This window comes from Juglans microcarpa x Juglans regia, chromosome 1D (genome assembly GCF_004785595.1).
Source record: "Juglans microcarpa x Juglans regia isolate MS1-56 chromosome 1D, Jm3101_v1.0, whole genome shotgun sequence".
Classification (NCBI taxonomy): domain Eukaryota; kingdom Viridiplantae; phylum Streptophyta; class Magnoliopsida; order Fagales; family Juglandaceae; genus Juglans; species Juglans microcarpa x Juglans regia.
Genome location: NC_054594.1, coordinates 19,364,608 through 19,508,786, shown reverse-complemented (window position 1 = coordinate 19,508,786; position 144,179 = coordinate 19,364,608). Strand labels below are relative to the sequence as shown.

Here is a 144,179-nt window from a genome sequence, read left to right as displayed (position 1 = left end):
ACTCTCCTTTTCAAGATCAGCCCACAACTCCCTCCGTTGAACATACGTACATTTAGCATAAACAAATGAAGCTTTACATTTCATCGAACCATTAGACACGAGAACTGTAATCTGTTGAGTTCCGCAGCTAACCATACTAACATCGACGTCATTCATCCAAAAAATCCACAATTTACCGTCCCAAGCACCATTCGATAACCCATAATCAAAACCCAGCACCCTTTTAACATCATCCAATAATTCATCCCGAAGAAATGGCTCCGCTAACACAACAACTTTCGGTTTATACATACTCAAAATCTTTTTCAGCCTGCTCTTAGAAGATCTCACCCCTCTAATGTTCCAATACAATATTGGACTTATCATAAATTTAATTTAGAGGAACGGGAAATCACCCGTTTACTGCTGCGAACTTTCATGCCCATCGCCTCACCCTTTTTCTTTCCATGATCCTTGATTCAGAATCAGAATAAACATCTTTACTAGGCAAACCTTTATCAACCATTATTTCTGTATCAGAAAAACTGGCCAACGTAGCAACCATAGCACTGCCATCTTCAATCAACCCACTCTCTGTGCCCTACCCAACTGATATGCCCTTCCCTTCAGAATGATTGACCACAATAGATAATAAATCCTCCTGCGCCACTTCCACAAGACTCAATTGCATATTACTATCCAAGGCCTGTATATTCAACTCCTCAGGAATAGATTGCACCACTTCATTAACAGGCGACACCACCTCCGTAAGGACAGCTGGAGCCATCTTTAAATTATTCAGCACATTCACTTCCACTCCATTCTGAACCACTATCCCCTCGCCAAAGCTTTGCACTACCACCATCTCAGAGACCACTGGAGCCATCTCCTCCAGAGCAGCAGACACCCCTTCCGTAGGTCGTTGTGGCTCCACCTCCTTTGCCTTCTCCCCAAAAACCATACCATGCGATTCCACGAACTGAAAAATAGCCACTTCCTCCTCTTCCCTCTCAATAGGCTGAACTTCATTAATCAGTACCAAATCATCCAACACCTTACTTTCCATGCCTAAATCTGCCACTTCTTGCGACTCTGGGTTTGAACCCGATGGATCCGAAGCTTTCAACTGTTTCGGCACTTCTCTATATTCCAGACGAACAAGTTTCTTCTCTTTCTCCTTCCCTATCTTCCCTTTTTTGCACGTCTTCAAGTTATGCCCCTGCAATTTACAATCAGTGTAGAATACAGGTAAAATTTCATAAACCACCTCTTGTCTACGACTCGCAGGACAAGAAGGAGCCCCAATCCAGAATGATGAGAGCGGAGACTTCGCTGCATCTAGCTCTAAACACACCCTCACCCCATCAATTCTAGTTGCACACCACGTAGAATTATCACACCGAATAAACTTCTCAATTGGTGCTGTGAGAGATTTCAGGATCGATGGATGGTAAAAGTTTAGAGCCAAACCTAGAAGGAAAATCCAAACTGGAACAACCGACGGCTCTTCTTCTTTAGAAAACTCTGGAGACCAGTGAAAGGGATGATACACCACTCCGTCGATGTCGCACACTTCCCTCGAAAAAGCCTTATTGAAATCCTCCTCCGACGTCAATCGGACAAACACGTTATGCGGCTTTCTCATAGACGAAACAACGGCAACACCAGACAGACCCCATCTATTTTTGATAAATAATCTGATCGCATCCAAGGATGGCCGCTGTCTAAGAAACTTCAGGACCAAAGAAAACCTAAAAGGTTCAGTAGACTTCAAGATTTCCTCCTTCGAAAACAAGAAATATACTTCTCCCTCCATTGTTTTTGGAGCCCTGGATGGCAGATGCACATCCGGAATCGGTTGAGGGGTTGCAGAGAGGAGCTCTGCGAAAGAACTAGGGTTGGCCACCGGCATAGAGCCACCAGTGCCCCCCACGGCAGCCATGCAATTCACACGTAAAAACCCTAGCAGACAAAAAATCGCCTAAGGGTAATGAGATGAGATGAGTAATGTTTGGGAAGTTGAGTGTTGGCCTTTTCTTCTCATTACAATAAACAAAAATCAACCCAAGATCTTTTCTCAAGGTGGAGTGTAAAAGTGAAAGAGTGAGGTGGCCTTTAGCTTTATACTTCAAGAACCTTCTAGGCCCTTCTTTGTAAAGATCTGGCCAACCAAGTGGGGGTGCAAAACTTAGCCATGAAGCAATGCTAATGTGGTCAACTTCGTGGGCCTTAATGGGCCTAAACCGAATAGGCTTAAAGCTTGGGGTTTTAAGAGGGTTCGGGTTGCTATCAAGCCCAAATCCAATATCACTTGGCCCAATCAATTTTTCAACGTTAACAAGGTTGGATAATGATGTTCTAATACAAATTTGAAGGATTAATAGCATGTGGAAGTGATTTAATCAAGTGATTAAACACAATGCTAGAAATCGAATTAGAAAGGGTTTGGAGGCCAACTTTAGGATTTGGGAAACCGTTTAGGGTTTCGGTTTCAACCAAGCTTTTGGGCTTTCAATTGGATTCCCACTATATAGGGTTTCACTAGGATTGAAACCCTCTTTGATCTGACACAATTTGGTTAATCAGATGAAACAAAGTTTTGCTTAGGTGGTATGATCTCTCACCTTGATTTCCTTCACAAATCTATCTAATGGTTCCTCTTTGTGCCAAGTGTCTAATACTATTCATTAAGTGTGGCTAAGATCTTACTAAGTGTCCAAATAAAACTTCTCTAATTCAATTTGGACATTCCACACTGTGATTTTGAAAACACTGCACTAAGTGCGCTTATCGAGGTTACTATTCACTCCAAAAAATGTATAATAAACTTAGTACTAAAAAATTTTGAATATTCATATTAACCTATAGTGAAAATTGTTTACAGAAATTCAACCCCGAAGTGCCCCTAAAAATAATTTCACAATTTCGAACAGGTGTTTCGTCTGAAATTATGAAAATGAGCTATTATGCCATAAAATCCTAAATAATCAACTGAGTCTAATGGCGTAGACCAAAACACATTTTGACACTTCTAACTACTTCAAATAATTAAACTCATATTTCCAGCACCATAGTGAGTGATAACACTAACTATGTTGACATACTAAAACCTGTGCGATTGATCGATTTATAAAAATTTATGGAGTTTTCATGAGGTTCTTAAAATCAATAGAAATTCCACCAGTGAATTTCTAGTGGGCTGTTACACAATCTACCACCAAACATCATCATGTTTGTTGGTGACAACATCGTAAAATTTGTTCAAGCTGTTTTACCCAATTTTTGCTCTACTAATTGACAATACCTATGTAGGTGATTTAGATAGCAAATGACACATTACAACAATTCCATTAAATTGGAGTACCAACAAATCAATTTATGCTTCCAATTCTGTCAAACTTCCTCATCCTCCATGATGTTTTCCCCCATCCCCTTCTAAAATTTCTAGGTTCTTCCCCTTTCTCATCACCCTACAATTCTTTTTTAAAATGATCCTACTGTCTACAATGATAACAGAACAATGAGAGACTTTTTCATATACTATTTGTTGCCAAAAACCCTTTAATTCAGGCAGTCCAATCTTTAATTCAAACACTAAACAGTCACAAAGCATAAACCTAACCAAATCAGTAAAACCGAACCAAGAGAGGGAAAATCGAGTACCAGTCTTTGAGAAGAGGCCGTCGTTGATGAGCACTGTCCACAAGGCAAGGAACCGCAAAACCTAAAGGGACAATAAAAATCTGTTCACGGGTTGTCGATGTCGAAGAGAGAATAGATGAGCACTGTCCATAGGCTGTTGTTGTTGAAGAGAGAGGATATACAAATCTATCGAGAGTTGTTTTCGGGTGCCAAAGAAGAAATACAAATTTGTTTGTGGAGAGAGAGAGAGAGAGAGAGAGTCGAGAGTTGTTCCGGTGCCTTCGTAGTCAAAGAAAGAGAGAGAGCAAGTAGAGAAAATTGTTCAAGAGAGTTCCGTTGGGGAGAGAGAGAAAAAACAATAAAAATAATGTTTGGGGAGTGATCATTGTTTCTTCAAATTTGAAGAAATATTGTTCATAGCTATGCAAAAATTTAAAGAGACATAATTTGAAGAAACATTGTTCATAACTATGCAAAAATTTAAATATGCATAATCCAATGCAGATGAATTTGAAGAGGTATTATGCAAATATAAATATGAATATGAAGATGCATAAGCTACTGCCAATACTAATTTGGATCGTTTGGCCACGGCAACATGCATCCCAAAACCAAGAAACTAGTCATCTGTCATGTCATTGATCATATAATTAGCATACATATCACGGCGATAAAAACCATGGCTCCTGAAAGTTATTCATACAAGTAAGTAACACATAATATTAAGGCTGTTCTTTTTTGATCTATCCTTATTCGAAACTACAAATAAAAATAATAATTAAGGCAGTAAACCACGCCCCAGAACCATCAGTCCAAGCCCAAAGACGATTTGATTTATGGTTTTCTGTGCATTGCTTGCTTCAGCTTGAATGTGCTCAGCCACATTAAATTTACCTACAAAATCCAAATTCAAACGCCAGATTACAATGCTTGACAATAACCAAAACAGAGATCAAAGATGTCTTAATTTACAGCCGAGTACAGCAACCAGTACCTCTTTCTGGGCCATTCCCACATGCTGCCTTGATAGTATCTCGAACATCCACTATTGTGGCCTTATTATAAAACAAAAAGTTGGCGAAGATGTTGTCAATGCAGCTCAGGACAAGGTTTGTCTCCGTCAGGCACGCTCCAGTGCAGTATTCATCGGTGTTTTCAGGAGCCACGTCGAGGTTTCCGCTCTCCTTCAATCTATAGGATTCTTCACAGCTACTGTAAATCTGTGATTTTTGTCCAAATAAAATCAAACCAAGCAATAGCGTGAGAAACTTCACAACGTGTAGGTGTTATGATATGATGAATGAGTGAGGTTCTGCTTACATATTTATTATTGAAACACAGCAATGCTTTGGCAATAATTTCAGGAGGATCATGCTCTTCATGAGTACCTCCGGTTTGAGGCACTTCATATTCATCTGCCATCCCTGCCATGGATTATTGTGGAAAATTAAGCCAAATAATCTTACCTGAAATCTATATATATATATATATATATATATATATATATATATATATTATATATATATATATATATATAGTGGGAGAAATTCATACAAATTTATTTGTTCATGCGTACCTAAGTTGGCGTAAAGAAGAGAAACAAAGGTAAGAGCTACAGCCAAAGGCCAGAGTACTCTTATGATAACTGAGATCGCCATGGCAGGAGTTTGCAGGCAATGTGAAATGGTGGAAGAAATGGATGCTTTGGAGGGAGCTATATATATCAATGCAGATTTACCAACCTTAGATTATGGTGACTGACTGACTGGAATCCCGTTCGATTAATTTCTAGAATGACTCACCTAACCTATAATACTAATGGTGTGCATCATTTTAACAAATGAGTACCCATCTTTGACCATGTACGTGATTCCTGTGCTACTTATGTCTCATCAACTAGTTAGCTACACCCACAAAGAAGAAGATTGGGAAATCACTTCATTTTCACAAATTACCATGAGTAGTCCCATATTTCTCTTAAAAACAAAAAAATTACCCCTAAAAATTCTCAAAAAATATAAAATATCCCTATATATATATCTCAATAAAATATTTGAAAAATAAAGTAATTTTTTTTTTTATAAAAATAAATGATTTCAACTATTGATCATTTTCATGTGTTTTTACGTTTTTGATCTTTTTTAATTTGTTTGTAAAATAATATTCATGTTCTTTTCTGTTTTATTTTCATGAAAGTTATATTATTGATTTAATTTTTAATCTTTAATTTTTTGTTTCAGGTCTTTTATGAAAGGGGTTAGACTATACAGTCTTTTAAATTCTCATTGTTGGATAAAATGAGTCTTTTTACAATAAAAAAAACTCTGCTTATCATCCCTTACAGGCTACACTATACACCACCATGTGATTTATCATTTTTGTCATTCTATTTAAAAGCACATATATTGATGTGTAAATATGTAGTACTGTGTTTAAATAGAATGACAAATTATATATTGGTGTGTGGTGTGGAAATGATAGGTAACATTTCTCTCATAATTCATTGCATTGTAAGAAGGAAGAAATTAGTTTGGTGAATAATTGGCATGAAAATTAAAGAAAACTACAACATGGTGTACGTACTATTGTTGTTGTCCGTGCGTGTTAGAGTAAAATTGGTATTAATGGAGACGACTACGTGAGAGAGGGAGCAGATAGAACGCAAGTCACCAACTATTACTTGCCCACAACTACATGATCTCTAATATTTGAGTGCCAAAAAAATCAAACCTAAAAACTTGTCCGATCCTTCTTCACACTTCCTCATGCAAGTTTAAGGCAACGTCGTTCCATTTGTGAGAGATCGATCAGCACACATGTATGATCCCTTGCACGGCTCGTTAATTGTAAACCTCTGAACTTGATATATGGGTCTAACAGTCATAGGTTGATACATGCTGTTAATTCTTCTAGAGACCAGAATCTTGCATGCAATCTGTTAATTCTACAAACTGATATGTTTTTATGTTATACGTCGTTAGATCTTAATCTTTATAATAAAAATAAATTTATAATTTGATATACCACATCAAACTATATCAGTTCGTGAGTTTATGTTTGTGAAATTTCTTTGTGGCCAATCATTTCCCATATAAAAATATTTGTGTAAGAGAGAGAATTGAAATTATATGTAAAATACATGTTAGAAAAAGGCAGCCCTTGTGGTCCACACAACATCTTTGCCCAGTAAAAATAAAATAACATCATTTGATACTGATCAGAGAATCAGAGGGATTATGCACAAAAATGGCAAATCGTTCAAACAGGTTTCCATGAAATTGACAAGCTCTTAAGAAGTAAACTAGCTTGTTTATAAATATATAATAGGATTTTTTAGTGTTGTTTTAATAATTATTTATATGACTCTTAAAATTATGTAATCACGAATTTTATTACTTGTAAGTTGGTGTGAATCACATTATTTACTGTGAGACGCCTTTTTTTTTTTTTTTTTCAAATCTTGTGAGACGTGTTATAGTTATAAAAAAAGATATCAAAAAGACATTTTTCATATTTGCTTGTATGACAATTAATTGCAAATAACCCTCCAAACAAGCCCCACAAAGGGTTTGGCCTTCCAAGCCAAATCTTATGGCCCCTTTTTCATGAAGTAGTGTTGGAGAAGAGGCTGCCAAAGAAAAATTCTATTTATCATTCCTTACACATACATTAACATATAATTTATTATTTTTATTCTTCTATTTATACACACATATATTGATGTGTAAACATGTGTCTTTAAATAAAAAGATAAAAATAACAAATTATATATTAGTGTGTGGTGTGAGGATGATGAGTAACATTTCTTTTAGTAATTAAAACTTTATGTCACTTTTGAGTCATGGTAGGGAACATCTTATTTGATAACGAGAAATGCTAAATGGCTCTATTATTTTGTCTCTTCATTTTGACTGTTATTTTATTTTATTATATTTTTTAGTATTTATTTTTTTAATAGTTAAGGAAGTGACTACTAGTGAATTAATATATTTTTATTTTTTTTAATATTTTAAGATGTTTAAAAAATATTTTTAAAAAAAAGTACAATTACATTAATTATAACTTTGAGAGAATAAAATAATGTGACCGAGTAGCATTGCCCTCTTACAATTATAGTTGATAACCATTCTCAAAAATAATTTTTCCTTCTTAAAAGAATTTCGATCTTTTTTTAAATTTAAAAATTTCAGTTTAAATATGCAAGTCATACTTACAAAAAGAGTTGACTATACTTATTGAGAGTAAGGGTGCGTTTGGTTACCAAACTCACCTCAACTCATTATTACAATTTTTTTAAATTTCAATACAAAATATAATAAACAATTCAATTTTTTCAAATTTTAAAATAATAATAATATTAAAAAATAATATTCTAATAATATTTTATCATCACAACTCAACTCAACTCAATTCACTTTAACATTCATACACATCCTAACTGGAGAATGGTTCCCGACAAGATCATTTGATTTTTTTTATATTCTTAAATATTTAAAAAAAATTTAATATTATTAAAAAATACTTAAAAGATAAATTTTAAAAAAATATATATTATCGGGAGGATGGATGTCAGTAATTTTAGCTTTTCTCAAAATATGAAAAAGCTAAAAACTACACTTTTATCTCATAATTATGTCAGAATGTGACGTGAGCTGTGAGCCTGTGATTGATTGTAGAGGAGTAGAAAGAAAAAGATTAAAATACTCTAAAGATAGGGCGAGAATGGATAGCCAACTATTCAGTATCGGTTATATTTTGAAATTTAAATATCTCAATTTATTATTATAATTTTTTTAAATATTAATATAAAATATAATAAATAATTTAATTTTTTTAAATTTTAAAATAATAATAATATTAAAAAATAATATTCTAACAATATTTTATTATCTCAATTCAATTCAATTCAATATTCAAACATAACTTAACGTATACTGTTTCTATGAGGTCATGAGTCGTTTTCCTTATCTTTGTTGTCCATATATTTGGCTCAATTTCAAATAAGTGGACAAAGTTCCGTAACTTCCAAGATTCTATAATGAATGCTGCACATTGTTTTGCTAAACTATCAAGGAAAATCATGTTTGGATGACTCCTATCAAATAGTATAATTTATTTTTTTATTTTTTTAATAATTAAAAAAATGACAACTAGTGAATTTGTGTATTTTTTATTTTTATTTTTATTTTTGAAATATTTAAAGATGCTTAAAAATTATTTGAAAAAAAAAAGTGCGAATGTATGTGCATAACGTTCAAATATATCATCTTTGTTTGAAATTTTGAATTTAAATATCTGAACGTTTTATAAGACAAAAAATAATGAGCATACTATTAAAACATTCAATTGGAAGAAAAATAAATATCTAGAATATAGAGAGAAACAAAATATATAAACAAAAGTAATTGATATTTTCCATTATATTAAAGAACAAAACATTTTAGGAAATAAAAGTATATATATACAAAAGCTCAAAGTTAGGATGCGTAGCTCTGTAGTTGTTGCTCGTAAAGTCAATGTATTAATCATATCGTTTAGGATATCTAAATGAAGGCTAAATGAGGATATCTTGTCCTCTAATAATGTTTGGAGGGGCCCAATATTTCTGGAGATGACCCCTTCATGTCATTTATTAACTATTTTACTTCACATTAAAAATATAAATGCTTTGTATTTTACATTTTAGATTTTACAACTATGTGACATCAATTAAGAATTAGTATTTTCTGAGTTGTATGCACTGGCATGTGATCATTCCAAAAGAACCGTTCGATATATGGGTTGCACAGTTTGGGATTATAGGTTTCATACTGTGGAGCATGAACGTAATTGAAAGACTCAAAATTATGGTTTGTTGGTTGAGGGTAGTCATGCGACGAAGGATATTGATTATTATGATGTCATATGTGACATTACTGGATTGAAAATTTGATATACCTAGGTGGAAATATAACATATTTATTTAAATGTGATTGGTGAAATCTAAGCAGTGGTCGATTATCAATATATAGAGATAACTACTTCACGAAAGTCACCACCGCATGAAAGTGGTAGGAAGATGATCTATTTGTATTGACTTGCGAAGCGACCCAAGCATATTACTTGGTTGATCTAATAAAAGAACCATGTTGTAGACGTGTTTCACCGCCACCATTTTATGATCACCTGCAACCAAAGAGTAGAGAGCTTGGGGGTTCAAGGGAACTCTTCTGATGCCTAAATCAGTGACTTGAAGATAATAATAATAATAATAACAATAATTTCATCCCATTTACTAACTTGGATTCCTCCTTTATATAGAGCTCCACGAGTCATCTTTATTCTCTTATCGAATAATGGTTATCCTTTATTCGAATTCAAATTTAGAGATGAGGGTTCATCTCTTACCAGATTTGAATAATAGCCTTTTCTATCATTTGCCACTGACTAAGTCGGTATTGGCTATAGGTTGGGTTTCCTTGCTATTGAGCTGGGCTTCTCGGCAATGATACATGTTTTGGTTATTAGTAAGGGCCCAAACCCACTTTGGGGGCTAACCGGTCAAGATATCCTCTCCAAGCCTGAATATAGTGGAGATATAAATTGACGAGTGGTACAGAAGTTAGCCCTTTAGAATATCTATGATGCCTTAACACTAGTGGATAGTTTTAGTGACGTTGAACATGATTCTCCAAGTATAGAGGCCTACCAAGACAGTGGAGAGAGTATAGAGGCCAACTTGATATTGTCTCTAACAATATCTTAAGTATTCACTTTTTAGAATGAACTCAAACTAAAGTTTGGTTGTAAAAGAGGATGTATGAACTACAAATGAGTTGGTATCTACATTATTTCGGTGTCACAACGATAGGTTTTATGAACACTTTAAGAAATTTGAGACATTTGAGGAGGCAATCCAAAAACCTTTCCAACAAATGAATTTAGACGATTGAAAAAAGTGTTTCGAACTTTGCTCAAACCCTAATTACCAAGTAATTACATTTTTTTACTTTAAATAATTTAGATTATGTGATAATTTCATAGGGTATATTTAATTTTGTTAATTTTTCACGCAACACTTAAGTTCTATCAATGCACAAAATATATCAAATTTGACAATCTACCATCAGGTGGGCTTATTCCATCGAAAATGGTAATTAGTTATAGAAAAATGCTAATATACTTACAATTTTATGCACATAACCATACGTGCCGATGGATCAACCATTGAAACGGTGAAGATTTTAAAAGTCAAAATTATTATTTCAAATTAAAAAAGAAAAATTTGAAAAAATGGGGTTGACACTCAATATGTAAAATGTTGTGCATAAGTTTATGTGTACATGTAGCACTACTCTTAGTTATTATATCTTTTTATGAGTTAGTTTATGAATTAAGTGTTAATATATTTTTGTTAAAGTGGTTTAGTTAGAAATGCGAGGATCCTGAAAACTTCTCTATCATTCATATGTATGCCATGACCCATATTGATGCCAACTGCAAGTGGATTGATCATGTAGTGAAAGAGAATTACGTAAGTCAAATTTAGTTTTAAAAAAATATTTTATCATTAATCACTTTGTTTTTTTTATCTTGCTCATTACTCCCAAAATTATTACAAGAAAAAAATGATTGAGTTGTATTTTGTTTCTGAATAATCATCTTCCAGTGACATCAAGATATTTATCCTTGTCCTTGGGACCAAGTTTGGTTATGTGAGAGAACTGGGACGTTTTTTCAACCATTTGGGTTCAACATCCATGACCTCGGGTTCTGGACTGAATAATCTTAACAAAGATTTAGATTTTGCACGCTAAGAGATTGAGCATATGAAGGCAAGACAACAAGAGATGGAGGATCTACTATCTCGTTGGCCAGAGTTGGAAATGCGTTTACAGGAGCAACAAAAGGAGCAAGAGGAAACAATACGTCTTGAAGTGCAAGAACAAATTTAGAATGAGATGATATTGGTGCATATGGAGTACATAATGTCACTCACTGTAGCAGGATCGTATGGCTTGAAAGATCAAGAAGAACTGATGCTTAGCCTTTTTATTTTCTTACCTAAACTTTAAAAAAAAATTGATTACTGTCTATGTATTTATGATACAATTTGTACAATTTCCAATATGTACAAATTTCCAATATATAATATCGTTTATGTATTTCTTAATTTGTTTAAAATTTAAGTTCGAATATAAACCTACAACGTTTGAATGTAATTGCAACCATTTAGTTTGATATTCAAACAAAAATAAATTAGAATGTGTGATGAAAAACATTAGAATAAACATGACCTCGTTCGAAAATGTGGCACACAACGTGCAAATGTAGGTTTGTACATCCGAATTCCATCGACTTAACATTTGAACAAAATTTAAAGTAACTTTCAAATTAATTACAATATAACATTATAATGTTACATAACCAACGTTCAAATAATGGTTACGTTTGAACTACTTTTCACTTATTGTTCACACTGATATAATCAAATGTTACAACATTATGTTTGAATGTATATCTTCCATGATATTTGAGGATAACATTTGAACGTATAGTTTGTACATCCAAATGTTACTTGGGTGACGCAAATGAACCATAAAAAATTAGGTGTCATGTTCAAACGATAAACTAAACGGCGTAAATAGAAGCGTGACAAAAAATATTTTTTGTGACGGTTAAACAGTAAATTGACACAACATCTATTTGGTGACGCGATTCTTATGTCGAGTAGGTGCGGTCTTTTTCCATCACCAAGAGTATTTAGTATCAGTTTTGCTTTCTTGTGTGATAGTTTCATTCGTCACAAATAAAGTGTATAAGGTGGGAACGAAAACTTTTTATTAGAAATTAGAATGTAGAAGTTGATCACATATAATAAAGTGTTCAGCCCATGGTAATGTATGCCATTTTATGAACAGTATGAGTTTTAGTAAATAACATTACTACACAACATCTTTAATTCCTGATCGAACACGATCCTACTGCACCTGTAACATCCACGCCAATTAATCGAGTAAACACTTGAAAGATATATAACATACAAAGTGGTTTGAACTCATGTATATCTATCTATAAGCATTAATTTGCAATTGGGCATGAATAGTACTACTCACCAGCATCCCTGCCAGATGTGCAAGCAGGTCTCCTGGGAGGCAGTTGTTGGTGCGGTGTTCTCTGCAGATGAATGGTCACATGATTGGCTTGATCGTAATTTTGAAAGAAGGTGGTCATGATGCATGTCTAAACATGTTACATTAAAAACCTTTAAATTTATACCTGTAATTTTGGTCGCAAGGTCTCTACCGCGGCTGTTGATTTCTGATTTACTCCAGCACCTTGCTGTATAACATTGCATATACAATTTTTATTTTCCACAAAATAAAAACAGATAGCTAAGTAATATATACATATATATATCAAGGCCGATCATGAGCTGATTAAGAAATTACTTAAATCATGGGAGCAATCACCTTGCATAATGCCCAGTCCGCTGAATCAAAGAATGCACGTTCATGATCCTAGAAGCACACAAGAAAACTTATGAGTAATTCTATATAGAACCGTGAAGTGCGTAAACGCCACGTAATCACTTTGAAAAAGAGTGAGTTCCACTATTAAAAAATTAATTTTTTTTCATGTGGGTCTCATATTTTATTCACTTTTTTCAAAGAGATTACGCAGCAGTTACACAATTCATAGTTGCAAATATATTTTCTCAAAACTTATAGCATATTTCTTCACATGAGTACATTACTTCAATCTAAAATTATACAGAACCATGTTATATATGTATATATATATATATATATATATGTGTGTGTGTGTGTGTGTTTGGAGATGTGGAAGTAGTGTTGATGATTTACATTTGAAATCAATGGCTTTTTCTTTGGCACGAGTCCCCCGTACTTATTCTCTGTAGTTGTCGCCTGCTGTGATAATACACCCAAAAAAAAAATTGTTTGATTAGAAGGCCGGCGTCTAGAGATTAATTTTAGCTTAGTTTGAGTACTTAGTATAAGTAATTAAACCATTACTAATTCGTATAATAATTAATAAGAATCAATAGTAATTGCACCATGAATCTTTCTTTCATCAAGCTGGTTTGAACATGTTGATGGAATCATGGAAGTAATTTAATTAAAACATTTCTAATAGATAGTCATAAATGATTTTGAGGTGAATTAGGGTCACATAATATGAAGAAAAATTATTAATCAAAAGATTAAGAAGTAATGCTAGATACAGTACCCTTAGGACGGCGTGTAAGCCTCACAGACACTCTCTTTGAAAAAGAGTGGCCGGGGTCCACTGTTAAAAAACTAATTTTTTCACGTGAATCTCATATTTATCCTAATTTTTTAAAAGGAAGTGCGTGACACTTGCATACCCTACGACTGTAAATATCATCTCTTTACTATAAATAATGGGGTCATAATTAGAGAGCATTGACTAACATTTTTACCATAATTGGTCCTATAATATATATTTTTATTTGTAAAAACAAATTGGCCTGAGTAGCCATTAAATAAGAGAATTCAGAGGATTAATTCTATTATTTTTCCGGCCCCTACATTAACTCCTAATTTATCTCCTTCCATTATTAAAGCAAATGCTAATTGGAGGGAATTTTTCTTGTCCACACGAACTAGCTAGCTATTTAAAACTAACTCATCAACTTACGAATGAACTTTGCATACTTTGAAATGTTCCACCAAATACAACCTTCACTTGTCTTTTGCCTTATAGATAAGAAAGCCGCCTTGACTAGGTTTTGGAAAATACTCAAACCTAACCTAGAATTCTAAACATTAATTAGGCATTAATAACTAATAGAAAGAAAAATCCACTGAATTTGATTAGGTTCCTATCTATAAAATGTACATTCAGAAAGTCAGCTAAAAATGGTAGAATTCCATTCACAGAAATCCAATTGAATTTGGGCATTCAGATGTTCACATTAATTGGTCAAATTTTGGTGAAATATGTTTCCTTCTTTTGAAGAATTCCAAAAGCATGCCATGAGCATGCATTAACAAGTTTGGCATGAATTTTGGACAACTTTTTTTAATTACAATATTAAGGCCTAGTTTGGGTATTCAGGAGGTATTCTCAAAATATTTCACTACTATTTATTATTTTATTATTATTATTATTATTATTATTATTACTTACTTTTTCACTACTATTCATTATTCTATCATTACTTTTTATTACTTTTTCACTACTTTTTTTAGATTACTTGAACTACTATTTACTATTTTATTATTATTTTTACCTACTTTTTACTACTATTCATTATTCTATCATTACTTTTTTACTACTATTCACAGAATACTTAAAAATAACTTATTACCCAAACGCAACACTACAAGAAAAATAGACTTTTGTGACCAATTTATTGTGACTAAAAGACTATTTTCAACTAATTTTAGTTGTAAATAATCATTTCGCTGGAATTAACTGGTCGCAAATAAGCAGTTTTCTTGTAGTACAATTTTTATTATTTTTACTTACTTTTTTCACTACTATTTATTATTCTATCATTATTTTTTTATGATTTTTTACTACTATTTACAGAATACTTAAAAATAATTTATTACCCAAACGCAACTTAAGTCGGGGGAGTTTGGGTATGAATAAGTTATTCCAAATTAACAATTAAATGTCAATGAATTACAATTTGGACGAACTAATAATTGACCAAAACTTTAGAAAAGCAAGGTCCATGTGAACAACGTGGACAGACTAACTCCCTATTGCCGTTGGGTTGTGATTACTTTTACGTTATTGGTCTATGTAGGTGAATCTCTTGCCGACAAATCAAAGAGAAATAATATCGTGTAAACACTTGTGTGTATGACCAAAACGTATACTGAGTCGTGTCATATTATTAGCCGTTGGATCAAGTAGGACCCAGTCGACTCACAAATATCTAAAGTACTATACATAGATTCATGGTCCTTCCTTTCAGACGAAAACTCCAAAAGCAAAATATGTATATGATTGGTGTTTATCTCGGGCCCTTAAGTCACAATTTGGAATCGAACCAACAAAATAAATAGTAAAGGAATTAAGTATACTTAAAAAAAAATAAACGGAAATATTCAATCAATCCATTTAAATAAAATAAAAATAGGGGGGTGCATGTCTTTCATGTCCATAAATGCATGGTGGGCCATATGCATGCTAGTTTGGATAATAGAGTATTTTCAAAAAATAATTTACTATTATTTATTATTTTATTATTATTTTGTTATTATTATTTACAAAATATCTTAGATCAGCTCATCATCTAAACATAACCTTAACCATGCTACAGTAACACAACTCATAGATGATACTGTGGCATTTATAGCAATCCTGCCCATCACTCATATCAAAGAGGATGAAAGCCCTCCAAATTAAAGGTTGAGATTGATAGTTCATGGGTGGTTGGTTTGTGTCTTGGTTAAGGCTCAAAACTACCAGAACCCATATATGGTTTGTTAGTATTTTCACACATGGTGGATCATTAATCTCTGGTCTTTGTTTGCATATGGCTATATATATATATATGAGAAAGAAGATGATGAGCAGAATTTACACGTAGTAGTACCTCATGGTGTTGGGAAGCAAAATAATCTTCATGACCTGTACCGTTGCAATCAGCCATCTCAGCTCCGGTCTCCTGTGAAAGCAACTCACCGGCATTAAACATGGAAATTAAGAAACAGAATTCGACCTTAAGATTATGCCAGCATATAATGTAATAGGAAAACCTTGAGGTTTAGTATATCAAAGAGGAGAGAGAGAGAGAGAGAGCACCGATTCTGAGAGTTAGAAGAAAACGGGTAGAAGGTAAACCTAAATTCTAATTAATATAAGGAAGGGCAGCCACAAGTAGAGTAGATCATGAAAAAGAAAAGTAAGAGAGAAACAGATGGGGAGGATCTTGGCATTACCTTGCAGAAGGAGAAAAGGAGGAGATGCGAGAGGAAGAGAGCCCAAAAGTGTGAGAAGGAACCAATGAGAGAGAGAGAGAGAGAGAGATGAAAGAATGAGTAGGATTGAGTGAGAGGCCAATTAAGAATATTATATGTAGGTGGAAGATTAGATATGTGATGTGGAGGCTAAGGTACCAAAAAAAAAAGAATATAAAAAGAAAATAAAATCCGGCCTCTACAACTACAAGTGCCTATGAGATGGGGGTGGGTGAGAGTACTGAAGTTTTAGGGCCGGGGGTGGGGAAGACGACTTATAATTATTACCCACCCAACAAGGAATTAAAAATTAATTAATTAATTACCTATAGGGTATATCTATATATATATATATATATATATATAGTGTGTTGAGCCCCTTGGGAATATGATTATTAGTTGGTCATGATCTAAATACCCAATTTGTGACCCCTAATTCACCCCCTCGTACGTACCGACAAACTCGGTTAGATTTGAATAATGAGATGAGAAATTTTTATTTTAAATGAAAGTTTAAAATATTATTTTTTAATATTATTATTGTTTGAGAGTTTAAAAAAATTGAATTGAAATTTAAAAAAGTTGAATTGTTTATTATATTTTATATAAAAATTTAAAAAAATTGTCATGATAAAAATTTTATATCTCATCACAATTGTCGAGCATAATTTGCATTTTTCCATTTACACAGACATTAATTTATTGGCTTCTTTATCTTCTTCTTCAAATATCACGGGCGCTTCAAAATATCAATAATTAAGTTGAACCGAATATATACCTTTGAAAAAACCCACCAAAAGAAAAAATATTGTGCAAAGGTGAGTAGAGAGAAATAAACTAAAAGAAATTCTATTTCAGTCTCTACTTGGAGACTGTATATGCGAACCCTTTTAAATAAGAAAAAACATCATTTAAGGAGAGATATTTTTATAATTTTAAAGATAAAATTACTTAGACTTGCATTGCAGTTCCAAAATGAAGACTGAACGTAGTATTACTCAAATTAAAGACCAAATTTCAAGAATTCTCATCCGAATTCATGTATTAGGTTGAATCTAATATCTAAACATCTAACTTTCAAATCACTAAATTTATCTTAATTTAAAACCTCTTTATATGTAGAACCCACAACCTTTTTCAACTTTCTATAAATACATATAAACCTATCTTAACATCTAAACTAATTTTAGATAAGTCTCACAAAATTTAATTCATCATTTCAACTCATTACTATTCATAAAAAACTCAATTCAACTTAACATCCTAATAAGTCTTATGTTTAGACTCTATAGTTTGGAAAAGAACCTAAAATAAATTTTATAGTCTTTACTGAGCATTTATTACAGTTCAAAAAACTCACAGACGACAATAAATTATGCAAAACCGACCTCATAATGAGAATCTCTCTCTTTTTTGTTTTGTTTTTGTTTTTGCTTTTTTCTATGATATTAAACTTACACTGAACAATGACGAAATTAAATCTAGTGGGGGTAAGATCAGGGGATGATTACATACAAGCAGGATGCATGCATGGTTCCTGCTGCATTTACAACCGATAGGCAGTGCATGTGATCTGGTTTGCAATTATGAGTGCATGGAGTACATAATTTCATTGGGATGTAAATCTATGATATTTGATACATTATTCTCCAGGGGGACGGGACGGGCCGTGTCATATGAGCGTCATGCGTTTAAATTAATTGGTCAGGAATGCCATCTTCATGTCATATCTGAGCATATATGGCATGCAGCATATCCCAGAAAAGGGTCATGGATGAGGCTTTCTTCATTTATCAGGCATAATTAAAGGGCGGCAATATTGGCCGAAGCTTAATACCTCATTATCCATGCATGTTTTTCATTGACTCATTTCTTGCCAAGGTGTCATCCATCTATCTCTCTCTTTTTCCTTTAGGACTCTTGACACCAAAATTCACTAATTTCTTAATGTTATTAACAATTTGGCAACTTTGAATCTTTGATATTTCACTACCAACGAAATACTAAGATGGAAAAATTTACAAGAAAGTGAGAATTAAACAGTGACCAGAAAAATTACAAAATCCATAACAGCCCATTACATTTATTAATTACTTTAAAGCTATTTAGAGCATTAGTAGTAGATTCAACAAAGTTTGGTCAAAATTTGGATAAAGAATTCACTTTTATAAATTTAGTTAGTTACTTTTCAACAACACCAAATGACAGACTCTCTAAATCTATCATTATTCTATTAAAATATTGATTTTGACATTTTTATTTATTTTAATTCTATTTTTAATTTAAATATTTATTTGTCATTAAAAAAGTACACGTTAATTTCTAGCATTCATATTATTTCTAACGGATATAATTTTCTAACAATTTTTTTTTTACGACGGCCATATTCTTTCAATTGATATATTTTTTCAACGGTCATATATTCTCAACTTTTGGTATAAAGTAAGTTGATGTTCTTTCGTCTTTCTCTTCTTGCGCGGGAGTAAGTTAAATTTTTCTTTATCTTTTATTCTAGCACGGGAGAAAACAGTAGGTAATGGGACAAGAATAAATTTTGGGCTAAAAATTATTGTTCATTTTTTGAGTCTATTATAATGAATTTTTGTGCAAGCTAACTAAAGTTTGGCCAAAATTTGACTAAATTGAGTCTCCTACTTGTGTTGTTATTACTTCTAACAGCTAGCGTACGTTCTGGAGCGATATGTATTTAATTACCATTTTAAATTCAAAACCAATAGTACAATTGATTAGGCTGCGACGTTAAATTGAGTTGAGTTGAATTGAGTTGAGATGATAAAATATTATTAGAATATTATTATTATTTTGAGATTTGAAAAAGTTGAATTGTTTATTATATTTTGTATTGAAATTTAAAAAAGTTATAATGATAAGTTGAGATGAATTTATTAACCAAACGTATCTGGTACGTTTTTAAAACTCGCTACAGTATATGGTCAATCCAATAATGCCTGATCAGTACTATAACAAATTAACCCGCGCGCAAGTTGGTTTACCATAGATGGAGTTAAAACAACAACTAGATCATTGAAAAAAGAAACTGTTTGAGAGTGAAAGAAAGACTTCAAATTTTCAGATATTAGAAAGAAAGACTTCAAACTCACTTTCATAGCATGTATAGGCATTATTGATCACTCAAGCATGTGATCGATGCAAATTAACAATAAATCTTAAATCCATTGATCATTTCAAATCTTTTGATTTGAAGTCACAACTCCTAACAAATCCCAAATATCACATTACAACCTAAACCAAATAAAAATAATATATACAAATTTGTTATTTTCTTGGCCAATTATTGATTATAAAAAGGAATTCTACCCTTCTAAGTGAAGATCATGTGGTCATTGTTGACCTAATTAATTAGATTCAGTTACCATCATATATATAAGTTTTAAGGTCGTGCTGGATTGATATCTTCTAGACTTGCTTGGACTGAAATCAAATGCTCAAGATCATCTCCGATTTGAAGTTTATGTTCACCCATTGGAATTTTTCGAATTCCATATTTGTCGACGACGCTGAGGTGCTTGCACACTTGAACATCAATCTTGACTCGTTGCTTACTCCCAACTGCAACATTAACTTTCTCAAAGCCTATTAATTGCTTGTTGCTAAACCACTGCATCCCAGGAGGTGGGGTTGAGAATAGAAGAAGCGAATGACTCCCATCCAAAGTTCCTGTATTTTTCACATCAATGTGAACGGGTACTATGAGTTCATCGCAGTTAGTCATGTGCTTGATCTTGACACCATTGCTTATCATGGAGGAGTTTCTCAAGGCATGGGGGACAGTGACGGTGATATCCTTTGGAGCATGGGCTAGTCCCATGTTGAATTTGGTGTAGCTCAAGCCGTAGCCAAAAGGGAACACCACAGGACCCTTGTAGAATCTGTAGGTACGACCAGGGTAGCCTTTTGATGGGTTTGCTCGCATGTCCATGATTGTCATTGGCAGCCTTGCTACGTAGCCCTGTGGGTACCATGTCATGGGAAGTTTTCCTCCTAGAGAAAAAAAGAACAATTACATAATTGGAAACATTAGTTTACTTGTTGATTAGGCCAAGCGAGTAAAAATAAAACGTCATGTGTAATGGGTACCTGGATTGGTTGTACCAAACAACACATCTGCAATGGCAGCTCCTCCAGCCTGACCAGGATAGCCAGCCCATAGGATGGCACTGATTTTGGGATCGTACTTCGCAAACGACACATCAATAGGTCCACCACTCATCAACACCAACACGGTAGGCCCTCTGGAGGCTTTGGACACCCTTGAAACAAGCTCTTGTTGGCGTCCTGGCAAGAGGAGCCCTACCCTGTCTCTAAACTCTGCCTCAATAGATTGGTCCAATCCCATTACCAAAACAGTTGCATCAGCTTGCCGGGCCGCAGCCTCCGCCAGTTCAAACCCTTGTACCCCATTGCAGGCAACATTGACGCACCCGACTTGGTGAATGGTCCTAGCATATCTTCCTATGCCTTGTAGTGGGCTTGTGTAACCACACGCAATACCTGAATCAAACGAAAAAATCAAAGAAATGAGGCCACCAATTTAAGACCCCCAACTAGTAAATGACTTTTTCTCAACAGAAATGGATACACGACTTACCAGCATAATTTCCTATCATTGTAACTGTAACATCGGAATTGGGCCCAATAACTGCTACAGTTCGGTGAGACTTGGTGGACAGTGGCAATGACGACCCATGATTTTTGAGTAGAACTATACCTTGTCTAGCAGCCTCAAGGGCTAGCTGTTGGTGGGCTGGGGTGCATACATCTTTTGAGCCCAACCGCTCAAATGGATGTGCTGATCGCTCCCCATCAAACATACCTAACCTCATTTGCACCGCAATTGTGTTTGATAATGCATTGTTAACGTCAACTTCACTTAACAGGCCTCTTCTCACGGCCTGCTCTGTGTGCACTGCCAAGAAGGGTCCACAGTCCAAATCCAAGCCTGCAAAACATCACATGAAGCCCCTTTACTACCCCATTAATAAGCTAATTGAACTCCTATTAATTTATTTATACAAGTTAGGTAATAAAACCTTATATAACTACATTTAATTTAAATTATTAAAGATAATATAACAGTAGTAACTGATTTTTATTTTTATTTCTTTTTCATTGACCTGATTTGATTGAATCTGCAGCCGCTTCTTCTGGTAAAGCTGTGTAATGTTGCTGTTCATATAGAACTTGTACGGAGTCACAGTCCGAGACGATGTATCTGTATGGCCCATCACAAAAATAATGAATGGTGGATAGAAGAGATCATACAAAGCTATTTATTGAAACAAACAAGATGGGTTTCACTCACCCATTTAGGTGCCACTCTCCCCGGACAATGTCTTTGAGTAGATGAGGATCAGCACAGGTGGGCTTTCCATTGACTTGATTGTATGAGCACATTATACTGGCAACTTTCCCTTCCAGCACACATGCCTTAAATGGCACGTTATAGGTGTCCTCCAAGTCCTGCTTACTGACCTACACACACACACACACACACACACACCAAAATACAACCTCTTTCAGCCAAATAATTTGACGAGAGCGAGGAAGTAACATAACCCATTTCTGTACAAGTAACATAATCTAGCATGATTTCAAATTGTGCTATATATATATATATATATATATATATATATGCATTATATATCATCATGTTTATCCTTATCATATATTATGACCTTGTAGTTGCAAACGTGTGTGTGTGTGTTTATATATATATAGCAAATTATCTGAATAGTTGAAAGTTGCATGCTTAATTACTCTGGCATTGAAATGGAAGCGATCCGCCCCTCTCCAATTATCAAGATCATAGGCCGTGTAGTGTTTGCAACATGCAGCGACCTTAAGCCTATCTCCAGCAATATCATTGCCTTGGAGTCCCTGGACATATCTAGCTGCATACTTTGAGGCCAAAAGTGGGTCTTCTCCAGGTGTCTCTTGGCCCCGACCCCATCGAGGATCTCGGAATATGTTCACGTTCGGGCTCCAATATGTCAAACCAGCCGTTCCTTCATTGTACATTGCTCTAGCTTCATCAGACACCACCTACACATGATGTACAAATTAACCAAGTCACCAACTATATATATGATTTTAAAAAACACAACAACCACCACCACGATTACATGTCCGACGTTATGTTTTCACCATATATAGACAATTGGAATAAAAAACAACATAGGTACGTAGGTCGTTGCATGAGTATTTGTTCATGTTAACGTCGAAATGGGGCTGCCTAGCCAACTGAAACTTATTACGGCAATTATTTGTAGTGAAATGTTCAAATGAATCATGTTAGCCAGCTGAAACTAACATGCGCGTAGAATTTGCAAGCTTGGGATAAAAAACCAGTCAAAGTTTCAATGAAAATAGTCAAGTATATGTCTTTTTCATGTTTCTTTCCACTTCTTTATTATTTATTGATTTTGTTCATGCTTATCCAACTGATGACTAGATTATAAAACTATGTGACCAATTATCATTGAACTGTTGCTAGGAATATATGATGCGCATGCATGCACCACATGCCGTCGCTACCAAAATAAATTAATGTATTAATGGTGAGAGACAAATTATTAGCTAGTCAGATATGAAATTCAAACAAAATCCTTAGGCACGTACCTCTCCGATTTTCTCCCAAAGTGACTCATTGAAAGCAGCCGCAGTGGTGATGACTTGAGGAAAGCTGGTGGCCGCAGGAATGGCCCCACCGAATTTAACACCTGGGCCCACATTGGACACCCCATGAAGCGCTTCCGACCACCACTCATACCTCTGAATGCCCAGCCTGGGCACCGGCGCGGCATTGTTCACCAGCAGCGTAATCTTCTCCTGCAATGTCAACCGCCCGATCAAGTCTCTTACTCTCACATGTATAGGCAGCGATGCCTTACAGAAGCCGAGGTTCCTCGTCAGCTCCTCCTGAGGGTTGCATGCAAATAGTGACCGAGCCTCTATGGATCTAAAGGAAAGAGAGAAAAGAGTGAGAAGCAAAAGAAGTACTGGAAAGAAGGTAAATGAGGGCTTCATTTTGTTGCGAGCCATACGGGGATAACAAGATCAGGCGCTTGGTTTGATTTTATGAGTTATAAACTTATAGGTGCCTGTATATATAGAGAGATAGTTTCCTTGAACTACTGCGCGTCTGATTCTATTAAAGGCAATACAAGAAAAATGAATAACAGATTATTTGCGATAAGAATTACTATTTATAACAAAAACAAACGATCATTTCTTATAGATTATTTATGATAAGAATTACTATTTATAACAAAAACAGATTCATTTTAACAAGAAATAGTTATTTTTACAAGAAATAATTGACTACTAAGTTTCTTGGATTGGTTTCATTAGCTTTACACGTCAGATTATGAAATTTAAAGAGTGAACTAGACAGGAAGAGAGAGAGAGATATGGATGAGCGAGTAAAAGACGCAGGCATGGAGGAGCACGCTGTACGATAAACAACTAGATTACCCATCACCTTTGGCAAAGCAAGAAATGGTTTTAGATCATATATCGGTCATAAAGTTCACGGACGTACAGAGCGAAACTGATCTTTTAAATTATGATTTGGTTTTAAATTTATTTAAATGAACAGATGAAGCCGATAACAAAGAAATGAATGGGGAAAACATGATTTAGTACAGTCATCGACCATTGCGCCGCAAAAACTGCTTGTGCATGCCATATATATGATCAGACCCATGCAGAATATCCGTCTGTCCAAGCATGCTTAGAGCTTGTACGTTCTGGGGAGACTGTTATCTATCATCACGTTGTGTTGTATTTAAATTCAGTTTTCTGTTTTTGATATTATCTTCAACAGTACATGGGCAAGCAACTGGAGTAGATTCCAAAGTTACTCATTCATATTATATATATATAAATAAATAAAAAGTAATGTTATAAACGAAAGAACACGTCTCTTTGCGGGAGACTTAAATGTGGTTTACGTGTCACATTCTTTTAAATATATTATATATATCTATTTATTTTATTAGTTTTATATTTATATTAAAAATTTTGGGTAATTAAAAATAAAGATACTACTTATTTAAAAGTCAACAATTACATTCCTTAATAGAAGGAAGCAACACTTAGAAAATAGTAGATAAAGGTCTTCGGCCTATCTATATATAAAAGCCTGTGATTCTCCATCAGTCACTTTTTGATTAACATAAAGAAAGATAAGCTGAAAACCCTACCCAATACTCTCTATATAGAAATTGTGAGAGTTCATAATTCATAAACAATCGGTTCTTCCAAATACTTGATCAACGATGACCAGAGATTAGTATTCTAACGATTCTTTATTATTAGATTTTTCTCCCAAATCTTACAATAGTGGTATCAGAGCGAACTTTTGTGCTACATTTTTTAGTATAGATTTCGATTGTTATATATGTAGGTTGTTTGATGAAATACATGTCTGAGCATGATCTGTGTTGTTATTTGTTAGAGTTTATCATTTTCCTTCCTTTAACCAGACATGTTTTATTCATCATTGTTTATTACAATTGATGTTTGTATTTCCAGAGATCTGAAATGTTTTTGCTTTTATATGGGATAAAAAAATAGACGACTTAGTGACACGTCAGTGTGTATTTACTTTGGTAGATGTTGCGTATAGATGTAGAATGACTCATATTTTTAGTTACTTTTGAGGAGATATGATCCGAAGCCTGCTTCACCAAAAAAAACAAAAAGAGAGAGGAATGAATTTTGTATATCAGTTCTATAGAAAACATATGAATGGTATCTAGTCTTATAGATAAAGGGAGAGTTGTTGCCATATTCTTGGCACTTGAATGGACGGAATTGTCCTCCAACGTGTTGCCTAAGTGGGACTAACTAGGTACGCATCAAGAGGTTTTTCTTTGAGTAATAGAGAGATCGCAATTTATCACTGACTTAGGTATTAGAGGCATCCTCCACTAAGAAAACCAAACCATTCTTTCTTGTGACGGGTTGTTTAATTTGGACGTGCCACAGGCGTACTGAAAATTGCATCAACAAGTTCAAATTAATTTCTCTTTTGAGACGATATGTTTCATCCCAAAAATTTTCTTTCGAAAAGAAAAATAACAGCTTCCACCTTCTGGGATAGAATTTAGATTTCATCCCAAATATTCACTTTTTGGAATGAAATATAATTCGTCCCAATAAGTAAAATCTCTTGTAGTGCATGTCACGTTTTATGTAAGGAAGTTTATGAATTGAGCAATAGTACTAGGTCATCAAGTACTCTTGTTTATTTAATCTTTTATTTGAACACTAGTCAGACTCAATTAAGCTCATTACTAAGTTAAAGTTTATGTTCACGAAGTTTATGAGCTACTTAAATTCATAAAATAGATTTCATATTACAACTTATAATTTTATATACAAATTTTAGTGAACAAACTTTGAGCTTTTATAAATATATTTATATTGTTTATATATAAACATGTCAATAGTTATATTATTCCTAACACACTACAAGAAAAACGGATTTTTGTGACCAGTTAATTTCAACGAAATGACTATTTGCAATTAAAATTGGTTACAAATAGTCTTTTAGTTGCAATAAATTTGTCACAAAAATCCGTTTTTCTTATAGTGACGATTCAAGTACATATTTATAATATTAATATATATATATATATAGTATTAAGAACATGATTTCTACTGTAAATACGAAATTATTTGAACTGATAATAGTTTATACGAGCAAAGCCAAATTATATATGAGTTGTATTATTTAATAATGGATAATAATTTTTTGTTCATGAACGGCTTATTAAATAAAGAGCAGTGCTATTCTGCCGCCTAAATAGCAACCCTTGTTTATACCGCTAGTTACTTTTTAGTTTTTTTTATTTTTCTTTTCACATTTTTTTAATATATTTAAATATTTTTAAAAAATAAAAAAAAAATACACCAACACACTTAAAATCACTTCCTTAAAAAAAATCCTCAACGGTATACTGTAGCGGTCATCTTTGGACGGTATAGTAGCTTTTCTCTTAAATTAATGAATTAAGTTAAACTCGAGTTTGACTAATTAGCTAATTATTTTGAGTGGTTTTTCTCGCAGTCTTATTTATTTGCATTTAATTTTTATGATATAAAAACATGCAATCCCATTAAAATCCGAACTCAAATTACTTAATTTCCAGCACATACGAAATGCGACCGAAAATTCAAATTTGGATAATTAGCACCAAGAAAAAAATTAAGATGAGGTTGTAAATTAGGGCGTGAATCAGACATATTGCATGGTTATCATCATCATGAAATGGAAGTACTGTTGTCTAGAACATATATATTGCTTTGTTGGAAAAAGATGGGGTCAGGTGCCCTGATCGATGATCTGTTGACATGGGATCTGAGTCATCCGGCGATCGAAGCCAATCTGAAACACTTTATGAGGGCTATATAGTAATTGTCATATTCAAGTATTAGATTGTATCATTTTTCTTAATTTTTCTCAGCTTCATATACATATACATATATATATATATATAAATTAGTCTACGTACAATCTCCAATTAGAAATTATTTGTGTAAATCCATACATGTTTAAAAAAAATTAAATTACAATAATATCCTCTTGAAAATTATGTTTTTTTTTCTCTTAAAGAGTGATTTGAATTTAGAGATGAGTTGAGATGAGATGCTTGAGATGGCTTGTAAATAGTAGAATAAAAGTTGAATTATTTTATGTGGAAATTTGAAAATTTTGTTTTGGAATTTAAAAAAATTAAATTGTTTATTATATTTTGTATATAAATTTGAGAAAGTTGTAATGATAAGATGAGATAAGTTGAGATGAGTTGAGGTGAATTTTAAATACAAATAAGGCCTACTTTATTTATCAATGGAACTGCACGCGTAATTTTCCGTCCAAGATTACAAATAAAATTTATATATATAAATATATATATATATATATATATATTAATTTAAATAAATTTAAAACGCAACAAACCAAATCATAATTAATGTCTCTCTTAATTAAATTCCCTCACTCTCAAATTTTCAGTTTTGGGTATATAGTCCATACATGCCCATTCTCAGGGCAAATAACCACTTGATCATTACATTAATATGTATGAAAGTCAGTACTCATTACATTCAAAATAAATAATACATGATTCAAGCTAAATTGCTTAAAGATAAAGGATTGGATCAGATCATGCAAAGTACCCATGTGTCTACTTTATATAAGCTAAAGATCACTACCAAGTCAAGATCATTTACTGCACAATTTTAAAGTAATTGGCTTGAAAATTTGACATTTTGTACGTAGCCGGCGGCCTTTTTCCATGCAGTTGCGAGTTCTACCCAAAATCTACTTCCTTTTGCGTACACACCAACTATGACAATTTCTATATGGAAAGTATTGGGTAAGGATTTTCAGCCTATCTTTCTTTATATTATTTAAAAAGTGAAATTTCACAATAATTTTAAGACTATAAATATAATTTCTCATAAATAAAACATAAAAGGAAGTAGATTTTGGGTAGAACTCGCAACTGCATGGAAAAAGGCCGCCGGCTACGTACAAAATGTCAAATTTCCAAGCCATTTACTTCAAAATTGTACAGTAAATGATCTTGACTTGGTAGTGATCTTTAGCTTATATAAAGTAGACACACGGGTACTTGATTTATGTATTATTTATTTTGGATGTAACGAATGCTGTCTTTCATGCATATTAATTAAGTGGTTAGTTGCCTTGAGAATGGACATGTATGGACTATATGACTTTTGAGAGTGAGGCCAGAATATATATACGAGACATTAATTATGATTATTGTATTATCTTTGCTTCTTATATAAAAGTTGATCTAAGAAATTAAGGTAATTCAAAGTACAACTCTAATGAGTTTAAATTCTTTTTATATTTATAAATTTTAATTTATAATTAATATAATTTAAATTATATTATAATTTAGGTCCAAAACATTTTTTTAAACCAAAAAATAATTTTTAGACCCAATGCATCGTGGCTTGGGCTAGGGCGAGACGGGTTGCGGTTTCGATCCCACCCTCTGGCACCGGAGTGGGGGATGAGGTTGAAAACCCCTACCCCACATGGTGCGGGACGGGGTGGGGTGAGCCCCACACCATGCAAACATCACCTCTAGAAAAAATATAGAAAAAATTGTCAGGTATAAGGTGTGAGAGTGAATAGTAACTTATGCATAGCAAAACCCATATATATATAAACACTACACTAAAGATTCTACCACCTATACCTAGTTGAAGATAGCGTAATCTAATAGTATCTTGGGTGGACTAGTCTTCTTTGGTGATCTCAATTAAGGTTATTTTTTAGCAATATTCGAAATTTTTAAGCAATGTATTGACTAGATTTGGTCGGTACTTTCGAGCAAGGAATATTTTCTTACGATGCTTGAAATTTTTGAACAATGTATTAGTCGGACTTACCTTGCTCAAGATCATGCTCGGTGATCCTAAGCAAGGGTGAAATTCTTGCGCTATTCTGTATTATCGACCAGTGTGTCTGTCAGATTGAACTTGCTCTGTGATCCCGAGTAAGGGTTATTTTCTTGCAATACTTAAAATTATTTAACACTGTGTTGTTCGGAATGACCTATCTCGATTATCCCAAGTAAGGTTTGTTTTTCTTGCGATGCTCGAAATTACCAAGCAATGTGTCCATCGGACTAGACTTGCTTGGTGATCCTGAGTAAGATTTATTTTCTTGCGATGCTTGAAATTTCTAAGTAATATGTTGGTTGGACTAGCCTTTCTCGGTGATCCTGTTCAATGACTGAATTTTTACACAATATGTTGGTCGGGCTATGCAAGATACGTATGTCCAGGTGAAAGTATTATTACATTTTTTATAAGGGAAAATATAATCTTTAAAATGCATATCAATGAAACTAATCATTAAAATTGAGAAATATCAAGAAAAAATCATAATTTTTAATATGATAATGAACTAAAATAATGCAAAAATATTTTAGAGTTTTGTCATTTTAAAAAAAAAACTATTAAATCGGTAGTAGAAAAAGTAACAAACCAAATTAGATATGTGAATCAAAACATGATTTCTAAATAAGTCAAGCGGCATATTATATACAATCATTGTAAAGTCTAATGTTTGTAAGTTGCGAGCATGTATTTTTTTCACACGTAATCAAGCTATCAAGAAAATAGTTAACTTATTTTACGGAGATGAAATTTGTTTTGTTCATAAAATTCATCTTCCCAACTAATGTATAGTTTTCTTTTTTTTTTTTTTTTTTTTTTTTTTTAACTGCCATCCTCGCTCATGCCTAGATCTACATTCTTTATACATATGAAGATGATCTTGAAAGTTAAATGTTTTGAACTAAATTAATGAAAATGTAAAATAGAAAAGCACAAGAATAGCACATTAGTTTGACATTCTTTAGTGTACTAACCCTTATGATTGGACCACGTTTTTGTAGATGTTAATAGACAAAAAGTTTATTAGATGGTCTTATTTCTATATAACTCATATCATATGGCATTATTGCTAAAAGTAAACACAAACCTTAAAAGACAGGTAATTTTACCACTCAAACACATTAGAACCTCAAGGACAGCTAATCTTGCTCATCAAACACAAACCTCAGGGACCAAAGTCATTTTTCCATCAAAGATTCAAACACCATTTACTGTTCATACTATTTACACGGTTGATCATTTCTCTTTGCTCATCAAACACAAACAAGAAGAGGGTCATTTTTCCATTAAACACAATTTAGTGTTCACACCACTCACACCATTATAGCGGCTTTTATAATAGAGAGAGAACAGAAAATAGATAATAGAAGGGAGATATATTTTGAAAGTAAAAGTACAATTCAACCAACACTCGGGACTAGTCAGGATGCTGTTTTCGGACACCCAGTGCCATTCAAAAAAATAAAAAACTCAATTAACACGGACGATAATGTTAAATCTTTGATCAAAATGCATATATGGATCAAGAACAAGCCTTCTAAAGAGACCAACTAAACGTCATAATTAAGCATTTTATTCTCTCTTTCCCAGTACCCCTTTTTCCAGTGACCATGTTTCAGTTACAACTTACTCTTTCGTATTGGCCCCATCTCTTTCGCCTTGGCTCTCAGCAAATGCTTCTGTACTTTCCCAGTAGCTGTCTTTGGCAATGGTCCAAAAATCACAGATTTTGGAACCCAATAAGCAGGCATCTTAGACCGACAGAATTTCACTATATCTTCCACCAACAGCTGCTCATCAGATGTATCAATACCAGGCTTTAACGTCACAAAAGCACAAGGAGACTCACCCCACCGCTCGTCTGGCCTTGCCACCACTGATGCCTCCAAAATGGCTGGGTGCAAGTATAGACTATTTTCTACCTCCAAGCTACTGATGTTTTCACCTCCAGATATAATGATGTCTTTTGACCTGTCTTTGATTTCTATGTATCCATCTGGGTGCTTTACTGCTAGATCACCTGAATGGTACCATCCATTTGCGAAAGCCTCCTCATTTGCTTTTGGGTTCTTTAAGTACCCCTTCATTACAGGGTTACCCCGAAATACTATCTCCCCAATGGCAGTTCCATCAGCAGGAACAGGTTGCATGGTCTGAGGGTTGACAACATCTAAGCCTTCCAAACCAACATATCGGACACCTTGGCGTGCGTTGAGACGGGCTTGGGTTTCAAGGGGCAGTGAGTCCCATTCAGGCTTCCATGCACATACAGTGGAGGGGCCATAGGTTTCTGAGAGACCATAAGTGTGGGTGATACGGAAGCCTTTTTGAGACATTTCAAAGAGAACAGAGGGTGGCGGAGCTGCACCAGCCGTCATTACATGAACAACATGAGGAAGGGGAAGGATAGTTTCTTCGGGTGGGGCATGAACTATGGTGTTGAGCACCACAGGTGCAGCGCAAAAATGAGTCACACCATGGTTTGCTATGGCTGAGTAGACTGCTTTAGCTGAAACCTGCAGCACAAAAGGCACTATTAAAGAGCACTAATATCTATTAAAACCAGCAACCTAGCTATCAGAGGTTAAGATTAAGAGAGAAGTGCTACAGCCACAAAGAGATCCTACAAAAGTGAACTCACAAACTGACATGACTTCATATGATACGTTAGATTTATTTTACAATAAAAGTAGTTTTACAATCTAATATACCACATCAAGCCATGTCAGTTTATAGATTTACTTTTGTGGAATTTCTTTGGGACTAAAGTATTGCTCTAAGATTAATACTAATACATAACGAAGATTGTATATATTCCTTTTTTTTTTTTAAGTAAAACAGAATGGATTAAAAATTACATATATTCTGTCAGCACTCGGAGTAAATATACAAGCATTTATCAACCTGGATGACTTACCTGACGAAGGCATATGTTTGTCCCACTAAGAGCTGCAAGAGACCAAGTGAAACACCAACCATTACAATGAAACATGGGTAGGGTCCACAGGTACACGGCTCCTTCATTCATACCCCAGATAATAGGATTACTCAAAGACATGACATATGCCCCTCGGTGACTCAACACCACCCCCTTAGGACTAGCTGTAGTACCAGATGTATAACCCAAAGCAATGCTCTGCCACTCATCCTCTGGTGGTTTCCAAGCAAAATCAGGGTCGCCAGTTTCCAGGAATTTCTCATATTCAATGGCCCCTTTTTGCAAAGCATATTTGAGCTCATTAGGGTCGCAGTTTTCGTCACCAATGACAACTAAAATTGGAGGCTTGAAACTTCTGTTTTTCTCGTTTAAGATTTTTAATGCTTCCTCTGCTAAAACAAAAACCTCTTGATCAACCATCACAACTGCAGCTGATGAATGACTAAGAAGGAAAGCAATGGTTGATGCATTTAGACGAATATTAACAGCATTAAGAACAGCTCCAGCCATTGGAACTCCAAAATGAGCTTCATAAATTGCTGGGACATTTGGTGCAATTACTGCTACCTGTTAACAAATATCGGAAAGACAACGAATATGCTTACTAACTCTGATACAATAAGATCTAGAAAATAAAGGCCATGGGTCAACCCCAACGTAAGAGGGAAATGGGAGCAGAACCCTTAAGCTTCAGATCATGTCACTAAATCATCAGAACACTGACTTGTATGCTCTCTGAATGCAAGCGGAAAATAAGGATTGAGACTGTAATTCAGAATGTTATTTTACTAGTGTCCTAAAAATTGGTTATAAACCATCTAGCAAGACCATGACATGAAATGCAGGAAGCAATTACTTCAACAATTCAGGGACGTATGTAAAATAAGTCTTAAATAAAGATTAGAACCAACCAACAGAAACACCAAGGGATACGTACGTTACGAAATTTCTTAGATATTCCGCATCTTCATTGTTGTTTTCTTTCGCTATTTATGATGCACCTTAACAATTTGGGATACAAGTGTGTTAAGTAATGTCTTAAAAGTAAGATTAGTACAACCGATAGAGTTACACTAAGGGACACGTACGTTAGGTAATTTCTTGCCATCACCATCTTCATTGTTGTTTCCTTTCACTATCTATGCTACACTTGAACAATGACTGACATATTCTACTCATTTTATGCCTCTTTTTCTAAATGAATGGACATACTGCATACGAGCCCTATACTGGTGGGAACATGACTATTTCAAATAGGTCTAATTGAAGCATTTCAACCTTGGGACCTGCCAAAATACCTGCTAGACTCGGGACCATTGGACTTGTATGTGTAATGTGCATTTTAATTGGCTTCCAATATGCTTTATAGGAACAAGATTAAGAACAATTTCATTGGAAATGCTTTGCTTGAGTATAACATTTAACTACGGAATTATGCAAGATGTAGGCAGGTCCAGAGAATCTTAGGAACTCTGTTACCTAGTACACAAAATGCAGAACAGCAATTAGAAAGTCTCATGTCTTTGGGAAAGTTAAGGCCCATCAGAGCTTGATTAATCCCTGAAAAAAAAGGCTTGACGAGATGTAAAACTTTAAGAAGCCATGTATAAACCCCAAGTGAAATTTGGGAAATGTCAAGCAACCTAAAAAGAAATGGTGTACTCTATTGCTTTGCATACTAACAAAGCACTAACATGAAGCGTTCAGCTTGGTTAGCAAGCGTTGGCCTGGCCCTGTCTATGACTGATACTCATATCATGCATTGCGAAATGTTCTCAACGCTCAATAAACTCTCAAGTCCTGGTCCTTCAAGGAGATCTTGAGTCATGATACTTTCTCTGATAAGCAGTGAAACTTCAGTAAAAAGCACAAAAAGGCACTACCCAAGTACAAAAGATGTATACAAGAGAGTCACATATCAAGAAAGAGAACAAGATGAAAGAAAATCATTAAAGTTTGTTTATATCAATGGACTAAAAGTACTGAAAGGAACTTGACCCTACATATACAAATTCTTTGACTATTTTATGTGGGAAAATTCTATATACCACACTCACATCCAACAATGATGAGGTTGTATCTTATCACCCTTGGATCATCCTTTAATTTTTTAAAGAAGAAATATAAAGATTGATGGAAAATGCCAACTCATCGTAGGGGGATAAAAATGGGATATGAGTGCGGTGTATAGCATTGCTATTTTATGAGACAGTTGAGTTATCAAGCCCCATGTATCAATATGAAAAATGCTAGCGGGCTCCCCTTTTTTTCGCCCGATTGGGTTTTTTATTTTTTATTTTTTATTTTTTGACTTAATGATTAAGAAAATATTATTTAATAATATTGTGAATTTTTTAAAAAAAATATTTAAAAGTATTAAAAAAATAACGTGAAAAAAAAATTTAAGATTTTTTGATTTTTTTTCACATCATTTTTTTAACACTTTTAATTATTTTTAAAAAAAAGTTCACAATATTATTAAACAATATTTTCTTAATCATTAAGTCAAAAAATAAAAAATAAAAAATAAAAAACCCAATCGGGCAAAAAATAGGGGGCTAGCATCTCTCTATTAATATTGTATATAACAATGGCAGTGCCATGTAAGCAGCGCTCTTTATAAACAACCATATATTTTGTGTAGAACATTTAAAAAATCTAAAAAAACAATTAACTTCATAATTTAGCTCAAGAGCTGAAGATATAACGACGTCTTCCATATCTATTTAAAGTCAAACTAATCTGTAAAAGGAAGTAAACAGAAGCAAGCTTAATATACGATTGAGCTAAATTACAAATGAAAAAAATCCGACCAAAGTGCTATTATGGGATAATCACAGCATCTAATGATGCATAAGCGCAGTATATATCCATTGGGTTACAAGTGGGTAAGCCCACAAAATTTCAAATATGTTCTTTTCTTTTTCGGTTTGTCTCAAAAACGTTGACTTTTTCATTTCTTCACAGAGCTAAGCAACACGAAACATCCGTTTCTTCTTCTGTTATTTTCATTCCTTTGCTTTTACTTTCAATTATTTTCTCGGGAACCAAACAGCCAACAGGGAGTGGGTAGAGATAGCTAACGGTTGTAGAAATGGTAACAGAGAGCATGAGTAGCCAGAAGGGGATAAGAGTTACCGTGCAACCGAGGCCGATGGAGTGGCGAGAGAGAGCAGAGGCCAATCGACGACAACGCATGTAAGTGTCTTGCCACGTGTAGCGCCGAGATCCATGGACAAGCGAGGCTCTATTGGGATGCACCAAAGCCGCCCTCTCAAGAAACCACAGTGGCGTCAAAGCCATGTAGTTCGCCGCATTTTTCGGCAGATCGTCGATGTCTTTCCCAGCCATCTTCACCTCTTTCGCACTCCTATCTCTGGCGTCACCCCGTTTGGATTTTATGAATAAGGATGTGTCAGAAGCGCAGACTATGGTGGGAGTTTATATAGAGGCTACTGCGACTGTGCTCGTCTCGTAATCGGACGGCTCTGAACGTAGAACTGCCACATGTACGTTCGGGAACCGACGCGATTGACCTCGATGTTTTTATAGGATACCATTAATAGGTTTTGTAGAGAAATTGGATTTCTCTTTCATTAATTCGTTATTATTCTACTAGAAATGATACTTATAATTATGAATGTGTAAATATTATATAATTATTTAAAAATAAATAAATAAATATAAAATTTATATAAAAAAAATTAATTATTTAATAGTAAATCTTACTCTTTTTAAAAATAATTACATGACACTTACACACTTTACGATTGTATATAATATTACTCTTATTATATAAGAGTGAGATTATTGATATAATTAGTATATAATAGTATGCTATTTGGAAGTCTAAATTAAATGTATTACATAATAAATATACGACAACAAAAACCTTATAAGTTGTCAACAATTAGACAACTCTTCATGTCCAACAATTACAAAATTAGCATATATAATTAATATATATGAGGCTTAAGCACCTTGCATTAAGTGAAGGAAGTATAACCCCTTTAACCACTATGCATGATAAATGACAATAAAGCCTAGTTTATTTTAATAAATTCGACTATTAATGAATATTACACATCGGTTATTACTGTAAAATAGAATTCTCTCTTTTTTACTTTAAATGATTTGTATCCGTTTAATTTAAAATGTAGTTACTTTTCTAATTAACATACTAAGCATACCGCTTAACGTGTTTTAACACATAAATAAAAAAAAAAAAGTGTTTTAATTATTCACGAATTGTATAGTAAGATAAGAAACATAGGTTGTTTGGATATGATATTAGTCACTATCCAAACCTCCCCTATATGACACTAGTCACAATTCTTTTAATATAATACAATGACGACTGGTTGTATTTTCAGATAATAATTTGTACAACTTTCATTCATATGTCCATCTCAAATTCTCAATGTAAGTAACGTGAAAATAATCAAGTTATATATATATATATATATATATGGGGAAAAGAATAATGTTAGATACAAATTTCAAATAGATAAATTTTATATAAATATTTTATAAAATAATGAGTCTCACTAATAAATAATAAATTTTTTATATTTTTTTAAAATAAAATTTATTTTTTTATAAAAATTTATATAAAATTTATCTATTTAAAATTTGTACTAATCATTTCTTAAAAACATAGAACTGATAAACCGACGATATGATGTAAAGAAAATACATATAGGGTGGCACTGCGTGCAGCCACTAATTCCCACCCGGAGATTCTGCCGACAAGGTAAACTGCCCTTTTTTATTTTTTATTTTTTTCATATATTTCTTTTACATTCTTCAAAAAAAATTAAAAAAAATTACAATATCAATAAATAATACTTACTTAATCACTAAATAAAAAAAAAACACAACAAGAAAAGGAAATAAAAAAAATCTATCAAGAGAAATGTTCGGAATCCATTATCAGAATTCCAAGCATTTCTCAAAAATGAAAAAGCTCACTCGCCACTGGGTCACACCGGCTAACAGAAAGAAAAAATAAAAAATAAAAGTCGAGTCAAGTAGGTATACAACATATTGTTTTTAATCCCGTATCGTACTGTATTTGCCGTATCGGTACAGGTATTATATATATTTCGTATCAGTTTAAATACCGGCCGTACCAACCTGTATTTCAGCTTTTAATTTTTTTTTTAACTACAAATTTATTTTTTGACTCTCAATTCAGATTAGGCTATTTATAATTTATATATATATGTATTTATATATAATTTATTCATATATAGAGTATTATTTGAAATATAATTTTTATATATATAATTTATTCATATATCGACTATCTCGAAACGATACACAAACCGATACCGGTATCGAAATATTTCGTTTCAGTACCTTGACCAGTACGGCATCCGATACGGTATTCAAAACATTGATACAATCCCAAAAAGACCCATTTCATTTATAGCCCATCTGAAAGGAAGCAATAACATGAAATACAAACTTGAACTCCCTAAAGCCCCATTTGAGTAATCAAGAGGATGAAACAACCAAATTTCAAACAGAGAAAGCAATATTGACCTATGTATATGTATGTATTTATGTATGAGAAATGCTTGGGATCTCGATAATGGATCCGGAGCATTTTAGATGGTTGTAGTGCCATGCTTCTTCTTATGGTGTCGGGTCAAGGCTCAGGGACCAAATTTGAACTCTCAACACCTCCCATTATTAAGACTTGCTACATTTTTGCCCAATTATCTTATGGCTCAAAGTTATCAGCATTTTATGGTGCTTGGAGCACTTTTCCTTGCATTTTGCGGTGATGTTTGTTTTTATTATTATTATCATGAAAATGGGAAATAGATAGAAGGGGCTTTCTTACAAGTTGGAGCACTTTTCCTTAATGTTGCAAAAGGTGATGCTTAATTTAGCATGAAAAAGGCAAAGGAAATAGAAGGAGCTTTCTAAGAGAACAAACCACACGAGGGTGAGGATGAGAACAATAAATTTGAATTGCACTTTGCTTCATTATAAATGGAAAAATAGTGAGATGATTTTGAAAGAAAATAGTTAATTTTGTATTGTTGGATTGGAACCCAAAAACTAATTTTAAAAACATTTTCTAGTGTTTGATTGCGACTTAATATTTTCGGCCATTTGTATGTTATTTATGCCCAAGAACATGTAGTTTAATGGTATTTTATCTCCCTTCATCACGAGGAATGTCCGGAGATCAAAGAAAAGTACACGGTATCAGCCATTCACCCACCTCTCGTCATGCCCTTCTTTCAGGTTCAGTGCAACTTATTGCAACTGTTGATCTGATTTTTGAAACCTATACATGCAATCCGAAGTAAATGACTGTAGTCCTCGAGACTTCATCTTCGCACCCCCAATACGTAAAGATTGGCCCTGCTAAAGATAAAAGATTCGACAAGATCCCTTGAATGTTTAATACAAAACTGTTATGATCTTGAGGGTTAAAAGTTTAACCAAGTTAGTATTCAACAGTCTTAGGACTTTTAGATCAATGGTTAGGTCTTTAACAATTGGTATCAGAGTAGGAACCATGTCACGAATTCAAGTCACGGAGGAGACGACTTATAGGCTGAATTAAAATATTTTGGTACTATGTATAGAAATAATGTTAAATCATTGAATACTAATAGATGAATGAAGCCATCAAAAAGAAAAGGGCTACTATCGGGTCAGTGTCGATAGAGTGGGCCGTCGTACGTGAACGTCAGATTCAGAAGCATGGTGGAATATTATGATCCTGAGCGTTAAAGGTTTAACCAAATGAGTATCTAACAGTTTTAGAATTTTTAGATCAATGGTTGAGTTTTTAACAAAAATCGCAAGGCCATATAAATTTCATCCTTTGAGTGATGATTCCTATCTTATGGACCTTGCTTCTGATTTCAATCCATCTACTACTTGTAATACTCTTCATGCTTTTTTTCTCTTTCATCTCCTTTCTTGTTAAAACATAAGACCATCTACCATGTGCGTTTGACAGCATTACATATGATGACACATCTTCAGGATACCAAGTCAATCTTTTTTGTGATGCAAACTACCCCAATTCTACATTCGAGTGAATCTGGCAACCCCCAGCAATGCTTCCAAAACCCAATTCCCGGATCAAAGGTTAAGGATAAGGATGTTGTAGAAGATAAGGATGCTGTAGAAGCCATGTTGAGGAAAATATCAACCACACTTCTAGCGTGGATACATAAACACTAGACTAGTCTCTTACAGCATCCTTATCCTTAAACAAAGACAAATCCCAAAGAAACTCCTCAAATTGTCTAAAGTGCCCAGAACGGAGAAGAAGTCAACAATGCATGCATAGTGCTCATGCTTAGCACGCTAGGTCCTTCAAATATTGCTTTATTGAAATATGAATAGCCCTTGTCAACAAGGCCGGCATGATTGCAAGCCCATAAGATACCAAGAAGTGTAACACTGTTAGGCCTACAACCAACGAGCCTCATCCTTTCAAAGAATTTTATGGCTTCCTCCCCTCCACCATTTTCAGCATGAGGTAGCCTACGTACGGTCTTTATTAATTTTTTTTTTTTAAATAACATACAATCTCTATTTGAAGACTATTTATGTAAGTTTATATAAAATTATATTTAAAAAAAATTTAAAATTACAATAATATCTTTTTTAAAATAATTTTTTTTTTTACTCTCATTTATTAATAGGACTACGCACATAATCTTTTATTCAAGATTACAAATAGAATTTCTCTTCGTGCATAACCGCGTATCACGTCATTCCAAGAAACAATATTTCTTTCAGAAACTTTATGCAAAACCAAGAGACTGTCTTCCATGATTCCACATTTAGCATAAAAGCAGCTAATCAACGAATTGCCAACAAACACATTAAGCTTACCCAAACATTTGATATTACAAGCATGAATTAATAGTGTTTTAATCTGCCGAAAATAATTTGGTTGCAAAAAGCCAACTTTTTTGTAGTGAAATAATAGCGTTTAAGTTTTTTTTTTTTTTTTTTAAATTGTAACAAATCACACTATATCCGGCAAGAATAATGATATTTTGTCATCTCAGTTTGTCTTCTTATTTTGACTATTTATGTATTTATTTTTTTTACTTACTAATTAAAGAAGTAACTATTAATGTATTGATATTTTTTATTTTTTAAAAATGTTTAAAGATATTAAAAAAATATAAAAATCAAAAATCAAAAAATCAAAAATAAAAAGGTTGTGTCATTGTTGGGCGGCAGCCTAGGATTACCCTATCCAGCGAATTAACACCCTAACTTGTATATAACATAACTCTTAAAAATACACCAAACCTATATACTTCCATGTCTAGCTTTTCAAAACAGAGTGCTTTATAACAACGTGAAGATCATGACCGAAGGCATCTTCAAAACATCCTGAGATTTCTTTGAAGGCATAAAATGTAAATAAATGTTTCATTAATCAATCCCACTACACGTAAATAGATTCAAATTACTAGAAATTCGAAAACAATAACATCTCAACAGTTACACAACAAAGGTAGTATCGCGCTCGTTTATCTTCGCACGGATAAAACTCTGTATTTTTCTGCGTTCTGTCCCTCGTATTTCAGCCTTTTTTCTTCAGTAATTGTGTTATGGTTTCCCTCTCTTATTAATCCTGTACAGTAAGTACGAAGCAAGCAAAACTCAAGAAGAGGAAGAGGAAGAGGAAGAGGAAGGGTTGAAAGCCGCCTGCTCACCGCAGCTGAGCACTTCATGAGGCCCTGCTTCTTCTCGGCCAACACCCATAAGATCAAGGTAGTATAGGTAATGGGAGATAATGTTGTTCATGGAATCACTGTCACCCTGGCCGCAGACAGAATCTCCGTAGAGCACATTCATGGTGGTGCCGAAACCAGGAAGACGCTTGTTCAAAGTGTCATTCTTGGTGGGTTTCCAGTTGCCAACAAAGACATCGTGGGCTGAAGGTTGATGCTGCTTGGTTGGGGTCATCCACCTCCAAATTGCTGCCTTGAAGGCCAAGGTAGCATTCTGTTCTATGTATTCCGGATGGTTCAGTAAATCCACCTTCAGGGCTTCCCCTGTTTTTCCATAGTTGTAATTCCTGATGAAAGCGTACTCGGAGAAAAATATTAGATGTAACGTTACGAGATAAACATTAGCAAAGATTTTAATGTAGAACTTTCTTGAGTGTTGCTAAGAATGATACAACTTCTACTGCATATGGCGGAAATTAATAGTATGGAGGGATGCAGGGATTAGTGAAAGGGTTGAGGAGAGTAGAAAAGGTGAATATACATACCAATAGATAGGAATGGCACCACGGCCATAGTAAGCAGCTCCAGGAGTGCATGGATAAGTGAGTTTGTAGTACTCATCACAGTAGGAAGAGTCGGGGCTCAGTTCCTTGTTGTAGCATAAACCCCAGGCCAAAGGTCCCCCTGTTGCCACCCCGTATCCACCTGATCGATCAAGTTGTATCAGATTGCTTCTTAATTGGCAAAGAAAACCATCAGCCATGAGCAAAGGATAAATTGACCATAATCTTACAGCCAGATGATACGTGTGTGTGTGTGTGTATATATATATATATATATATATATATAGCTTTTAGGATCCAGAATAGAATCTTGTAGCTTACCACCATGGATGGATTCACTCACACCACAATGCTTTGTTCGTTTTCTCTTAAATGTAGAACCCAAAATCTTATACTTCATATTCGAATCCTCATCCTTCTGGACTCAAGAACATAAACACAGCTATAATTACTTCCTTGGATCTCCATTAATTTAAGCAGATTGAGCAAAGGAATATTAGAGGATAATTAGGAATATCCCAAAATTAATCATTTTAAACGCAACCGAGCTACTAAATTTTGCTTAAACACATATAAAGCTTAACCCTATGATCCATTTAAAACTCATGGAATCAAAACCCTAATCGAAAATAAGCCGTCAAACACAAACCAATAAGACAAAACCAAATCGCAAAGCTATAACTTAAATTCTTTTAACTCACACGAGGTTTTGCTGCCAACATGGCCTAGAAAAGCTGCAACTTCCTTCATCCCGGTTTGCCTCCCGCCGGTGGTGCCAAATCCATCAGGCTGGTAATCGGCAGCAGCAGTGATAAAAGAACGGTAGTCCCAGAAGCCGACTGCATGAGCCACAGGGGTATTACGCTTTTCGAAGAGGTTCTCAAACTGGTACGTCTGGAAGTAGTCAGAAATGGTCTCGTTACAACAGTGAGTAGAGAACTTTCTGCACTCCCACCCTTTCTGGCAAACCTTTTGGCCCTTCACTGTCTTCACCACCGGCTTTACAGAAGACTCATCGCCATTGACGAGCACTAACATGATCAACGCCATTGTCAAGACCAGTGACCATTTGGCCTCCATTTTGAATGTAACAGCTAAGAGAATGACTTGTGGTGCTGATTGAAGGGCTGCGATGGAGAGATATTTATAACTCATAGAAAGTTGTTGGAAGGCATAGAAAGTGAACGTGCAACTCATTAGGAGGAGAGGTGATTTCAGAGTCGGAGTAGGAGCGGGTTTTTGCTTCGTTTTTATTCTTCTTCGAGTGCAAGGAAAGAAAAACTTGAAATATGGGATTTCTTTTCTTTTCATTAATTTGTTCTTTTGATATTTTTAATGTTTGCTTTTCTTTTCAACCATCTCCTCTCGAGGACAAAGTGGTTACTTTTATATCATGACCAATTTATAGAACCAAAAAACAAATTAAAAAAAATTATATTTATAAGTTAGTGTAGATATATAATATAACTAGCAAAATACTTAATTATATAATATAATTTGATTCAAAAAAATTTAAAAGTTATTTAAAAAATGTAAATAGTTTGCTCTAGATAATTATTATTGTATGACCACGGATTTAACTATTTGATAAGGGTAGCTCTACAATCACAGCTGGGGGCTCCTGCTAGTCCATTTTATCTATATTTTATCTATTTTTTTACATGTATTTTTTTAACATTTTTAAATATTTAAAAAAATCATAATATTATTAAAAAAAATACTACCTTAATTATTAAGTAAAAAAATCATAGCGGGAGGACTAGCATTTTCCATTTGATAAAGCCTGAAAAACGTCCTTAAATGGGACAGGGATTTTCTTTTTCAAGGGCAACTAATGAGAGTGGGTGCTTAGGACTAAAAAAAAAAAAAAAAAAAAGAAGAAGAAGAAGGTCACAAGAGAGGGTTGTTAACAAGTAGTGATAGGCTTAGAACATATTCATAATTTAAAAATAATTTTAAATATAATAATATATTTTATTATATTTAAACCCATCAAATTAAAAATCAAAATCAAAATAAAATTTAAAATAATATTATTTTAGTACATAATTATAAATAATAAGTTTATCATTTCTCTGTTAACAAACAATGAGATTGTGTTAGAATAATATGGGTGGGCCACGTTGTTCAAACTCTGCAGTTTACTCAAACATCCACTGCAAGAGATTGTGTTTTTTGAGATAAAAAATTTTGTCTCAAAAAATACAATTTTTGTCTCAAATTATATTTGGAGATGAAAAAATTTCATCTCAAATTTGTCTCGGAAAGACCGTCTCAAAAAGTTTTTGGAGATGAAAATCAAAATTCGTCTCAAAAAATCATTTTTAGAGACGAAATTGGACGGATCAAGTCGAAACCGTTTGAACGGATAATTTTTTTTTAGACGAACCGATTTCGTCTCAATATAATGTTCGAATGGAATATTTCACCGTCCGAACCGAGATGTCCATTCGAACAATATGAAATATTCATTCGAACTAATGTCCATATTTGATCATGTTCGAACGAACGGAGTGTTCGAACAGATTTTATACGTTCGAACTAATAAATTTTTCAAACAACTTGTGTTCGAACAAAAATTATGTCTATTCGAAAAGAAATTTTATTTTTGGAAATTATATCCGTTCGAACGGGGTTTTGCACATAACTGTTGTTCGAACAAGTAATTTATTGTTCGAACGTCTGTATTTCTCTTTTGCCGTTCGAATGGGGTAGTTTTCATTCGAATGGGTCTGTTTTGGTTCGAATGAAATTACAAATGGTAATTTACCGTTCAAACTGTATTAATCATACAGATTAGAATTTAATTAAAAGTATCATATTAATATTACATAATTTGTAATTCAAACATCAATTATTCAAATGTTTTGGAACATCATAATAGCAATTAAAGAAAAGATAAATTTGAAGACTATGGTGGTGGCATAGAGTTTTGGGACATAATTGACTGGAATTGTTCAAACATTTTTTGGTTATTCAAATGCATCCTCTCTTCTAATCTCGCCTCCAAATCCGCTGCTTGATCTAATCGGGCTAGCAGTTCTTTTTCCTTGAACCTCAATCGTTCTATCTCAAGTGTTGCTTCCTCCAATTCCTTAGTCTTGTCGTCATTCGATTTGGCTCGAGAATAGGATGATGATGATGATGAGGATGGTTTTACGCAACATCCTAAACCCCTCAAATATCTAGAACGTGGTCCAAGAACTTGAGAAAGGATCTGAGCATCATTGACAGATGATGCATCAGATGGATCTGCAGCAGTTTCCTTAAGAGATATCATCTTGTCCTACAAAAACAAAAATATTAAAGTTAGTATAAGTAACAAAAATATTATGTGACAATTAAATTAAAAAAACTTAAACTTACATAATTTTACTATGCTTCGGGACTGGCCCAAACACCATCACGATTTTTATGTGTTTTAGCATACAATTGGGTCAAATCATAGTCAGCGAGACTTTCTTCTTTCTGTAAAAGGAAAATCTATATTAGAACTTAAATCAGAAAATGTATATTATATGTTAATATTTAACGGGCACTAAAATAACTTACCATTTTGTTAGACAAACGATGAAAAGATCGCGAACCTGCATAATGGTTTATCTTTAAATTTGATCTATTTGCTTTGTTCACAATACTCCGTTGCTAATAAAAAATATTAGTTTATATATTTAATACATCTGTGATATATTATTTAAAAAAGACAGCAGCGATATTACCTGATAAGCAGGGTCTTCAAACATATCACAAACTTTCTCCCATTCGTTTGGTGGAATATTTTGGAATGGATTTTGGCGCGCCTCTATTGTAGTACTGAACTTCTTATAATGTGTATGGCATCAACCTTTGTACCTCCGAAATGCATTCGACATCAATTCATCAACCGTTAATCGATCCTCTCTTCGGCCAAAATTAAGCTCGAACTCATCCTTTTGAAAATTATAAAAAATTACTATAAATACAAAATAACTTGAAAGTAACATGTTATATACTTAGTTGCTTGAGATGTAGGTTACTACCAAACAACAGTTTTTTATGTGGTCTTTCACATCTTGGGAAACTTTAGACTAAGAGGATGTAGCAATCGGTACATACATGCGAGTAAGTGTACCAACATAAGAAGCAAGCCACGCTGCCGAATCTCCGAAGCCACCAGTGTGATCATCAGGAATGTCAACTTTGATTTTACCAACTTTCTTTACTTTTTCTATGTAGACACCCCTCATAGTACCTCTACCTCGATGCTTATTTACAACAGCTATATATACAACAATTAAAGCATAACTTTTTAATTAAATTAATTTATTTTATAGATATATTACTTAAATTGAGCATAAAATATGATATCTAATTTGATAAAATACCTTGTTCTGGGCCTGGTGATGTTGGCTCACTATTGATTACAGGTGAACCACACGGGGAGTCAATAATGGATGGGGATGCCACACGTGTTGCTTTGCGTTTGGGAGGCATATCTATTTGAAATTGTAACAAATTATTATTCAAACAATCGTTAAAGATATTTACATGTTAATATTACTTACAGAAATTCATATTTGAAATTCATTCACTATCCGTTTTGCTGGACCAGTCGCCCTCATCCTCACTAGACACTTCAGGTGATTCATCTTCTTCCGATATTTCACTCTCAATTACTTCGGGTTGAACATCTTCTCTACATAATGGAACCATATCATATTGGTTTAAATCAATAAATAGATTGATGCCTACTTCACTTTCTTGATATGCTTCTTCATTTGCTAGACTATCAACTTCTTCATGTGGTTCATCTGCCTCTAGAATGTAATCATATACATTTCTTGGTGCAAACTTCTCCACTACCCGCCATGGGTTTCCATACTCCGGATCATCTAAATAAAAAACTTGATTCGTTTGGCAATCGAGAACGAAAAGATCGTCCTCATACCATGTGCAAGATGTATTGACACTCACAAAATAATTATCGTTACGCACTCCTAACCTAGAATTTGAGACATCCCACCAATTACATTTAAACAACCAGACCATATATTCCCCCACATACTTTAACGCTATGATATTTTCCACAATTTCATAGAAGACAATGTTATCATCCCCAAGGCTTCCTTCGACTACGACCCCACAATTTTGAGTTTTCCTATATCTTTCTCTATCAGTTGTGTGAAATCTATATCCACGTACCAAACATCCTGAGTACTGGAAAGCCCGTCTGGAGGGACCACATGCTAGATCATACAGTTCTTGTGAGATTTCTGATGAATTTTCACCATATTTCAATACAACCTATATCAATAAATATTATTATATACAAAAAAAGTAGAGTTTAGTGGCACGAAATTCGTATTATAAAATAGGGCTTAACAGTAATACCGTAAGTTCAAACCACGAGGTAAATTCCTCTTCGTGCATCTTAACAATTGCTATGTTATATCTATATTTTAAATTTCTAATTTAATTTTAGTGCATAATATGTTTTAATTATACTATATTTTTTTTTAATTACATTTTTTATAAGCTTTATACATTAATTTAACTATTAACAATCGCTATATTATATCTATATTTTAAGTTTCTAATTTAATTTTAGTGCATAATATGTTGTAATTATACTATATTATTTTTTAATTACATTTTTTATAAGCTTTATACATTAATTTAACTATTAACAATTACTATGTTATATCTATATTTTAAGTTTCTAATTTAATTTTAGTGCATAATATGTTGTAATTAAACTATATTATTTTTTAATTAAATTTGTTATAAGTTTTATACATTAATTTAACTATTAACAATTGCTATGTTATATCTATATTTTAAATTTCTAATTTAATTTTAGTGCATAATATTTTTTAATTATACTATATTATTTTTTAATTACATTTTTTATAAGCTTTATACATTAATTTAACTATTAACAATTGCTATGTTATATCTATATTTTAAGTTTTTAATTTAATTTTAGTGCATAATATGTTGTAATTATACTATATTATTTTTTAATTACATTTTTTATATGTTTTATACATTAATTTAACTATTAACAATTGCTATGTTATATCTATATTATAAGTTTCTAATTTAATTTTATATAAACTATGTTGTAATTATATTATATTAATCTATATTTTTATGTTTTATTCATTTATAATTTTTGTTATATTTGGATTCTGTTTGAACAATATTCTACTCCCACAGGATCTCGTTCGAACTAACGTTATAGCATTCGAACCTGACAAACCCAGGTTCCAGACACGAAACAAAGAAAACATTTGCCACAAAACACAATTTTCACAATCTCATAAGATGTATATTGCCATAATGCCCATTTTAAATGGGATTGCACAAACACAAATATACAGCATGCATCTTAACATAATTAATTAAAAACTATAAATTATCAAAATTATAAAAATTATAAAAATTACCTTAAATTTAAGCAATCCAAACAAAAGTATCAATCCACAATACTTACATAAGCAGAAAACACATTATGAGAAAACCTAAATCATGTGCAATAAACTAATATTAATGAAACTCGAAATGCAAAAAAACATAGAAAAAAAACATACATTTTGTTCGAACCTCTCATCTCTCTCTCAAGAATCCCTTCTCTCACTAAGTCTATGAGTATCTCTCTCTCCACAACACTCACACACACACAAAATCACAAAGCCGTGCTCTGTCTCCTATTAAACATTCATCAACTGTGAAAATGAACGGGAGGTTCAGGTATATGAATCTGTGAAGTCTCGTTCGAACTGAAAATTTACCCATTCGAACACGAAAATTTCGATTAGGCGCCAATTCTGCCGCTATTTATTTCACGTTCAAATGTGTCATTTTGTTATTCGAACTAACAAATCAGAATATTCATTGCCATATTCTTCAAATGTAGACCACCTCAAAGGGTATTTTTGTAACACTGTTCGACCAGAGCGTTCGAATGACGAATTTTCACGTTCAAATAATCTAACATTCAGAGTATTTGGCACGAAGTTTTCCTCTAAACATATTCCACGAGATAACACCGTTAGAACGGGACGTTTTTGGGTTCGAACCAATCACAAAATATTTTAATATTATATACTATATAATAACTATATATTTTACCAACTATTTTATATTATAATTGATAATATATAATGTACTACAAGTCTAATAGTTAATATAATACTTATACTATATACTAACTATTAATATATAGTACTTATTAATATATATATACTTTTGGTCTTCTAATTTTGCACTATATATTATATAACTTACTATCTTGTGATATAATCTATAATAACTATAGTTATAGTAACTTATAATAGTAACTAGTAACTAGTTACTATAGTTATGATACTTGTATAGTTATCATAACTTATAATACTTGCACTGAAGTAGCTATAGTAACTATTTTAACTATAGTACTTATGATAACTTGTATAGTTATCAAAACTTATAATACTTACACTGTAGTAGTTATATAACTAATAACTACTATATATATTAATTATTTTAATTTGTATAGTTATTATAACTTATAATACCTATACTGTAGTAGCTATATAATTAATAGCTACTATATATATATATAGTAATTATATAATACTTACATTGTAGTAGCTATATAGCTAATATCCAGTATATCTATATTTATATTAATTATATTAACTTGTATAGTTATCATAACTTATAATAGCTATAGCTATATAGTAACTATATATAATACTTACACTGCAGTTATATAACTAGTAACTATAGGTAGTGTTATAATATTATATAAACTATAGGAATATAATTATCATAACTTATATATAGTACCTATATAATTCAGCCATTGTAATTATACTAAGTACTTAGAGCATTGGCATTTGACTCATCAAATGAGTTCAATCTTTAAAATTTGATGAATTCATGTTTAAAATCACTGCATTGGATTCACCAAACATTAAAATCTAAAACTTTGATGAATTGTGCATTCCAATTCATCTTCAAATTTAAAGAGTCACTATTCACACTCTATAACTATTATTTTATTTACTTAAATTATTGTTTCCTAATTTTGAGCCACAATATATTTAAGTTGGGAAACAATAATTTAAGTATCAAATTAAATTATTAATTAACATATAGTTAGTATAATTGTAAAATATGAAAAAAATAAATTAAAAATATTATTATTAAAAAAACTATATTATATTATTATTTTGATGAATCAAATGGCTAATTCAATGTGGGGTTATGGATAGGGAGGTTTTGAGTTTATGGAAAATATGTACTTTTCACCAAATTTTGAAGATAAAAATGATGAATCCAATGTTAATGCTCTTAGTATAATAGAAACAATATATTTAAAAATAATATACTAAATATAGTAATTAAAAATATTATAATACTATTATTAGTTTCATTTTTATACTTTTATACTTTGTAATATTATTATTATTATTATATATTATTATTAGTAATATAATTATAAATATATTAATATAATAATCGTTCGAACGGATATTTATCCAGTTCGAACGAGACGCCATGGTCATTATAGACCCAGTTCGAATACAATGAAACAAAACTCTCTCATTCGAACCAGCAACTACCGAGAGTCTCCGAGTTCACCCCTTAACTCCACCGCGAAAACCTCCACTCAACTGCCGTAGGAACCCCACATTTGAACTTCTAAGAGGTATGTATCAACTCTCCACCTCAATTGTTTAGTTTTTTGTACGAATGGGATGTGTTTGGGGGGTATGGATTTCGAATCCGAAATCCACCCATTTTGGTGTATTCCGTGGAAATAGCATCAAAATAATCGGTAGAAATGATTGTGCTTCACTCCTTAATCATTTCTACCGATTAAAACAAAGGATAACATCTAGATAGGAAGTTTTTCAGTTCGGAGCTGAGGCTGTTTTGGCTTCTTCCGTTCGAACAAACTCTAGTCCGTTCGAACTCCTAGTTGCCAAACAGCATTATTTTTGTTCGAACAAAATAAGTTCGTTCGAATGAACAAAAAAACTATATTTGAATGAACAGAATAGTCCATTCGAATAGAGTTTTCTAGTTTGAACAGACTATATTCTGTTCAAACAAATTATTTCAATTCAGTTCAATATACTATAATTCTTCAATAATATAATTTAAATATTATGGTTAATTATATTCTTCTTTTCATTATGGTTAAACAGTATATCAATGGCATCCAACGGAAGAAAACGAGCGAGAGATCAGCCCAGCCAAAGTAGTGGATCAACAGCTCATGCTCTAGAGACGAGGTCTACACTTGTCGAGCGTCCAGTCATTTTGTCTGACTTCTTCAATCTTTCATGGGAGGGACAGAGCATACAGTCCATCTTCACCGAGCGAGGATGGATACCGATCTGTGAGCAGCGGGGGACTGCATAACCAGAGATGGTCAGTGAGTTCTACCGTGCCATGGGAGAACTTAGCGCTGATGCTCTGTTCTACACCATATCAGTCCGGGGAGTGAGTATTAATTTCTCTCCCCGCATTATTGCTGAGTTCTTTGACATTTCCCGTATAGTCGACACATATCCTGCAGCGGCTACACGAGGACCAGCGGTTGCACCATCTGATTCCAACACACAGGCCGTATCCTCCACGCTAGCCCCGAATGTAGATTCGGATGCTACTTCGGATAGTAGTGAGGATGAGGATCTACCTGATGATGGTCTCACAGAAGATCAGGTGCGTCAGCTAGTGCGAGACCCATCGGCTCCTCCATATGATGGGAGCAAGGTGATCCGATAGGCCGATTGTATAGGATTTTTTAGAATGCTTAATTTGATTGTTAGCTATAACATCGATCCGAAAAAACACAAGACTGATTTCAGGATCGATCGAGTCAGATTTTTGTTGCGGATAGCACGGGGGGATCCTATTGATCTGGTATTGTATTTATTCCTCCACATTTGATCGGAGTCATGCTTTTCTAGTGGAGTAGTCTACCATTTGCCCTGCTGATATCTAACCTCCTACTTCGATCGGGGGTTACAGTGTCGGCCACTAAGCGGAGGTCGCCACAGATGGGACCCCTTAACAAAATCACATTCAGCAAGAGCTAGGGGCACTTGCGGAAGACTGCACCAGAACAGCCTAGTGATCCTCCCACAAATCCAGCTTCTAGTAGTGTTGCCGCTGTTGAGAGACAGCCTCTTGAAGCTACTTTGGATCAGGTACGAACTCTGCTTGTGGAGTTCGTTGAGTCCATTATGGAGAAGTTTAGGGATCTGAAAGGATCTATTAAAATGTTGCAAGAAGATGTTGATATACTAAGGAATCAATAATCATGATCGTTTTAGTTATTATTTTACTTTTTTATGTTGTACTGAACATTATATATTTGAAATGTAATTAATGTATGATTTTTATTTCTCGTGTTTACTACTTTGTTTATTTTTTTAATTTTACTTGCCGTTCATGATAATATAAAAAATAATACTATCTTTAAAGTTATATTTATATAAATTTAACATAAAAGAAATCAATTTAAAGTTTTGAACTTAATTACATAAAAGTAATTTATGAATTTATAAATATTTTAACTCACTACAAATCATAATATATAATATATACACATTTTTTTATTTTGAAAATGATAACAAATTAATGGAAAAAATATTTATTACTTTAATGGAAAAATATATGCACAAATCCATACTAATAAAAAAATTAATTGAATCTCTATCCGTTCGAACAAAGAAATTTAAGTTCAAACGGTTATTAACTTACCTCGGGAAAAATAAATTAATTTACCGCCAATATTATTATTCAAACAGATTATATACTGTTCGAGCGGACATTAATTCCATGTTTGAATATATTTTGTTCCGTTCGAACGGTTTTCCTTTTTTGAGACGATTTTTTTCGTCACAAAATATCTTGTTCGAATGGATATTTTTCCATTCGAACGAATTTAGTAGCTCAGGCATTTTTGGAATTTCGTCTCTAAAAATGACTTTTAGGGTCCCTAACAAATTTTGTCCCTAAAAGTCAAATTTCTTGTAGTGATCGATATTTTTTTAACTAAAAAATTTGTCATTATTTTAAGATTCTCTCAACTCATACCATGAGTAATGTCACGTACAGTCGTAGAATGCGTAAGTATCGTATAATCATTTTAAAAAAAGAGTGGAATTCACTATTAAAAAATTAACTTTTTCACATGGATCCCGCATTTACTCACTTTTTAAACGGATTGTGTGGCGCTTGCATACTTCACTATTGTAAATATCATTTCTCTGTCAAAATATGTTTAGAATATGGAATTGAAGAGGCGAAGTTATAAATTTAATTTAGGGCAGCCAAGGCATATATAAAATTTTTATAAAAACTATGACATAACTCCATATATATATATATATATATATATATATATTTCATGTTATCTAAGTATAAATTTGAATGCCAATATAATCAGTTATGCTAATTGAATTCATCGCTCTTTCATTAAAAAAATTAATCGATTATGGCATCTATACTAAATTCAGCAATTCACTCTTCGAAAAAAGCCATCCTCCATTTTCTTTTAAAATATTGTCTTAACGATGTTGATTACCAATAAAAGCTCGCTAAATTGTTACCGTTGAAATTGAAAGTGCCAAGATAAGTCGAATTAATCTATCAACCAGATGATAAATCTCTGTCTTTCCACTAGTTTTCAATACCCGACATAAATAAAAAATTGTAGACAAATCTTGTAGATCTAAATTATAAGGCACATCATACTTGTAATATTGCAACTGAAATCTTAATTGATCGTTTTCTTATTAAGTAAGATTTTCTAGATAAAACTTCTCTACAAGATCACATATATTGTCGATTTTAAACGATTGAAAAGTATTTTTAAGACAGAGAAGAACTAAGCTGGAGAAGCTCCATTGCCATGTAAATTTCAATTGTCATTTTTTATAGATTACGACAATCGTGACCGGTAATAAAACGAGAATTCATATTAGAGATCTCAATATCATGGCTTTTACAAAATAACAATACACTTTTAAATAATGTATCCCAACCAACGTCTTTCAGTTTTTGAATAAGTTCTTTTATACTTAAGACCAAATTCACAGCATTCAAAATATCCTGAGATTTTTGTTGTAAATATTAACAAAGACTATCAGTAGCCCCCATAATTTCCTTCATCAAGTGCAAGCTAATAGATATAAATTAATATGATGTTACCATATCATAAGCAAATAAAGCATCTCGACATTGGCTATAAGACATTCCTTCATCAATAATATTTTTTAGAACTGAACAAGTTGGACTAAGCATTCTTATCAAACTACAAACTGATTGAAATTGGAAACCCCACCTTGTACCTCCGACGCGTTATAATGTTCCAATTTCATTAAGCCTAGCAGCAATCTCAACTTCATTAACTACAATCAACTTGACAGTTTTACTTGCTTGCGTATCACGTAATTCATCATTACGTTTACAGGAAGCTCTAATAATATAAACAATGAAGTTTAACTTAGAGAAAAAATGGTGGATGGGGATAACTCCCTTGAGGCTACAATCCGAGCTAATTATAGTGTGTGCTAAGCAGTGTACATAATATGCATATGGGCAATCATATAAAATAGAGTTTGTAAACCATTTCACTCACCCCACATATTACTAGCGCCATCATACCCTTGGCTTCATATATTTTGAGTGTTGAGGTTGCAATGAGATAAAATATTAGATATCTCATGTTTAAGAGTTGATGCAATAGTATCCTTAACATGCACAAGATTAATAAACCACTCTCAAATAAATTCTTCTCTGTCAACAAATTTGACAAAAATAGTCATTTTTATTTTTTGACTCGTCATGGGCCTCAACAAGAATAATATAAATTTTGCATCTCCAATACCATCACAAATCGCACTTCGAACTTTTCTTGTGAAAATAGACAAAATTTCTTTCTGAATTTCCAATGAAATATATTTGGTATTTTTTGGGGCATTTTTCGAGACAACTTCATCAACATCTTTCTTATACGAGGTTAAAAGTTTCAACATTTCAATAAAATTAACTTGATTTATAGAATTTATACTTTAATCCTGACCTCTATAAGCATATGCTTTAAAAGTGAGTCATCAGATAGCATTTACCTAAATCTTTAGCGGAAGTCAATTCTTCAAAATTTGTTATGTTTGTCAATGTATCACTTCCTAAAAATTTTCTTCCACTCATCCTCTGGTAGTAGTACCAGATGTATAACAGATAAACAAGTAATTATTCTATTATTAATACTCTTAATATACTGAGTTTAGACACTTTAACTGCGAAGAGAAGTATTAAAATAGACAGATTTTTGGTGACTGCTCTTATGGATTGTGAAATGACCAATTACCCTTTAAGAGATTAAATATGGGCTCAAGTTATTGGACTTAAATCTAACTAAAGGAAGTTGTTGCAAGAGAGAAGCCCACATAATTGAACCCAGGAAGAAGAACAAAGGAACACTTCGGGAAGGAATAATTGAGAAGCCAAAGAGAAGAGAGAGAGAAAGTAAAGGGCAAAGGGCAATACGGTTACACAACATCCATAGCAAAGGATGGAGGGAGCGGTTACGAAGAAAAAGAAGATGACGATGGAGAGGCTGCGATCCTTGGCAAGGAGAGAGAGAATGAGAGAAGATTTCGAGTATAAAAGGAAGAAGGGTTTTTGGGTGATAGGGTCAGCTAGTTTTCATTCTATTTTCCTTAGACTTTCTTTTTTAGTTTTCTTTATTTCTTCGAGGGGTTTCGTTTTCATTTTCTAGGTTTTATTTTGGTTCTTTTTTGGACAGCGTGAGTTTCTCGACTTCGTTTTCAGCATTTCTTATTCATTTTCTAGAGTGAATTTGAGAGGCTATTTTTGCACTTTAAGGTTTATCCCATTTGGGTTCTTTTGCTCTCAGATTTTGTGATGGCTTTACTTAGATTAATTTTTGCTATTAGAAATACCATGTATAGCTAATTTCTAAAGCTTGGATTGTGGAATGAGACTTAATTTGTTTGGGTTCTAGTTTAATGCAATACTTTGTTGATAAATATTGATATCACTTGTTGCTAGTCAGATTCGAATTAAAAATAGATTGCGGCTCTTGCTCTTGATTTGTTGTTGACGTACGGCACAACAAAAGCTTGAAAATTATAAAGACTTCTCTCAGTTGATTGTTAATGTGTGTTTGGTTAGTAAGGTTGTGGATCCCTTAGGGAAATATTGCAAAACTTGAGCATAACTATTTATCTTCCGTTTATCAATGTCTTGATTGGTTTGTTAATTGAGAAAATTATCTAGGAACCGAAACAAAGAGAGTCTCATACCCAACCCAAGTGTTAATATGCATTTTTTATTAGAAACTTTAATTCCAGTTTTGACTTAACTTTTTGCATAAATTAAATTCATATTTTTTCTTAATTCATCTTCAAGATTCCTCACATTGCATTTCATTTTATTTTTTCATCTCTCATTGTCAATACTTTTTTTTTATAACAAAATTTCACAAATGCTTTGATAATCCTTTGTCCTTGTGGAATACGATCATAGACTTATCCTTGATACCACTTGACACTTCTATACTTGGAAGCACATTTGAAACTGAGTCAAGTTTTTGGCGCCGTTGTCAGGGACAACTGGTGCTTATTAGAGCATTCCTCTACTGCTGAGAGGACATTTGTGGAGCTGTAAACCTCTTCACAGCCTAGGTGATATCTGATCTTTTTTCCTTTTCTCTGTTTATTTTTCATTTTCTTTGATTTTCTGCTCTTGTGTGTATGACTGGTCAGTCTAGAGACCAAACATCTCGGCTAGTTAGGACATTATCATTGGCATCTTTTAACTCTGCATCCATATCTCTTGAAGCATCATCTGACATTGATAGAATTATGGCTGAAGATGAACACCATGATAGGAAAATAGTAAATCAAAAGAGGACACTTAAAGAGTATCTACAGCCTATTAGGACTAGCACCCCTTCTTGCATCATTTTGCCTCTTAATTCAAATGTTTTTAATTTTAAACCCGAGATGATTCCATTGTTACCACAATTTCATGGTATGGAATCCGAAAACCCCTACTTGCATATCAAAGAATTTGAAAAAGTTTGTTCCACATTTATGGATAGAACATGCACTGAAGAAGTCATAAGATTAAAATTGTTTCTATTTTCCCTAAAAGATAAGGTTAAGACATGGTTGAATTCCTTAATACCAAGATCCATTGGGATTTGGCAAGAAATGTAAACTGGATTTTTAAAGAAATTTTTTCCCATGTATAGAACCAATGCCTTGAAAAGACAAATCATGAATTTTTGCCAAAAGGATGTCGAAACATGTTATCATTGTTGGGAACGATTCAAAAACCTTTTAAATGCATGTCCTTACCATAGATATGAGAATTGGAGAGATATTAGTTTTTTCTATGAGGGGTTGCAACAAAAACTGATGCAATTTATAGAAACCATGTGCAATGGTGAATTCTTCAACAAAGGGCCTGAGAAAGCCTTTGAATATTTTGACTATTTGGCTAAAAATACTCGATCTTGGTATGTTTCTTACTTGTATGATAGATCTGAAAATAAAAAAATGTGTTAATGGGAGTTGTAAATACCACTTGAAAGAATATGATAATTTACATGCTAAGGTTACATTGATGTCTAAAAAGTTAAGTGTCTTTAGAGCTTAAGAAAGTCAATGAAATGCATGTTTTACCATCAATTTCTGAAAAATGCAACATATGTGAAGATCCAGGGCATTTGACTAATGCATGCCCAACAATTCCTGCTTTTAAGGAAGCTTTGCTTGATCAATCCAACCTTGTGCATATCATTTCTAAGAATTTTTCTGGATCTTATTCTAATACTTACAATGCAAGTTGGAGAAGTCATCCAAATTTTAGCTAGAAAAATGAACAATCTGGGCCATCTACACAAGGAAAAAGTCAGTATACCCCCTATGCAGCAACTGGCCAAGGCTCGGGACCCTCTTAATTTGCAAATCAGCCCCTCCAAAGTAGAAAAAAGGGAGTGGAAGACTTCATTCAACAGCTAACTATTAGCCAACAACAGTTTATGCAAAATCAAACCACGATCAACAACCAAAACTCTCAGGCCATCAATGATATCAGAGGGACCCTCACTAGAGTAACCACTACTCTAAGTAACCAAGAGAAGAGCGAATTTTCAACTTAACCCCAACCCAATCCACAAGGGCAAGGTCAGCCATCTCTTAATAATGGTGAAGATGCCAATTTGAAATCAATGAAAACTATTACAACTTTGAGGAGTGATAAGGTTGTGGATATCCCTACCCATAGTGCAGAAAATTCAGGTAAAAAAACTAACTCCCATTTATTTAGTGGTGAGTCAAGCACTTTAGATCCAAATAATAATACATGTCTCATACCTACTCCTTTTCCACATCATTTGCTTTCTTTGCATAAAGAAAAATAATATGCTGAAATCCTAGAAATTTTTAAGCAAGTTAAGATTAACATTCCATTTCTTAATGCTATTAAACAAATTCCTGCTTATGCTAAGTTTCTAAAGGATTTTGTACTGTGAAACGCAAACTAAATGTGTAGAAAAAGGCTTTTCTCACTGAGCATGTTGGTACCATTATTTAAAATCACACACCACCTAAGTACAAAGATCCTGGATCACCTACTATTTCATGTATCATTGAAAATTCTAAGATTGGTCAAGCCTTCCTAGACTTAGGTGTGGGGGTTAATTTGCTACCTTATAGTGTGTATGAACAATTAGGGCTAGGAGAATTAAAAGCCACTTCAATCATTTTGTAGCTTGCTGATAGATCCTTAAAAATTCCTAAGGGTATTGTTGAGGACGTCTTGGTCTAAGTAGATAAATTATATTACCCTGTGGTTTTGTGGTATTGGATATGAAGTTGTCATCCCATTCAAACTCTTCACCACTTGTGATTTTAGGAAGACTATTTCTAGTAGCTTCTAATGTAATAATTAATTGAAGGATTAGTGTTTTAAAGTTGAGTTTTGAGAATATGACTTTAGAACTGAATATTTTTAACTTGTGCAAGCAACCTCAAGAAATTGAATATATTCAAAAAGTCAATGCATTGGAATTCCTACTTGCTAAAAATCTTTTGTTAAATTACAATTGTTGTGAACATTTGGAGGATTTGGAAGGCTCCCTTGATTTAATTGAATCTACTAATCAATTTTTTTTTCTTTGTGCTGCAGGAAATTTAAATGAGATGCAGTGAAAGTTCAAATTTAAGCCACTACCAGCACTACAAGCCTTGGCACAGACCTCAAATGAAAAGACTCCAGTGCTGGAATTAAAGCCACTGCCCTAGGAGCTGAAATACCTCTACCTTGGGCCAGAAAAGTCATTTCCAGTGGTGATTTTTGCACTCTTAACCCCTGACCAAGAGAGTAAGTTGCTGAAAATTTTGGCACAACGCAAATGAGCCATTGGCTAGTTCATTGCTAATGTCAAAGGTATAAGTTCTCTTATTTGCACACATAGGATATATATGGAAGAAGATTCAAAACCCTCTAGAGAGATGCAAATGAGACTAAACCCCACAATGAAAGAAGTGGTAAAAAAAGAAATTTTGAAATTATTAGACATAGGCATCATCTACCGCCTTGCTAATAGCAAATGGGTTAGCCCAATCCAAGTTGTTCAAAAAAAAAAAAATGGTATAACTATAGTGAAAAATAACAAGGGAGAATTGGTGCCTACTAGAGAGACCACAAGCTAGAGGATGTGCGTAGACTATAAGAAATTAAATGCCGCCTCTAGGAAGGGCCATTTTCCCTTACCTTTCTCTAACAAGATTTTAGAAAAAGTGGCGGGACATGAATATTATTATTTTTTATATGGCTTCTTTGGCTATTATCAAATAGAAATAGCCCCTGATGATCAAGAGAAGACCACATTTACTTGTCCTTTTGAGACTTTTGCCTTCAAGAGAATGTCATTGGGGCTATGCAATGCCCCGACCACTTTTCAAAAATGCATGTTAAGCATTTTCATAGACTTGATTGAGGACATTGTAGAGGTTTTTATGGATGCTTTTTCAGTCTTTGAAAAAACATTTGATGCATGTTTGTCTAATTTACAAGTCGTCTTGAAAAGATGTGAAGAAAAATAATTGATATTAAATTGAAACAATGTTATTTCATGGTGAGACAAGGGATAGTTTTGGGGCATATTGTATCTCCACATGGTATAGAGGTAGATAAAGTTAAAATAGACTTAATTTCAAATTTGCCTCCCCCTAAAAATGTGAAAGGTGTTAGATCTTTTTTAGGGCATGCCGATTTTTATAAAAGGTTCATAAGGAATTTTAGCTCTATCTCTAAACCTCTTTGTCAACTTTTAATATATGATGTCAAGTTTGAATGGACCAAAGAATGTCAAAATTGTTTTGATCAGCTGAAAACATTTCTCACCATTGCACCTATCATTCAGCCCCTGATTGGTCACTTCCTTTTGAATTAATGTGTGATGCAAGTGACTTTGTTATGGGGGTTGCAGTTGGACAAGGAAGAGATAAGCTATCATATGTCATATACTATGCTAGTAAAACTTTGAATGCTGCCCAAAAGAATTATTCCACCACAGAAGAAGAATTACTAGCGATAGTCTTTGCATTGGATAAGTTTAGATCATATATTCTTGGTTCACCTGTCATAATATTCACTGATTATGCAGTTTTGAAATTTTTATTGTAAAAAAAAAAAACCAAGCTGAGGCTGTTAAGATGAATACTCCTATTACAAGAATTTGATCTCACAATAAAAGACAAAAAGGGAGTGAAAAATGTGGTGGCAGATCATCTTTCTCAGCTTACACCTGAAATTTCTAAGCAATTTTCTTTAATTTATGAACATTTTCCTGATGAACAATTGTTTTCAATTGAAACTTTACCATGGTATACTGACCTTGTGAATTTCTTGGTCACAGGAAAAACTCCATCTCATTGGAAGGTTGAAGACATCAAAAGGTTGAAAGTTGAAGTTACATATTTCTTTTTCGATGATCCCTATCTTTTTAAGTATTGTTCAGATCAAATCATTAGGAAATATGTCTAATAATGAACTTTTTAGTGTTTTTTAAATTTTTGCCATACGAAAGCTTGTGGTGGGCATTGTTTAGCCCACAAAACAGTGGCTAAAATTGTTCAAAGTGGATTTTATTGGCCAACTATGTTCAAGGATGCTTTTAGTTTTTGTAAAACTTGTGAACCTTGTCAAAAGTTGGGAGGAATCACTAGTAGAAATTTGATGCCTATGTAACCAATACTGTGATTGAAATTTTTTATTGTTGGGGAATAGATTTTATGGGACCATTTCCTTCTTCTTATGGCTATTTATACATTTTGCTTGTTGTTAACTATATTTCTAAGTGAGTTGAGGCAGCCCCTTGCAAATCTAATGATCATTAAGTTGTTTTAAAATTTTTTAAAGAAAACATTTTTGTAAAGTTTGGCATGCCTAAAGCTATAATCAGTGATAATGACACCCATTTTTGTAACAAGTATTTATCAGCCTTAATGAAGAAGTATGGTATTCATCACAAAATCTTTTCACAAAATCTTTACTCCCTAAAATCCTCAAACTAATGAATAAGTTGAACTAGCAAATAGGAAAATTAAAAACATTCTTGAAAAAACAGTTAGCCCAAATAGGAATGATTGATCTTTGAGATTGTCTGATATCTTGTGGGCTTATAGAATAGTCTTTAAAACCATTTTGGGCATGTCTTCATATAGACTAGTGTATGGTAAAGTTTACCATTTGCCTGTAGAGTTGGAACATAGAGTGTATTGGGCCATTAAGCAATGTAATTTTAATATTAATGAAGTTGGTTGTATGAAGAAATTGCAACTGCCTGAGTTGGATGAGTTTAGTATGGATGCCTACAACAATTCTAAGTTGTCCAAAGAAAGAATGAATAACTTCCATGACAAATACAGCCAACGTTAGACTTTTGAGCTTGATCAATAAGTGTTATTGTACAATTCTCGGTTACACTTATTCCATAGCAAGTTAAGGTCTCGGTGGAGTGGACTTTATATGGTACAAACTAGTTTTCCCCATAGTGCTATAGAGATAATGAATCATCTCAATGGTAATATTTTTAAGGTTAATGGTCAAAGGCTCAACTCTTTTATTTCTAACTTTGCACTTGAGGAATCTACTCTATATTTGCTTGATCTTAATAATAGTTTCTTGATCTGTCCATTTTTTTGTTTTCTTTTATTCTTCAGTCTTTATTTTTATTTTGGCCACATTCCTTCCAAAGCTGCCCAGGTACTTCCTTTTTCCTCTCTCCTTAAATTTTTTTTCAACTACTTAGTTTTTCTTTTAGTTGTTTTGCTCCTTAACTGCTCTCTTTGTGTAAATTCTTTCATTTCTCTTGCATCATTGAGGACAATGCTACAATCTAGTTGAGGGTAGAAGAGAATTTATTTTTCTGTTTGCATGCCTTAGAAATATGTTGGTCCACCTTGAGAGAGTGCTGGTAATGAGTTCAAAGCAGATTAAAATTCCTATTCTTAAATTTTACATCCTAGAAAGTGAACTGAAAAAAAAAAAATGATTTGTTGAGGTCATGAAACATGTGGAATGTATTGCAAATCTGAGTATAAGTCAAAAGAGGAACTTATCCATTTTATTTAGTTGTTAAACCAAAGGAAATATGTCAAAAGTTTTGTTAAAACACACAACACATGCCCAGAATACTTAGAAAGACTACATTGAGTCATTATTTGTTGATTTACACTTCGGTTATTTGGGACTCTAATAAACTATATCCTAATGGCTTAGGAAAAAATCTGAAGTGTATTAAATGAGAAAATGGCCAAGCCAAGGATCAAATCAAAAGTCCAAAAAAAAAAAAAAAGGTGAAATAAGAAAGTTTTCATACATGATTTACATTTGTGTATTGGAAAAGGCTGCCTATTATCAGGGTCCTTACTAAATAAGAAAGTAGGTGCTTTTTAAAGTGTAATAGCGTGAAAGTCGCCACTGCAATGGTTTTGAATTAGAGTAAGACCATGTGGTTATCTCAGATAAGCTGTTGTGATTGAAACTGTTAATGCCTTTTGGTAGTCGATCTTGGAATTATAACCTTACATGCACTTGAAAGCAGACTTTGTTATATGTAATTCTCTTGGTTGATTAATTAAATGGTGTATAAATCTCTCAGTTGATACTAAAATTCAAATTAATCTATCTCCAGTATTCCTAAGCTCAGTAAGTTTTGATTCATGGCATGAGCTCTAGCTTTTAAAGGAACATCCTTTTTCTTTAATATCAATCACTTACTTTGCTAGAGACTAGCAAAAATTCAGTTTGGGGTCTGATAAAAAAGCAATTGTGTTGTGATTAATACTCTTAAAATACTGGGTTTAGACACTTTAACTGCTGAGAGAAGTATTAAAACAGATAGATTTTTGGTGACGACTCTTATGGATTGTGAAATGACCAATTATTCTTTAAGAGATTGAATATAGGCTCAAGTTATTGGACTTAAATCTAACTAAAGAAAGTTGTTGCAGGAGAGAAGCCCACATAATTGAACCCAAGAAAAAGAACAAAGGAACACTTCGAGAATGAATAATTAAGAAGCAGAAGAGAATAGATAAAGAGAAAGTAAAAGGCAATACGGTTACGCGACGTCCATAGCAAAGAATGGAGGCAACGGTTACGAAGAGAGAGAAGATGACGATGGAGAGGCTGCGATCCGTGGCAAGGAGAGAGAGAAGGAGAAAAGATTCCGAGTATAAAAGGAAGAGGGATTTTCAGGTGATAGGGTCAGCTTGTTTTCATTTTATTTTCCTTAGACTTTCTTTTTCAATTTTCTTTATTTTTTCGACAGGTTTTGTTTTCATTTTCTAGGTTTTATTTTGGTTCTTTTTTGGACAGCATGAGTTTCTCGGCTTCGTTTTTAGCATTTCTTCTTTATTTTTCGGAGTGAATTTGAGAGGCTATTTTTGCACTCTAAGGTTTATCCCATTTTTCTTTTGCTCTCAAATTTTGTAATGGATTTACTTATATTAATTTTTGCTTCTAAAAATACCATGTGTAGCTAATTTCTAGAACTTGGGCTGTGAAATGAGATTGATTTGTTTTGGGTTCTAGTTTAATGCAATACTTTTTTGATAAATATTGATTTCACTTATTGCTAGTCAGATTCTAATTGAAAATAGATTGCAGCTCTTGCTCTTGATTTGTTGTTGATGTAAGGCACAACAAAAGCTTAAAAATTATCAAGGTTTCTCTAAGTTGATTGTTAATATGTCTTTGGTTAGTAAGGTTGTAAATTCCTTAAGGAAATATTGTAAAACTTGAGCATAACGTTTTATCTTCCGTTTATCAATGTCTTGACTGGTTTGTTAATCGAGAAAATTATCTAGGGATCGAAATAAAGAGAGTCTCATACCCAAGTGTTTGTTAATTTGCCTTTTTTATTAGAAAATTAAATTCATACTTTTTCTTAATTCATCTTCAAGATTCCTCAAATTGCATTTCATTTTGTTTTTTATCTCTCATAGTCAATACATTTTTTTTATTACAAAATTTCACAAATGCTTTGATAATCCTTTGTCCTTGTAGAAAATGATCCTGGACTTATCTTTGATACAACTTGACACTTTTATACTTGGAAGCACATTTGAGATCATGTCAATAACCCAAAGCAATGCACTGCCACTCATCCTCTGTGATTTTTAGGAATTTCTCATATTCAATAGCCCCTTTTCCCAAAGCATATTTGAGCACATTAGGGATGCAGTTTCCATCACCTATGACAGTTAAAATTGGAGTCTTGAAACTTCAATTTTTTTCCTTCAAGATCTTTAATGCTTCCTTTACTAAAGAAAAAACTCTGATCAACCATCACAACTCCAGCTAATGAATGACTAAGAAGGAAAGCTCTAGCCACTGCAACTCCAAAATGAGCTTCATAAGTTTCTGGGACATTTGGGGCAATTACTGCTACCTATTAACAAATATTGGAAAGACAATGAATATGCTTACTAACTCAGATGAGTTCGAACGCATCTGCCACACGCACGTTCAAGTCAGCTTTTATTGACTTGCTCGAATTGAGGAGATTTGAAGTTGATGTAATACCAGTAAGGCTAAGTTTGGATATTGAATTGAGATATGAATAATAGTATTTTGTAAGTTTCATTGATATGGATTTAACTTTTTAGGTTAAAATGTATAAAGTAGGTTGAGATGAATTTAACTTTTTTATGGAAAGTTAAAAAAGTAGTGGGTCCCATCAATGATTGTTTTGAGATAAGTTAAATTTGATTTAACAATGAATCACAATCTAATAGGTTTAGTATAGAAATTGAATTTATCTTTCATTAATATATAATTATTGGATAAGTGTCAGATTATTGATATAATTAGTATATATAGTATGCTATTTGGAAGTCTAATTAAAGAGTTAAAGCCTGAAGCACCATGCACTAAATTTATTAAATATATGACAATAAAAATCTAAGTTGTCAACAATTAGACAACTCTTTATGCCCAACAATTACAAAATTTGCATATATAATTAATTAATATGCTATTATTTATTAGGCTAGCTAATTAAAGAGGTGAAGCCTCAAACACCTTGCATTAAATGAATGAAATATAACCCCTTAACCATTCTGAATAATAAATGATAATAAAGCCTAATTGAAAAAACATATATAAAAATTTAAATAGAGTCAACTATTAATGAACATCACACATTTGTTATTAATAGAGAGTAAGATCCTCTCTATTTTCAGTTTAAATGAGTTGTATCCATTTAATATAAAATGTGGTTACTTTTGTTGTTATGTTTTAAGATAAGATTAGATTAACATGTGAAAAAATTCAGAGAAATGCATGTGAATGCCCATTTATTAACAAGCTAAGTATACTACTTAACGTGGAAGCTTGTCACATCATCTAAGATAAAAATATATATATATTTGTGTTTTAATTACTATTTACAAATTCTATAATGAAAAATTTTATACATCACACTACCATCTCACTCTCATCTTACTATGAAAGATGTGACACATTTATCATTATTAGATTATCTTTTATTGGATTATTTATTATCATCCAATGATGATAAATATGTCACATATTATATAATGAGATAAAAATAGGATGAGATAATAGAATATAGCATTACTCTTCTATAATAAGATAAGAAACATATGTTAAAATATTATACTAGTCACAATTCTTTTAGTAGAATATAACACGATTTGTATTTTCAAACAATAATTTGTACAACTTTTTTCATAGATTTATCTCAAATCCTCAATGCCTATTAAAGGAAGTAACGTGAAAATGTTTAAGATATGGTGGGAGACAATTAGAATTGTGAAACCGTTATGAAACCGACGATCTTATGTGAAGTAAATACAAGATAAATATTTTAACCACAAAAGGGATACACAAAAGTAATTTCACAAATTAATATAGTTTGATGTGGTTCGTCAGATTGTAAAAATACTTTTATTATAAAACAGATTTAATGGATTACATAAAATCACGTCAATTTGTAAGTTTCCTTTTATGAAATTTTTTTGTATCTATTGCACTTCTCATACATAAATAAAAGTTCATTATTCTTGTTTACAAAAGTAATACTTGTTTTTTTTGTTTGAAATTTGAGTATTTCAGCCTCTTGCTTCCTCAAATGGGGCTTTTGGACCTTTGGCAGCTCAAGTTTGTTTTCATTTTATTGCTTCCTTTCATATGGGTTATAAAAGAAAAATAATAAACACACATCACTTTCCGCAACACTCTACACAATTATATTTTAAAATGAAGGATATTTTTGTAAAATATTTTATAAAAGTAACATTACTAGTATTTCTCTTATAAATATACCCTTATTTTAAATATGTGTTGTGAAATATGTTGTGTATATATACTTGATTGGATGTATTTCTTCTCTCTTCTTTCTTTCAGCGAGTGTGACCTAAGCGGTGAGTGGCTTTTTCTTCTTTTGGTGTTGGATCAAGGCTAGGGGGCCAAATTTGGACTCTCAACACCTCATATTAAGACGTGCTACATTTTTCACCAATTTTCCTTGCATTTTACGGTGGTTGGAGCACTTTTTCTTACATTTTGACGTGATGCTTGTTTTCTTATTATTATTATTATGAAAAGAAAAATAGATAGATAGGGACTTTCTTACAAATCGAAGCATTTTTCTTTACATGCTGTAAAATGTGGTGCTTAATTCAGCACAAAAAAGGCAAAGGAGATAGAAGGGACTTTCTAAGAGAACAAACCACATGAGGGTTGTAGGAGGATGAGAACAATAAATTTGAATTGCACTTTGCTTCATTATAAATGTTTATAGGAAAAATTAATGAGATAATTTTTAAAGAAAATAGTTAATTTTCTATGTTTGATTGGAACCCAAAAACTATTTTTGACAATATTTTCTAGTGTTTGATCAGTATCAATGTTTTCAACCATTTCTATGTTATGTATGCCCAAGATCATATAGATTAATGGTATTTATCTCCCTCCATCATGAATGTTCGGAGATCAAAGAGAAGTGATGCAAATCAGGAGGATGCAACATAATTAGTGGAGCTGTTTTAATTTATTGTTATCTTTTTCGAATTTATTGCTTTCCTAGTTAGATTAGTATTAGTATTTCCTAGTTTTATCCTATTTGCAATTGTTATTTCCTAGTTAGAGTAGTATTATATTTTGTTGGCTATTTAAGGATCAAGGATGTACAATTAAATGCACTTTTTGAATGATTAATGAAAGTGCATGTTTGATCTTGAGATTGGACTAGTGTGGTGAAACGCCATAAACTTGTTAATTTATTTTCTTGGAGAGATTCCAGCTTTATGAAGAGGGATTTTGTGCTTGTATTCTTTTTTTTTTTTTCTTCTCTTCTCGGCATCAACTTGAGGTTGAACTAGGAAGTTGGCATCAATTTTGGCATCAAAACAAGGTTCCTTCTTTAAAGAGCTTAGTACCCCCATGCCTGTAACCCATCGTGGTACTTCGTACGCCATGGCCAACAACCAAAATCCGAACAACTAAAATTCAAACAACCAAAGCTCAACCAACCAAAATTTGAACAACCAAGATCTGAACTACCAAGACGCGGAACATCCCAATTTGTAGCACCAAATCAATCAAATTGCCATAGTTTTGGAGCAACTCACTCACCGACTAGATGTCATGGATGAGTGTCAAGCTTGAGGGGAGTTTAGGCCTTTCAATCGGAGAGGGCATGGCCCAGTTTGTGGGGAGGAATTGGACGAATGTGATAGAGATGATGAAGATGATTGGGAAGATGAAGAAGGCCGAGAGTTTGAGGATTGTGGGCCTCAAATCTCACGTCACAGAAAAATTTTTCACCGAGGTCATGGTGGGTTTGGCGCGAATTATCAAACTCTTGACGAACTGACTAAGAGGATGAAGGTTGATGTGCCGGATTTTTATGGGAAATTAGAACCCAACGCTTTTGAAGACTAGTTAACAGCTATTGATGACTACTTCAATTGGTTTGTTGTATCGAAGGATTGAAAGGTTCGTTATGTTCGAATGAAATTGAAGGGTCATGCACGAGCATGGTGAGGAAGCTTGGAAGAACAATTACACCGTACTCGACGTCCATCAGTTTCTAACTAGGAGGAAATGAAGGAACGACTTGAGAAAAGATATTTGCCTATTGATTATGAGCAATGATGTTTGAAGAGATGTTACAACTCAGACAAGAGTCGTTGAGTGTTGATGAGTTCATTGACCGTTTCCACGATTTCACTGTTCGTAGCAAGATCATGGAGACTGAACAACAAGATGTTGATTGCACGTTTAATTAATGTGGAGGAAGCGTGTCAATTAGCACTATGTATTGAGAAGCAAATGGGAATCTCGACTAGGAGAAAAATGATGTCAACGGATCCAAGACCGAAACGTGTAATAAAGCTTTCATTCCAAAGGCCACCATTGCTAAAAGATCAACCCAGGGACGCAGTGATTGGAGACCATAAAGTAAAAGCAAAAGTTTCTAGCGAAGGGTCACAATGTTACAAATGTAAAGGCTTTGGACACTATGTTGTTGTGTGTCCTACAAGAGATAAAAAGTTAGCATTCATATGTGAAAAAGATTTGTTAGTAATGGACATTGTTGAAGAAACGGATGAGGAGGAGACTGATGAGGGTAATCATGGTGAAGAAGAACACCTGGGAGCATCGGATTTACCTAGTTGCGTGATCCATTGAGTGTTGACCAGAACTAAGAAAGAGCTTTAGGCTAATCCTGAGTGGTTGGTACCAATATTTTCCACACATGCATGGAACATGATGGTCGAGCTTTGAATGTCATTATTGATAATAGTAACGACATGAACGTGATTTCCGAAACTAGCGTAGAACGTTTGGGGCTGAAGATTAAGAAGCATCCTACTCCTTATCGAATCACTTGGGTTAATGAAGACAACTTAGTGCTAGTAAAGTATCGATGTTTGGTTAGATTTTCATTGAGAAAAAAATATGTGGATGAGGCATGGTGCAACGTGATTCCTATGACAGTTTGTCACATGTTATTGGGGCGTCCATGGCTCTATAATCGGAAAGTTTCCTATGATGGGTATGCTAACACTTATTCCTTTAATTTCAAGGGTAAGAAGTTTGTTTTAGATCATTTGCAGATTTCGAAATTTGACCATGTGTCAATTTTCTCGATTCCTACATTGTGAAGATATGGTGCTAATGATAGTTAGGCGCAAAATGAAGCAAGATGATAGTTCTATTCCAGCGAAACTCGCCACAATGCTAAAGGAATGTCAAAACATTATGCTGGATGAGATGCTGAAGCAACTTCCTCCAATGCGGAATGTGCAACATGTTATAGACTTGATTTCCAAATCAACCTTGCCTAATTTATCGCACCATCACATGAGCCCAACAGAGAATGAAGATCTCAGTCGGCAAATTTAGCAATTGTTCGACAAAGGCTTCATCCAAGAGAGTCTTAGTCCCTACACTATTTTAGTTTTACTTATGCCCAAAAAGGATGGTAGTTGGAGGATGTGCATAGATAGCCAGCAATTAACAAGATCACAGTAAAATACCAATTTCTCATTCCCCGTCTTGACGATATGTTAGATTTGCTAAGTGGTGCATCTATTTTCACTAAGCTCGACCTTCGAAGTGGATACTATCACATTCGTATCCGTTTGGGTGACGAGTGGAAGACGGCCTTCAAAACGAAAGATGATTTGTTCAAATAGCTAGTCATGCCCTTTGGATTAACCAATGCACCAAGCACCTTCATGTGTGTTATGACACAAGCTCTCAAGCCATTCTTGGGCAAATTATTCATTGTTTATTTTGATGATATCCTAATCTTTAGCTGAAGTTTGCAGGACCATATAGACCATGTCAAGCAAGTATTGAAGACTTTGAGAGCTGAATAACTCTATATCAATCGAGACAAGTGTTTGTTTATGAAGACAAGCGCCAAATTTCTAGATTTTATAATTTCTGATCAAGGTGTCGAGGCCGACTCCACAAAGGTGCAAGCTGTTTAGAATTGGCCAATGCCCCATAATTTTTCAGAAGTCATGAGCTTTCACAGTTTGACCACATTCTATCGATGATTTATTCTCGGGTTCAGCACTATAATGGCCCCAATCACTGAGTACTTGAAAGCAAAGAATTTTTCGTGGAGTACCGCATCTGCCAAGGCCTTCACCGAAATTAAAGAGAAGATTCCAGCACCAGTTCTTAAGTTGCCTGATTTTTCTAAAGTGTTTGAAGTGGCTTGTGATGCCTCACATGTGGGAATCGGAGTATTAAGTCAAGAAGGTAACCCCATCGCTTTTTACAGTGAGAAGCTTAATGACACTCGCCGGTGATACTCGGTATATGACATGGAATTTTATGCTTTAATTCAAACTCTCAAGCATTGACGACCATATTTAATTCGTAGAGAGTTTATTCTCTACACTGATCATGACTCTTTGAAACATCTAAATTCTCAAAGTAAGCTAAATGCCCGACATGTTCGCTGGATGGACTATTTGCAGCAGTTTGAGTTTGCTATTAGGCATAAGTCAGGGACTGAAAATAAGGTGGTTGACGCCTTAAGCAGGAGACCACACTTATTACATATGTTTTCAGCTAATTTTGCAGGATTTGATGGTCTCAAAATGCAGTATGATAATGACGAGGACTTCGGAAACGTGTGGAGTAATCTATCTAGTCATGTACGCATATCTGGTGGTAAATATTCTATGAAGGACAGATATCTATTTTATGAGACACGACTATGCATTCCGTGTGGGTCTTTCCACGAGTTATTAATTACGTAACTCCATGGTGGGGGTTTAGCTTGGCATTTCGGATATGACAAAACTTTTGTTATTGTTGCTGATCGGTTCTATTGGTCTCAGATGAGTAGAGACATGCACACAGTGGTTGATAGTTATCAGATTTGCTAGATAAATAAAGGAACCTAGCAACAAGCGGGACTCTATACACCACTCCCCATTCCGGACAAATAATGGCAACATATTAGCATGGATTTTGTTCTTGGGTTGCCTAAAACTCTTCGGCAACATGACTCAATTATGGTGGTCGTGGATCATTTTTTAAAGATGTTGCATTTCATTGCATGTCATAAGACTTATGATGCCTCAAAGATTGTTGCGTTATTTTTGCAAGAAATAGTCTGATTACATGGTGTTACAGCTTCTATCGTGTCTGACAGGACGTAAAATTTGTGAGTTATTTTTGGAAGACATTGTGGATGAAAATGGGGACAAAGCTAATGTTTTCTAGTGCATTTCATCTCCAAACAGACGACCAAACTAAGGTAACCAACAAGAGCTTGGGAAATTTATTATGTTGCCTTGTCGTCGATCATATCACCAACTGGGATCTAGTACTTCCACAATCAAAATTTGCTTTCAATAATTTTGTTAACAGATCAAAATGGTGCATCCCATTCGAAGTGGTGTATGGTTTCCGGCCTAGCACTCCACTCGATATCAACTCCTTACTGTTGCCCCCACAGACCAAGCGGGGCTGAACTAGATTTTTCTAACTATATGAGGGACGTTCATGAAGAATGCAAACATCGTCTTACCTTTAATTCTTATGCAATTTCTACCAATGCAAGGATAAAGATAGGCAATTCAGCATGGGTTATATGGTTCTTATTCGTTTAAGACCAAAGCGATTTCTTCTGGGGAGTTTTACCAAGCTTCATGCATGACGAGAAGGGCCTTTTAAAGTCGCCAAGAAATTGGGCACCAATGCATATGTCATTGAATTGCCCTCTAATTTTGGTATTAGCCCATTTTTTAACATAGAAGATCTCACTAAATTTAAGGGTAATGAAAACGAATTTTCCACATTTCTAGCTCCAGAAACATCACAGGCACCAATTCCTCATGTTCTAGAAAATACAACTCCGAGAGATGAGATTGCCGCCATACTTAATCATCAATTTGTTACAACCTGTCGAGGAGGATATTACAAGTTTTTAGTGCAGTAGAAAAATCGTCCAAATTCGGAATCAGTTTGGTTGCAAGCTTCGGAAGTCCAGCGTTTACATCCACATCTATTTGCTGCTTACACTTGTTAAAACTTGCTAGAGTCAAATAAAGAGGATGCGTCGTAATTAGTGGAGCTGTTTTAATTGAATGTTATCTTTTCAAAATTTATTGCTTTCCTAATTAGATTAGTATTAGTATTTCCTAATTTTATTCTATTTGCAATTGTTATTTCATCATTCTATTTTGTTGGCGGATCAATGATGTACGATTAAAGACACTTTTTGAATGATTAATGAAATTGCATGTTTGATCCAAAGAAGGTACTAGTCTGGTGAGACACCAGAAACTTGTTAATTTATTTTTTTGGAGAGATTCCAGCTTTATAGAGAGGGATTATGTGCTTGTATTCTTTTATTTTTTTTCTCTTCTTGGCATCGACGTGAGGTTGAACTTGGAAGTTGGCATCAAGAAGTACACGATCAGTCATTCACCCACCCCTCGTCACGTCCATTTTTTCACTTTCAGTGCAACTTATTGCGATCGCTGATCTGATCTTTGAAACATATACGTGCAATACAGAATACATGACTTTAGTCTCTCAAAACTTAATGTTCGCACCCCAATATATAAAGATTGGCCATTCTAAATGTTAATCATTTCTACCAAAGATAGACTCAAGAATCTTCAAGAAAATTGGAATATTCGACAAGATCCCTTAAATGCTCAATACAAAACCGCAAGGCCATATAAATTTCATCCTTTTGATGATGATTCCTGTCTCCGGTTATAAAGACATGGACCTGGCTTCTGATTTCAATCCAACTGCTACCTGGAATCCTCTTCATACCTTTCTCTTTCATCTCCCTTCTTATTGTTGAAACATAAGACCATCTACCGGCTGCAGAATGTGCGTTTGACAGCATTACATATGATGACACATCTTCAGGATACAAAGTCAATATTTTTTGTGCTGCAAACTGCCCCAATTCTACATTCGAGTGAATCTGACAGCCTCCAAGCAATGCTTTCCAAAACCCAATTCCCGGATCAAAGGGCAAATCCCAAAGAAACTCCTCAGCTTGTCTAAAGTGCCCTGAACGGGAGAGTAGGTCAACAATACATGCATAGTGCTCAGGCTTTAGCATGCTAGGATCTTCAACTATTGCTTTATTGAAATATGAATAACCCTCATCAACAAGGCCGGCATGATTGCAGGCCCATAAGATGCCAAGAAGTGTAACACTATTAGGCCTACAACCTACGAGCCTCATGCTTTCAAAGAATTTTATGGCTTCCTCCCCTCCACCATTTTGTGCATAACCGCATATCACGGCATTCCAAGAAACAATATTTCTTTCAGAAACTTTATGGAAAACCAAGAGACTGTCTTCCATGGTTCCACATTTAGCATAAAAGCTAATCAACGAATTGCCAACAAACACATTAAGCTTACCCAAACACTTAATAGCACAAGCATGAAAGCTTTTTCCCATTCCAAGCGCGGCAATATTGGCTGCTGCACTGATTGCACAAGGAAAAGTCGACTGATCTGGCAACAATCCATTTCTAAGCATCTCAACAAAAAGATTCACAGCCTCTTCATTGTGGCCTGTTTGGCTACACCCTCCAATCATCGCATTCCATGAAACAATGTTTCTCTCAGGCATCTCTTGAAAAACTGAGAAAGCATCTTCAATCCTCTCTTTTTTCAGGTAGCTGCTGATCAAAGTTGTGTAAGATACCACATTTGGCTCAAAGGTATCTTCAAAAGCTCTTTGAGCTTCCTCGGTGGTACTCAACTTGGCATAAAAATCTAAAAGTGCACTACCGACATAGACATTTGAGTGAAGGCCAATCTTCATTGCACAAGCATGAACTTGCTTGCCGATATTAAGGTTTCCTAGCAGAGTTGATGAGTGAGTTACGGTGCCAAACGTGAACTCATTGGGTGTAATGTTTGATACAAGCATTTTTGAGAAGAGATAGATGGCCTCTTCATGGCGGTGCTGTCGAACAAAGCGGCCAATGATGTGCGTGGCAGATATAACACCCAAGTCAGACACTTCATCAAATAGCTGAAGAGCAACTGGGAATGACATTGATTCAGGAATAGCTACTGTATGGGCAGGTTGGACTCCTGAGGTTCCTAGTTTACGGGTATGTGCATCATGTTTCTGAATTTCAACCGCATGACTACAAGCTAACCTCAGGCTTATCCTCCATATGGGCTGGGAGACCAAGGATCTGTGAATTATGGGTTTCATGAGCGAATTTGGGAGAATTATTTATGGCTCAGTTAGCCATACATGATGCACATATTGGGTACGTATAGCACTGCCTTCATGTCTAGAGGTCAAATTTCTCCAAAAATACTTCTACATCGAGAGAGAGAGAGAGAGAGAGAGAGGACAAATTAATCTTTTAAGAAAAAGAAATAGGTCATACTTTATGGATGTTGGGTCTTTGAAACACTTGAAATCATTTCTATAAGCTCCCGTTTGGAATCAGTTTAATTTTAACTTGAGTCTAACATTCAAACACTTAACTATTAAATCACTAAACTCATCTCAACTCCAAATTATTTTTCAACTAAACACATCTTTAAATGTGGGACTCACAACCTTTTTCAACTTTTCATAAATATATCTAAATTTATCTTAATATCCAAACATATCTAAATTCATCTTAAGTGGGTTTTATAAAACTCACTCAACTATCTCAACTTATTATTATTTATAAAGAACTCAACTCATTTCAACTCAGCTCAGCGGAAAAAATAAATAGGTCATACTCAGTTTTGAGCTTCTTTACGCAGCAGAAGCGGACTTTTTGAAATTAGAACCCACTGCATTGGAATTACGAATTTAATTCCATATTTATGATCAAGGAAAAGTTTACTATGCCACCCAAATCTTACTGTTCGGTTTGACTGTTCGGTGATTTTTTTTTTTTTTTTTTACCGAATGATAAAGAAAGTGATTTTAAATATATTGATGTATTTTTTTTATTTTTTAAAAATATTTAAATACATTAAAAAATGTGAATAGAAAAATGAAAAAAAAACTAATTTTACAACTAGCGGTAACACCAAACAATACTACTCGGGCAGTAAAGTAGCACTGCTCTTATGATCAATAGTAGCTCTTAACAAACGTATGTGCGCTCATGTTGTAAGGAATTATATAACCTTGGGGGGAGCTTGAAGTATTTTTTAATTTTTAATATTATTTTTGTTTTAAAATTTGTAAAAATTATATTAATTTTTGTATTTTGAATAATTTAAGTAATGATTAAATGAAAAAAAAATTAAATTAAAAATTAAAAAGTATTTTATGTTCAAATAATATTTAATAATAAAATTATAAAAAACTTTAAAAATCTTGAGAATTGTGTTCAAACATACCTGAAGTCTAACATCAACAAAAATTGTCTGAGATAAGAACATTGACATTGAATTGGCCATCTTATTCTTCAAATTTTGATTAATATATACCTTTTTCACTTTTAGCTAATCATTCAAAACTTAAAGTCTACATTAGGTTAGTCATCACACTTTCTATAATAATAAAATTTTATTATTTTATATTTTTATAATTAATTTTATATTTTATAATTAATTCTTTTTTCATAATCTCCTATAATCTCCAACAATTATATTCATTTTCATTTTCACAATCCAATAAACAAATTTTCATCACACGATATCAATATTACTCTCGTTGCATTTCATTCATGCCAGCAAGATTCATCTTCATTATCTCCATATCGACCTTATTCTCCGTATAATTTCTCCTCTTTTTCTCCACTAGTAATTGAGCCCTATTAGCATCCAATTTACTGGTTGCTTGTCTTCTTTCAGACATGAAGACAACTCTATCATTTGTCATACAAGTTAATGCCTCAACAAATTTTGCATCGTAAGATTCTACAGCCTTCCTTTTTCTCTCCTTTTCTTTCTCAGCTTTCTTGCCTAGAGGTCTCTCAAAAATGACCTCTATATTGTCATTTATTGTACCGTCTCTTAGTGGAGTCGACTCTGCCATAGCAGAGCATTTCTCATGTGGTTTCCTTCTCGTTGATGCAGCTAGATAAATCATCACAGAGCCATTTACTCCATCACAACCCCTAAAACAGTTAATGATGCAACTAGATAAATCATCACAACCCCCACAACAGTTAATTAAAAACTAGCAGAGACAAAATAGAGAATTATAACACCCAACAGTAAAGCATGCATGTTGGATAGAAGCTTTTCTTTCTAAGAAAGATACAAAAATGCCCAAACTATTTTTGTTTTCTTTTTTGTCAAGGTTTCTTCTCCATCTCCCTAATCTTTTTTTTTTCCTACTTTTTTCTTTTCTTATGGATTACATCACCCCCATTCAATTAAACAACTTTACCATAGCAAAACCATAATGGTATGGTTGGCATATGACCCAATTTACATACACCATCTTCAATTTACAGAGCATTCTGAGTTCAAACTAACACACGATTAGGAAACAGAAATGAAATTAAGACACGGAGCATAACTAGTTCAAACACTAACACACGGGTTCAAACCAACACTAACAGCAGTTTACAGAAGCCAATGAAATTTTAATTACTTGTATACAAGCAACATAACTAGGAAACATAAATGAAATTGAGCCCTATCGTGTTCAAATCAAAACTAGAAATTGAAAAACTCTTGCTGAAAATAAAATCAAACACAAACAACATCAACAAAATCAAACCCAAACAATAAAATCAAGAGTAAAATCAAGGCTAGGGTTTCAAATTTTACCGTGTTGCTTGTCGTGCTGGAGAGAAGCTGCTGCGGTGCCGTGCTAGAGACAAGATGAAAACTTTTTTAGCAACGGGAGAGAGAGGGAAGAAGAAGAGAAAGAAGAGAAAAAAAAAAAGAAATCGCGGGAGAGAAAGAGGGAAGAAGAAGGCATAGACGCGAGAGAGGGAAGAAGAAGAGAAAGAAGAGGAAAAAAAATTGCAGGAGAGAAAAAGGGAAGAAGAAGGTAGAGACGCGAGAGACAAAGGGAAGAAGAGAAGAAAGAAGAGAAACGGGAGAGAAAGAGAGAAGAAAAAGAAAGAAAGAAATCGCGGGAGAGGGAACATAAATTAATAAACAACCCGTTTAGATTTGGTACAGTTCTTTTCATCTTTAAGAAAAAAGATGAAATTACTGTAGATCAAATTTCATATGAAATGGGTTTGACTAATTCAATATGAGTCAACTATCTATAAAATTATTTAAATTTGAAGATCAAATAGACTTTGAAGAAGCCGATGCGGATGCTCTAAAAGAAAAGAAAATAATTGCTTTATTAGCGTGAAAGCGCATATAACATGTTTATAAATGCCTATAAAAAAAGAAAAAAAGAAAAACATGTTTATAAATGATATCGCGAATCACGGGTTTAATGTTTGGAGTGGTAGTATTATGTTTTGCCACGTCTTATTTCATGTAATAAGCAGCCATGCATCCTTTCGGACAAACCATCCATTGGATTGGCCCGTTTGGATGGCAAGATCCTCTCTTTTATATTAAAAAATTATGAACTTTTGTATTATCTAATCATTATAAATTTTTTAAACTTTTAAATAAAATATAAAAAATAATTCAATTTTTTTAAATACTAAATAAAAATTATATTAAAAAATTATGTTTTAATAATATTTTAATTTTATAATTTTTTTAATAATTTTTTTCTCTCATTTTCTAAAACTCTATAAAACATCTTAATTCAAATCATTTCACTACTATTCACATATCATTTCATCTCATCTCACTATCCAAACGAGGTCTAAGGCTGTGTTTGGAAGATAAAATCATCTTAATTCATCTCAAACTAATCATTAATGAGACTCACTATTTTTTCAACTTCTTATAAGAATTTAATACTTATCTCAACCTATTTAATATATTTAAACACACATCTGAATCTATTTACATTTAAATACATTTTAATAAGAGTCACAAAATATTACTATTCATATATCAATTTAAATCATTTGAAATCACTTTAGTATCGAAACCCAACCTAAAAGAACTTAGATTAATACTTCCTAAACCTTTTTAATTTTATTTTTCCATTTTCGTTTTGTTTGGATTTAGAGATAGTTTCCTGTTATCTCATTATTATAATTTTTTCAAATTTTTACACAAAGTATAATAAAGAATTTAATTTTTTCATATCTCAAAACAATAATAATATTAAAAAATAATATTTATTCAACTAATCAAAAATCGTCTTATCTCATATTATCTCTCACTGTCAAACCAGCCAAGCGCGTCCCTACTTGACAACGCCGAAAGACAATTCATATTTCATATTATATTTTTTACACATGTCAACCGATCAAAATCTAACACGTATCCCCATAATTTTAATTTTAATTTTTTTTTATTTTTATTTAAGAAAGTCCTCGATAAAAAGACTGACTACTGTCAAAATAATAGTAGTCAGTACCCCTTTGTTAGGTGGAGTGTTGCAATCGAACTAGAAAAGCTCATTTTCCATTATCAATCAGTATCATTATTAATTTGCCTGAAAATGCTTTCACATTCATAGTTTTTTCCCAACTTAGTCATATACTTTTATGCAATAAAAATTCTAATATTGTTAAATTATCATCCCGCATTACGATAAGGTGTCATTGTTAATCAATATTTAAATTTAATTTTAAAAAATTATGATAATATCAATAGGTATACTTATCAGAGCTGATATCTTATCTTATCTTATATTTTCATATACAACTAACATGAGACTTTATGTAATATTGCAGCACCTAAAAGTAATTTTTTTTTTCCATGTCCTTATATGAGTTAATATTTTCTTTGTTATTTTCAACAAGGTTTAGGGTGGTCGGGCCCCTTTGCAGCCGTTTTTATATATATCTATCATGTCAGTTTGCAAATTTCTTATAATTAAAATAACTATATTCATATAATTTTTTAAAATAAGTCGGATTACTTGTAAGATCGGAGTTGTGACAACCTTGAATGTTAAGACTATGGAATATGGAATATGGTTACGCTCTGTTAGAAATATATTATTTTGTATTTTTATTTTAAGTATGAATGAACACTTATTAGTAGTAGTCATGTTAAGGCCCCACTTTAATAGTGAGATAAAATGAGATAATTTTAGATAACAGTTGAAAATTGAATAAAATATTATTAGAATATTATTTTTTAATATTATTATTATTTTAAAATTTAAAAAATTTGTTATATTTATATGTGAAAATTTTAAAAAATTTTAATTATAAGATAAAATAAAATAAAATGAGATGAAACCGTTTTTATAAATAAACCGATAGACCATTCATAGTACATTTCATTTAGCTCTTATTAATCAAAGCCATTAAACCGCTACATCTATTTCAATCTAATCGTCCTTAACATATTGTTGGCCACGATTTTACCACGTGTTCAATGTTCCAATTCTGGTACAACGGAAGGTCAAGTGTCATTTGGCACTTGCAACATCATCATGCATCGGTATTTCAGCAGCCCTGAGATAATGGCATTTGCAAATACAAATTGTGTATATTTTTTTTATAAAAAATTATTATTTTAAAATTTTATATAAAAAATTTATTTTTTAACAATACACTCTAAAATTATATATATCATATAACATCTACATCGTATTATTAATACCACGAACATGTATTATAGAAAATGATATTATACTTCCTAAGTTTATTTATTCAATTTAATGTTCAGATATTTTATTTTTTATTTTTTTTACTTCATTTGAATTAACTATTAATATATTGATATATTTTTTTAATTTTTTAAAAATTATTAAAAATATTTAAACATTTAAAAAAAAAGAGAAAAATATTTTTTTTTTAAATGTAATTTGCACTAATGTCACGCCAAATAGGACAACATAGATAACATAGTAGCACTGTAGCACTATCCATTCATTATTTAAAAAATTAAATTTAAATTAAATGATTAATAGCAAAATGTCATTTAAAAATTATAGAAAAAAGAAAACCATCTTTAAAACTTTTTAATTATTTTTCCTTTTTTCGGACCCTGGTTTTTTGTAATAATTCTATTTATTATTCTCATACAGTACATATTATATTTATTTTAATTTATTTTTAATAATAAATATGTGATATATAGATAATAAATAGAAAAAAATAATAATAAAAAAATAATTTTAAAATAACGTAAAGCGTGTCGTGGAATGAGTAGGATCCTCTTTTTGTTTTAATTTTTTGTTCAAAAAACGGGGAAAGGGACGATCATAAAGCTCAGCCTCCGAGTCCCTGTATTTTTGTTCTCTCTTCCATGTCAAACCCTCTCTCTCTCATCAGGTACTCGTCTAAGTCTTCTCCCATCGCCTGTTATTTTTTTTTTTATTTTTTATTTCCGGGTGATCATTAATTTTCTTGCAGATAGCATCATTTTTTCCCTGGCCTGAGAACTGATAAGGTTTAAGATACGGGGTTATCAGTTAAGGTCTAAGAAAAATAATTGTTGGGGGGGAATTTAGTTTTAATGATGGAAGGGCAGCTTGTGGGCACCGTGATTCATGGCTTCCATACATTGCAAGGTACGGCCATAAATATATTTTATCTAGTAATTTTTGGAATGTTTTTGTTGAAGTGTTTCTCCTGTTTCAGTGTTTCTTACAAGTGAAATCACTTTGAAAAGCATTTTGATTGATTTCTAAGACCTAATTTCGTGCTAACTAAAGGTGGGAAAGCGCTTTTATGCGTTTTCCCAGTGTTGTTTGAGCAGCGGGGTAAGTTGCTTAGAACTTTGGCTTTTATAAGCCACGAAAGTAATTCTTCAGTAGTACTTATAAAAAAAAAAAAAGTAATTCTTGAGTAGTTTGTGCTTGGCTGATTTTTCGTTTGGAAATTCATCGGTTTTCCCAGTGTTTTTTTTTTTAACAAAAAGAGCGTCTTCTACATGTGTAATTGTAAGTCTTTTTTTTTTGTTTGACTTCGTTTGCCTTGATAAAAACGTTTCCGAATATCTAAAATAAAAACCCATTGTTTTATTTACAGAAAGACATCATACATAATTCACATATTGAAAATTTAGAAATGATTGTCGTTCACCAAGGCCTACTAGAATTGGAGTAAACATTTTAGAAAAAGCTCTAATGGAAATTATTTTTATTTCTAATACTGGTCAAATAGCTAAGACTATATTTATGTTAATGAATGTTTAAGCCTGTACAATTTGACAAGTTCTATATTTATGTTAAAAATTATACAGGTACTTTTTGCTATTTTTAGTCTGGCTGTTCATTTCTGCCCAAACTTTTGTGAATTATAGTTGTGATGTGAGTTCTATATTTATTGATAGTTTAGTTCTCGTGTTTTTCTTTATTGTTCATTTTTGCATGAACAGATTTGGATGTTCAGAATATGATGGAAGAAGCCAGAGCAAGGTGGCTCCGCCCAAATGAAATTCATGCAATACTCTGCAATTACAAGTATTTCACAATCAATGTCAAGCCACTGAACTTGCCCCGAAGTAATTTGCTATTTCTATTAATTGTAATAGGATTCGTATAAGGGCTAACTCTAGAGTCATCCCAAATATCCTCATTTAATTCCTCTGTTTTTTTCCTGGACTTAATTAATAGGTACTCGCAATATAACTTCATTGTTACAGACGTTAAAATATTTTTCTACTTATCACTTATAAAAAAAAAAATATTTTTCTACTTATCTTAATGTTTACCTTTACCCTTGTGTATAAGTCTTGTCAAAAAGCCTAAGGTCAACCTTGGGTGACATATTCCACCTATATGCTATATGTGATGGCATTAGAAGCATGCATTTGCAAGTCACATTGCTTAAGACTTTGTTCATATGTAATATCTTTGAGTGCGCAATACTAATACAGTATTTATGCGTTTGTTGCTCATACATATTGGAATTGAGAACAAAGAAGCATACTTATTGCGTGGATTTGATGAAATTTACCTGTGGTTTAAAAAGCTTTATGGATAGATTGGCATACTATGTGTGTGTGTGTGTAGAGAGAGAGAGAGAGAGAGATTGATACACATTATCAATTACTACTGACATTGTTATGTTGTCTATTGTGGTGGTTAATGTAACAGGTGGCACTATTCAATTGTTTGACCGTAAGATGCTTAGGAACTTCCGGAAGGATGGTCATAATTGGAAGAAGAAAAAGGATGGGAAGACTGTCAAAGAAGCTCATGAACACTTAAAAGTGAGATTCCCCAATTGTATACCCGGGTGATGCTCTTGTATATGTCCCATATACCTGGGCTTTTGCCTATTCTTATGATCAATAAAATTTTGTTTATTGATAAAAAAAAAAAGTGAGCTTCCCCAATTCCTGTTATCTTTTAGTGGCATCAACCAATGCAAATCAATGTACCCTAGTGATTATTTTTTACAATATGCACATATTGATACTTGTAAAAAAAAACACAGAGTGCACGTGTTGAGACAAGCTGACAGAAACACAGATATGTAGCAATATAAATGTTCGTCTCATATATTTACCTATCTACATTAGTTTGTATACCCCCAGAAGTTCATTAAAGTTTTTACAATATGCACATATTGATACAAGTTGACAAAGGTTAATAGATGTTCTCTCTATTTGAAAAATTCTATATTAATGAAAAGTTTGCTTTGCCTGTTGTTTGTTTCATGGTTCAGGTTGGTAATGAAGAAAGGATCCATGTATACTATGCACATGGTCAAGATAACCCAACCTTTGTTCGCAGGTGTTACTGGCTTCTTGACAAGTATGCAATGGTTAAGGTTTATGTGCATATTTAAGTCCACCAACTTGTTGGCTATATGTTTATAATATAAATGAAAAATTTTCTGTAGGTAATTTTTTGTATGATTTTGTTATTACTTTTTTTTCCAGGAGCCTAGAGCACATAGTCCTTGTTCATTATCGTGAAACGCAGGAGGTCAGTATTATAATAACTTATTCCATTTATTCTTTTTGTTTTTGCCATTCACTTCAGTACCTAGAAAGAACTAGATGTTCTGATGTTCCATTGGGCTGTGGGTGACTTATGATACAGTTGCAGGGATCTCCAGCAACACCTGTCAATTCAAATTCTAGTAGTGGCTCTGACCCATCTGCTCCTGGGCTTTCATCAGAAGAACACGACTCTGGTTCTAATCATACATATAGTGCTGGCAAGATAGAACTCTTAGGTGATATTAGTTGAACTTTATGTATATTGAATTCTATAATGTTTTCATAGTGAAGTTGCTTGCTAATACATTCTGGTAGTTTTGAGTTGGGAGAGGATAAAACAAGCACTGTTCATTTGATGTTATTTCTCATTATATAAGACAACTAGTACTTGGATCTAAAAGAATAGTCAAACAACTTATATCGTGATCTACTCTTTTTGTTAGTGCAACTAATTCTGCTTCAAAAATGGATATGCAATATTCTGACCCTTTTTTTTTGTTTGGAGAAGCAGCAGGGCCTGGTGACAATTTAACTGTACATAATCATGAACTGAGGATTCACGAGATTAATACTCTCGAATGGGATGAGCTTCTGCTGACAAATGATTCTAACACCTCAACTGCACCTAAAGGAGGTAAATGGCTAGATGCTATCTGCAACGGAGCCATTGGCTTGACAGAAAAGTGGAACCCTTCTGCTGAGCTTAAACTGAACCATAACCTTTAAGCTTCATAATGATTTTGTCCCCCTTCTTCTTGACAGATAAAGTCTCAAGCTTTGATCGGTCAAATCAAACTGGAGTAAATGGCTCTTTACATGATGTAAGTAAAATTATTCATTGTCTAGGATGGTTCCTATGTCTTTTTTCTCTTTCATCTTGGCTCTATTTGTTAGGAGTTTGCTCCCTCATCTTGAGTTATTTTCTTCTCCTGGGTACACCTTATATGATGAATGCCATGCCAAAAGCAAATGAATGGTGATTATAAGCTGAGGCATCTTAGGCCTCGTTTGTTTTCACAACTCCTCTCAACTCATCTCATCTAATCTGATCATTACAACTTTTTTAAATTTTCATACAAAATAAAATAAACAATTCGACTTTTTTAAATCCCAAAATAAAAATAATATTAAAAAATATATTCTAACAATATTTTATTCAATTTTTAATTTTAATCTTAACTCATCTCATCTTATCTGCGAAAACAAACGAGGCCATGTATCTCAGTTTTTGACTTCCTTTTTTCCTCATATAAAAAATATTCTTTTGTTGTTTTAGCTGCTCAACCTTGGTATCACAAGGGTAGAGGATTTTATGGCCATCAGGGAGCATGCTTGTTTAATCAACCAACTTAGTTCCTTGTGCCATTAGTATTTACTGCTAATATTGATATGAGAAAATTTAAACATGTGAAATCACCTCTTTTGTCTCAAAAGTTTAAATTGATAGGGAGGTAGATTTTTATATTTATTTTATATCTTAACATCTCCTCACATGTGGGCCAGACTCCCCCTCAATGACGGGGCCCAATATGTGAAATATTTAATTAATTAGGTGAAGTGTAGAGTCATGGTTCGAACTTAGGACCTCTACTCTGATATCATTTGAAATCACCCCTTGTTCCAAAAGTTTAAGCTGATGGGAAGAGGTAGATTTTTATTATTTATTTTATATCTTAACAAAACCTATATTATTTTCCATCACTACTTTTTTCACTAGTGGTTTTTTCTATCCATTGCTTAGCAGGATTGTAGAGTAACTTGACCATTCTTGTGCAAGTGAGTGTCTGATATTTTTTTGGCCAAATATGTAATTACTTTAAAAAAAATGCTTACAGAAACGACACAGAGAGAGAAAACCCTAAGAAACCCAAACCCGTGGCTACCCTTCACCCACCCTAGACCCGCGAGTGACACCTCACCACCGGCACAAACAAGGCCAATGGGCCCCAACGACTTCGCTGAGGGCCGTCCGGCTTAGGTCCTCCCTCCGACAACCTAGAATTTCGCAAGTTTCTCTCTCTGTCTTTCTCGGAGGTGACATCAACTGTAGAAACTGTGCCTCCGCCACCGACAGGCTCTGGCGACTCCTTTGAGGGCCCTTTGATGTTGGTCCCCTTTCGACAATCGGGATTTTCATCTGCACTTTATTTTCGTCGGTGAAGATCTCCTATTCTGATCTGCTTTTTTTTGTATAACATCTTTCTCCATGAGATGACGAAGCGAGATGATCCTAGGAGATGATATTGTGACTTGGGATCAGACGATGACGACGCGCCACGTGGATTCTTCTCAGATGGAAGGTGAGAGGTGGTTGAAGGTGGAATGGAAAACTTTCATTTTTACGAAAGAGGGAGGAAATAGCTTTCGCATCTCTGAACATAGTAAAAGGATGGCTAAGTTCATGTGTCTTGGTGAGACAACAACTTCGTGGGTGGCTAAGGGAATAGAGGATTGTTTAGAACTCAATTGTCATGAACGATTCTTTAGGGAGCTAAGGATGGGTAATGGAGTTCTCATCATTCAATATCATATTAATGCAAGGGGCAACTTTCTGCAACTCTCAGAATTCTGGAATTGAAGGAGGAAAGGTTTGTTGGTGATTCCAAAAGGCGCAAATGGCATTGGATGGAAAGGTTTTTTGTAGTCCATTAGAAGCGTTACTGGGTCCAAAGCCGCTATTCTAAAGCATGCAAACAGATGGGAGTTTGTTAATGGGAAGACAGCGGGAAGGCCTTCCTCGGTTAAAGGTGCCTCGTAGCTTCGGTGTTGAGGTTACTGGCGGGTAGTCTAGTCAAGAATAGCTTCGCAATGGAAGGAAAGGGCAAGGCACTTGTAGGAGACAAAGGCTGTTAGGTGACATTGGGAGAAGTGGAGGGGGTCTTGTGGGCTGTCAAAGCTCAATTGACGGAAGTTATGGAGTATGTGAGTGATCTCATGACTAAAGTGGAGAAGGGGTTGGACCTAGTCGTGGGTTTGGATAAGGGGTTCGACTAGGGGGGTGGGGGGTAGATCCTACGGGTTTGAAGGCCTCAAGTGCACCAGCAAAGGGTGTTTTGACGCCGTCACAAATAGGGTCGTTGGACGCCGTCGTCACTGTTCACGTCGGTGTCACTCAGGACATAAGTAGCTTTTCGTCTGACTGCCCTCAGTCACCAGTTGCTAATGGGGTTGGTACTTTTTTTCAGGGTTCACTTTCAGTTAATGATGGGGGTCCTTCCAGGGTCTTGAGTATTTTGGAAGAAACTGACGAGCTTTTTTTAGAAGATGAAAATGGGATAAAAGAATGTATTGCTTCCCCTACCTGTTTTATGCCTTCTGAGGGAGCAATAGGGTCTGACAAAGTGGCACAAAAAGGATCGTTAGGGGGTGGAGCATATACAAGCAATGTTCTCGTCGATGGAGGGGAGGAACTTTTAATGGTGACAGCAACAATAAACAGCAACCATATAGATGTTGAGGAAGTTCGGGATTTGAATGCAGGATATGGTGGGGAGGAAATTATGGGTTTGTCATTGGTACCTTATGAGAAGGAATGTCTAGGGTCGGGAGTGCAGTTGGGTACTATGTCTGGGGATAATGTTATTCCCCTGGTTTCTCTTCCTCCAATAAACAATATAGCGGGTTCACCATCAGATTGGGTTCTGCATAAGGTTAACAAGATTCAACATATTGTGGGGCTCTCACATGGAGGATTGTGAAGACCTATTTAAAGCACTACTCACTACAATTGAGGCGAGTCTCTCTTGAATCAAATCAAGTTTTAAGAAAAGCAGGGAGTTAAAGCGTTTTTCTTGGGCAATCAACTACGACACTAAGGGTGGTACCTCAAGACGAGGGAAGACTAAAGGAAAGGCATTATGAAGCATTCTCGCAAAGGGAGTTTCGGGTGGAGTATTAGTCTTATGGGAAACAAGGGACTGGGGTTGGGGAGGTGTGTTTTATTCCAATTTAGGCTTGGTGTATTTTGGGTAGTTTTTCATAGGGGTGGATAGCAGGGGCCCGCCCCCTGCTACCCCGCCCCCGTCCGCCCGGCCCAAGTCTCACATTGCTTAAGAATGACTATTGTATTGCATTGGCCTCCTATATAAAGGTTGGCCTATGAGGCCAAGACAATCCAAAATACAACTCTAATGAATTTATATTTTTTTGAATAAAACTTATAATTATATTATATTATAATTTGGGTCTAAAAAAAATTTTAGACCCAAAAAAGAATTATAGATCTAGTGAATCATTGGGTTGAGCGGGGGGCGGGGAGGGGGTGCCCCCGCCCCGCACCATGCGGGTAGCACCCCTAGTTTTTTTTTCACTGGTCTTTTGGGTCATTAGGAGCTCTCTAGTATGGACTAGGTGTTTTCTTGTATACGTCCAGTGTACTTGGTCACTCTTATTAATATATATATAATATATTTAGGCCAAGTTGCCTTATGAAATTTTTATGTTACTTTCTACTTAGCCTCCATACATTTTCTGTAGTTTATTATGTGTGCAGACTGACTTGACATTTACTTTTATACTTCAATGAGCAAATTAAACCACTTTGGTGTTGTGTATATAACTTTTGGTTAAATTGCTCAATCTACTATTTTTTGCTTTGTTTTTTATAACATAGGCATAATATATGATTATTCTTTAGTTACTTATAATATAAATGAATATCTTTTGGTTTGTCATTACAGGGAGTGAACAGTTTTTCAGCTGAAGTTTCTTCTCTCGGTAATTTGACAGAGACGGTTGCTAGGAGCAATAACATTCATTCAAATTTCCCAGGCAGCATTCATATCCAGGCACTGGATGGTCAAGTGAACACAAACAAGCCCAGAAGGGATTCTATCACCCTGGGCACCAATAATTCCCTAGACATTTTGGTCAATGATGGGCTGCAAAGCCATGATAGTTTTGGAAGGTGGATGAACCAAATCATGGCTGACTCACCAGGTTCATTGGAGAGTGTAGTGCTTGACTCGTCAATTTCCTCTTGTCAAGAGTCATTCGTCTCTTCTGCGATGGATCATCATGAATCTTCCGTTCCAGAGCAAATATTTACCATAACGGATGCCTCACCTGCATGGGCGTTTTCCTCAGAGAAAACAAAGGTTTTTCTTTGCCAGCTCCTGCATTACTATTTTGTGGTGTTCTTTTATGACTTAAAGGCTTTCATATTGATCTTATATGCTTCAAATGCCTTCAACTAGTTTTTGATAATGTAAGTTTAATTTATTAAAATCAGAGGGAAAAAAAACTTGAATGAAAACATATTGACAATCTCAGTTTATTAAGCATGGGTACTTGTTGAAACTTCTGGTAAGTGCAAAATTCAAAGTTGTGGCCAAGTACTCATTGGCAGGCACTACCAGCATCATTCTTTGCCTTGTATGTACTTGTGATACAAATGGGACAAATTTGACTCTATAAGTAGATATCTTTGGAGAAAATTATGTTTACCCCTTCAAACTAATTTGCGATATGACTTCCAAGTTATGAAAGTTGTCACTTAGCCCACCAATTGGAAGCATAAGTTGCATGCACACCCTTTGTATAGATCCAACTGTTAAGATTGTGTTGCATCATTTTTTCTCCATCTTAATGAAGTTATTGGGTGTCAAGTGACAACTTTCATTGGAGTGCTACTTTTTTGCCGGGGGGGGGGGGGGGGGGGGCTGTGGAGGAATTAGGTGTAATTTCCCCTAGTATTTTTCTGGAAAAGGATGGGGTTAGTAAAGAAAATGAGAGAAATATGGTCCAACTCCTTAAACTGCTTGTGTAATGTCTCGCCAGTGTCATTAATTAGATTTGGAACAATGATGGTGTGTTTATTCTCTTTGCTTGATACTTGAAACTTACTAGTGTTTAAATACTATTTATTTAATATTCCAATCCCATCTTCCCATTGAATAACCAAACAAATAGGTGGAAGGCTTGTGTGGTGTGTGAAGAGTAATTTGGTGGATCAGAATATTCTCTGAGATTGTTGAATCATTCAAAAATTTTTTTCAAATGAAATACTATATTGCGTGTTTGATTTGGATAAATGATACTAGATTTATCAGGTGATGAGATTTGGATGTTGCAGTATTTTGGTTGAACAGAACTCTGAACAGCTGAATTTAATTTTAGCTTTTCTTATCTGAACCGTCAACGCAACCATTTTAGTACCCATCTAAAGCCCATGGCTAGCACCGTGCTTCAAGCTCCTTGCATATATGTTTTGAAGCAGCTAACTGTGATTCCTTCCAAACTTAGCAAAAATAAGGCATGACCTACTTGATATTTGTTACCACTGGTGTTAAAATGAATATATGAGGTTCGAATAATTTAGGATAGTCAAGTTGAAATACTTGTAAAATTTTTTCCTTTGTTAAACTGTTGTTACAGATCCTAGTCACTGGATTCATTCATGAAGAGTACCTACATCTTCTGAAGTCTAGTCTTGTTTGTGTTTGTGGCGATGCCTGTTATCCTGTAGAAATGGTTCAGGCTGGGGTTTATCGCTGCTTGGTGCTACCGCATTCTCCTGGACTAGTAAACCTTTTCATGAGTTTTGATGGTCACAAACCCATCAGCCAAGTCTTGAATTTTGAGTATCGTGCTCCTGTATTGAATGACCTAATAGTTTCCTCAGAAGAGAATTACAAGTGGGAAGAGCTCCAAGTTCAGCTTCGACTTGCATATCTGCTCTTCTCTACATCCAAGAGCCTTAATATCCTGTCCAATAAAGTATCACCAAATGCCCTGAAGGAGGCTAAAAAGTTTGCCTCCAAAACCTCCAATATATCTCTTGGTTGGACCCATTTTATCAAGTCAATTGAAGACAACAAACCTCCATTTCCACAAGCCAAAGACGTGCTGTTCGAACTCACTTTAAGAAACAGACTGAGGGAGTGGCTGCTAGAAAGAGTTGCTGAAGGCTCCAAAACCACTGAATATGATGTCCAAGGTCAAGCTGTAATACATTTATGTGCTATCCTTGAATATACATGGGCTATTTATTTATTTTCATGGTCAGGCCTATCATTGGATTTTCGTGATAAACATGGATGGACAGCTCTTCATTGGGCAGCATATTATGGAAGGTAATTCTTTTATTTGTCAATTGTCATATACATCACCGGTTGGGTTTTCTATGTCCTATTTGCCTCTTGGAGCTTTTGCATTAAAAACTTTTTCCTGTCCCCTTTTCATCACCCTAGAGAGCTTGAGCCTGCTCTATTGTTTTTATGTCAGTTTTTTCTCTTCTTACTAGTGTTGATTTTTTGCATGTATTTGTAACATAAATAAGTCTCGAGTTGATTTATGTGAGTTCAACACAGTTCTTGCATGCACCTATACCGCAAGGATCACTGATTTCAGAGCATATTTAATACCTTTTGTAGTGGTTTTGAAAATGGGCATGCAATCTTGGATTATGTATTTCTAAAATTTGCATTGTGCAGGGAGAAAATGGTTGCCGTCCTTTTAGCTGCTGGTGCAAAGCCAAACTTGGTCACAGACCCTACCCCAGAAAACCCTGGTGGACGCACTGCTGCCGATCTTGCATCTTTGAATGGGTACGATGGCTTAGCAGCTTATCTTTCAGAAAAGGCCTTGGTTGAACAGTTCAATGATATGAGCATAGCTGGAAATGTCAGTGGTTCCCTTGACACTACCTCAACCGATACAGTAAACACTGAAAACCTGACTGAGGATCAGCTGTACCTAAAAGATACATTGGCAGCTTATCGGACAGCTGCTGAAGCTGCCGCGCGTATACAGTCTGCATTCAGGGAGCACACTCTAAAACTACGGACCCAAGAAGTTGAGCTTTCTGTTCCAGAGGCTGAAGCACGCGGTATAGTTGCAGCAATGAAGATTCAACATGCCTTTCGCAAGTACGAGTCACGAAAAAAGATAGCAGCTGCTGCCCGTATCCAACATAGGTTCCGAACATGGAAAATTCGCAAAGAATTCCTTAACCTGCGTCGTAATACTATCAAAATTCAAGTAAGCCTTCTTTTCCCTTTCTTCTTCTGACATAGCTGACTGTGGATGATAGTGTTCTCAAATTTTTTATAAGAATAAAACTTTATTGATAGAAAAAGGCATAGCTTAAGTACACACGAAGTATACACGGAATACACTTAGCAACCACTAAGCACTAGTGATAGTCACTAATAGGTACAAGCAAATTATGAAAAGGCTACCATTACAATCAATGACAGAAGCCCAAGAAAATTAAGGTTCCTTTTGGATACAGAAACACTCTCAACCCATCTCATCTTATCTCATCTCATCATTATAACTTTCTCAAATTTTCATAGAAAATATAATAAACAATTTAACTTTTTCAAATCTCAAAATAATAATAATATTAAAAAATAATATTCTAATAATATTTTATTCAACTCGTCTAAAACCATCTCATCTCATCTCACTATCCAAACGAGCCCTAAAATGAATCTGTTCGACTCGTTCAAGGAACACTCACCGTCTTCAAAGTACCTACCATTTCTCTTCATCCAAAGACACCACATGATATAATGAGGAATCATTTTCCACACAACGGTAATATGAACATTGCTCCTAAGGCCTCTCCAACACTTAAAAGATATCCTCTACCCTTCTAGGCATAATCCATGCCACACTGGTCTGGTTGAAGATATCATCCCACAAAAACCTGGCTACCTCACAATGTAACAATAGAGGCCTCAAATGTTTGGAACTTTGACCTGATCAAATTCAAATTGTGTTTTTTGGGTCAAAGTAGGTGTTGTCCATGAAGCAAGACGGCCGACTAACATACAATTAACACAGTTCACCAGATTCTTTTGAAAAAAAAAAAAACATGGTCAAAGTAGTTAGCCATCAATCCCGAGCTTGTAACCAAAAGCATAAATGGTGGGGTTTATTGACATCAGAGATTCTTGAAAAAGATGTTTGACTGCATTTTTCCCAATGCAGGCTGTTTTCCGTGGCTATCAAGTGCGGAGGCAATACCATAAAATTCTTTGGTCAGTTGGGGTGCTTGAGAAAGCAATTCTACGTTGGCGTTTGAAGAGAAAAGGTTTTCGTGGTCTTCATGTTGATCCAATCGAAGCCGATTCATGTCAGAAGCAGGAAAGTGTTACAGAGGAGGACTTCTATCGAACTAGCCGGAAGCAAGCTGAAGATCGTGTTGATAGATCTGTTGTAAGGGTTCAGGCTATGTTTCGTTCAAAGAAAGCACAAGAAGAATATCGGAGGATGAAGTTAACCCATAACCAAGCAAGGGTAGGTAGATTGCATGGAGATTATTGGTGTTACTATTCAATTTGGTGGAACAATTAATCAATCTGATATTGTTTTCTGCAGTTGGAATATGAAGGGCTTCTTGACCCTGATACGTACATGAAGTAGGTCCGGAGGCAGGTTCTGCAGAAATAGGTTTAACCAGGGTTCTGGGGAGTCTGGCTGTTGATGGTGCGCATAGCAAGTGATAATAAATCCAAAAAGAGTGGTTATTTGCTCTTGTACTCTGTAAATGTTGTAAATGCCTAGATTAAGGACAGTTTGCACTTTTGACCCTTTGCAAGGGTTTTAAGATTGAGGGGGTCAATGGATTCAGTCATCTTCTTGTGGGGGTCCTTAACTTCTCTTTTTGCTTTTGATCACTCCTGTTAGTGCGCTTTGGGACACCAGATCTAGTAATCACTTGTGTTTAGGATATCTACATTGGACAGATTAGAAGAAAACATTAAAAGTAGTACAAACAATGTGTGGCTGCAGCTTTATCATGGGCCATGGCCATGAAATCAGGTGTAACTTTCAAATCTATTAGTTCCTACATTTTCACGTTTTTACAAATTGAAATGTAAATTTACTACTTTCGCAAAAGTAATATCTGAACTTCAAAAACTTCACAATTAGGTACCATCCTGTAGTTTTCAAACGCGAAGGTACCTAATTGCGAGTTTTTTAAGTTCTGATATTGTTTTGTAAAAAAAAATATGAAAATTCAAAAAAGTATTGATTTTACCATAAATCCAATTTCTCGCACTCAGGAAGGCTGGTTTTGAGTTTTCCCGTATGAGTGATGTTGGTGAATGATCAATGGATCTTAAGATATGGTAAACGAAATAACAATGAATTTTCATGCGTATTCAAAGGCCGGAAGGCTACAACTGCTCAGGTTCCACATTTACAACACAGTAAAACTCACACTACTCGGAGTGCATTTTTCATTTGTTTTGAGATTTGAAAAAATTAAATTGTTAATTATATTTTGTATGAAAATTTAAGAAAGTTGTATTGATGAGATGAGATGAATTGAGATGAGTTGAGGTGAATTTTGAATGCAAACGAGGCCTTAAAGTTCAAAAGATATTTCCAGTAGCATAATTGTTTTCAGATCTGTTTCATCTTATCATTACAACTTTCTTAATAAACAATTCAACTTTTTCAAATCTCAAAAAAATAGTAATATTCTAATAATATTTTTTTTAACTTTCATATTTCATTTAAAATCATTTTATTTAATCTTATATCTGAATCCAAACTTACATATAATGTACGCCCTTCTAAAATTTAACCGTCAAAAGATATATGAGAGTCCATTAAAAAAATTAATAAAAATAAATAAATAAATAATAGTGACATGACCTCTAGATGTATGAGAAATACTATAATTTGATGTACGATATTATATAACAGTTCTATTTTATTAGTAATTTTAAATTTTCATCATTTTCAACCACGAACGCATCGTAAATATAGATAGTATTTTCCTATATTTATCCATACGCAAAGAAAATGCGTCAAAAGGCTCAGGTATTTAAGCAAGAGTGGCTCAGAATCATTTTTTTTTTTTTTTAACTTTTTCATACATGTATTTTTTAATATTTTTTTAAAAAATAAAAAAATTATAATATTATTAAAATATACTTTCTTAATTATTAAATAAAAATAAAATAAAAATAAAAAATGGGTAGAATGGAGCGGTGGCTGTAGATTTTTCTTTTCTTTAAGCAAAGAAGCAGCTCCTTGAAAGAGGTTATTTCAAAAAAAGCAGCTCCTTGAAGCCTTTGGGATTAGACCAACACACGTGGCCATTCTGAAGGTCAAAGGTTTGGAGTTGGTACGAAAGTAAAACAATCGATCAAATAAGTTTACGGTCACAACAAGTTGTCTGTGGAAGTAGATTATGGTCTCGTTTGTATGGTAAGATAAGTTAATAAGATTTTAGATGAAAGTTAAAAATTAAATAAAATATTATTTTAATATTTAAAAAAATAAATTATTTATTATATTTGTATGAAAATTTAAAAAAATTATAATAATGAGATGAGATAAAACCATTTATATATCCAAACGGAGATATAGCAAATAAACTTTTTTTTTTTTCTAATAAATATCTATGGCAATAAACTAAAAAATCTGCTTGAGAGAGAGAGAGAGAGAGAGAGAGAGAGAGAGAGAGTTGTCTAAGCATGAGAACCAATTCAATTGACCATACCACAAAATTTTTGTTCCCAATTAAAATTGAAAGGGGAAACCTCCAATGAATTGCATCGTGGAGTTTAGCGTTCACCTTCGGTAAACATTACTATTTCTCAACTGAACCTCAATCCCTTTATTAGTTCTGCAATTTAGATACCAATACAGAGTGGGAACAAAACACAGCTTATCTATGCTACCAAAGAAATAGGTAGAAAACAAACTTCGGCTAAAAACAAAGGCAACTACCATAGACAATATATATTCTCGTTACATCAACACCTATGCTTAAAATTCCCCCAACGACACCAACTCAAATGTCGAGATACTGCAGCACTTTAAACCTTGTCTACTTTATGTACTGAGAGAGCCACTTAAAACCTTCACCATATCCCATCTTCCGAACAATGCTGCACATGAAAACCTCAAGGGGACGGACGTTGGAATCGCTCAAATTAACCTTTCCCTTACCCGTGGTGAAGTTGGTCAAGCCCATATGATACCGCAATTCATCCTCCGAGGCAGCATAAGGTATGTCAATCTTGTTTCCTAGGATAAGGAACGGGACATTTGCCAGCGATTCATCATAGAGTAGCGCATCAAGCTCCTTTTTTGACTCTGCAAATCTCTCCTTGTCGTAAGCATCGACCAGGTACACCACGGCATCCACCTCCATGATAAAAGAATCAAATGATTAGTAAGGTAACAATCCCATCACAGAAGTTCAGTCTAGCCTTTCCATGTACCACCCCGCCAACACCACAAATTGATTGGGATTGGCCTTTTGTGCCTTCTAAACCAGGAGTAATTCAACAAGAATAATAATTGGAAGTCGGTTGGCATTAAAATATACACAAGATGCCAAGATTTTGATTGCAATTGACACGAGCAACAAGCACCTAAAATTAAGATGAAACTATATGATTGAGGCATGTCGGAAATATACTATTAAGTAAATCCCTTGTTTCTTTACATCTATATATTTTCCATGGAGAATAAGACAAACCACGAAGTCTAAAGAAGTCCACGCAAGTCTCAACATAATAAAGGTCTTCCCCAAATAGAAAGCCTATTTCCGTGCTCATTCAACATATAGGCTCCTCTATCTTCTCTGCCATCTACTGCTTCACCCCAAGTGCTGAATTACAAGTATGGAAGAATAATCGAAAGACGATTGTTCCACTAAATTTCATATTAAAAAAAATTCCTCATGCTCTTTTAAAATAGTTCGACCACCAAATACAGGTAACAAGGCATAAAAGCTGGCAGCCAGGCACCCATATGAGCCATTGTGCAACAACCCCACTGTGGATTCCAATAATCTATAACAGACACCATCCCACCACTGACCCTGGAATCGATATGTGCGGGTGTAGGGTGAGTTTTTCCTAAGATTGATCGACAACGTTGCATATATAAATGAAGAATCGAGAAAACAAAACACAGGGGAAAAGACAATCAAAAAAGAAATGCCCAGTAAACAGACCAAACAACAATAAAAATAGATAACGAATTGAAGTAGTATTTGCTTAGTTGCAGAAGAAATGTAATAAAAGAACTGAGATTAAAATGAAAACCTTGGCATAATAGTCCTTCCAGACTCTGCGAGCAATCTGATGTCCACCCAAGTCAAAAGCCTTGAACTTTATCTTCCCAATACTCAGCTCCTCCGACGTCGGGTACTGCGTCGGTTGATGCTGAACTAATCTCTGCAAACAACTCCAAGAAAAGGACAAAGAAATATCTATTTTTGTTAATTAAATGACTGTTTAGTATCTTTTTGTCACTGAGAAAATGTACAAAGAATAGAATCGAAAAGGGAGAACCTCATCTTTTAGCATGTGCAGCAAGGTAGTTTTTCCGGCATTATCAAGACCAAGGAACAAGATCTTCGCCTCCTTTTGCCAGAGACCCAGCGATGCCAGAACTCCATAGAACCAGTCGACAAGGAACATGTTTTCTCCAAGAGATTTGGCACACCGATTCAGAAGGTATCTCCCACCGAAAATCGGTTGTGTATTTGGAGTTCGAAGAAAAGGAGCTGCGATTGGTTTGGTAGAAAAATTGATGAAAACGAAGGAAAACAAGAGAATATTTCCCGACTGGTTTTTGAATTACTTTTCCGGGGGGTTTATGTCTTATGATATTTTTAGAATGATGAATGAGTTGATGAGGTGGAGGTGGATGACCGGTTTTGTCCGGTGACCGAGGGCTCGGTGGTGGTATACTATACGAGCGTGGTGCTTAAATGCGCCAGTGGAGCTAGGAACGGTGACCGAGAATAGCCGGTTGTTGATTTTGATGTCTCGCGTGGGAGAATTTGATTGGATGGTATGCGTCATTAGGAAGGCACCAGCCGTCGATTAGGAAACTAGCGGCAACGATGTTTGTGATTACGTGGAAGGACCTCAGGCCGTCAAGGAAAATTAAAGGTATAAATAATGGAGTTTGCTATTCTTCATCGCCGTATTCAATAAATATATCATACTTATTTTTATTATTTTTAAATATTTTTTAATTTTATTATAAAATGTAAGTAGTGATTCATAGATTATAGAAATAACCATATTTACAATTTGTTTGGTATTGTGATAGGAAATTAAGTTTATTTTTATGATATCGCTTTTAATTAATTGTATGGATTTACTAAAAACCTCTATTATAAAAATAAATAAATAAAAGTGTTTACTGTTTCGTAAACATGCATATAAAACATTATTAAAATTAATTACTCTAGTTGAGGAAAGAAACAGTTACTATAGTTTTTTAAAATGTAGAGTTATCTACAAGAGATTTTAAATAAAAGTTTCAATTTGTTGCATTTAACAAAAAAATGGACTTTCAATTTTTTTTAGACACTTTTTTTTTAAATTTACTAAACATACTATTTTTTTTTTCTTTAAAAGAGTTTTAAGAAAATTAAAAGCACTTTATAAGTTTCTAAACTCAATCCCAAACAGACACTTATAAAATATGATAAAAATAAAAGAGAAATTTTATTTACAATCCACACTTAAGATTTTATGTACAAACTCTTTATTAAATGAGAAAAAATAACATTTTAAGAGGGATAATTTTATAATTTTAAAAAATTTTAAAGATAAAATTACAATTCTCAAATGAGGACTGTACCTAGCATTACTCAAAATAAAATAATAATATATAACATTATTAATAATAAATTATTAATATATAATGACATTAGAGAAATGCTTAGATTAAAATCTTATAAAAAATCATTTTATTAAGTGACGTGTACTTTATAAATTATAAAATTATTTCTTTTTTAAAATAAACTTAATGGTTTGTATCAATTTATAAAATTATATTCTAAACTTTTATTTTCGATCAGGGTGACAGGTCATCGAAATCTGGCCTAGTCGGCCAGTAAGAAAAATTGGTAAAAAATACGCCCGCTTGGTCTCCCCTGCCGCTCAATAGGCTCAGTTTTCTTCTTTCATTCTCCTCCTCTTTCTTCTCACCTTCTTCTAACTTTTTTTATTGTAGACCCATGATCATGGATCACTCTAGTTAGTTATACCCGAGAGACCCACAACCATGGCCATTGGTCTCCACGACCCATAGCCACGGCTTGGCCATGGGTGGCACTATGGGTCTTTAGAGCCCCATGGTCATCTCTTGGTCGTGGATTTGCACAAAAACCCAAGTCGTGATCATGAGTTTCCACAACTCACAATCCTGGTTTGGTCGTTTGTGTCTTTGTGAGACCCATAATCAAGATGTGGCCGATGGGTGTGGGTAAGTTGTTCTTCATTATTTTTATTTTTTAATTTTTGGTTGGACCAACATATTTAAAGTTTGATATACATTTTGGGATTTGAATATGAAGGTTTAGGGTATGGATACGTGGGTTTGTCTATTTGGACGTTTTGCTGGACGAAGCATACATTTAAGCTCGTTTGTTTTATGAAATGAGATGAAATGAGTTGAGATAAAAATTAAAAAGTTAAATAAAATATTGTTAGAATATATTTTATAATATTATTTTTGTTTGAAATTTAAAAAAGTTGAATTATTTATTTTATTTTGTGTGGAGATTTAAAAAAATTATAATAATAAAGTGAGATGAGATAAAATAAGATGATGTATTTTCTAAATACAAACAAGGTCAATCGGTTCAAAAGTCCACCCGTCTACTAGACAAGGGCGAACAAACAACAGCTCAACGGGGTAGAAAATGACTATCCGTATAGGGTGAGTATCGCTATGAAGAATATAGCTTTGTTGAAAAAAATAAAAAGGAGCTTTATCACAGTGGTGCTAGGGCCACTGAGACTATTACCCTTTTTTTTTCTAGTGAACAACGTAATTCTTTTTTTTTTTAATTTTTTTTCAAACATTTTTTAAACCCATTTAAACTTTTTTTTTTAAATACAAATTCATTAAAAAAATATTTCATTAACTATTAAGTAAAAATTAAAAATTAAAAAAAAAAAAAAAAACAGAGAAAGAGTTCAGTACAAAATGTGAGTAGAAATCCTCGATCGTTCTACCATTTCTCTTGTTAGATCCATAACTCTTCACTTACCACCAACCACGAATTTTCTTTGCATTGCCCTCTTTCTGTGGAGCCTCTCCCCACCTCCGATGACGAGTTAACTAGAAAAGGACTAAAATTTTAAAAGGGTTTCTCACAACTAAAAAAGGGTTCTCTCTTTTTTTTTTTTTTTTTTTTTTTTTTTTTTTTTTTTAAGCAAACTTTTTATTAAGAAAAAGTACTTAAAAGATACATGAAAAAAGAAAAATTATGCTTGCAACCGAGCTGCGGCACCCCCACATCATCGCGGTCCGACGTGGCAGTATGAGGAACGACGTCGTTCTAATATGAGAAGAGCAGTATGTGACCTTGCCCCCATCGAAGCGCTTCATCAAGTTCCATTAAAATTCTTCGTCTTCTCCCCATTGAAACCCCCATCCTCAAGATGTCAGAAGCCATCCCTATCATCTTCTCTCCATCGAAAGACCCATCCCCATCGTCTTCGTCTTCTCCATTAAAGTCACCAGTTCGCCATCATCAAATAGAGCATCTAAAATGAGAAATATATATTTGTGCGGGGGCAGGAGATGACAAATATAATTTTTCGTACAAACCCAGTTCGCCAACATCAAATTTCTCGATTTTCAGGATCAAACATCAAGTTTCCTAAGTAGAATTTGAAAACCATTACTTTAGAATTTCTCAATCGTCCAATTGGATAATGATTTCTCACCTGTACCACACAGATTCTTCCACAGTCGCAACAGAGAATTTCTCCTCACTTTTTCATTAAAAGCTTGTAGATTTTTTTCAAAAAACCACTCAAATCTTTTGGAAATGTATCTCAAAACAGGAATTTTTTTTATAAGTTCTGTAAAATAGGCCAAAATTAACACTCCTAAAAAATAGGTAAAACTGGTCATACTGGTACCCTATGATTCACACACGGAGACGACGCAGTGAAGAAGGAAACAGAGCTATGATTCACACACGGGAGACCCAAAAAAGACGATGATGCAGTGAGGAACGGAGCTGTTCTTCATGTTTTCTTTTACTGTATTCGTATGCTTTTCTTCATATGCTTTTCTCTGTCAAACAGCTTCCAAAAACGAAGTTGTTCTTCGTATGCTTTTCTCCTTTTTTTTTTAATATATATATATATATATATGTGTTGACATGGCCAGTCGGTTGCCCAAAGGTTGCATGAGCCGGTGCTATATAGAAGAACTGATGAAAAAATAGAGTGTACACCTTATTGCAACTAATACATTTCTTAGAAAAAAAAATGAGAAAATAAGTTTTGAGACCAATATATTGGTCCATCCATCCTTTCAATTCTTGAAAAACTTAAAAAGAGAATTGCCTTTATTTATTAAATAGTATTACTATACCTCTTCAATTTGTCCACTTGGTATACCCCTCGTGCAAGTGGCACTTTTTTTTTATTTTTTTTTTGTTTTTATTTCAAACATTTTTTAAACATGTTTAAACATTTTTAAAAAATAAAAATAAAAATATCAATATATTAATACTCACTTCCATAACAATTAAAAACAAATTAAATACATGAACGATCAAAATGAGAAGATAAATTAAGTAGTCATAATAGCATTATTCTTATTTTTTATAGTTTGTCAGGATTGTGGTCCCGCTGTGGTTGGTTGTATAGCTGTATAGTTTGTTGCACTGAATTATTTAATGGAAAACTGGCTCACAATCTCTACTTATTTAAAGAAAGCAGTAATATAAATGGATAGATATCGTGCTACGCAGTGGGTGTGACTATGGCCGAAGTAAATTGCGTATATGATGTTGAAACTTGAAACTAGCACAGTAAATAGAATAAATGTGTAGTAGTAGCTTGGAGTACAAGTTTATGACCAATTTGCCAAAGTCTAGTACAAAGTTAGGTAAAAGATACAGCAGGTTAGAAGAAAAACTGATTTCCATGACCATCTAGGTTTACTGTGTTGGTTATCCCCATTAACAAAGCTCTCAACAAGCATTAATGCAAGGTCCAGCGCCTCCTCATGGCTAAATCTCTCAGCTCCCTCATTTGTTTCATGCTCATAGTTATCTTTTGACAAAACAAATGGACAATTGCTCCTTGAAAAAACTACCATTGATTTATTGAATATGACCAGAGAACCATGTTCTATGAAACTAGTAACACATTACATACCAACCACAGAACAAAACATTAAGAAGGAACAGTTTCATTTTCGAAAAACAAAAGGAAAGCAAATGAATCCGCGATCCTTCGAAATGGAAATTTGGAAATTGGACGTTGTATAGATCAAATATTTCTGCAATTGTCTTTTTTTTTTTTTTCATTGATAAGTGAAGAATTTCAGCAGTTGTTTAATCTTCAATACCAAATTTTTTATTTTTGAAAGCACATCATGAGCATTCCACAAACCTCAATAAGTAAAATTGAACCATAACAAAGTGTTTTTCTGAGTCATGATTCTGTCCATAAACGCCAGTGATAACAAAATAAAGTCAACAAAAGAGGCAAGGAAATAGAAATTGAATTAAAAAATAAATACTTTCAGAAAGGTTACCACCTGAATACAGAACAACTTTGTTATCACCCTACTCTACTTCTACTTGATATATTGGGAGAGCCACTTGAAGCCGTCACCATAACCCATCTTGCGAACAATACTGCACATGAAAACTTCTAGAGGACGGACACTGGACTCTGTAAGATTCACCTTTCCCTTGCCAGTTGTGAAATTCGTCAGCCCAAGAGCATAGCGTACCTCATCTTCTGAAGCTGCATAGGGAATATCAATCTTGTTACCAAGCACAAGAAATGGAACATTAGCTAGGGATTCATCTGAAAGGAGGGCATCCAGCTCCTTCTTTGATTCCATAAACCTATCCTTGTCATAAGCATCGACGAGGTAAACCACTGCATCCACCTGTTCATGGACATGAAAAACATGTGGTCAGCATTCTATTCTCTGGCATGTCATACATTCCGAGAGTGCAAAGGTCAAATCAATTTACAATTATAATTGAGTCCAAAAGAACGGGGTGTGAAACTGTAGGACATCTAGAAACCTAAGGACTGCATGAAAGAACTTCTCTCATTTATTCAGTCACACAGACCAGGTATATTGATGCTGGTGCTGGTTAAAATGAATTCAATACCACTACTGGAATCAGGACTTGTGCTTGAGATGGTACTTTAGTCAGAGATTCGCATATAGTAGGTGCTGCAAATTACTTGGAATTTGAGAATCAATCATGAAACAAAGACCAAATCAGGCAATAAGTATTCTTTAAATTAACGGTTCTAGAAATTTATTTCAGACAATTGAACCTTCTCACACTGTTTCTTTTTAAGAACCAAAATTGTTTGTGCTGAGAGGTAATCCTTTCCAATAAATCTATGGCTTCTCTTTCCCACCTGAGTTGACATCTCCATGAAACTGCCTTCCATAAAACCATGTCGAACTTTTTGAAGGAATCATGTATAGAAAAATACTATTAAAACACCTCCAAAAACAACAAAGAAAGGTGCTATCAGCAAAACATTTACTGTCAATGTTTGCCTCCAATGGATCACACAAACATAGCGAGGATTTATCTGGGATTATGAGGCAACAGCATGCTAAACTGGGGGCCATGGGACCAGGCAATGCTTTTGCTGTTTTCTAAATTAAACTCAAGTAACAGTTGGATTAAACATCACATGCAAAGAAGGCAACAAAGCGATTTTCATGTCTACACAAGGAACTAAAGCAGGGGCCATTAATAGTTTAATGCACTTGCAATTAGCAGAACAAACCCACAAAGAAGAATATTCCAACGATTCAGCCAGGAGGCTAATCCTTCATGATTCAACATGTACAAAATGGGAAAAGAATGCAGAAATGATTATTCCAAACTGTGGATAATATAACAGCATATTAGACAGTCAAAGAGATTCTGTCATTGATGCCATTCGCGTAAAAAAATAACGAATAAACTGCCAATAGAACAACATACTAGATCACCTGACTTAACACATATAGTAAAATCGCAGTAAATTAATATTGAACTTGAAGGGGCACGGCAACGGCAAGATCTGCTTAATGCTTCCAGCAGTTCATTCAAATAACCTCTACCAAAATAAACAGATTCAAAGTTTCGAACGTGCATAAATGACGTTCAAATATAGCCCCACTACTTCCTCTTATTTTTCTTATCTTCACATATGAAAAATAATAGCCAATACTTGATTTTTTTTTTTTTTTATAAGTAATCGATATTATTAATAGAGATAGGTATAGCCCAAGTACACGATATGGTATATAAAAGATAAGACCTATCTAGGTCGATGTAGTGGAAACAAGAATAGCCAATACTTGATATGTATGTACATTATAAGATGTTTCAAAAGGATACGATGGCCAGATACACGTCTAAATTTCACTGTGGATCAAGAAAGAGTCCCAATCCAATAATATTATTTAAAAACCAAAGAAAAATCTAAAACAAGCAATCATAGATCATATTTAGTTGCGTTTTAAGTCAGCCAAGACAAAAGGAAAGAAATCAAATCGAATATACCTTAGCGTAGTAATCTTTCCAAACTCTGCGAGCGATCTGGTGGCCACCCAAATCAAAAGCCTTGAACTTGATTTTCCCAATGCTCAGCTCCTCCGAAGTGGGGTGCTGGGTTGGCTGGTGTTGCACTAGTCTCTGCCGAAAACAGTCACCCGATTTCCAACATTTTAGGAATAACTTAATCGCTATCAATGGACGATAAATAGAGAGCAATAGGTAAAGACAAAACACAACCCACCTCGTCTTTCAACATGTGAAGAAGAGTGGTTTTGCCAGCATTGTCGAGACCCAAGAAAAGAATCTTGGCCTCTTTCTGCCACAGGCCAAGCGATGCGAGCACGCCATAGAACCAATCAATGAGGAACATATCCGTCTGTCTTTCTGAACCAAAATACTAAAAGCCTCAGAAGAATGGTCGGAATACAGTCTGAAAAGGAACCAGATCGATACGGGTACGGAACACGAAAGACCCAGATCGAGCAAAGATCCAATCTAGGTTTGACTATATATAGGACAGCTAAAAAGGCTATAGAGGAATGGAGGAAGGTGGAAAACTCAGGATGGCGAGGAAAATGGGGGCATTCGTGTTTGTGAGTGTTTTGTTTTTGTACAGATAGTTCAGGGTTATAAGTTTACGATTGGGAAACAACTGCATCGCTGTCATTTATTTCACTTGGGACAATGGGAGAGTGTTTTTTGTGCAGACGCTTCAGGGTTACAACCACGAAACAATTGCTTTGCTGTTGTTTGTTTCGATTTAGGAGAGGAAATCTTTTTCTTTTTTTTTTTTTTTTTGTTATTTTAAATCACAATATGATATATTTTAAATATTTGTTCAAACGATTAGTATGTAAACATTGTTATAATATTTAATTATTATTATTAGTAAAATAATTTAGTTTTATAAACTTCTTATATAGCCCGCAAACTATAATTTGCCATTAATCGCATTATACTAAATTGTTAATAAAATAATAATTCAGATTTTGTAAAATTTTATTCTAAATTATTTGAGTCTAGATCAATTAGAATATGCTACCTTTTTTTTTTTCTAAGAAGGATTGGAGGAGGTAATTGGAGGTGGCTTCCTTATCTCGACGTGACCATAATAACAGTACTTTACTTACTAAAAACTCAACAGAGAATGTTTGAACGACAAGAAATCCACATGCGTTTCTTCAAGTCGGATTTTATCCATAATTTAGACTCATTCCACTAGAAAATCCAATTAATTCTTAAGCAGCTAATAAATCTATATGTGAGTTTAGAAGCCAAGAACCATTAAAAACCATAGATGGTATTTAGTTGGTTATTAACATATAAGCTCCTCACATGCACTTTGATACACACCGTTAGATCATAAGAATTTATTTGGGCAGACAATAAAGAAACCACATGGATCTCCTCCAAAGATGTAGGTAGTGACAGCTAAAAGGTTTGTTGAACTGTCATCGACATTTTCATTAAAATCGTTAAAAACTATAGTGTCCCTTTTCACCGGGTTCATCATCGATCACATCTTTGTATTCTACATAAACGCTAGAGTTTGTACAAAGTGAAAATAAGTTATGGTTGCATCAATGATGTTTCTCAACGAGCAAAGGAGTGCCAAGTGGGAGTAGTTGAGTACCCTAGTACTAGTTGATGGAGGGTAGGTTTTTCACATCACACCCTGCCTTCTTTTTGCACTAAACATCTCATGCATAGTCTCAACCAATCCAAACAAACTACATGAAAACCACCTAATAATAGATGTTGGAAAATTATAAGTTTCGATGTTGTTAAGAGTTGACCATGCAGTATTTAGAAAGTATAAACTACAAGAGTATGATACATGAAACGTGGATAGAGAGAACAGACACATCATTCTCTTATGAGGTTGAACTCAATACTCGTACGCTGGCTCGTTCGAATAGAAGGAGGTACTCTTGATGTGATCAATTCAATCAAAGAGATAGATATACAACATAGTGTGTAGATTAACTGGATACAAAGACAAGCAAATAAATAGCCACATAGATTAAAGGAGTGGAGATCTGTGTTGGCATTGTAATATGGGAAGAGGTCTATGACCCCAAATAAAAATTTTTGTTATATTCTTTTTGTATGTCCTGTTTTATTACTCAACCAAAAAAAAGCAATACAAATAAGTTGAAAAGCACTAGAAATCAATATTTTTTAGCAATTATATTCTTCGTTTGAATTTTATTATCCTTAGTCACACTTGCTAATGTGATATATTTTAAATTATTGTTCATTTAAGTGATTGAGATATGAAATTACTTAAAACGATCATTATCCATATTAGCACGTGACTAGAAGGATAGAATTAAAATGATAAATTATAATTTTTTTACAATTTTTTTATAAAATTTTGTTTTGAATGAGGAATATTTTTGTAAAATAACTTATAAAAGTAATATTACTTTATACAAATACTCTTATTTTAAAATATGGTTGTATAAAGATTATAAAAGAATTATACGTGTATCATTACTCTTAACTAAAATAGTGTCTCAAGCCATCTTTTCCTAGTTTTTTAGAGAGAGAGACTCATCATTCTCTCTAGAAACTACACAGATCAAAAACAGTGCGGGAAGGGAGGAGCTTGTTCCCTCATCTCTAGTTTTCTCAAATTTTTTTTCATTTTTGGGTTTCTTCAAGGCTAAGTATGGAAGAAGGTCGATTTGTTGCTCTCCGGCGTCCAACAACCACCACGCGCCCTACCGTAGGCTTTCCGAGACGCCGATCCTTCAAACAGGTGAATAATTTTGTTGAACGGAGAGGAGCGTGAGCCACACGCGCAGCCTAAAGAGAGTGCATGTATTCCACACGCCACCACACAAGGTGTCCTTCTACCGCCACGCATGACTTCTCTAGATCCAAGACCACCGGCGACTTCAGACCTAACCGTCGGTCATACCACCACGGTGGCGCGTGGCTCTCACGCGCCATCACAGACGTTGTTTGTTTTTTTTTCCTCCAAGGTTGAAAATGCGGATCTATATCTTTCCAAGATGTAATCCGTTATTTTCTCATGTATTTTAAATTTCTATAATGTATTTTGTTTTTAGAAAAAAAAAAAAATACAGTCTCTTGGACTTTCGTTCGAAGAGTGTGTCCTCAACTCCGTCTTATATGGAGTATGGGGTTTGGTTAACCCTACTTCGTCTTAGTTGGAGTATGGGGTTTGGTTAACTCTATCTTGGATAAAGTAGTGTTGTCTCTCAAACTTTAGGTCTGTAGAGGTTTTGCAGCTTGGACTAGACCATGTCAGTCCCAGGTATGCACTGGAGAGCTATTAATATTGTAGTTAGCTTATAATGTATATTTCAGGTCAAGTTTATAATGTTTATTATTAATGAATGCAATCTACTTTTATAAAAAAAGAAAAAGAAAAAGAAAACACTAAAATAGTGCTTCTATCTGCGGCAAGGAAAGGAGGTATATGGGCCTTTTTCTGAGCTGAGAAGAATAGGCCTTAATTGGATTATGGGCCTTTTAATTGGTCTATTCACACAAGCTCAGCTCGCACCAGACTACTTACCGATTATAAAGGTTGAGCACTTTGAAGTTTGAACGGAAGCCCAAAACCACAAAACCAACGAGGGCAATTCCGTCGTTTGATATTTGCCAATTCCCACGACTTAAGTCAGAATTAGGGTTCCGGATACAGCACCCAAAGCTTCTCATTTGCTCCGCCGAACCAAACCCTAGCAGAGCAACACATCTACATCCTCGTACAGTTCTCTCCTCTCTCTCTTATCTTTTTCTATCTGTATATCCCTCTGCGTCTGTGTTGTTGCGTGACTGTGTGTGTTGGTTTTTCAGAGATGGCGAAGTCGAAGAACCACACGGCTCACAACCAGTCTTACAAGGCTCACAAGAACGGCATCAAGAAGCCCCGCAAGCACCGCCATGCCTCCACGAAAGGGGTACTCTTTTTTAATTTTCGTTTCCTTTTTACTATATTATTAAACAACTATTTCAATCGTGTAATTGATAAAAAAATACAATTTTTTTTTTTAATATATTGTTGGTAGATGGATCCAAAGTTCTTAAGGAACCAAAGGTACGCGAGAAAGCATAACAAGAAGAGTGCCGACTCCGCCACCGAGGAGGAGTAGAAGACTAGACAGACAGACAGACAGACAGACAGACATTTTGTTTGAGATCTATGATTTCATTTCCTTCATGTTTACTTTAATATTCAGTAGTATAGTGCTTTGATGCTACTGTAATGGGTTTTGTTTCAATTCCTAGTAGGGGCGGCACTTCCGAGCCTTCTTTCTGATGTTTGTTAAGGATGCTTACTTTCTGAATTGTTGTTATTATCATTATTAATCATTTAGTTGGATGGAGCCTATGGTCTTTGTGCTTTATTGGGATTGATTTACCTCGTTGAAATGTTAATTGTACTTAGATTGCCTTCCAATTTTGTGCTCAGATGTGTATGGTCTTATCTTGTGGTTTCAGTAATTTTGAAAAAAGTTACATCTTTTAATTTTTCCGCCCAATTGTCCCAATGATTTAGGTGGGGTTTGCAAGCTAGACCAATGTTTTGTATTTTTCCAGTTGGAATGGCCAGTTTTTTGTGCCGGAACAGTAATTGGTACGGATACGTGGTTGTTCCGGCGAAAATTCTGACCCTTCTGGCCTGTTTTGTGCATTCTGGCTGGATTTTAGTATTCCAGATGGAAAGGACGTTTTGGCTCAAAATCAGTCATAATGGGAGCCCGGCTGTTGTGACCGTTTTGTTCTGGTTTTGGGCCAAACCAAAGTGGGTGATATAATTGATAAGAGAGATTCTATAAATCAGCAACTGTAGCTGATCCACACCCTATACCTGGACGTGGTGGGTTTTATTTTATTTTTTCTTTCCTATGGCTGAAAGAATTCCTCTCAAAATAAACGTGAAACATTCTTTTCTTTTCATTCGAATTTTGCCCCGCGAAACCCCCTCTCCCTCACCAGTGTCTTTTACAGCCAAAACAACAACGATCAGTTTCTTTCATTTCTCACAGCTTTGGTCCTTCTCAGTGACGAAAAAGAATGGCCCAGACCTATAAAACTGGAACCCAGAATCACCTTCCTCCAATTTCTTGATGGGGTTCTTTGTATTGCAGTTGTAGTAATCATCTTTGTTCACAACCAGCACAGAGTCCGTCCCTTTCATATACTAAAAGACTGGAAACAAATAAGGAAAAACGGTACTCAAAAGAATAAATCAACCAAATGATCAAACAGTAAAAGGAAAAAAAGAAAGGTCGTGATTCTTGAAAACTAAATTACCTATCAAGAGTATCATTGACTTGGAACCTATTTCTCTAAGCCCAGTGGCTGTAGCTCTACAAGACCCACCCATCTCTTCCGCCTACATGGAATTTGTAGGCAAGAGAAAGAGGATATAAAACAAGGAAGGATAATAAAGGAAATAAAGATATGCGTTTGAAATTCCACAAGGGAATGAAAATAAAGATGGCTTCCGGAATGGGGTGTGGGGTGTGCGCCTAACAATTGGCTGGTGCTAAGATTTTTTCTAATTGATATGACCGTTCTGTAACTAGTGACCGTTTCCATCCAAGAGCCTAGCTCATGGATTATTTATTTATTTTTATACAAGAGTAGGGGGTTTTCAATTCAATTTTTTATTTTTTTTATTTGGAGAATCGGGTCATGCAATCACTCTTAGCACCAACCTCATGGATTGTGTGATATGTAAGCCCCCTTTTTTGTAAGAGGCATATCACTGATAAAAGGCTTTGGATTGTGTGACATAATAGGAATACGTGGGTTCATGGAACCCATTTCAATAACTACATTTTTATCAATATATATATATATATATATATCCACCCACGGGTAGTCCAAGTGGTAAAGGCGAATTTGTGTGCATGAGCGCTATGTTACAGGTTTGATTTCCCTGGAGACAAATTGCAATTTAAGTGAATTGTTGTGTTACTCTCCTTGGGTTTAGGTTCCATAGGCGAGTCCTAAGAGCTTTGTCACAAGGTGGTTCTCCCATTATAAAAAATATATATAATTATTTTTATATATAATTAATTTATCGACTATCTCAAACTAGTACATCAAAACATATTAAAAATATTCCATTTCAATACCTCAACTGGAATGAAATTCAAAACTTTATCTAATCAAACCTAAAAATACATAAACTTCTTTCAAAAGAAAGATGTTTAGTATACACAAGAAAATTTAAATTGACGATGTAACCCCACTAGATTGTAAAGTTTCTTATTGTGAAATCTATCTCACATAAGATCTATGTTTATACCTCACATGCTCTTCCGATGTTTATCATCGTTAATCATAAAAAGAGCTTTTGTTTGGGAGGACAGCGGATCTGAATTTTCTGTGACCAGAGGTCTTTAAAATATCTAAAGGGCCGAGGGCGCTTGTAAAGCGAAATGATTTTGGAAGTAGTTGATAACTCTCAGAACCATATAAGGCCTCATATAACGTTATTCAAAATTAGGAAGTAGAAAAGTTTCCAAATCAAAAGCGTTATAAACACCAAATCAAACTTTCCAATATTTCGGCCACAATCGTCTTCAAGATGTCAGCCACTTTCTTTCTTTCTGTTGAGTAGCGAGCGTGTTGATCTCTTCTAATGCTTGGAGATGCGTAATTCCTCAAAACTCCCTAGTACAAGCAAATTTCAAAAATACATACTTGATTGTTGAGAAGCTTAGACTGCGATCGGTTCACTTACTGGGCCAGAAACATGAGCTTTAACCTGCCCGGATTAGGTTTGTGGGTCAACATATCAGGAAAGATATAAATTGAAGAAGCTATTCAATAAGTACTATAACAATAATATGTAATATCAAGGGACCTTTTATGCCCTGCTAGTGATAGTCAGTTGGGATGTGCTTATGTTTTAGAGCCCACTTCTAGTGCTTTCCACTAACAAGACATGCATTATTATATGCTACTGATCACTTGTCAGCCACTGCACATCAAGTGACTGCCAAGGTACCCTCTACTTGTCATTGTCTCTACCACATAGCATGGAACAGAAAATTCAAGTGCAGCATGCTCAGCATGATTTCTAGAGGTGAGTATAGGTGACTCACTTTTGCTGATTTGAACAGTTCGTCAAGCACTTCGGACAAGGTTGGATGAGCATGAACTGCAAATTTGATGTCCTGCGTGGTAATAAAATGTGGCAAAAATAAATTGTTGAACGGCATCCATGATACAGTTTCAGTCTTAGCTTTAGAATGAGTGAAATTTAATCAGAGTATGTCACTGATAAACAGCAGACTCTCCCAAGATCACATTAAAAGTAGCGGTCATAAACATTGTAGTTTTGGCACAGAAAACTTACCTGAATACGTGTCCCCAAAGCTATTGCATTGGAGGCTTCATGAATGAGGTCTGCAGCATGCAATCCGAAGATGTGGACTCCAAGTATCTCTCCATTGTCGGGTCTGTATATTAACTGCATGAAAATGATAAATAAGTTGTTACACCTAAAGAAGCTAGTGAGAATATATATATGTATATATATATATATATATATATCAACCATAGGACAATGGTACAGAAATATCACCTTAGCAAGTCCCTCCCCTTCATTCTCTGCTAGGGCCTTCGTGTTGGCCTTAAAACTTGTCTTGGCAATGCTTATTTCAAATCCCTCTTTTTCAGCTTTCTCCCTTGCTTGAGGCTGCAAATTGTAGATGTTTAGTGAAGTTTCAGATATTCAAAGGGTGCATTGAAAACAGCTCTTATTTTCATAACGCATAAAATATTAAACACACAAGAAAATAATGGGAAAATGAATATTTACATGAAGATAACGGGGAAGTGAACTACATCCTTTTTTTAAGTGAACTATATAATATGGATACAAAAGTATAGGCCATGATACACAGAAACGCGCACAGGAATATTTTTATATAACGTGGCCCCGTTTGGATGTTGAGATGGTCTCAACCCATTTCATTTCATCTCTTCTCATCTCAACATCCAAATACTACTCAAACACAAACACTTTTCAATTTCAAATTTTCAAATTTTCAACTTTTGCATCTAATCATTACTGAATCATTACAACTTTTCCAAATTTTCAAACAAAACACAAAAAAAAAAAAAAAAAAAATCAACTTTTTTAAATCCCAAAACAAAAATTATATTAAAAAATTATATTCTAAAAATATTTTAACTTTATAATTTTTGTATTCAACTTTTTCTCTCATTTTCCAAAACCCCATAAAACATCTTAATACAAACCATTTCACTACTATTCACAAACTATTTCATTACTATTCACAGATTTCTCATCTCATCTCAACATCCAAACGAGGCAAGATTCAAAATCACCTCTGTTAATCCAACCATACTGATTTCAGGATGAGTGAAACAAGCTGCTGGTATACTTAGATGATTGAGCACATGATCTTTTCCAGTGACTTGCTCAACAACTGTAAAAAATATTTAGGCCAAAAAATGTAATGGACGTCATGGAAAGTCTTTAGACTCAAAGCAGCAGACAATCAATTAGTAAACTACTTACCTGAAATTCCTTGTGCGCTGGCTGCATGAGCAAGCATCATCTTGCCATTAGCATCTCCAATGCAATATAAGTGAGGGACCTAATGTCAAGATTGTGTCATTAACAATTTGCTGGGACTATACAAGGAAATATGGTCATACAAAATCAAAACGAACCAGATTGCCATTTGAATCCATTACTCGCATGCGTTCATCAACAGGAACAAAACCACGCTGTGTTGCTACATTAATCTACAGAAAAAAAAAATGCAAATATGAAACCATTTCTCTTTGGGTAACAACTCTATGATCTCAATCATTAGTTTCTGAGAAGTCCTACGTTCTCCAAGCCAAGACCATGTGTGAATGGAGCCCTTCCTGTTGCAATTAATGCTGCATCTACCTGTAGCAAAGTGAACGAAGGTTTGTTAAAGATACCATGAGGCGACTTGTATAAAGCAAAAAAGTCTGACCTAAAATAGGAAGCCCCAACAAGCAACTCATACGGAGATTAGGGGATGTTTAGAAACAATTTCCATCTCATTTCCTTCCCAAACATCATTCAAACACAAATACTTTCAAACTAATTATTACAACTTTTTCAAACTAAACATTACAACTTTCTCAAATTTCCAAATAAAAAACAAAAAATAATTCAACTTTTTCAAATCTCAAAACAAAAATAATATTAAAAAATTATATTCTAACAATATTTGAATTTTATAATATATTTGTTTTTATAAGTAATTTTATAATATTTTTTATTCAACTTTTTCTCTCCTTTCCCAAAACCTAATAAATACTTAACTCAAACTATCTCACTACTATTCACAAACCATCTTACTACTATTCACAAAAGTCTTATCTCATCTCATTCCCCAAGCATCAACATCAAACATTTGAGCTCAGATATCCAGGTCCAATTTCAATACAAAGAAACAAGAACTCCATGAAAGTCATCATTGAGCATAGGTTGGTGGGTGAAACTTGAAACATATGTTTGATATTGGTAATTTGCTTATTATTGTTCACTCTGAAATTTGCAGCAGGTTAATCCGTAAACAAGTGCCACTTAAAGCTCAAGCAAATGGAGCCAATAAGCTCATATTTAATTAATTAATTATGAAAATAAATGAAGGTTGACAGCATCAATTGACAATTATAAGCAAGGAAAAGAACATAGTAGGACAGCTCCAACAACTAATTCGGAGTATTCAGGTTACCTCCAATGTGTCTTTGGGTTCCTTAGTCTTTGCATCAATGAGCTCAATAGTGACTGGCTTCCCGTCCTTTGCCGGAGTTATCTGCAAAAAGAATACCCTAAAGAAGCTAAATGCAAGAAACTGTCAACCAAGAAACACTTAAATATTCAAATGTAAGCAACAGGTTACCTTGGTTGCAAACACGCCTGTATGGTAGTCAATTTTTCGTGGATTTATTAGAACCCTTTGGGCTAACTTCCCGATCTCAGGATCAAATCCAGGCATGAGCTGATCTAGAGCTTCAATAAAAGTAACCTTCACAGATAAAAACAATAACTAAATAAATAAGCACGAAACAAACTTCTTGTTCTGATTGCTGGAAAGAGTTACTGACTGGACCTATCAAGGTTTTTATCCTTTATGCAGTAAAACGATTTTAGCCATACAAGGCATGCTTTGTGTAATATAAATCATATTGGGACCCAAATAAAGGGCTAAACATTTCTTGCACCAAAGGACAAAGGCAAAGATCAGTTGAGTTTAAAATCCATTCGTTATTTTTCTCTCGATAGAACAGGGAGTCAATGGCTGTTTAGACAAGTAATTTAACAACACAGAGTTTGCAGAGCAGATTTTGAGGCATTTGCAGCAATTTCAAACCATGAGTATCAAAACTTTGACACTCAAAATTAGACTGAGAAGTAGTATCCATCCCAAATTTAAATAAGATGTCATTGCAAACTAAAGTTGGAAAGAGGAGACACGACTCACGCATTCATGCAATATAACTGAATATTAAGCCATATTGAAATACAAGGGTACCTAGAAAAATCAACAAGCATCTTTCTTATGGCATGATTAGTCCTTATAAACGAAGATGAGGTGGTAAGCATCTGTCCTTCAATTTATTATTAAAAATATACAGGACAACAATGCGCTTTTTTTCTTCGTTTACCCTGGAAATAAATAAATATCTGACTTCATTTCATATTGATTGAATTGCAACAGCCATTAAAAGAAGTCAAGAAATGTGCTACCTCACTGCCAAGTGCAGTATATACATCACTGAATTCAAGACCAATATAACCACTTCCAACAATGGCAATCCAGTCAGGAACAGATTCCAACTTGAGTGCGTGGTCACTAGTAATTACAGTCTTCCCTGCAGGTCAATATTCAGCAATTAAGCATCCTCTGATGACAATGTTGCAGAAGATTGTAGAACACTGGCACAGAAGGTCCTCCACCCAGAAGAAGAATTCATGATTATTTAATAGAGGAATAAGAGAAGGATACACATTTACCATCAACTTCAATGCCCTTTGGAACGAAAGGAACAGAACCAGTAGCAATAATTATATCTTTTGCAGTTACTACTTTGTCAGATCCAACTTTCACCTTTTGAGGGCCCTGAGTGGTTTGGTAAATGAAACAACAAACATAAGGATGCAAAGATTATAAACCATTCACAAACTGAATTAAAGGACAGTAATAATTGAGAAGCATGTACTGAACAGCTTAAATTTGTCACTACACTGGTTGTGACTTTTCAGTGACCAAAATAGCTTTTGGTTGCGTTGCCACCGAGTGCAACGTGACAGCAATTATGACTTACCAGAATTGTGCCAAAACCTGTCAGTATGTCCACTCCAAGTGCCTTCATAGAATTGGTTAAATTATTACGAATTTTTGAAGCAAGATTGTTTGCATGATCAGCCACTCCCTGCCTATCGTAACCAGCAGCCGAAACCTATCATTATTTGCATGAAGGCAAACAGTTAAAGTACAGCAGCCCACCAACACATCTGCATATTTGCATCTAATAGTATTTGTGGTCTAAACATGTAGTATCTGTCAGCTAAGCTTTCAAACTTTGACACTCCAATCTCGTTACCTGCAAACCTAAGGCCCTCAAGTGATGGTCATTCTGAAGCTCACGCATCCGGCCACTTACAGCCAGAAGAGCTTTCGATGGAACACAACCTCTGTTTACACATGTTCCACCCACCACATCTCCTTCAACGATGGCAGTTTTCAGACCCTGCAACGATCACTTTCAGAATTAATTCACCTCTTAGGAAACACTTATTAGAAATTAAGAAGAAGCGATACAATGCTTAAATGTTTCTACACCACCTAGAAAAATTCTAAAATAAACATCATCACAAGATAAACTCTAAGTATGTGCCAAAAAGGGCAGACATTACTTCCAGAAGATTGACATCATGGTCTAATAAGGATCATAGGTGGATGGATAACTATCATCCCAGAGAAGTAATTTTCTCGGGATCTAATCTCAGTTCTTGAGTGCAATCAACAAGGACAATGGATAAGTTGAATATATTAGTCGGTACATCTTCAGTCAAAAATTCTTCTACAACAAATAAATTTTCCTGTAACTTCAATCGTAAAATGTGGCCACTGCTAGATATTCTTCCTTTACGATGGCCTTTACCAAATCATTTAGGTTATGTTTGATTGTTGAGCCAAACTCAATTCACCTTAAACCAATCATTGATAGAACCCACTACTTTTTCAACTTCTCATAAAAAAGTTAAACTCATCTCAACCTAAAAAAGTTAAACTCATTTCAATGGGACCCACAAAATACTACTATTTTCAACTCAACTTAACTCAAACACATCTCAACATCCAAACATAGCCTTAAAAAACGTGCTTTAATCGCTTGATTTAACGCTTAGCCCCGGCACTTTGTCAGAGACAAACCCGTCTGGTATAACACTTTCTAAGAACAACATGCAGCAAAAACCATTATCAATAATAACTCCATAAGCAAAAAAGAACTTAAATATCAAATCTAAACAACAAGGCTTGACTTACAGGAATACCAAATTCGGGATATAGAGTTTACGGAAAAGACGGATCAAAGATGATATACTGAATCGATTCGAGCTTAACTAGCGAAGTATTAGCCATTAGCATTGAGACATAAAAAGTTCTATTTACTACCACGTAAAACTAAATTCAAAGCGAATAGGACATGAATGAGTTTGGTGGCACATTTGGCACTTAGCATAAAGCATCGAAGCTTGGAGCGATCTTGACCATTAATTTTACTAATAAAAGAAAGAAATTCATAAATGAGACGACTACTCGTCGCCAATTGAACTAAACGAAAGCTCGCAATCACAAAATGCGACACGGATACAAGCCCACGATTCGGCTTACCTTTTCAACGGCATGAAGCGCAGCTCCATGGCCGCCGACGCCAGCTCCGACTATGAGCAAGTCGTAGTCGAATGTCTTGGGAGGGCTTCCATTGTCGGAGAGCGAGGCGGAGACGAAGAACTTATCAGCACGGCGTACGCGCGCGGAGGAATACAGCCGGAATCGGAACGAATCGGAGTTTCTACGGAGGGAGGAGAATCCGAGGGCCTCGCGAGTGAGACCGCAAAAGCGGAGGTTCAAAGGCTTGGAAGGTGGAGCGAAGGCGAGGGGTTCGAGGGCATTGCGGTTTGATCTTTGAACGGTGAGTGAGGTGTGGGGAGAGACGGAGATACTTAAGGATAACTGCATTTTCCGAGGATTTTCTCTCCGGAGGGACGCAGAGAAATGGGAGTGAGAGAGATGTGCGGGTTGAAATATAGTTTGGGTGGGTTTAAGGCTGAAAGAGAGGAAGGAGAGAGCATCGATAAGTCCGTTGAGATTTAGGTAGAGGAGAGTGGGCGGATATATCTAAGTGCGACGGGTAAACCACTCTTTCTATTTGTTTTACTAACTTGTCCCCATTTGTTTTGCTTGCGGGAACATTTACGTGAATAAAAAATATATCGATAATTATTTTACAAGTTATTATAGAATTAAATAAAAGTTAGTAAAATAATTTTGTGCGTAGGAATGTAGAAAAATGAAATAACCAAACTGTCCTTTTTTTGAACACATAAGATTTCCATTACTTCAAACTGTATGTTGGCCTTTAGCCATTACAAGAGACATAATGCATGGGTTTACATAGTCTAGACTATATCTAACATTTCATAACCCAATGAGACTGCTTTTTTAGCTAAATGGTGTGCCATCTTGTTTGCTTCCCTCTTGACATGTTGAATTTCTCATCTTGTGTCACTCAAGGCAGTTTTAGCATCTTCCACCAAGCAGCTCCACATCCCATTTTGCACTTTGCTTTGTCTCATTGCATTAACAACTTGACTTAAGTCCCCCCTCTAAGACAACATTTTTCAGATCCAAATCCTTACATAACAGTGCAATTGTTACTAATGCCCTTGCCTCTGCAGTAGATGATTGGGAACAAAATGAAAATGGTTGCATTAGAATGACTAGAACATGCCCTTCATTATCTCAGATCACCACTCCAATGCCAATTCTGTAATCAGCTGCTCTAATTGCCACATCCCAATTTACTTTGAGCCAAGTTGGAGGTGGAACATTCCATGTTGTATTAACCAGTTGCTGTGTTGTTCTTTGTGAATCTCGATCCATTAATTGTGCTTGTTTAAACTCTTGTTGTGCCTGTTGAGATTTGATGCATACAGATATTGGAGATAAAAGACTACCTTCAAAAACCCATTAATTTATCCTAGTCCACAGTGCCCTTGATGTTTTTGGAAATAAACAGACTTCATCCTGGCCTATTCTATAAAACACAGATAGAAAAATAGAGCCAAAGTCTTCATCTGTTATTACAGTTTTTTGTAATTTTCTACTTCCTAAACTCCACACATCCTGTGTAGATGGGCATGACCAGATAATATGTGTTGGGATTTCACTTGCATTCTGACAAATGGGGCATAATGGGTCTGCAGTGACCTTTCTTCTAAACAAATTTTGTTTTGTAGGCAAATCATCCTTACATGTTCGCCAAATGAACACTTTGACAGAGTTTTTATTTTGCAAATTCTATATCAATTTCCATAAATCTCCTTGATCCCCTTTTATTGAGCACTCTCCCATTTTACTTCTTTGTTGTTGTTTGTATAGGTGATATGCACTTCCAACTGAGAAATCACCATTTGATATACCTTTCCACACTACTTATCTTCACTAGCAATCTGTGAAACAAGTATTTTCAGGATCTCCTTACCTCTTCCTCATTAAAAGCATTCCTAAGAAGTTGCACATTCCACCATCCACTGGTTTGATCGATTAAATCTGCATCCCTTGCATTTTCTGGTAAGACTTGCACTGGTGATTGAATGTTGCATAGTCCAGGTCTGGGGATCCATTTATCTTTACACACTTTAATCTTTTTTCCATCTCCGATTCTCCAAATGCTTCCTTACTTTACTACATCAATTGCTGAGTCTATGCTTCTCCAAGCAAAGGATGGTCTTGATCCTAATTTGGCCTATAAAATAGTGGAATTGGGGAAATAGGTTTCCTTCGATATCCTAGCTGCAAGTGATGCTGGATGATTGAGAATTCTCCATACTTGTTTAGCTAGATGATCAAGGTTGAAACTCACCAAATCTCTAAATCCCATCCCCCCATCTGTTTTGCTCATACTAAAACTATCCCATTTTTTCCAGTGAATTTTTGAATGATTTTCTTGAGCTCCCCACCAGAAGTTTGCCATCAAAGCATTAAGCTTATTACATAATGTCTTTGGTAAAGAAAATACACCCATGCTATGTGTGGGGATGGCTTAAATGACTACCTTTATCAATATCTCCTTGCCAGCCTGTGAAAGAAATTTGTTATTCCAGTTCTCTAATCTTTTACTGACCCTTTCTACTATACCATGGAATTCTCTAACTTTTGACCTTCCAATAAGAGATGAAAATCCCAAGTATTTTTTCAAGTTAGATGAAGCTCTTAAACCAGCTATCTCCATGATATAGTTCCTTGTTAGTTGCTTGGCATTTGTGCTGAAAAATAATGATGTTTTCCCTCTGTTTAGTTGTTGTCCAGATGCTTGCTCATAACCAAGTAAAATTTGATTTAACTCAGCCCATTCTTTCATAGATGCCTTGTAAAATAATAGACTATCATCAGCAAAAAATACATGATCCATCTTGATCTTTCCCCTAGCTATAGGAACTCCAGAAATGAGCTACTTCTGTTCTACTTGATGTAGTTTAGCAATCAAAACCTCAACACAAATTATGAATAAAAAATGAGATAATAGACAGTCTTGCCTTAACCCTCAAGTTAAACACATCCTGAGTCACCCATTAAGTAATACTGCAAGAGAAAATGATGTTATGCACCTTTGAATCAAGTCAGTCTACTGTGTATCAAACCCCATCTTGAGCATTGTCTCTTTAAGAAAACTCCACTCTACTCTAACGTAGGTCTGGCTCAGATCTAGTTTCATAGCCATATAACCTTTATTTCCATTCAATTTTGTTTTCATAGTGTGAAGTGTCTCATATGTAGCCAAAATATTGTTTGAAATTTAATCTTCCTGGGACAAATGCACACTGGTTCTATGAAATAATAGTAGGCAGAATTTCTTTCATTATATTGGCCAACATTTTTGTAATAATTTTGTAGAGTACATTGCAGAGACTGATTAGTCTATACTCTGTGATACTCTTTGGACTGTTGTGCTTTGGTATCATTACTAGTTATGTGTGATTAATAGCAAATATACATTGCTCAGATTTTAAAAGAGATAAGAGAGCCTCACATACCTCATCTCCCACTACTGGCCAATATCTTTAATAAAAGCATGCCCCATAGCCATCTGGACCAGGAGCTTTATAGGGACCCATTTGAAACACTACCTCTTTGATTTCCTCTTTGTTGAAAAGTAATAGCAATCTATCATTCATTTGTTGGGCAACTCTTCTTTCAGTTGCATTAAGAAAGGTCTCTATATTTGTAGGCTTGGAGGATGTAAACAGTCCCCTATAGAATTGAGTGAAAGCCTTTCCAATCTGGTCAGTGTCTGAAATGCTTACACCATTGCCATCCATAATTTGCTCAATTGTATATTTTCTTTCTTTTACTTTCACAAAGATGGTAATACCTTGTGTTTCGATCCCCTTGTTGTAGACAAGTTACCTTAGCCCTTTGCTTCCACTTTAGGTGGTCCCTTTCAAGCAACTCATCTCTTTCTTGTTGAAATTGTTTCATCTGTTGTACTGAGTCTGTTGTAAGTGATTGTTGCATTTGTTGCAATCTGTTGGTTTTTTGAATTAAGCTCCCTTTTGCATCATACTCTTTTTTTAAGCTCCAACTCCTTAGTTCCCTCATGCCCCTCTCTATCTTTTCTTTTATTTTAAGCAGCCCACCTGAATTGTCTATCCCTTCATGCCATGCCTTTTTAATCACATCTTCACAATCAAAAAAGGTGGACCATCTATTGTCATATCTTCTCATTTGTGAGGTTCTATTTGCCTTGTTATTATGTTGACCTATTGACATTAAAATTGGACAGTGGTCAGATGTAGAGGTAGCCAGCACTTGCACCTCACCTCCACCAAATGTTGCCATCATTTAGAATTTGCAGTAGCTATATCAAGCCTCTCCTTAGTAAAGGTTTGATTAGTTCTATTATTTGCCCATGTGTACTTGCCTTTTGTTGAGCCCAAGTCAGTAAGCTTGCAATCTTGCAACACTTTTCTGAATGTCTCCATCTGTTTTTCTTCTCTTCTAGACCCTCCATACTTCTCACTTTGTTATAGGATCTCATTGAAATCTCCTATACAAAGTGATCTTCTAGGATGTTGCAGGTTAAGATGTCTCAAAATGCTCCATCCATTGTGCCTGTTTTCTATTTCAAGATGGCCATAAAAAAATGTTAGCGTCCAAGATAATTCTTTTTTATCAACCCAGCTGTTGATGTGCCTCTGTGTATAATTCTAAATCCTGAGTCTAACATCCTCCTCCCAAAACAAAGTCAATCCTCCACTCTTTCCAACTCCTTCAACTGAGAATACATTTTTAAAACCCAACCTGTTTTTGATAGCTTCTAACTTATTCTTATGCATTTTCCATATGAAACAAGATGCTTGACTTATGGGCCTTAACCAAAAGGCTAAGATCCCTAACTATCCGAGGGTTACCAAGCCCTCGACAGTTTCAACTTAGAAGCCGCATTTCTCTCGGCGGGGCTGATTAACAGTATTTGCCAATATATTCACTACAGATGCCACAATTGGTTTTTTGCCCCTAGCATCCTAATTGTTCTCCAAAGTAAAGACAATATTCTCATCTTCTGTTTTTCTTTTCCTTGTAGCATAAGGAGTAGTAGGCCTCATGTCAACACTAACATGTCCCCTTGCCCTCCTCTTCCATTTATTTACATTTGCCTCAACCTGTTGTGATTATTGTGAAAACATTGAGTCCTCTCAGGAGTTGTGGTGGCCTCCTCCTTACCAGACATCAGTTCTGGTATGGACTCTATAATATATATATATATATATATATATATATATTCATCATGTTTTCTTCCTTATCTAGAGCCAACATAGGTGAAACATGTTGTACATGTGTTTCTGTCCTACTTTCCTGTATATCTTTATGTGGTGTTATTTGCAACTCAAGCTTTTTTCCTTCCTCTCTTATAATTCCCCCATATAGTATTAGACTTTGTTTCCCTATGTCCTGATCTCTAGACTTGGACATAGTAATAATTGTATATTGTTTGACTAAGCTGCTACCATAACTTGAACTGGTTCTTGAACTAGTTGGACTTGTTCCAGAGTTAGTAGCCATGTTCCATATTGATTAGTGTCAAGCATCTTAGGTGTATCTATTTGAGTGTTTTGACCTTCACAACCACTCGAACCATGTTTGATTACCCCACATGTAAAACAAAACTTAGGGAGTTTTTCATATTTGAATTGAACAAAACCCCTATGGCCTTAAAGGTCCATCAGTTTTCCTCTTGCCAATGGTTTCTTCAAATCCATTTCAATCAGAACTCTTAGGCCTCGTTTGAATTCAAAACACATCTCAATTCATCTCAACTCATCTTATCTTATCATTACAACTTTCTCAAATTCCCACACAAAATATAATAAACAATTCAATTTTTTCAAATCTCAAAATAACTTTCTCAAATTCTCACACAAAATATAATAAACAATTCAATTTTTATTTTACTATTCACAAACTATCTCAACTCATCTCTAAATTCAAACCACTCCTTAACCATCTGCCCCAACAGTTCTCATTGATATCATAATCCACCTTAAAAATTGTACCAATCGAAGATCCAATTCTACTCTCAACTTCCTTATTCATGCACCCCAAGGGTAAATTATGTAATTGGACCCAAATATTAGTATGAGTGAAAGTCAGTTCAGTAGGTGGAATGTAATCGTCAAATTTTCTTAAGCATAGCAAATTCATGTCAAACATCCATGGCTTGCCTCCCATATCCTATTTAAATCAGTTTCAGATTGGAATTCGAATATAAACATATTCTCTCTCACTTCTATGACCTTGGTGCCAATACAGAATTTCCATATCTTAAACATATGATTTATTAAGGCCTTTCAATTAATTTTCTTATCCGCTATGATTTTCCCCACTAAACAAAGCTTACCTATTTCCATAGTTTCATTGATATCATTTCCCGTTATCACAATTTCATCTTTTTCATCCTCTGTTAATGAAAACTTGTTGCATAATTTAGCTAATTCTTCAGTCATCTTGTACCTAATAATTATTATTCTATTCTTGTACGAAGCTTAAGTCCAAAACGTTGCTATTCTCCACTCAAAAATCGCCCTTGACAAAAAAACCTTCCACCAGGGTGAAGGATATTCTTCCTCCTTGCTAGAGCACTCTAGAACCGAGAGGAAAAAAAGTTGTAACCAAATTGTCCTAACAGTTATTAAAAGTTGTGTTCTTATCGTTGTTTGTAGAAAAATATTGCAAAGCCCCATGTGCCCCCTATATTGGAGGCAAAACCCTCCTCCATCTTGATGCTCTAAAGGATCTTTCAAACACTTTAAATATCTCATAATATCTATAAATAATTTTAAAATAATTTGTAAATAATAGCAAAATAGTTTGAATTAAAATATTTTATTAATTTTTCAGAAAGAAGAGAGAAAAAATTGAATAAAATTATTATAGAATTAAAAAATTGTTTGAATAGAATTTTGTAACATTATTTTTGTTTTGAAATTTAAAAAAGTTATATTATTTTTTGTGTTTTGTTTGAAAGTTAGAAAAATTTATAATAATTAGCTAATGATTAGATGAAAAATTTAAGATTTGAAATTGAAAAATGTTTTATCTTTGAGTGATATTTGAGAAGGAAATATCTGAGAATACTTGGTTATCCAAACTAGCCTTTGTAAGTTTATTTCCTAGGCATATCTTGTGTATACGTTAGATAAAGGTTAATAGGATAGGAAACCAACAAACAGCTAATCATATCTAATATAGCATAAAGAGAAAATTAAGAAAAAAGATTTTATATCAATTGATTGACCCATGCCCTTTCCTGCTAAGGGGGAGTTGCCACATAGGGTTTTTTTTTTTGTATAGTTTTGACTTGCAGAATGTATTGCTACGGCCAAGAGACGTGCCGTTTTGGGTTGGTTAATAGAGAATTACACTTTCTTAATTTGTTGATTCCTAGTAAAAGGAAATGAAAATATAGTCTGATAGGTAATTTCACACAATTTGGATCGTAGGCGACCAAGTATGTTCATTGACAATTGTGTCGATACGTGGTCACCAAGCATGCGCGGGGAAGCGTGTCGGGTATTGGATCAAGGAGATTCGATGTCGCATAGTCTTTTGATATCATGCGTATCTATAAGAGACTAACTGCAATGCAATGACACGTGGATCTCATGAGCAATTTAGGCTTGGTCTGTTTTTGTAAATGAGATGAGATGTGATGAGTTGAGATAAAAATTGAAAGTTGAATAAAATATTATTAGGACATATTTTTTAATGTTATTTTTATTTTTTTATTTTTTGATTTGAAAAAGTTGAATTGTTTATTTTATTTTGTGTAAGAATTTGAGAAAGTTGTAATGATTAGATGCAATGAGATGAATTGAGAAGTGTTGTGAAAACAAACTAGGCCGCTCGTGTGATCCACATTTCATTGTGTTGTGGTTTGTCGTTTATAAATACGCATGACATCAAAAGACTTTGCAACATCGAATCTCCTTGATCCAACACTCACACACCCTTTCCCGTGCATGCTTGGTGAACTCGTATCGACACAATTGTCAATGAGCATACTTGGCCACCTACAATCCAAATCATGTGAAATTACCTATCAGAATGTATTTTCGTTTAGACACTAAGTAGATTGCTCGTGAGATCCACATGTCATTGCGCTGCAGTTTGTGAAAACAAACCATGCCTAGACTGCTCATAAGTCATACATGAGCTATACAGACTAATCGTTGGTTTTCTCTTATAAATTGAAGAATCAACGGCAAATGAGTGCAATGAGACAATGTGTATAAAGTGTTAAAACACCAAAAAGTAGCAAAAAGGCCAATTTTCAAGTTATAGAAAGAGAACAAAAATTGAAATATAGATTATAGAGGTGGTATGGAAGTAAGGAAGAGGAAAGGCTAGAGGGAGGCTAGAAGGGAGGGAGCCGTGTTGGTGTGTGTCTAGCACTGTTCATTCGGGTTCTGACCCGGGAACCCTGGTTGTTAGAAATACTATATCAAAGTACACAACGGAAGTGATATTACTTCGTTGGCAAATCGTAGATCTAGTGCAGTTGTTCTATGGATTCTCCGTCGTAGTTGTTCATCCGAAATCCTCTCATATCGATAGTAGAGTGTGCTACGTGGTAATACCAAAGCAACACTCACAAATTCTATAGTCTAAATGTCAGGACTAGAGAGAATTCTTTTGAGGGAGATCATTTTCTATTTTGTTCCACACACACTTCTCATCCAAAGGGGGGAGTGGCTATGTAAATAGCCCTTCTAAGTGTAACTCCAGTTGGCCATTAAGGACCAGCCATCAAGGCTTATGAAGTGGCTTAAGACCCTTAAGAGAAGGGGAATGGGTGCCCACTATGGGTGTCCCTTTCTTACATCTCACGCTCGCACATAATGGGCAATACCCCAAGTTTACATCTTTTAATATGTTCTCAATCTTATTCATACTAGCAAATAGGTTGTGCGACCATCGAGTACAGTTGTAAAAGAAAAACTGGAGCACTATACAAAATCTCTCTGAGAGAAAACCAACACAACAATATACCTAAAATTGTCTCATTATGCCCCGACTCATTTGGTCACATTAGATTAAGCATCCCTAATCACTCTCGAGTCCAAATGATTCATAGCAATGCTCGTCCATAAAATATAATATACTTACAGTTATGTCATAACTTCCAAGAAGCAACATAATTTGCCGGCAGTGAGTACACACCAATACCGATGTATTACCAAATAGTCTTCATTTCGCCCTCATATCATTTAATCTTAGTCCAGTCGCTTTCCCAACAATGTTTATTTAGACCGCATCATTCATGGTCATAGATAACATACTAAAGTAGCAGACACTAAAACATCAACCTCGTGACATAGTCAAAAGTCTCCTAAGGGCATAAATAAATTACGATAATTAATTATGACCTACAAGACTCACACAGTGAAGAAGCAGAGATCCATTCACCCATCTCCACTGTTTGTCACAAAAGTACATGTAGTATGAAAAATATGGTACGATGGAGTTTTCTTTCTAAACAAAGAGCGTATATCTAATCTCAATATAGATCTTAGTTTAGTAGCTATATTAGCGCCTAACCCAAATCTCTCCATTTGCTTGCTATCCGAAGCGCCAATGAGAATCTCGCATTTGGCTAAACCACATTCTACATGGATTGTGGGTAACCATGCATGGTCCTTTTAAATATGATAGACCTCATCTTAGCTCCCATTAAAGCGACATATTTTTTGTGTCTTACAACTTATCCCTATCTGGACAACTACCGAGTGACACATTGTCTCATATTTGCTTACTACCCCTTTGTAGTGCCAAAGACAATTGCTCACGTGAGTGAGCCGATCTATGTCTGTCGATATACATTTTTCACCATAACTCACAAATCTATGATAAATGTATGTGATTACATAAAAATAAATTTAATGCCACATGATCATAAAACACATCAGTGTCATGTACACGACGAGCAAAACCATGACAGAAAGAAATCACATGGTCAACTAAAACATAATCAAACTACAACTCTCAAGTGGTGCTTAATGACCATTTCTCTCCATGTTCAATCACATGTGTAGTAACTTTCCAAAACATGCTTGGTCCTACTAAGAGACTCTGCTTTATATATAAAAGTTCTTTACACAACCATGAAGTCAATGACTCATCACGAATCTCATTTAAGGTCAAACTCACAATATAGATCTTAGATTCTAGTCAGTAAGTCCAATTGCGATTTTTAAGAATTAACAAGGTGACCACAAATGTCATTCATCAAACTTAATTTGCGACTTCAAGATTTCATATATATCTCTTGTACTCAATAAAAGCATGTGCGATAACCATAATTTATTTTTCATTAAAGGTAAAGCGATTAGGACTTTTACCCCCAAAGACAATCACAATAGTCTAGTAATTACTTTTAATGACAATCGCATATAAACTCACTTAATCATGTAAGCCATATTTACCCTTTAACAAAATCTCAACCTCTAACTCCAATGAGTAAACCATAATGGAAACACCAAATAGTATAGACAAAATTAGATTCTTTAATATTTTTCATCTCATTAATTATCCATGGATTTTGAACAAGAGCTTTTAGAAACTATTTTTCTTATACACAATCTCACAAGACATGAAATTTTAGCTATTTTCACAAACTCATATCCATCATCTCGTAGCATCAAAAACCTCTTATTAGATGACAATTAATTATCTAAGACAACCAGATTATTATATATCTTAGGATGACACTTTTCTAAGATTGTCAGCAGCGTTCAAAGAATTCCATTTTATTTAATAGGTCGTTAATAAAAAAACAACTATGTACATTGGGTATCTTTGAATAGATGGTTTGTTAGGGTCGCATGTAAACAACGCCAACAACATTCATTCATTTTTTGTATCAAAATAGTACTGGCAATAATCATGTGCTCAAAGCACTTCACGCTTAAATATCACAAAAACTAACCATCTAATTCTCCTACAAGAATCAACTAATTAACTCCATCAAGAAAAGTTTCAATGTATATGCAATCAGTAGCTATCTAAAGACAACTTAATTAGTGCCAATAGATAGATCTAAACCTTTATCAACTTCACTTTTTCCGTGTCAATCAGATCAACAACCCAAGTTGGATCATATAAGTGAACTGAATCTAAAATTCTATGTTGAGATTCCTACTATGTGAATTCAATACCTTTAGCGGAGCCATATTATAAATATTCTCTTTTAATCTCTTAAACAACGAGAGATTACTAATATATAGCCATCACACTACTTATTAGAATTTTTATATTCTATGAATTTTGGGAGTCACTATCGCTAGTGGTACACATCACTCAAAGATATATTAACACTAGTTGTTGAATTACTTCCACTATTTTTGGAGATCTTTTATTAAAAAAATGAAAATTTTAAGGTTAAGGTAATGTGGAATGAAACGTAATGAAATGTTCTTTCTAAAAATAAGTGTTTACAAAAATCGTCAATACCCCACCGTCGCTGAAAATACATCTTAACTCAACAAAAAATATTCAAACTTAGATCCTCTATATTTTCATTTTAATTGAATTCACGTATATACAAAATAATCACTCAACCTTACCTAAAGACGAATGAACTTGATTTAAGGATGACAAATCATAATTAAGGTCGTAACCATATATTACATCAACCCAAGTATAATGTAACAACTGTTTTATACTAATAATTCATTTATAACCACATTCTCAGCAAGTGATTAAACTGCGAGATAATTGTTCCATTATATAACTCATACAATTGCGATTTTCAATTTTGAAAAAAATATTTTAACTGAAAAAAATATTTTCCTTAAAAAAATTTGGAATCGCATTTATATGATGAAACAATATTTTTATTATTCTATGTCCTTAGTGTGCATGTATATAAACTTTCATATAGAAAATGTTCATATTGTATTTTCTCTTTGACTATTCTAAATAAAGGAGAGGGATCTTATTAGCGAGAAAACCTTCTGTTTCTCAAATTTCACACCCATCATCTTATGCCTCCACGGCACATTTTAGTATACCATTTCTCCACCTGATAAATAATATCACTAAGTCCATGAGTGACCATCCAACTTATAAACCTCTCGGAATTCTCACTATCACCACTATTTGCAATGAGTCTTAAATCCAATTAGGTATAAACTTCACTAATATCGCATTAAAAGTGCTAAAAAAATATTGATTTGTGCAACAATTACAGTATGTGATGTTTTAGCCGCTAACTAACGATATATACATATTTCTTGCTTAATATTTTTCATATTCTTCAATCCATTATAAGAGAGAAAAGAATAACTTTGCGAGAAATTATCTTAACCTAAAATCTATCTTATATCAATGCAATCACAAACAAGATTTTTAGGTTTAATTAAGTCGTACCTAATTATTCAGTCTTTTGTCACAGTTACCATGTAAACCTTCAAGGTGCTTGATATTACTCTCAATGGGTGCTCCTAAGTTCATATATTTGCAAGAACTTAGTTGTTCTAGCTAGAGAGAAATAAAACTTTAGCAAGATTACCAGTGCTAATACCACAAAGAGGTGCACTGAAAAAAAATTTTAAAATGAAAGTGTCAATCAAGAATGTCCTCAACACTCTTGCACAATTAGATTTTAATGTCCCTACTTGCCAAACATACTAGCAAGTTTTAAAGAGTATATGCTTATCTGTAAGTTAATCTAAGTTATTTTAAGATTATAATGCTTAACTTCAAATATAGGAGAAATTAATTTTTGCGTTACAAAAAAACAACGCTCAACTTTCGTTATTACCCACAAGATTTTCAAAGGCAAAATAATAGTTTAGCTCTATCTGATAGTTGATCCCTTCAACTTTTATGAAAATTATAGTGTATGCGTCTCACGCGCACTTCCAATTTTACTCTAAACTTTACAGAAGTTTATATAATAATGATGGTCGAAGACTATTGAACACTCATAATAATTTTCATTTGTTTCCAACTATTGCTCATGGAGAAGACTAATGCGACAATTAAGTTGTCTACACAATCTCTAGGCTTTCTTTTCAGTCATCTCAAAGTTACTAACCTATGCACATTTAATTACACACACATCTAAGAAATTTGACGCATTAATATAAGTTAGAACAAAAATAATCAATACACGTCGCAAGATTAAAAATTCACTATGCTTCTTAATCATCTCTTGCGCCACAATGCCTAATTATTAATTTCTAACTTAATTTTTGCGCAAATTTATATCGTATAAGAGATTAATTCTAAATCAATCTCAACTATACTCCCACTAGAATAAATAATCTCCCACTAGAATAAGTAATCTACTGAGTCAGTCATATGCAAAAAATAACTTCTTCCTACATCAAAGAAATCAATTTGAGCCAACCATAAACATGGACTAATCTAAAATTATCCTAACAAATATAAGTGATAAAATAAACTTTCACAACTACATGTAATCAAAATACATGCACAAAAAATAATCACATTTCATCCAAATATTGATTATTCACCAAGAATAATAGTATAGGCAATTTGTAACATAAAATAAAATGCCTAACAGATACGATAAAATATTTTATAATATCATGACATACATGTATTCAATAACCATAATCACATGCAAAAAATAATTCAAAATAATATTCATGTACCACAATGACATGCTGATTTAAATAAAATCAGCAAATACACTAATAGTAAGCTCTAGCCCGATGATTGAGCTCATTGCACTTGTGTTTGAGGTATTGAGTTCAAAACACCACATAGGCCTTTTTTCCTCTAATGACCAAAAAAATAAAAAAAAGAACTTGGATCCATTGGATGGGCTGAGATGTGTGATGCTCAAGATTCCTAGAATTATAACTTCTTTTTTTTTCGGCATCTCTATTTCTTTTTCTCTTTACTTGCAGTTATATGTGTTCGGCCTTGTTCACATTATTCCAACCCTTCCTAAACATTAATTTCTCAACCTGAAAACAACGAAACTAATTCCCAGTGCACTAGCCGGATTTTAAATAAAAAATTGATCTAAAATGCCCATTTGAGTCCAGGCCCAGATTTTTGGTTTTTTTTTTTTTTCTTAAAAAAGCCAAGCCGTAAATTGTTTCTTGCCCAAAAACATTTGCCTCAAAAAATTGACCCGCAACTGTTCATCTCCAACCTTCCGTAACCTACATACGATTACTATTCATCCTTAGAAAATTTCCTCCAACAACAGTTACAGTTCAATGTAACGGTTTGGACTACAGCCGCTACCCTTTCAGTGCCACTGCTATAGCTCCCATCCGCAAGAGAGGACCATGGCGACATTGCTTCACTACTCAACATAGCGTGCAGTGACTCGATTGCCTTTTGCTTCGGGCTGCACAATCATCGCCTTTAGCTTAGCAGATCTAGTTGCAACTAGGTGCTCCTTGCACGTCCATGGCAGACATCGGCTTGTGGCTGCCCCATATTCATCATCGCCACATCATGGTAGTTGGTAGCACTGCACCTGGGTCACGGTGCGCGAGTCAACGCCCTTGCTCGTCCAAGCTACTGCCTACTGCAATGCTCGGCTAGGGCTCACCGTTTTTCTTGGAAGAAACTATCGCTAGGCCTGGTGAGTGGCTCTGCGCAAGGTAGAGCCCGATGCTACATGGTGCGTAGCTTTGGTAGCGCTACACCTCGTAGTGATGTGGGTATCATTGTGCTCCTCTGCGCATAACACAACCATGGTGCGTGCATCTATACACATAAATTGCTACCACACCACACCTCAAGGCGCACTCCACACCATAGCAGTGAGGCGTGGGAAAACATGATCGATTCTAGCTGTGACACTAGTAGACGCAGCACCAAGGCGAGCACATCACCACTGGTGCTTTGCACAGCTGGTGGGTGTTGTGCCTTGGCAACGCAACACCCAATGAGTGCATGCAACACCCTCGTCAGCGTAGTGCCATGAGTGGCGTAGCATCGCTACACCCAGATAGTGCTTGTCGTTCCACCTAGATCGCATGGATCTTGCTGTCGCGCAACACCATGTTTGGTGCTCGCGATGCGCAGCACCACGCACGACGCTTCTCATCGCACAGCACCCAGTGCAGCATTTTGTGCAGTTGGTGCTCATAGCGACATGGGCATGGGTGCACGTTGCACCATGAACCAGCCTTCAAGTGCACGGGTCCATGCTGCTTTGCATGGCCGCAACCACTACTTATGCCCATGTGTAGCATTCCTTTGGTTGCACTAACAATGCTCGGTATCCATCAAGCAGCGAACATTACACGAACCACCTCTCGCGGTGGCATGGTCAGAATCACTTCATGCACTCAGGAAAAAATATTTGTGTCAAAGAAAAATTATTTCAACGAAGAAGATGACGTCAAAAACAAATCGGGATCAACCAATTTTGCTTTGATACCAATATTAGAAATACTAGATCAAAATATATAACAAAAGCGATATTACCTCGTTGGCAAATCGTAGATCTAGTGTGGTTGTTTCACAGATTCTCCATCGTAGTTGTTGTTCATCTAAAATCCTCTCATATCGATATTGTAGTGTGCTACGTGGTAATACCAGATCAACACTCACAATTCCATAACTTAAATGCTAGGACTAGAGAGAATTCTTTTGAGATAGAGATAATTTTCTATTTTGTTACACACACACTTCTTATCCAAAGGAGGAGGGGCTATGTAAGTGTAACCCCCTGCTGACCATTAAGAGCTAGCCGTCAAGCTCATGAAGTGGCTTAAGAACCCCTAAGAGAAAGGGAAGAGGTGTTCACTATGGGTGCCCCTTTCTTACAAGAGTATATCCGGACCGGAACCAAGGTTTCAAAATTGGGCCGGAACTCGAACCAGGTTAGCTTGGGTCAAACCCGGATGGAAACCGGTTTTTAAAAACCTGGAACTTGGGTTCCGAGCTGTACCCATTTTTTTTTTTAAAACCAAATCGTACATCTTATGAATATTTTTTTCATGAAAAATATATGTTGATGTAGCATTCAAACACTATTTATTAAATTTTTTAAAATAAAATTGTTTATAAAATAATATTGCATTGTTTATATGAAAAGCACCTATTACATATCGATCTTCCCTTTTTCCCAACTTTATCGAACTCTCTCACAGTAAGCTGGTGTTTTGAAAAGGTGGAACCTCCGACAATTTGTAGAGCTCACGTCCTCGGACATTGTTGTAAGTTTAGCTGATGCAGGTTTGAAGGTGTTATTAAAAGTCCAATCTGACTTTGGAAGTGTATATCACATGACGGGTCAAGGCATATAAAAAGACACCTATGCATGAACATAATACTTTTGCATAGAGAATTTTACAAGTGCACGTTTCTCACAGTAGGAGCTAAAAAAGAAGTAGATTCTCTTTCAAATTGGACATAGAGATAAAATGGGCAAAGTTTTTGGGAAAGATTGGTGCATTATTTGACGCTAATATATTTTCGGAGTCACCATTGCCTCTGGCCTTTAAGAGAAAGTTCTTGAAAAATGCTGGAATAGTCTCTACTATTGCTGTACCTAAGGGATCCCGACTTTGAGCACAAAAATAATCGTTCCCATTCGTGCGATGGAATTCCAAAGAGAAATGAGCAAATAGTCAATAAAGAGAGTACCAAGTGGTGTGAGAGAAAGATTTAGACTATCAAGATGACAATGCGCCCTGCAGAGCAGATTTACTTTTTGGGAGGGAAAAAAAATGTTAGACTGCATATCAAGCATAGACTAAAGCTATTGTTCCTTCCCAAAGTAAAATTCTTGAAAAGGAAAAGAACGAGAGAGAGTATGCAAAAAGCAAATGCGTCTACATATTCAATGCCAAATAAGTATCAGGAAACATCAATTCATCCCGATACCAATTCGAAGATTGAACCAAACGAAACCACAAGATCATCATTACACGGTCTTAAGGGGTTTGATTGCATGTAAAAGGCGCAAAGGGAAAGATAATTCTAGTAAGAGCTAAAGAGTGGGATCTAGTTCCCACTTACCTTCTTCTGGGTAATCTGACTAGTTCAAGAAGATCCCCTCAGGAATTTTATCGGAGTCTTAAGCCATAGGCCAAGCCTAGGCAATCCAACGAAACAAACTCACTCAAAAGTTTGCGATTTTGGGAACTTCCGGGATGAAGAATGGATGCGATCTTAAAGTTATGTAGAAGAACACGCACAAACAGCACTGCCGATGGGAACACCAGTACCGGGTTTTGATGCTGGGTAAGTTTTTTAAAAATTCAGGTACCGGATGTACCTGATTTTTGCAACTCCGATTTCAGCCCGGATTTGATCCGGACCAAAACTTTATGGGTTCTGAACCGAGTCCGAAAAAAAAAAAATCTGACTTAGATGAACAGTCCTATATTTGTCGATAAAAAGTGATGTGGGAGAGATTACCCGTAGAGAGAGGGTATAGAGAGAGGGGAGAGTCATTTGCAAAAGGCTTCTCGAGAACAAAATTTAGCAAGTATGCAACCCGCACTCCATAGATCACAAGGACGATTATGCATTAATGTAATTTACGCTTTATAAATTATTTATATATTAGCCCATTAATCAGCGTAGTTTCTCTCCGCTAATTTGGTGGTGTGAAGGAACTAATTTGAAAGACAGGCAAGGCAGTCATTAATTCGTGTTAAGCTCTAAAAGAAAAAGCAATAAATAAATAGGGGGGATGCAAATGAATTTATGGACCAGAATCTGAGCGAAAGTCACTTCATGTTTTAAGTGGCACTTGCATCTTCAAAGGGGAGGTTATCTTTAGAAGTCAATGGAAACCGTTATAGTAAATACAAAAAGAATCAATACCACATCCCAAGTTTTAAATACCAATTATGCTTAATTAGTTTCTTAATAACATATTCTTTTAGTGATCTTTTGACTAATTTTGGTAGCAACATATTCTAATTTTATACTTTTTTTCCTCATAATTAAATATGAATTTTATATAATTAAATAAGAGAAAAGACTTGCTTGGATCTTGTCTGCAGCTGGCAGGGCAGTCTGCTCGTATTTGTTGGGCGGATGGGCATGCAACCTCTTGGAAAAACAAAGGGTAGGTTTTAAGTGGGGCACTGCTTTATAATATAAATATATATATAATATATATGAGTTCTTCTACTCAGTAACCATACACCACACACCTGGTATGAGAAAAAAAAAGGTGTGGTATAGGGTTGATTAGTAGAATTTATATATATATATATATGACATATATTTAAAAACTCAAATTTTTAATAAAACGACGGAACGACTTAGTTTTGTTTTAAGTTAAGGATCCTTCTACGACCATTGGGGTGCGTTTGGATGTTAAAGTGAGTTGAGTTGAGTTGATAAAATATTATTAAAATATTATTTATTATTATTATTGTTTTGAGATTTGAAAAAGTTGAATTGTTTATTATATTTTGTGTTGGGATTTGAAAAAATTGTAATGATGAGTTGAGATGAGTTGTGTTTCCAAACGAAGCCTAAATCTCCCGAGGTTGGATCCCGACTAACGTGGATTTATTTAAAAAAGAAAAAGAAAAAGGAAAAAAAAAAGAAATGAATCAAAATACAGAAGGAAAATGATAGGGTTACTACCCTATTACTACTTATTTACTACTCTTTTTGTATTTGATTTTTTTTAATTTTTTATTTTACTTAATGGTTAAGGAAGTGACTATTAGTAAGCTTATATATTTTTTTAATTTTTTCTTAATGATTAAAGATGTTAAAAAAATACTTAAAATAAAATAATAAAAAAATAAAAACACTATAAATAGTAAATGGGTAGTAGATAAATAGTAGATGGGTAGTAAGCCTCCCAATACAGAAACCTGTGACCTATAGCTCCTACAATCTAGTCATACACCTCTCCACTTTCACAAACCAATCAAAACATAGAAACTCGTCAGTTTGAAAGATGATTGGAAGCTGAGAAAATGAAGAAAATGAAAAAAAGATTGAACTTTGAAACTTAATGGAGATGAACTTTCCATTGATCCGAATCCCAGTTACTAAATTTGACAACCAAGATGGAATTTTCTGCTCTTTCCCCCAGGTTTTTGAAAGAACTAAGATACCACAACGATTTTGTTTTATGATTTATCAATGAGCACGGTTGAATTCCTTCTTTACAGTTTCCCTAAGTTGGACCAAATTGAAAGGGGCTGCCATTTTCTTATGTTTTGGTGGGGTTCTAGCAACCATTTTGTAGTAGTGAAGAAAATCCAAAGTGGGTTTTAAAGATCTCTCTCTCTCTCTCTCTCTCTCTCTCTTCTCATAAACTCCATTTCTCTTTTCTCTTAGTTTGTCTCCGAAGTGAACTAGTCAAAAGCTCCCTGGTGAAGAGGGTAGGGGGAACTGAACATGAACTTTTGGTAACGGATCTATTTTGTTCCAACGGTTGAGTGTATAATGGGAAAACATATGCCCAATGACATTGGGCAGAGTTGCTAGGGTTCGAAATTTGGGAGAAAATGAGATGAACGGGACGATAGGGAAGGGATTTGCCAGCAGGGAAGGGATTTTTTTTTTTTTTAAAAAAAAGCCACATGACTGGAGCCATGTTAGTCAGTATCCACCCTCAGGACCAAACGTCTATGGCTCTAGCATTTTCCTTAAAGTTAAATTTTAAAATAAACCTTCATTGTCCCCTAGCCGCGTCTCTCTCTCTCATTGTGTGATACCACATGGTGGGCAAACTGCCCGTAAGCCAATCCGCTCGCTAGACATTCGGGTGGGGTCACCAGCCCATACAAATGGGGTGGGCCCACCTAGAGGTGGCAATATGTGACACGACCCATTAATCCAATACGAACACGATATGATAAAAGCGGGTTAGGGTTGAGTGTTAACGGGTTCGGGTCAAAACGGGTTGACGCGTTAAGACACGATTGCTTAACGGGTCACTAACAGGTCAACCCGTTATGACCCGTTAAAAAATTAAAATTACCCTTATACCCTTATGACCTAAAGGTTAAAAACTTAAAACTAAAAAGAAGTAAAAAACCCTAAGTCAGATTCTATGATCTATCCAGCCGCCCCCTCCCTCGTTTCAGACTCTGTTTCTTTTCTTCTTCAAAAAGCCATCGACTCATCGCGAGTTCGCGACCACGCCGCCTTGTGCCCCCTCTCTAGGCTCCACTCCTCTTCATGGTGACGCCGCATCGCCACCAGGCACCACCCTCAAGTTTTCTTCAATCTTCATGGTGACGCCCCCTCCCCCTCGGCTCCAGTTTCACAGTGACGCCGAGTTGCCCACGCAAATAAAAAGCCACGGATAAGCACTGCCCACCACTCGCGCCCCGTCGCCCACTCCTCGCTGCCCACTGTAAGAAGATTAGCTTGATTTTCATTTCTATTATTCTATATTTGATGTGTTGTACTCAGTGAATACTCGGTGTACACTGTATTCCAGACTCCAGTTTCGTGTATTATTAATCTGGGTTATTAACTTGTTATTTTGTTAATTTGTTATAATATATTTGCATTTAAATTGCAGTAGAGGGGCTATAATTATAAGGTCGAAAAAAAAGAAATTGAAAAAAAAAAACTTTTTTGAGTCATAAATCTGTAGGAATCTAGGATGAACATAGATAAGAAGTTTGATGATTATCCTAAAAACTAAGAACATGTTTGCAAATTTGGAAAAAAAGTAGTGATTTGCGTTTCGGTTTTGCGTTTCTATCTATGAGACTCGTGGGGACCATTTATAAGAACTAAGAAGTTTGATGATTTTCTTTCCTTTTTGGATAGATGGAAAATTATTTTGTGTAAAAATGCGTGGTGTTGAAAGTTGAAGGAAATTGGAACTTTTTTGATTGAGAACATGATCTAAAACTCTTACCTGTAAACCATCCTCATTCAACTTTTTAATTTCAACCACAATTGGATTGCCCTTTTTAATTGCAGGCTTGATTGAACGTGCTAATGCTTAAATTTTAATACATTTTTATTAAGCTTTACACTAGAAGAAGAAGAAGAAAAAAAAGAAAAGAAAAGAGAGATTCAAATGATAATGATCTTACTTTCATCATTTCTATTATCTGTTATAAATTGTAGTGCTTAAATTTTAATTTTAATACATTTGATTAGACTTTACACTAAGTATGACCATTTTGATGGACTAGAGTCACTGTCCTACTCTTATATATAATGTCATTCTTACATTTGTTCTTGTTATTTGTTGTTAGGTGAGTTCGGCAGCAAGTGAAAATGACGATTTGATTGATTTGGACCCGTTTGACTCAAAAAGTTTTCAAAATGAGGAAGTTAGAGCAAAAAGAAGGAAACGGTCAAACGTGTGAACTTTTTTTGAAATGGTTCTTGATTTTGAGATCAATGATGATAAACCACAAGCCAAGTACAAGATGTGTGGAGTTACTTACATGGCAACAAGCAAATATGGAACCGGCAACATGAAACGTCACATTGACACATGCCCTAAGAGAAGTTCACGAGATATTGGCCAGATGATGTTATCACAAAATAGTGGAAATATTTCGGTAAGCACTCATAAATTTGATACTGAACAATATAGAGAAATTTTGGTAGCTGTCATTATGAAGCATGAATTGCCTTTTCGGTTTGTTGAATATTCGGGAGTGAGATCTTTATTACAATATTTGCGTCCAGATGTTCCAATTATTTCTAGGAATACTGCCATGGCTGATTTGGTTAAGACTTATCATCGAGAAAAAAAAAAGGATTAAATGCATGTTAAATGATTCTCCTGGTAAAATTAGTCTAACATATGACTTGTAGACTTCTATAACCACTGATGGTTATATGTGTATTACAACACATTTTCTGAACTTTTCTTTTATGCCACCACCACATAATGACATATCTTTGTCTGAAAAAATTTATAATTTGCTATGTGAGTGGGGAATTCAACACAAGATTTTTGCATTGACTTTAGACAATGCTTTTTCTAATGATGTTTCAGTAGAGTTGCTAAAAAATCAATTGAACATTAAGAAAGCTCTTTTTTGTGATGGTGAGTTCTTTCATCTTCATTGTTGTGCTCATATTTTGAATTTGGTAGTACAAGATGAGTTAAAAAAGATTGATGTTGCTATCCAAAAAGTTCGTGAAAATATCAAGTATGTCAAATGATCATGAATAAGGAAAGATCAAATGTCTTTGGATAGCAAGAAAAGGTTGAGACAGGATGTCCCTACTAGACAGAATTTTACTTATCTTATGCTTGAGAGTGCTCTTTTCTATCGTTGTGCCTTTACTCATTTGGAGTTAACTGATTCGAATTTAAGCATTGTCCATCAATATCTGAGTGGGAAAGAGTACAGAAGATTAACGATTTATTGAGAGTTTTTTATGGACCCACCTGTAATTTTTCTAGGATGAAATACCCTACAGCCAATCTCTACTTTCCATCAGTGTTTTCGATTTATTTTACATTAAAGCGGCACTCTGAGGGTGGAGATGACTACATGAAGAGAATGTGTTGTAAAATACTTGCTAAGTTTGAGAAATATTGGTCCGAGTTCAATGTGTTGTTGGCTATAGCAGTTATATTGGATCATCGATACAAGCTTCATTTTGTTGATTTTTCTTATACAAAACTTTATGGAGAATGTTTCATAGAGTATATGAGTGTTTGGAGTAAAATGTTATCTCTTTTCATGGAATATGGTTCTTCTAGTGCTCCCATAATGACATATTCTACCACAACTTCTGATAGCACTGTTAGTAGAGAGGAAAGTCAGTCTTCATATGATAATTTTTTATTTGAGATAATATCAAATAATATTTTTTGTTTAATGCTTTATATTATATTGTTGTTTCATATCACATATTGGCTTGAAAATATTTTTATTTATTTTTTGTGTACAGAAATTTGATACATTTACACCTGATGAACTTTCTAGCTATATAAAAAAAGTCAATTGGATCTTTACTTGGATGAACCTAGGGCAGAAAGAAATGCAAAGATTGATATTGACATTTTGAGTGTTTCAGTTTCTACAGTTGCATCTGAATCTACTTTTAGTGTTAGTGGGCGTATCATTGATCAGTTTAGGAGTGCACTAAAAGCAGATATTGTTGAAGCATTAGTTTGCACTAGAGATTGGTTATATGGCGAGGAGCAAGGTAATATTATTTTTATTTTATTGAATAAATAACTATAATTTTTCAATAATATAAAACTTTACTGATGTCTTTTTTTAATAGAAATACAAGAAGAAGTTAAATTGGACGAGTTAACTGAAGATGTAGTGGAGTTGGAGAAGACTTGGAGGATGCTTCACATCATTCTTCAAGTTCTAGATTTGTTTAGATTTGTGTTTTTAATTTTTATTATATTTGGGATTGTAACATTAATATGTTTACTATGTGTGTTTTGTTTATTATATTTGGGATGTAATTTTAATATATTGTTACAATGTGTGTGGATATTTGTTTGGATTGTAATTTTTGACTTGTAGTTAATTTTTTTTTGTAGATATTATTTATATTTATAATTTATAATCAAGTCAAACGGGTCGGGTCGTGTCATGTCGTATCGTGTCTGTTCAACTCATTAATGTAAACGGGATGGAACGGGTTGGGTCGTGTTGTGTCAATTTATTTTTAATGTGTCATAACAGGTCGTATCATGTCAACTCGTTATCAAACCATGTCGTGTTCGTGTTTGAAATTTTGACACGAAACCCTTAACGGGTCGTGTTCGTGTTGACCCATTAACTGCAATGTACATACTCTGACACGACACGAACACGACCCGTTAACACCATTTGACACTCCTGCCGCTCACCAACCCATGTAGGAGGCTAGGGCCCAAGGACCAAAAAGGCCCCCAACCAATACTAAATACTCAATAAATGATATGAAATCTATTTTACGCATCTATATCATGTATTAGACCGTAAAGTTAAGAACTCTAAGCATCATGAAAATCCTAATTATTGTGGGTACATATCAAAATCTAACTGGTGATAATTAATTGTTCATGTAACTAGTGAAAAAGAGATGGCACAAAATAAGCTTAAGCTTCCCAATGGGGACCAAAGTAGAGTGAGACTAAGGTAAACATGATTATTATGAGAATGTTTGATTGTATTAAAAACCGAGAATGCCTTCCATCAACAACCGAGGAGTTGAATGCTTTATCAAAGGGAAATCTTTAAGTACTTAAGGCATGATAATAGTGCTGGCCCCATATGCTTTCGTCGGAAAGATGAGATAGAATGAAGATGGTGGTGCAAGGCGTGGGGAGAAGTGACAAAGGGTGTGCGGTGGTTGGTGGTGATAAAAGAGGAGGAGAATAGAGAGGCCATATGCAAGTAATTGAAAGGTTGGAGAGAGAAAAAAAACCAAACTTTCTTAGAAAAATTTATACGAAAACATAACTTATATTTTGGTTGTAAAGATAAGCCATATCCACATTTGTTGACAAAAACGATTACTTGGCATAGACAAAATTTTAGAAAATGATATGGATAGATTCTTTTTAGAATTTATTTAACAAGTACTCTATTTTTTAATAGGATAAACAATTCTATTTTATTTTAAATTATGAGTAATTTTATAAATAATGACACTTTTATTTGTATTTTATGAAAATACCATCAAGGATTATTCTTTTTAAATATTTTCTCAAATATCATGTGTTCTCCAACACCTCGTGACTCTTTCGAGGGCATCCATGTGTCGTTTCCCCTAGTGGTGCTTCAAGTAATAGCGCAATTCGAAAAAAGTCGTGCCACGCTAATCGATGTTGATGATTATTGTTGAATATAAAATGAATTAGGTAAGATTTGGATAGTGAGTTGAGATGAAATTTGAATAAAATATTGTTAGAATATTATTTTTTAATAATATTATTATTATTTTAGGATTTTAAAAAATTGAATTATTTATTATATTTTGTGTGAAAATTTGAGAAAATTATAATGATTAGATAAGATGGATTGAGATAAATTAGATGCCTCTTTGTATCCAAACCGGGCCTTAGGGTCCAACCCATTAAAAGTCCATTGTCAAAAATAAAAGAAAAATATAAGACAATAAAAAAATATAGCTAAAAGTGGTTGACTGACATACAAAATGTGAAAGTGAAATAAGGCAAGTAGAACTAAGCTACTTCAAAATAAGGAAATAGACATTTACAAAAGGAGAAAATCTTTACAAATCTGTAGATGCATATACAACTTGTGGGACTCTCTCTCTCTCCAGTAGGTAAACATCTTCTTCAAACTTTCCACAACCCTATTTTCTTAATTGTATAGAGAGCTATGTGTGACTGTGAGAAACTCTATAGTCATCATACATAGTGGATTTCGCCTTCAAATGAGCTGTGGACATATATTTTTATACCAAACTATGCAAATCTCTATAACTCTATCTCTATTTACATTTTATATGCTTTATTTACTCTTTATTTTATGGATGAGCATCCAACTACTGTATTAACACCCAAGCAATCATGTAGGCCATTCAATCATATTATTGAGCTCTAGTCATATCGGAAGATTGCATCAACAGCTTGGAGCCATATGTGGGAATGAGATTTCTCACTTTCCAAACAAAAAGGTTGTCTAGCTCACAAGACTCTCTATGTACAAATAGATAAGTCTCCCTTATTTCATTTTATCTTTCATTTGCGATTTAATTCCAATAGGGCTATATAGAAAAAAAAGGATGTAAGTGCATGACGATGCATCATGCCATACACATGTAGAAGGAAGTTGGCAGGCATTTAACTCACCAACCCAATAACGCAAAGGGAGAGCATGCGTCTTGCCATCAGGATTCAAAAGACATAGGCGGGCACAGGGCTTGTTGGGAGCACCCCCAGACTCAACCAAAAACTATCGCCAATTACCAAGATCAAGCTCATCCAAACCACGTTCACCCTTGCACCAAAAACTTTAAAAGGTGGGCATGTATGCCGACAATCTCCTCATTGTGGGAAGCTCTTACCAACCATGCCGAAGTGCTAGGAGAAGCTGGCGAGATTTTTCCTACTAGAACCACCTCACTAGTGGGCTTAGAACTCATCTACTACCTTGCGCCATCGAGTGGTCGACAGGCATGTCACCATGGGTGACCTTCAAATTTCTCCATCTCAACCCTACGATAAGCATCTGCTCATCCGCTTAGAACCATGGCGACATTTAGCATGCCAAGGTCGTTACACCCAGGCGAGTAGTGGTTCAAGAACACTGACCAATCTCACTCGTGCTCTCTGTCATCATGCATAGTTGCTCACCCTACGTGGTAGGAGCTAAGCATGACATAGTCACCAAGTCAACACATCAAGCATCAAGTAAGATTCTAACCTACCATCTTAGTGATAGTGACGAGCAAGTTCCAACTCACTCCATCTCAACCCCTATGGCCATGGTGAGCACTTGCCCTCCATCCGAGGCCATGACGAGCACAAGTTGCTCAGCCTCTGGTGTACCCACGATTCCATGCAACTCCTATGTGTTCCCTATGAAGTTCGCTCATGGCTTTATGGTTCTGGTATCATAAGTGACTCCTATGTGTCCTTTCTGCCAGTCCATACAGAAGACAATGGTCTTGCATGGCATGCACCGTGCATGTAAATGGTGCATGGCTATCCCACCAATTACACCTAGGAAACTCATAGGGCAAACATGTATGCCAGCTATCACCATACACAATGCTCACCAAGTCCGACTGTCCAACTTGGCTACCAGACAAAGACGGTGGAAGCTTTCTCGTCAGTATCTCGTCCCCTGTGCACAATAGCTGGTGGGCATGAAGCCCCAGCCTACTAAGGCGTGTAAGTGTTCGTCATCATCGAGTTGCGTATAAGGTAGATCCAGAGCCATCCTCACCAGTATACCCAGGCAAGAAAGGTGAGAAGTTTCCTGCCAATTTCCTTCCTGCCAAAGGCTCTAGAGGTTGGCAGAACGAATCCTGCCAGTTGTCCATGACAAGCGAGGACTAACTTACTCACTGAAACCAGTGTGGTAGGTATTAGGCCCACTGTCCCATAATGCACAGGTGGAGAAGGATGGACCTTTCCTGCTAGCTCTAGGTTGCCGGACACGCCAAACCCAGGCAAGCTAGCACATGCTAGAATCCATCTCACCATCTGCACCTCATAGAGCACACATTGAGTCAAGTCGCTCGATCGAGTACCCAGGCAGCGAGCTCGTACCTCTTGACAATGTCCATCAAGCAAAAATACTCGATGGAGAACAACCCCTGTAAAGAAAAATTGAAATTAGTAGCTAAATGGCTTGGGTTTGCCTCCCTCAAGTTTGCTATTTGAATTTTATTTTCACTAACAAATTTGATTTTTAGAAAATTTCCCCATAAAACTCCTTGGAATCTCGAATCTCTACAAGAGTCCTAATGAATGGATTAGTAGGAACACAAAGATGGATGAGCGATAGATTTTGCTCACTGGTCTTAACAAAAAATAGGTTCGGAGAATCTAGATCTTAAACAGGAGCCTTAAGGCAAATAAATGGAGCAAAGCGGATTCACAATGGTGATAAACCCCGGCCATACAAAAAGCTTGGAAACCTCCTACCTGACTTGGAGCACCAGTTGTGGGGTCGCCCTCAAGCGCCTCTTGGGCACCTCAAGTCCCTATTTTCACTAGAATAGACTGCCTTAGAGCACTCGCTTGGGTGCGCCAAATCTTCATTAACACCAAGGTGAAGCAGCTCTCATGCCTCACCTGGGCATCTTGAGCCTTCACCACACTCCAGCAAAGAAAAAAAAAAGAGGAAAAGGAAAAGGAGGAAAAATCCCAATAATAGGGTTGAGCCATACTTGAGTATTGTGGAAATTGAATTCTTACCAAATGTCAAGCCACTTGGCTTAAGTTTGTAGGCCTCAAAACTTGTAGTTTGAGTTATTTACACTAACAAGTTTGGTTTTTGGTGAAAACTTCTCAGAATAGCTAGGCCACCCTAGAGTCAACCACTCGGCTCCCCTAAAACAGGTGACCAAGGCTCACACATGCCTTGGCCACAAGATTGGCAAAGCAACCCTCCCAAACCCAAATAGCCAAGTCTAGCAACATGCAGGTTGAACTTTGGCGACCAAGGCTAACACACTCCTTAGTGACCAT

General features: G+C 34.6%; 12 protein-coding genes and 1 non-coding gene across 18 annotated transcripts in view; 2 read left to right on the top strand and 11 right to left on the bottom strand.

Annotated features, from left to right (window-relative positions):
- Positions 1–291, bottom strand: part of LOC121238375 — a 903-nt gene extending 612 nt beyond the window's left edge. The window contains exon 1 of the mRNA XM_041135255.1: positions 1–291. This exon is cut by the window's left edge and continues 612 nt beyond it. Within this exon, the coding sequence (XP_040991189.1) occupies positions 1–291 (291 nt within the window).
- A 3,950-nt stretch (positions 292–4,241) lies between these two features.
- LOC121249123 lies at positions 4,242–5,350 on the bottom strand. Its single transcript, XM_041147802.1, has 4 exons — positions 5,198–5,350; positions 4,942–5,045; positions 4,616–4,841; positions 4,242–4,515 (listed from the first exon to the last, which is right to left on the bottom strand). Exons 1-4 carry the CDS (start codon positions 5,277–5,279, stop codon positions 4,400–4,402), a joined length of 528 nt encoding a protein of 175 aa, XP_041003736.1. The 5' UTR covers positions 5,280–5,350; the 3' UTR covers positions 4,242–4,399.
- Positions 5,351–12,426: 7,076 nt separating this feature from the next.
- Positions 12,427–16,713, bottom strand: LOC121234720. Of its 2 annotated transcripts, none has more exons than XM_041130792.1 (7): positions 16,545–16,713; positions 16,199–16,270; positions 13,467–13,532; positions 13,074–13,121; positions 12,880–12,942; positions 12,717–12,777; positions 12,427–12,590 (listed from the first exon to the last, which is right to left on the bottom strand). In XM_041130792.1, the coding sequence occupies exons 2-7, from the start codon at positions 16,253–16,255 to the stop codon at positions 12,559–12,561; spliced, it is 327 nt and encodes a 108-aa protein (XP_040986726.1). In that variant the 5' UTR covers positions 16,256–16,270; positions 16,545–16,713; the 3' UTR covers positions 12,427–12,558. The 2 variants fall into 2 exon arrangements, with proteins under 2 accessions (XP_040986726.1, XP_040986735.1); XM_041130801.1 differs by having other exon boundaries at positions 13,467–13,529.
- Positions 16,714–19,729: 3,016 nt separating this feature from the next.
- Positions 19,730–23,757, bottom strand: LOC121234697 (putative beta-D-xylosidase). The gene is made up of 8 exons (XM_041130754.1): positions 23,223–23,757; positions 22,362–22,646; positions 21,907–22,076; positions 21,719–21,816; positions 21,193–21,543; positions 20,682–21,095; positions 19,923–20,585; positions 19,730–19,837 (listed from the first exon to the last, which is right to left on the bottom strand). Exons 1-7 carry the CDS (start codon positions 23,643–23,645, stop codon positions 19,975–19,977), a joined length of 2,352 nt encoding a protein of 783 aa, XP_040986688.1. The 5' UTR covers positions 23,646–23,757; the 3' UTR covers positions 19,730–19,837; positions 19,923–19,974.
- Positions 23,758–30,311: 6,554 nt separating this feature from the next.
- On the bottom strand, positions 30,312–35,417 carry LOC121234704 (acetate/butyrate--CoA ligase AAE7, peroxisomal). The gene is made up of 3 exons (XM_041130767.1): positions 35,128–35,417; positions 31,969–32,556; positions 30,312–31,567 (listed from the first exon to the last, which is right to left on the bottom strand). The coding sequence occupies exons 1-3, from the start codon at positions 35,338–35,340 to the stop codon at positions 30,671–30,673; spliced, it is 1,698 nt and encodes a 565-aa protein (XP_040986701.1). The 5' UTR covers positions 35,341–35,417; the 3' UTR covers positions 30,312–30,670.
- A 5,016-nt stretch (positions 35,418–40,433) lies between these two features.
- On the bottom strand, positions 40,434–42,577 carry LOC121234714 (chitinase-like protein 1). Its single transcript, XM_041130779.1, has 3 exons — positions 41,986–42,577; positions 41,267–41,426; positions 40,434–41,068 (listed from the first exon to the last, which is right to left on the bottom strand). Exons 1-3 carry the CDS (start codon positions 42,479–42,481, stop codon positions 40,651–40,653), a joined length of 1,074 nt encoding a protein of 357 aa, XP_040986713.1. The 5' UTR covers positions 42,482–42,577; the 3' UTR covers positions 40,434–40,650.
- A 29,882-nt stretch (positions 42,578–72,459) lies between these two features.
- LOC121240827 (pentatricopeptide repeat-containing protein At5g42450, mitochondrial-like) lies at positions 72,460–75,258 on the bottom strand. The gene is made up of 2 exons (XM_041138371.1): positions 75,151–75,258; positions 72,460–74,107 (listed from the first exon to the last, which is right to left on the bottom strand). Exon 2 carries the CDS (start codon positions 74,079–74,081, stop codon positions 72,492–72,494), a length of 1,590 nt encoding a protein of 529 aa, XP_040994305.1. The 5' UTR covers positions 74,082–74,107; positions 75,151–75,258; the 3' UTR covers positions 72,460–72,491.
- Positions 75,259–80,040: 4,782 nt separating this feature from the next.
- Positions 80,041–92,547, top strand: LOC121267293 (calmodulin-binding transcription activator 5). Of its 5 annotated transcripts, none has more exons than XM_041171147.1 (14): positions 80,041–80,157; positions 80,239–80,396; positions 81,206–81,331; positions 81,927–82,042; positions 82,501–82,589; positions 82,718–82,763; positions 82,881–83,016; positions 83,289–83,414; positions 83,543–83,601; positions 87,460–87,876; positions 89,156–89,853; positions 90,214–90,760; positions 91,718–92,026; positions 92,108–92,547. In XM_041171147.1, exons 2-14 carry the CDS (start codon positions 80,342–80,344, stop codon positions 92,150–92,152), a joined length of 2,769 nt encoding a protein of 922 aa, XP_041027081.1. In that variant the 5' UTR covers positions 80,041–80,157; positions 80,239–80,341; the 3' UTR covers positions 92,153–92,547. The 5 variants fall into 5 exon arrangements, with proteins under 5 accessions (XP_041027081.1, XP_041027075.1, XP_041027095.1 ...); XM_041171156.1 differs by having other exon boundaries at positions 80,100–80,157; positions 83,292–83,414; XM_041171141.1 differs by having other exon boundaries at positions 80,066–80,396.
- A 1,793-nt stretch (positions 92,548–94,340) lies between these two features.
- Positions 94,341–96,424, bottom strand: LOC121267325 (GTP-binding protein SAR1A-like). The gene is made up of 3 exons (XM_041171186.1): positions 96,055–96,424; positions 95,806–95,937; positions 94,341–94,898 (listed from the first exon to the last, which is right to left on the bottom strand). Exons 1-3 carry the CDS (start codon positions 96,181–96,183, stop codon positions 94,578–94,580), a joined length of 582 nt encoding a protein of 193 aa, XP_041027120.1. The 5' UTR covers positions 96,184–96,424; the 3' UTR covers positions 94,341–94,577.
- A 4,726-nt stretch (positions 96,425–101,150) lies between these two features.
- Positions 101,151–103,986, bottom strand: LOC121267335 (GTP-binding protein SAR1A-like). Its single transcript, XM_041171194.1, has 3 exons — positions 103,525–103,986; positions 103,290–103,421; positions 101,151–101,653 (listed from the first exon to the last, which is right to left on the bottom strand). Exons 1-3 carry the CDS (start codon positions 103,651–103,653, stop codon positions 101,333–101,335), a joined length of 582 nt encoding a protein of 193 aa, XP_041027128.1. The 5' UTR covers positions 103,654–103,986; the 3' UTR covers positions 101,151–101,332.
- On the bottom strand, positions 102,205–102,331 carry LOC121243523. The gene has a single exon (XR_005936169.1). It is a non-coding gene; the product is annotated as a small nucleolar RNA snoR83 (small nucleolar RNA).
- A 2,890-nt stretch (positions 103,987–106,876) lies between the features above and the next one.
- On the top strand, positions 106,877–107,647 carry LOC121267342 (60S ribosomal protein L29-1-like). The gene is made up of 3 exons (XM_041171207.1): positions 106,877–107,026; positions 107,112–107,221; positions 107,330–107,647. The coding sequence occupies exons 2-3, from the start codon at positions 107,120–107,122 to the stop codon at positions 107,411–107,413; spliced, it is 186 nt and encodes a 61-aa protein (XP_041027141.1). The 5' UTR covers positions 106,877–107,026; positions 107,112–107,119; the 3' UTR covers positions 107,414–107,647.
- A 2,080-nt stretch (positions 107,648–109,727) lies between these two features.
- LOC121267319 (dihydrolipoyl dehydrogenase 2, chloroplastic) lies at positions 109,728–116,693 on the bottom strand. The gene is made up of 16 exons (XM_041171172.1): positions 116,198–116,693; positions 114,903–115,049; positions 114,624–114,758; positions 114,313–114,418; positions 114,046–114,170; positions 113,198–113,323; positions 113,030–113,110; positions 112,147–112,209; positions 111,984–112,058; positions 111,829–111,907; positions 111,636–111,736; positions 110,866–110,979; positions 110,638–110,751; positions 110,384–110,455; positions 110,020–110,043; positions 109,728–109,949 (listed from the first exon to the last, which is right to left on the bottom strand). Exons 1-16 carry the CDS (start codon positions 116,543–116,545, stop codon positions 109,812–109,814), a joined length of 1,848 nt encoding a protein of 615 aa, XP_041027106.1. The 5' UTR covers positions 116,546–116,693; the 3' UTR covers positions 109,728–109,811.
- Positions 116,694–144,179: the final 27,486 nt, after the last annotated feature.

What these genes read in the sequence shown, in the direction of transcription:
- LOC121249123 (XM_041147802.1), bottom strand. Translation starts at nt 5,279, where the DNA reads ATGGCGATCTCAGTTATCATAAGAGTACTCTGGCCTTTGGCTGTAGCT. An exon ending in TCTTCTTTACGCCAACTTAG is followed by an intron (nt 5,046 to 5,197) that starts GTACGCATGAAC and finishes AATCCATGGCAG; the next exon opens with GGATGGCAGATGAATATGAA. An exon ending in TGTGTTTCAATAATAAATAT is followed by an intron (nt 4,842 to 4,941) that starts GTAAGCAGAACC and finishes CAAAAATCACAG; the next exon opens with ATTTACAGTAGCTGTGAAGA.
- LOC121234720 (XM_041130792.1), bottom strand. Translation starts at nt 16,255, where the DNA reads ATGGCTGATTGCAACGGTACAGGTCATGAAGATTATTTTGCTTCCCAA. An exon ending in AAAAGCCATTGATTTCAAAT is followed by an intron (nt 13,122 to 13,466) that starts GTAAATCATCAA and finishes GTGTGCTTCTAG; the next exon opens with GATCATGAACGTGCATTCTT. An exon ending in CCTTGCGACCAAAATTACAG is followed by an intron (nt 12,778 to 12,879) that starts GTATAAATTTAA and finishes ATTCATCTGCAG; the next exon opens with AGAACACCGCACCAACAACT.
- LOC121234697 (XM_041130754.1), bottom strand. Translation starts at nt 23,645, where the DNA reads ATGGCTCGCAACAAAATGAAGCCCTCATTTACCTTCTTTCCAGTACTT. An exon ending in AATGATAGGAAATTATGCTG is followed by an intron (nt 21,096 to 21,192) that starts GTAAGTCGTGTA and finishes CGTTTGATTCAG; the next exon opens with GTATTGCGTGTGGTTACACA. An exon ending in GTTTGGTACAACCAATCCAG is followed by an intron (nt 20,586 to 20,681) that starts GTACCCATTACA and finishes TTTTTTCTCTAG; the next exon opens with GAGGAAAACTTCCCATGACA.
- LOC121234704 (XM_041130767.1), bottom strand. Translation starts at nt 35,340, where the DNA reads ATGGCTGGGAAAGACATCGACGATCTGCCGAAAAATGCGGCGAACTAC. An exon ending in CCATCGGCCTCGGTTGCACG is followed by an intron (nt 32,557 to 35,127) that starts GTAACTCTTATC and finishes ATTTGTTAACAG; the next exon opens with GTAGCAGTAATTGCACCAAA. An exon ending in CAAACATATGCCTTCGTCAG is followed by an intron (nt 31,568 to 31,968) that starts GTAAGTCATCCA and finishes TTTGTGCTGCAG; the next exon opens with GTTTCAGCTAAAGCAGTCTA.
- LOC121234714 (XM_041130779.1), bottom strand. Translation starts at nt 42,481, where the DNA reads ATGAGTTGCACGTTCACTTTCTATGCCTTCCAACAACTTTCTATGAGT. An exon ending in TGTTGGCAGCAAAACCTCGT is followed by an intron (nt 41,427 to 41,985) that starts GTGAGTTAAAAG and finishes TTGATCGATCAG; the next exon opens with GTGGATACGGGGTGGCAACA. An exon ending in GGTGCCATTCCTATCTATTG is followed by an intron (nt 41,069 to 41,266) that starts GTATGTATATTC and finishes CGCTTTCATCAG; the next exon opens with GAATTACAACTATGGAAAAA.
- LOC121240827 (XM_041138371.1), bottom strand. Translation starts at nt 74,081, where the DNA reads ATGAAACCCATAATTCACAGATCCTTGGTCTCCCAGCCCATATGGAGG.
- LOC121267293 (XM_041171147.1), top strand. Translation starts at nt 80,342, where the DNA reads ATGATGGAAGGGCAGCTTGTGGGCACCGTGATTCATGGCTTCCATACA. An exon ending in TGTTACTGGCTTCTTGACAA is followed by an intron (nt 82,590 to 82,717) that starts GTATGCAATGGT and finishes TTTTTTTTCCAG; the next exon opens with GAGCCTAGAGCACATAGTCC. An exon ending in TGGGCAGCATATTATGGAAG is followed by an intron (nt 89,854 to 90,213) that starts GTAATTCTTTTA and finishes TGCATTGTGCAG; the next exon opens with GGAGAAAATGGTTGCCGTCC.
- LOC121267325 (XM_041171186.1), bottom strand. Translation starts at nt 96,183, where the DNA reads ATGTTCCTTGTCGACTGGTTCTATGGAGTTCTGGCATCGCTGGGTCTC. An exon ending in TGCACATGCTAAAAGATGAG is followed by an intron (nt 95,938 to 96,054) that starts GTTCTCCCTTTT and finishes AGTTGTTTGCAG; the next exon opens with AGATTAGTTCAGCATCAACC. An exon ending in GGAAGGACTATTATGCCAAG is followed by an intron (nt 94,899 to 95,805) that starts GTTTTCATTTTA and finishes TTTATCATGGAG; the next exon opens with GTGGATGCCGTGGTGTACCT.
- LOC121267335 (XM_041171194.1), bottom strand. Translation starts at nt 103,653, where the DNA reads ATGTTCCTCATTGATTGGTTCTATGGCGTGCTCGCATCGCTTGGCCTG. An exon ending in TTCACATGTTGAAAGACGAG is followed by an intron (nt 103,422 to 103,524) that starts GTGGGTTGTGTT and finishes TGTTTTCGGCAG; the next exon opens with AGACTAGTGCAACACCAGCC. An exon ending in GGAAAGATTACTACGCTAAG is followed by an intron (nt 101,654 to 103,289) that starts GTATATTCGATT and finishes GTCCATGAACAG; the next exon opens with GTGGATGCAGTGGTTTACCT.
- LOC121267342 (XM_041171207.1), top strand. Translation starts at nt 107,120, where the DNA reads ATGGCGAAGTCGAAGAACCACACGGCTCACAACCAGTCTTACAAGGCT. An exon ending in GCCATGCCTCCACGAAAGGG is followed by an intron (nt 107,222 to 107,329) that starts GTACTCTTTTTT and finishes TATTGTTGGTAG; the next exon opens with ATGGATCCAAAGTTCTTAAG.
- LOC121267319 (XM_041171172.1), bottom strand. Translation starts at nt 116,545, where the DNA reads ATGCAGTTATCCTTAAGTATCTCCGTCTCTCCCCACACCTCACTCACC. An exon ending in ATGGTCTTGGCTTGGAGAAC is followed by an intron (nt 112,059 to 112,146) that starts GTAGGACTTCTC and finishes TTTTTTCTGTAG; the next exon opens with ATTAATGTAGCAACACAGCG. An exon ending in AACTGTTCAAATCAGCAAAA is followed by an intron (nt 110,044 to 110,383) that starts GTGAGTCACCTA and finishes TAATCCGGGCAG; the next exon opens with GTTAAAGCTCATGTTTCTGG.